This window comes from Pogona vitticeps, chromosome 1, assembly GCF_051106095.1.
Source record: "Pogona vitticeps strain Pit_001003342236 chromosome 1, PviZW2.1, whole genome shotgun sequence".
NCBI classification, from domain to species: Eukaryota; Metazoa; Chordata; class Lepidosauria; order Squamata; family Agamidae; genus Pogona; species Pogona vitticeps.
Genome location: NC_135783.1, coordinates 216,477,115 through 216,599,010, shown reverse-complemented (window position 1 = coordinate 216,599,010; position 121,896 = coordinate 216,477,115). Strand labels below are relative to the sequence as shown.

The window sequence follows — 121,896 nt, the reverse complement described above, 5'->3', positions numbered from 1 at the left end:
CAACGCAGAAATGAAAACCCAGGGGAAAAAAAGATAGATGATACACTAGTTAAGGATTTCGGTCGCTTCCTGTGAAAGGTGGCTTTGGTCGTCTTCTCAGGTTAAAGTTAAAAAAAGACACCACCGTCCTCTTCCACCACCACCACCAGGGTTGGAGGGATGGGGGCAAGCCCAGCTTGGACAGCCGGCAACGTCCCGGTGGGGAGGCGCCGTGCTGGCTCGTGGGGCTGGTGGGAAGGGTCTCTTGTTTCTCTCCCCCCTCAACGGGCGGGAAGGAAGAGCTCCAGCTCGCCCCGCGTTGCCTAACTCCGGATTGGGGGGGGGGGAGAGACGGAGCTCAGGGCCGCGCGCGAAGCACCCCGCCGGCCCGCCCCGAAGCAGACCAGGTTCCCGCGCGCCGGCCACCCGCCCGGCCAGCCGGCCTCTCTCTCCTCCTCCTCCTCCTCCTCCTCCTCCTCCTCGGCGGGGGGCCCCGGCGAGCCCCGCAGCCTGTCTGGGCGCCCTCCGCGCCGCCCAAGCCACGCTAATTGGCTGGCCAATGGCGAGGCCTCCCAAGAATTTTAGCGTGGCCCTCGGCGTCCTCATTGGCTGGCTGGGGAAGGTCTGGGGAGGCTGAGCGTGCCGGAGCAGGACTGCAGTGCACGCCGCCAGCCTCGGCGCATTGGACCGTCGTGGGATGATGGGGCGGCTGGCCGGAGGCGGAGGGCTGGGCGCCGCTGAACCCCCGGTGGGTGAAAGGCAGCTGCTTCTGCCGCCCGGGGCCCTTGGGTGTGTGCGTGTGTGTGTGTGTGCGCGCGCGTGTGCGTGGGAAGGCAGGTCTTTTGGAGGCGAGCGCAGAAGGGGGGAGGAGGAAAGGGGCGTGTGTGTGTATGTGTGTGTTGACGCGAGAGGAAGGCAAGCCCAGCGCTCCTTGAGCGAGCCTCGGACGGGGAGGCTTTGTGGAGCGCCGCGTTTGCCGCCCGGCTCTCCTGCAGCAACAGATGAGCTCTTTTGGGGAGGGACGGCGGGTCGGGCGCCTCCTCTCCTCTCTCCCCCCCGCCCCAAGTGTACGGCCAAGAAGAGCGGGGCCGTGGCGCCCTCTCCCCTTCACCCCTCGGGCGCCTGGCTTTCCCTTCAGGCTGCGGTCGTGCCACCGTCCGCTAATGGTCCGAGGTGTGGACCGAGTGTAGGCGAGCGTGGAAAAAAAAAGAGGCAGGAAACCGCCAGCCCCACTTCGCTGAGGGAAGTTTGGAGCTGCGGGTCGAGAACTGGAATCCAAGCCCGCCTCCTTGCTGGATAATTCAGCCCACCGTCGCTTCCTTGCTTTGATTTCTTTCTTTCTCTCTTTTTTTCACCCCCTTCTCCCCTGGAAACTGAACGTTCCAAGCGAACACTTGTTTCGTTTCATTTTTCCTCAGCGATCGTGCCCTGTATCTGCAGCCTGGGATGGTTAATTCCTTCAGGTCAGAAGGCTGGAAGAAATAATAGAGGTGGGTTCTTGGTCTGGTGTTGTATTCAAGTGAAACCTCTACCCCTTTTGCCTTAATGGATATCCCATCAGAAATTGCAAAGGCGACCAAACCTGGTCTTGAACCTGTAACCGATCCGCTGTGATGTTGGAACATAGGTCGGTTTAGGTCGGTGCCATTGGATCGGAACTGTCCTGTTTTGCATAACTGAATGCAAGTTGTGAAATCCCTCTGGTGACAGTTAAGGTGCCTCTTGCTGTCTGAGATCTTTGAATGTCTTTGTGTATTTTTCTGTGGATTCCACATGTTGCTTCCCAGAGTTCAGTGTAGAGCATTTCAGATCTGAAGCTCACCCGGTGGCTGGTCTCAGAAGTGTAGGCTGGCATCCAAAATGGATAGGCGGAGGCACTGTTCTGTGCAGTGTAAAACATTCAAGAAACGAGGAAGGCTATACGCACGGCGGCTCTGTGTATGTTTCCATGTATTTTATATTTAAGTCCCGCGGAATTCAGTAGAGTGTATTGTGCACTCACTTGGAAGTGAGCACCTCGGAATACACTGGTACTTGCCTTGCGGGGGGGGGGGACGGAAATACATAATTTCTGTTGTTAGGCTTTGATTCAGAACCTATTTGCTATTGGTCTGTGGTTCTGAAATAAGTGGAGTCTTAATTCACACAACTGATCTGTGTAGTACTCTTGATAATGCAGTTCCTTGAAGCTCCTGATGGGGATGTGCTTCTCTTTCAGGAAAAAAAATGTGAGGAAACAGATAATTTTATACTAATACAGCCTTGGAAGTGTCGAAGATTATTCTGAATCTCAGGTTTGCCATGTTTTTACATGATTTTGAGTAGTGTCCTCTGTCTCTGTTTTTCTTGGATGTGTTGGGATTTTGGCAATACCCTTCTGAAGTGAGTTCTCTTGAAATCAGTCTGTTTAGAAGGAAGGTGCTAGGAAAAGGTTTGTAAAAAGTTCCCAGAAATGTTGTGTGATATGAAAGGAAATTGACAGGATGTGTAGTGCAGCGTGTTTTCTCTGCTCCTCTGAGTTTAGAAGTCTGCTCTTGCCAATGTGTGTCAACATGTAGGCTTCCTCCTGAGTATGCACAAGTTTTGGGCTGCCATCCTGTACCCCTGTGCTTGGGACTGAGCCTCACTGAACACAGCTGGACTTGCATCTCAGTTAACATGAGCTGAGATCAAGATTAATGATTTAGTTTACATTGTCCTAGTTTCCAGTCCATGGCTACCACATCACATAATTTACATGTGTGGACGAGAAATTAGGAGGAGAGATGAAACCTTACATTTGTATCTAAATTATCCTTTATTCATACTTATTGGTTGAGTGATGTATTTCAATAATAATATTCTTTATGGGCAAATCATACCGGTGTGTCTCTGTTTGATAAAGGAGGACTGGGTTTTTTATTTGGTAGAGTGTCTGGAAGATTATTTCTTCAGGAAATATTCTTAGTTATTTAGAAACAAAACCTTCTCTGATGGCACTTGCTTTGGACCTCTGAGCAAGCTACTACAAATGCAACAGTTCAGTATTGTCTGACTGTTCCCATGTTCCTTGTGCAGTTTGGAAGTCAAGCGATAAGAACTTAAAATTGACTTTGAGGAGGTGCGTTGTACAGTGTTACGGATTCTTGATCCTGCTGTGTGATGTGGATTCGCAGACTTTACTGCAGGCTTCTGTAGAAAAAAAAATTAAAATGTGAATTTATTGCAGGATGTTAACAATTTATTGGATTCAGAGGGCAAGCAGTGAGGAAGTACTAAAATGAATGAAGACCAAGGAACCATAAAAGGCCTAAAATGCAGAAAGCGAGAATGTAATGAGATGCAAAAGTAGGGATTGTTTCAGCTGATCATTCGTGCTAAAATGCATGGCAGGAGTAGTGCTGGAAGAAATTCTTGACTGAAAAGACATAAAGACTAATTTGGATGTAAAATATCATTATTCAGAGCTTCCCCATCCAGCTCAGAGTAGGTATAACAATATCCAATCCCTGGTAGGAGATAAATGAGAAGCAGAAGCAGATGGTAGAATGAACTTAATACGGTGTATCTGCCTTAGGTGCAAGTGGTCTGCCATAACAGATTTGGGAACAGTGACTATTGTTCATGGTTGATGTGGGACTGAATTCCGTTTTTTTATGGAAACTGGCATAAATCAAATGACATAAATCTCAATGGCAAATTGCTGCTACTTAAGTAGTCCACTCTTGTATTCCTCTTCACACACCAGATCACACAACTGGCGTGCAACCAGGAGCACAGTCACCGGCTCCTTCACTAGCAGCAGTTCACTGCTGAAATTTAAAATGTTTGAGTTACACTGGCACATCTAAGCGACAGGGTTTTGGTAATCAAAAGAAAGTAAAACCAGGTACAATTTAGGCATATGTGAAATCCTATTTGTTTTTTAATAGAGCCTCAAGGTTCAAAACTCATTTGTTATTAATGTGCCACCAATCAGCTTCAGATTTTTTGCAACCCTAGTAGGATTTTTGAGGTTTTTAGATGTTCAAAGGAGTGATTTACCATTGCTGCTCCCCTTTCAGTTTCCATGGGTTAGGAACAATTTGAATCCAAGTCTCTTGAGTCCTAGTCTATCCACTATACCCATTGACTTCACTGCTCTTAGCTATGATCAAAAGAATAGCTTGAGTGGGTAGAAACAGAACAAAATGTTCACTCTGGAGGTAAACCCAATTGCTTACTGTCTTTCATTGGCATACACTATAGGTACTGGTATATATTTACATTGAAGTTACTGTGAAGACACCAACCATTTCTCTCTCTGTCTCTCTCTGTGTGTGTGTGTGGGGGGGTAGGGCAGGCTTCTTGTTGTTATTCTTAACTTGATTGAGAGGCAGAATCCCTGATTCCCTGGAAGATATGGAACAGTTTATAAGTAGATCCCATCTATTTTTTGCCCACCCTTGATTTAAGGACTCTAATTTATTCTACTATTGACTGTTTCGAAGCTGTTTTATCTTTTTTGTATCTTGGTAGTGTTGTAATCTGCTTCTCAGTTATTAAAACATAAAATAAAACAGCCTGTACTGGTCCATAAGAAAAATGCCAAAATCTGCAAATGTGTGGTATCTTTAGTAGAACGGAGCAGAAAGGAATAAAAGAGTATGAACAGACTTTTGAGATCTCCAGATCAATTTAACAGGTGCATTGTTGGGCAGAGCAGAGGTTCATTTTCACATATGTATTTGTAATATAAATATGATGAAGTGATGTAGGTCTGGTCCAATAGACTTGGAGAGTTTTAAATCTCAGTTGGGAGGATTACGTATGTGTTCCATGGTGCAGTCCAATGCATGTTTACTCAGTTCCTTCTGAGTTCAATGGAACTTACAAAACAGGCCATTATGCTTTGGATTACAGCCCAAATCACTTCTTTTTAAAATTAATGTTACTCCAAACTGCTTAACCTTGGCAGGATCACACTTATATATTTTTAGTATTATGTTAGTGTTTTTCATATTTTTTTGGTGTACAGCTTTTTTGGGGGGGAGAAATGTCCAATTCATTTGTAATAAGTTTCTAGAACTCTTTGGAGTTTTGAATGTCATTATTCTTGCAGCTAGAGCACCATTAATCAGATTCTTCAGGAAGAAATTGTGTTGTAGAATTGTATGTGAGGACACAATCTTCTAATCTTAAGGCTTGTCGGCAATATTTATCATAACTGAGTGTGTTGGAAGATGAAGAGTATAATGGTGCTTGTGAGAAAAAAAGAATATTCCTTGCAAATATGTTTTGGTGATTATAGTGCAATGACTTTTTTTTTAAAATGTAACTTTGTAGTTTGTGGTATTGAAGATTATGTAGACTAAAGTAGTTATAAATCAGGTTGTTTTTCTTTTGTAATTGTTGGAAAGATCTGTGAGAACCTGAATATACTCTAGAGCAGCAATTCTCAACACGGGCCATATGCCCCCCCCCCCCGGGGACCCTGGCATGTTTGAAGGGAGCCACAGACCGGAAACAATTCTTCATTTACCACCTTATAAGGTTTGTTATGTGAACCTTATACACCTGATTCGGTTTATATTTCTTTCATATTGTGTTTATGGCCTTGGCAAAAAAAAATAAGGTTGAGAAGGGGTGCTCTAGAGTACGATGGGGATTGTGAAGAAATCTTGCCAGTTTCTCAGTGTCTTACTGAGGCAGGCTATCTCAGACCACAGAGAGAATTTGTAAAGGCTTTTCCAGCCTCTTAAAGAGTTGTGAGCTCACTCCAGTGTGAGAATGAGATGCTATCACCTTTTTCTATGTGTGTGTTGTATGTTGCACAAAACACAGCAAGCAAAACTAGCTCCTTCTCCTAAGTACACACAAACACAGAACAAGCACAATGGACAGGCTGAGTGATTTAAAAAAAAAATACAGCTCGGCCAGTCCTATTGTGTTTGCTAGCTTATGGAAGAAGAAAACATTTAATAAACTTTCTAGTAACGCACATTTTCCAGAGATGTGCAAAAACTAGTCTTCCAAATATGCAAAATTTCTCTGATACTGTCGATAAAATTCTCACTATCTCTAACAACGAGGATTCAAGTACTGTACATCTTTTCATCTACAGTACTACACAAGAGCAAAACAAGGCAGCATTTACATTTGTAGAGCAGGGGGTGGTCAGTGGTGCCCTCCTGTTTTGTATTTTCTGACTGTATCTGCTACAATTCCTCACCTCTGGTTCTGGTAGCTAAGTGATGACCATAAACATCTGGAAGGCCAGAGTTGCCCATTCCTTTAATGATTGTGTGTCCCATTCTAGTAGCAAGCACTTCTGCTTTTGGAAAGGCGAGGCATCTGCTTTCTACTGCCCCTCCCTGCCCCTGCAATATACAGTATCTTGGTCCCAGAAAACCTATTTTTGCACATGTGTCAGGAGGTGCTCTGGAACAGTATGGAATTAGTCATGGAGGGTTATAAAGGGAATTGGCATACGTCAGGTGTTTCGCTTTGTTATTTTTGGGATGTCCCAAAGGTTATTTCTTTTGTACTTAATTGAAATAATTGACAGTTGCTGCATTAATTTAAAAGAGGGTAGGAACTGAAATATTTTTGCATCATATTTATAGAGGCAGTAATCTACCGTCTACATCATTGTTGTCCAGCAGTATATAGAAGGCCAAATGTTCCACGCCCCTATGTTTCTAGGTTCTTTTTAAATTGGTAGTTTGTGGGTTTCCCAAAGTAGACGTTTGCTATTGTACTGTTAGTTTGTGCATGTCTTTTTAGTAGTTAAATGTTCAGACAATTGTAAAGAAACACTTACTTAATTTGCCTAACATATGTAAATACAACTATATACAATTATTGTTTTCACCTACCCATGGAGTTCCTTACATGACCTTCCATCCATATGTTAGGCATGCAGTGGTCATGTTTCATTTACCTCTAACCACTATGGTTTCTGAAGAATCACATGATAAAAGGTCTGTAAGGCAGACTGGTCTTACGTATGGCTTCTGTGATTTTCGCTTTTATTGAAGACCACATGAAATGGAACCAGGAAGCTGAAGAATGCATGTGTGTGAAAAGTTTTTTTAAAAGAAAAGACTGCTGTGATACATGCTAGTCCAGTAAATGCAGTGTACAGAGAAAATGTGTTGCTTTGGATAATTATCTAGAAGGGCTGCAGTAAGGTTTCAGTGTATAATATCCAGCAGGGGAATAATATACAGTATACACAATCTCCTGTATTGTCTTGTTGAAGCCCTCAAATGCTACATGTATACTGCCCTCATAAATGTCCATTACTAAATCATAGGTTTATCAACTGTCCTTCTCTTTGAAGTGTTGCTTCAAAAAATTAGAAACATTCATTCCAGTGTAGATTAACTCTATTTTGATCATCTTTGAAACTTACCCTGTGATTAGTCTTAGTTGTAGTTAATGAAATCAAGCAGTCTTGAAGCATGATTTCAAGTGGGCCTGCTCTGACATTGCATTTTAGGCATGATTTGTATGAGAATTGGTCTTAATTTGTATCATTTATGAGAGTAATCCTCAGGTTTGTGTGTTTCCCTCTTCCGTCGATGTGGCCATAAGGCGGAGTTTGGAAGTTCTTGCTTTCATTGTAGATTAACCATGTTACTGACTCTGTTATCCAAATGGTAGCAGTTTCAGAGTGGCAGCTATGTTAAGGTGTACTGCAGCAAAAGAAAGGTGTTGCGCAAGCTTTTGTAAGCAACATCAGATTCATGAAATAACTATAGTTTATAGAAGCAGTCAACTTCAAACCATGATTTAGAAGCTCTGTTAAATATTATTTAAGATTTACTGTGTTTTAGGATTTGAATGTGACACTAAACTAAGGCTAATTGAAAATGGAAGTAAAAACCTCTGTCTCTCCTCTTGTGGCTGTGGAGGAAAAGGGATCATACAAGCCCCAGGCTCGTGTGTGTAGTGCTACTCAGGGTTTTGCATTATATCCATAACAGGTCTAAAAGAAGTTAATGGAACATCTGTGCTGCCTAGTGTCTCCATACAAACACAGGAGACTCTGAGCCCCAATGAAAGCAATGGATTAAATTAACAACCACTGAATAGAGTGGGATGAAACAATTGAACAACTACTTCACCACATGCATAGCTTTTTTAATGAGCCAATTTATACACTAGTGGAGTGGCTGTGTTGCTGTTTCTTTGTGGCTTTTTTCCACAGTGATCTGGTATTAGCCAGTGCCATAGAGCCAGCAGATCCCCTAGAATGCAGCCATGACCACAGTGTTGTCTTCAAAAGGAGGTGTGGTATGATACAACCACGATCCCTCACCTGAGTACCAGATTTAGCTATTATTTGAACAGCATACAAAGAGTTTGGAAAGTGTCAGCAGCCATTCTGTCTGTTGATATCTAAATTAGATCACTTGCACAAAAGAAGCTGTACACATTTGGGCATTTGATTTGGAAAAAAAAAACACATATTGGCACTTCGTAACACTCTTCCAATTAAGAGGAAAGACATTTCTAATAGTTATATGTCTACCAGCTTTTATTCATGTAATTGCTAAAAGCATGTAGAATTTAAAGTCAAGTATAATCAGTGATTACTGGTTATAAGATTATGACATGAATCAGAGTTATTCGTGTGTGTAATCAACTGGTAGATTACATAGGAAGGATCTATCAACTGAATGCTTGATCTGTCATTTATTTTCTGCAAATATATCTGTTTCCTCATACATTGGCCTTGCTTTTTTAAGACAGTATCTTGAAATAACATTCTGTACCTTTTTTTTCTGCAGTACATACCTAACTTCTTTTTTGGTTTCATGTCTGCATTTGTTTGCATCCGGTTTATTTGTGTGTTCACTTTCAAGTCCTCTTTTTGTTCTCTTTGCTGCCGCCCCCCGGTGTCGATCTCGTGAGGATGATATTAGATTTGTATCTTGTTCATATACTCAGAAACACTAAAAGCAAATTGGACCCTTTTCGCATTGAAATTGGAAAATCAAAGATATGTATAGCAACCTGGAATGGAAGCAGATGTTAACTGGACTCATTTTGAGTTTTTTAAAAAACGTTTCTGGTCCATAAAGGGCTTGTCATTCAAGCAGCGGGGCTCTTCTCTCCCTGTTTCAGAGTGAGACATCTCCTGATCCATGTGTACTGCAAGGTCTTCCAGTGCCTAAGATGGGAATAGAACTGCAGCCTCTACATTGCAAAGGGGCTGGAGTCGTCACTGCCACGCCAACCCTTGTCTTTGCACACAGAACGGCCAAGATCTCCACAGACCACCAAAAGAAGGCTTGGCCTTGCTTCCTATTCTGTGCCATTCTTGTTTCCAGTGATGTTGACTGACTTCTTCAATCAGGCTGTGGCACAAGGGGTTTTTGCACCTAGGAAGAGATATCCCATTAAACCCCGATTTTATTGAAGAAGCTAGCCAGCATTCTTGAAGCCCAGAATAGGGCTGCAAGACCAGGACTTTTTCCGATCTTTTGTGCGAGAGCAGCAGAGGCCGAATTCTTTTCAGTTCTCCACCCTTAGCCTTTCCCTGTCTGAGTCAACTGCCCGTTCCGCCTGCTCACCCCACGAGCTGCCCGCGTATCTCTCTGGTCCGAGATGGTTAGAAGTGTGCTGTAGTAAAACACACCCCCTTTCTGCAGTCAAGTCAACCCTGAATTTACACAGTATGCCTTTTTAAAAAAGAATTTATAACTTGGGGCTTAAAATCATACAAAAAGTTTTTGTTTATTGTTAAGTGAAAAGCCTTTCACCACCTTAAGGGTGGTTTAAAACCATACTTTCCTACTGAAACACATTTCCATGCCAGAATAGCCTTTTGCTATTTGGCCTGAGGCATAGTTCACACACCATTCACTCCCTAGTGCAGTTCCAAATGGTATAGTATTTTTTTTAAAAAAAATCAAAATAAACAGGCGTCTTGGCTAGCAGCTGAAAGGAAATGGAGCACTGAGCATTGGGGGCTGCTTTTGAGACTCACAGAGACTGGAAGCCAATTTTTTTGCCCCACTTGCACTGTACAGTATCAGCAAAAGGCCTGGTGGGCTATAGTTACATACTAGATGTAGCAGTACCGTTTCTTTTCCATGGGTACTGTTGCTGGAAACCAAATATATACAAATTACTTCCTTGTTTTTCCTCCATCCACTTCACTGATTGAAACAGCTTCTAATTCTTGATTTCATCCTGTCAGACTGTTCGTACAGGCTACTTGTAATCTTCTCGTTTACAAAGGTTGTGGGATAGGCAAACCTCCTTGAAACCAATTTTGCCCTACTTAATATTTTTTGTCATTGCTCAAAAAGATGACACCTTGAAGCTAAAATATGTGAATTCTTAATAGTTCTGTGTAATGATCAGTCTTTAAATCATTGCCTGCAAATTTTAGCACTTTTGCGTATTATCATTTACTTGTCATAAGACTTGTCCATTTAACGAGGAAATGTAATGTGATGTCTAATGTTCACAAAAGGCCTGGCAGGCTTTGTGTGTTAGTTTGGAGACTGCATTGAACATTAGTGGAATTTCTTTTCACTTATTGTACCTATAAGATTTCCTCTGCCTTTTTTTTTTGTTCTGAGGGGGAAGGAAACCCAGAATTTTACAGTATAACAGTGCATAATGATCAGAAGTGGTTGAATTCTGCATTGTACACATTCATTCTGATAAAATCTCTAAGATGTGTTCAGCAGCTTTGTTTTCTAGCTGCAAAAATGACAAATACGTAACAAGTCCTTTATAAAGTGCTGTTTGGTGTATTATTGAAACCCAAATGAAATGCTGTGTATCTGCCAAAGACTCCTTAGCCTTGTAGAAGAGTATTTCACCCCCACTTCCCTCTTGCTGCCTCTCCAAATCCAGTGGGAGTGAAAGCTCTCTCTATATGTCTTGCCATGTGCAGTCTTCTGGATCATGGTTCTAGTAGTGCAGTTTCTCTCTTTCTATCAGCTGTTGCCAAAAACAAGAAATATGTAATGTATTTGTCCCCACCCCTCATCAACAGTACGGATTGAAATGCTTTACCAGTTAATGTTGTCTGCTTAGTACTGTATTTTGTTGTTTAGTCGTTAAGTCGTGTCCGACTCTTCACAATCCCATGGACTAGAGCACGCCAGGCCCTCCTGTCTTTCACTGCCTCCCGGAGTTGGGTCAAATTCCTGTTGGTAGCTTTGATGACAATGTCCAACCTGTATTACTGTATACACAAGCCAATGATTGTCTTTATGGCACAGGCATTTTTGGAACAGCTGCCCAGTTCTGAGAATGGGGGAGTTTTGTTTGGAGCCTGATTGTTAAAGCCTAATGGCCATAGCTATAAAGACACATGTATGGTAAACAGGTGCAGTGTCAAATTGTGTGTCAGTCTTCCATTAAAAAAAAAATCTTTCCAACATTCTTAGTGCAGTCTAGGAAATTGGAGATCCTGTACCTCATCTTGTTGTATGTCTTGGCAGATTTCTGTGTTTAATATGGAGCACTGATCTGTGCCTCAGGACTTTAAGAATCTTTTAAGTGCTTTTCTAAGATCCTTCTGTACGCATGCAAATTTCATCTTTTGCCTAGAGCCATGTGCCATATTGAATGCATTTCCAAAGTATTTTCCAAGGATTACTTCTTTAATGGGCTGTGATAGGGAATCAGAGACCTGAGAACTTTAAGTTTGAATGTGAAATTTCCTTTGGATCTCAGTTTTCTTTTTTCTTTTTTTTTGCATCCAATTTAGGCAGTGATTTTCTCCCCCTCCTCTATCATCCTTCTTTCCGTTTTTGACATTTTTAATATATGGACTATAAAAATAAATTTAAGAAGTAAATATAAGAAATTAGTGCAGATTTATTTATGTAGTTTAGGCTGGTAGAGCTCTTTTCAATAAGGCTGACTCTTTGATCTTATTGTTCTTGGGTAACACCATTAGAGCTCCAGGCAGTTTCTACACAAATGCAAGAGAATGTTTAATAATAAACATTTATTTACCAATCTGGTTAAGGACCAAAATAGTTAGGGCACGACAGAAGCAAAATTGCTCACAGACTGGTTTCAGTTCAGATCTAATCAAAAATGCCTTGAATTACAATACACACAGAGTTTGGTGAGCAAACTGTAAAGTGATCCAGGAGATTGGTGTGGCTCCTTGGTGTTCAAACTGAATTTAATACTTCACATTTTACATTCAAAGTTAATTACATTTTGATAAAATAGCCAGCCAGAACTGAAATGAATGGGAGTTGCCTAAAGCTTTGTGACTTAATAAGTCCAAGTTAATTAGCATCGTTTGGGGGTGTTTTGCAAATCAGGCATTTTTAACTCATTGCAAGAAAAACAGTAATATGTCTTGATTCTTAAAGTGTGTATTTTCTGTATGTCATCAATATCTGACGTTTCTGAACTTTTTTGGTAAAAAATTGTACAGGCATTTAAAATGTGCCTAAGTAAGTAAGGTTTTTATCATGTAATCAAGAGTAAATAGATGTGAACCATAATTGTTCTAATTCAAGTGCTTTCTTAGTACTCTTGTTAAAATCCTTGGCACAGGTACACAATAAAGCTTTGATTGTTTTTAACAAGTTTACATATGTCATTCTCTTTCATGTGGCAAACACTTTGAATCAGTTGAGTAATCCTGTGGGTGTATTTTGAGCACTACTTGAACATTCGCCATTACTGAAAGTTATTCCATCTTGCTTGAACCGAAACAGACTTAATATCCGTGCCGTATACTTCCAGAAAAGGTTGCTTAACTAAAGGAGGTAATGTGCTTTATGACTATAGTACTGTGCACATTTACCTTGTACTGTAGTAAGCCCTGTTGAATGCTACAGATCTTACTGTATAGACATCTAGCTAAGATTTAATGATAAATTAACATTCAGGCAGCAGTCCACCGGAGCCAAAGTATTGGTTTCACAGTTTAGAATAACAAAGAACTGTCCTGTATGCAACATTCCTTCAACTTTCCGATTGTTTAGTACAAGACAGGGCAAGGGTGCTCTGAATTTGCTGGGAGGGAAAATAAATTTAAGAAGCAAGTTTGGTCTGCATTGACAAACGATTGTGCAGCTTGTCTACAATCACTGCCAAAACTGCTCAGACATCAGTATGTTGGTCTGAACCACTTCGTGTGGGATCTATCCCTTGCTATAAAACTTGAAGATGAACACTGTATATACCTTTAAACACCAGAGTCCTTATTGGTTCCAATGTTTTTATTAAATAACTGAAGGAGATAAGTTATAAGAAATGGAGCAACCTGATAAAGCAAATATACCCCCTCCCCCGCTGCACATAACCCTTATCTTTCAAGGGGAAAAATTACTTTGTCAATTTGGCCTCCTTTGAAATTGTAGTCCTTTTAAGTTGGAGCCTTATGATATCTGTTTCTCTCCCTGATGCCATCTTGGAAGAACAACTGTTATATTCTGTGTAATTTGGTAGTTTAGCTTACTGCAAATTGAAACACCTTTACAGTGGTGCCTCACAAGACGAATTTAATTTGTTCCGTGGTTAATGTTGTCTTGCGAAAAATTTGTCTTGCGAAACGTGTTTTCCCATAGGAATGCATTGAAATCTAATTAATGCGTTCCTGTGGGCAAAAAAAGTCAGAACAAAGTCACATTTGGTTTACAAAGGGTTTATTAAGTGCTCTTTAAAGCCATACATATTGTGCAGATGGTTTCAAAAATTTCAGTAAAAAAACTTTAACTTTTTAAACATCATAGAAAAACATTTAAAAATCAGCAAACATGAGGCAGGAACAAAAAACGGAAGACATTCTTCTTGCGAAGCACAGCCATAGGAACATTTGTCTTGCGAGTCATCAACCCCCCATTGCCAGTACCATTTGTCTTGCAAGTTTTTTGTCCTGTGAGGCATTTGTCTGGCAAGGCACCACTGTAGAAGTCTACTATTTTGGCAGTTTTCTGATACTGTACTAGAAAACGGGGCAGCTAATAATACAAAATAAAAATTAAAGTGTTATATAAGTATTCTTGAAATCAATACTTAATAATAATGGCACACATATACCACCAAGTTGATTTCGTTTATGGCCATTGTACCTGGAGTTTTCTAGGTAAAAGGCGAGGTACACCGATTTGTGCCTTTGGACTACATTCCCAGAATTACCTAGGTAGAATGGGTGGTGCCGCTTTTGGGTAGTGCTCTGGGATTGTGCTGCTTGCCCAAGGCCACAGAGGCCAGCTCTTTTTTCAGAAGGGACAGGTGGAGGTTTTGAACTGATTCCTGGTTCTGCAGCTGGGTACTCCAAGCCATAGAGCTAAACTGCAATGGAACGGCAGGGATGAAATTATCTGAGATTGTGTCAGACACCAGAACCCCAACACCAGAATGTGTAAAGAGATCTTCTGTCTTCATAAAGAATGACCAAACTCTGAGACCAGGCCTCATGCATCCTGGGAGCATTCCACAAATGTGGCAGTGCTACAGAGAATTCCATCTTTCAAACCACCATTTTCCTAGTTTCTACTGTTGGTGGGACAACGAAGCAATAGACAAGGATCCTCTTCATATTGCAGGAGGTGATGGTTTGGGTACGGTTTGGAGCTGGTTTGGATTCTAAATTGTAGTATCAAGACTCTGAATTGGGCATGGTAGCTCATTGGCAGTCCTTTCAAGTAGAGGATAATAGGCTCCCTTTTTGTGTTTCATGCCCATCTGATGTGTTCTGCACCAGCTGCAGCTTCCAGACAAACTTCAGGGTTATCCCAAAATACAGTAAGGGGCATTTTGAAGTGTTCAGTTACCAAAATAAAGTTGTAAAAAACCATATTCATATTTGTCAGCTAGTTAATTGTGTTGCTTGTAATCAGTTCTAACAGCTTTATTACTCACATCGTAAAGCTCAAGTCTTACTGAAAAACAGGTGAGTAAGTAATAGGTAACTTAGCAGAGCAATTGTTAATGCCACAATCTGTGACTGATAAGATTAGGATGGGGTGGAGATGCATTCTTCAGCCAAGATCAGTAAAGTTTTCAGTGTTTCCCCCAGAGCAAATATATGTTAGTTTCTGGTGTTGTGATACCTCCCTGACCACTTAGTTCTTGAGTCTCAGTTCCTGGGGAGCAGAGGTGAGAGGCTGATGGTCTACTCATCTTGTAGGCTTCCATAGGCAGTTTGTTGGCCACTGTATATGGGCAGAATGTTGAACTAGATAGGTCCTGGATCTGATCTGTTGTGGGTCTTATGTTCTTCCATGCCATGTGACACAATAATTGACCTGCAGCCCCAATTTCCCTTGCTATTAACTTGATGCTTTCCACCTTTCATTTTAGAACAGATACAGAGTGTGTGGTGGTAACTTCACATCCAGTTGTAACTGTACCTTCTTCTCTGTGGTGACCTAACCATATAATGTGAAACTCTAATGGCATAACTGTTGGGTTAACATATAAGCCTAGAAACTGGCAAGGATATATTACACTTGAATTCTGAATAGTTATTTGGAATTTAATACCCCTAGCTCTCGATAGGACATAATTTCCAGGTTTTTCAGGTGTACGATACACTACTTCAGATGGTAAATTTGTTTAGGGAAAAGAGACAGGACTATCCTTTCTCCAGCCTACTAGCACCCATAGTTCCAAGACTGTATAGTTCTTGAAGACTGGGAACTGGAAGATCACTCAGCTGTGGGCAGGGTGTATTTGATTTAAATCAAATTGACTTTAAATCACAATTTAAAATTTTAAAATTGGATTTTTAAAAACAATTTAAGTAAAAAAATCAATTTTTAAAATTTAAATCATGATTTAAATCAATTTGATTAAAAAATCATTGATTTTTATCCACCCTGGCTGTGGGTGCTAGAGCCAGTAATGACATGTGGCTGAAATGGTTATATGATTCACAGATCTTGACTAGAGATGGGAATATTCATATTTGTATACGAATACTCCCGCACAGTTGGACTTAATGAGGGTCTGGCCCCTGGGGCTGGACCATCCACTCATGCATCTGGCTGTGGTGGCAGCCTCAGTCAGCCTTTCAGTCGCTCCCGGAGCGCCGCTCTCTTTCCGCTCATCTAGCCACTCGGCAGCCGTGCAAGGAGACTCGTCCTCCCTCTCCCTGCCTGGAGTTGGCTAGTTGAGTGGAAAGAGAGCAGCACCCCGGGAACGATTGGAAGGCTGACCGAAGCTACCACCACAGCTGGACGCATGAGTGGACGGTCCAGCTGTGCAGGGGTATTCCTATACGAATACAAATACCACCATCTCTGATCTTCACTCCAGGTAAAGCTTAATAGGATTACAGACAGAATTCGATTTCACAACTAGCAGTGTGCATCTCATGACTCAAAGGGTCATTTTTATTTTGTCTTTATTTGAGGCGAAGTGGTGGTGTCTTGTGAATGTGTGCAATATGCTTTTAGGGTATGTAAAAGCAATATGCTCTTAAGCATAAAATTTTATACATAAGCATAAAACCAGTATGCTTTCATGATAGTGGTAATATGTCATGTGCAATATGTCGCTGTTTCCTAAAGTGACTTCCCTTGAAGGAATAGTTTCAGTTAAGCAATTTGCAAGGCTCCAATATTTTGTATGGGTATATGTGTATATACTTACAATGACAATAAATTATTATTATTATTAAAACAGCACTTGAAGGCTTAATGGCCAGAATATTGTTGCTTTACACCACTATGGTTTAGGAATCTTGTTGCAGAGCCAGAGGTTGGGAGTTCAGTTCCCCACTGTGCCTCCTAGATTCAGTGATCCATAGGGTCCCTTCCAGCTCTGCAGTACTGTTGATGATATTGTGTAACAGCCATTCAGCAGGTGATAGGAGATAGTTTGGCCTTGGTCTCCTGCATGACCTGTACAGTGGGGTCTTGACTTAAGAACGCCTTGAGTTAAGAACATTTTGACTTAAGAACCACTCTCATAGGAAAATATTGACTTGACTTAAGTACTTAGATTTGAGTTAAGAACTGAAAAAAACCACGTGGGAGGCAAGGAAAGTGCAAAATTTGAACTTTCAGTTAACTGTTGGCCAGTGAAAAGGGTGCCTGTCTGCTTCCTCACGCCTCCCAGCATTTAGAGAGTGGATTGGGAGTCTTCAGACTGCCTGGTACTGCCTGGACTGTATTTTCCCTGCCTTCCCTGAACCTTTCTTGACCTAAGAAAAAAAGAAACAAAATATCCCCCTCTAGTGCTCGTAGGCAGAATAGCAGCTTCCCATTAGTTTCTATGGACGGAAAAGAGCAGATACGGATCAAATAGTTTTCAATGCATTCCTATGGGAGATGCAGATTTGACTTGAGAACATTTTGACTTGAGAACCACCTTCCAATACGGATTAAGTTCTCAAGTCAAGACCCCACTGTACTTGTCTAGTGGGATCTTCAACAAGCTGGCAAATGGTGAAGACCGTACAGTTACACGCAGCCACATTTAGCAGTAGACTTTTGGCCAACATGTTTTGTTTGGCATAACTGTTAATGGACTTTATCTTCCTTCTGAAGGAGTGGAGTTCTTCATAGGTGGGCCAAACAAAAGTTTAAGCCAAATAAAACTTCTTCATCTTAGACTCCTAGTTGTTTTTGTTGCAAGATTTGTAACATGGCTACATATCTGAAATCATAGCATTGTTTTGCTGTCTTTCTCCTTCCAGCCCGTACTTTACTGCACTGTGACAACGGCTGTAAAAGCAATAGAGAGGGCAGTATTGAGTATCTGTGCTTTGCAGGTGTCTTTGGAAAACTGCTATTACAGTCTCTTCTGCACCTCTCAGGCCATTTTTGTATTGGCATTGACTTCAAGGACAGCACTTGGATTGAAGTCTTCCACTTGGAGCAAGAAGCTCATTATGACTTAGGTTTACACTGATGAAACTGGCACAGAATGTATATCACCTAATATAACTGGCAAGACAGCAATTCAGCTTAGGGCTTTATGGAAACAAAACCCATTTACAAATAATTAATGTAAATGGACCCTTTTTTGGAGCTGAAGTGTGAATATTAATCGTTATTACCAAGTAGTAGGTGGGGATCATAAAATGGTTAGCTTGATGCACTTTTCTAAAGCCTTTTTCCATTTGTAAAGCAAGCTTTTCTTTCCCTTGAGAGCAAGAGATGTGAAACATCCAGAAATATGGAAGTCAAGGAAAAATATCCTATGTTTACTTCTCACACCTTAGAGGACAAAAATAGACATTTTGGAGAGTGTTTATGAAAATTTTGTCCCTATGAAAGCTAAGCACATTTCAATGCTTTAACAAAAAAGTGTCAATATTTTAGTTTTCGTACTGGGTTTTTTTAATATATCAAGTAACTGGGAGATGCTTGCGGGTGTTTGTATTCTGACCCAAGTAAGCATATGAACCTCGTTTTTTGTCATCTAGGAATTAGGAGAAAGAAAGAAAGAGAAACATATGCCATTTATAGTAAATAGAAGTATGTTAATTTGACATGGTCTCCAACTTTCCATTTCTCCCCTAAAGCCCTTTGGATATAAGAGAATGAAAAACATACTTCCCACTGAATTCCTCACCCTTACCTCCACCCCAGACTTCACATCTCTGCTTGAAAATAAAAGTTTGCATCATCTTTTGTTAAGTAGCTTCCTTTGAAAATAAGTGGAATAGAATACATAGAGTCCCCCCCCCCCCCCAATTTTCTGGGAAGCCATTGGAAGCTTCAAATAGCAAAACTCACTTAGAAAGATCATGAGGTTGTAGTAGGGAAGGCAGTAGTGGCAGGCTTTCTCCCTGACCTCCGTGTATTCTTTTCAATATCTTCAAGAGATTCTTTAGTAAATCAAGAGGAGCTTTGTTGTAGATCTCAATTTGTGATGAATTTCAACGGCTCATAAATCAGAACCTTGGTACAAGAGTTGCAACTGTTTATTTGCAGACATAAAATTTGTCCTCTTTAATCTGAAGGACAAAAAGTGATCAGCAACAGAAAAAGCTCTTGTCCCTCGCCTTGGAAATGTGCCTTCAATTACAGCAGCTAAGGCAAGCTCAAAGCCTGGATTTTTCAAGGTTTAATGCATAATCTGTGTCTGGTTCTTCTGGTCTCCGGTCTCCAATATTTGTGTTAAATCCAATTATTACTTTTTTTTTTAAAAAAAAAATCTACTATTTGACTGTATTGTGGCCTCCTAAAGATACAGTTTTATGATGTACCCAGTTCCAATCTCCACTCAGATGGGAAGCTCATTGGGTGAACCTTGGGCTAATCACCACCACTCAGCCTAATCGCCTTTGGAGGTGTCTGGATAAGATGTGTCTCTCATGGTGATGGGGAACTTAAACACCACCACTTAGAAGGACGGAATAAAAGAGGGATGAATATATTTTAGGAACCGTTATTAAGCAATAAATCCCAATGGATTATCTGGAACATACTTCAGGCTATGCCAAACGCCAGGGAGTTAGTGCCATAGGACACTTGGATAGTTTTCTGAGTAGACATAGGATTGTGTTGTTAAGCTTACATGCAGTAGGTAGTGTTTAGTTTGGTTTTTAAAAGAGGTCTTGTTGTAAACGAGTCTGTTAGTCAAGTGAATTTTGCCCCTCATTCTTAACATTATGTTCAGGCTTTCCCCCCCTCCTAGCTGGCTGCTTTTTTTAAAAAAATTTTTTAGAAATCTTGAAAGCGCAAATAGAAACCAATTTATACAAAATCTCAGTCACGTTTAGGTGTGTATTTTCCCAAGTCTATACACATTTTGATGTATATTTTCCCAAATGCTGCAGCAAAAGAAATGGTCTTGACCAGCCTTTGAACAGTTGCAGTGAATCCTGTCGTCTAATTAATTCTTGATACTTTGAACACTGTAGTCTGATTTAGTAACATGTTCAGAGATTTGCCCAGTAGGCTGAAAGGTGTAAGTGTATAGGCCAGTAGGAAATAACTTTGGAACTTTGATTTCTTATGTGTATATTTAAACTGAAAGGAGCTCCAGATCAGACTTGTCATGAGCAGAAGGACCATGCAAAACCTCTTACTATCACGTTGAGAAATTTACATAGACAATATGAATGTGGCTGTTAGAATTAATTTGCTTCCAGAATAAAGCTTGGCTTCATCAATTGCTGTTCTCTAGCAAAGGAATTCCTGCTTTTCTTTGAAGTATGTTGGCACTCCTTTAGAAATAATTTTGCATGATTTTTCATTATCTCTTTCTCCTGATGTTATTCCATAGTGGTGAATTTTAAAGTGACAGGTCTGTTCTCACTGTGTATTGGGATCAAGTGCATTTTGTTACTTCTAGTGGGTTTCTTGCATTATGTTTAGTTATAGCATGGAAGATGGCAATGCAAATAAAATAAAGCAACATTATATGGAATAGAATGAATGAATGAATGAATGAATGAATGAATGAATGAATGAATGAATGAATGAATAATGAAAAGAGCTGTTCTGTGTTTCACACATAAGATTGTTTAACTCTAAATTAGCCACAGTCTTATGTGTTTGGTCAGTATCTTAATACTCTGAAAACACATGGATTATAGGGTGCTTATTCATATGTGAGGTCCTGTGAGTTAAGTTGGATTTCCTGAGTGCCGGTAGACTGAAGTCTATTACTCTTCCTTTGATCAACGTCGTTTCCTCCTCTCTTGTGTTATTTACCTTTGCACCAAACATGAAATAGGTTTACTCCAAAAATGTAGTGAGAGGAGTGCATGTGGGGAAAGCTAGGTGGAGGTAGAGAAGAAATCTGTAATGAAGAAGTAGTAATATAATGATTAATTTTGTGCCATAAAAATCAATTCCAGCTTATGATGAGGTTAATATAAAAAGGTCCCCGTGTAGCCATGCCGCCTGAGCAAAGAGGGAAGTTTTGAGAAATGCATAGACAGAGTTTGCTTAATGGGTTTAGAAAGAGAGACCAGCTGGTGACTGGAGAAGGAAGGAATCAATGTCTAGGCCACATGTACTGCTGTGCTAGGTCTAGGTCCTTGGAGACAATTGCTGTGGTGTAAGACAGTGCCTAAATTGCGGGGCTTCCTCCATAGCTATCTTCTGGTGGTGGTGGCAGACTATGTACACGGATCCCTGCCAGATCTGCTGTCAGCCAAAGGGAGACGACTGCCTCAGGTGGTGGGGGGGCACAGTGGAAATCCTTGACTGTTCTTCCCGTGATAGTCCCTGCCCTTCTCTTGGAGGACTGAGCGGTGTGTGCCACATGGCCTGTCCTGAGCCTTCTAAACTGGCCTGATAGAGCGAGGGTGCCAGCCAATTCCCAGTCTTAAAGCAAGATCAAAAGGCCAGTCTGTTTGGTTTGTGCACATGACACTGGGGGAGGAGAGAGCAGTATGTCTTCCTTCATCTCGGAGTGCAAAATTTCTTGAGCCTGTCCTGTCCTTAGTTGTCTCTTCAGCAATCTCTGTCAGTAATGGTTCTACTACCTATATGGCTGCAATTGGATACAAGGCTTCTCCCTGGGACAAAACCTATGAACGTCCAGGGTAGGTATTAGGGACAGCATATATACTCCAGAGTGGCACATGGTGGTTGTTTACCTGCAGCTGATTGGCGCTCTGGTAATGTCTGAACGATTCATTCCCATGGAACACACAAATCATGTTAATAATGCTTGTTCCAACATTTAATTTTTTCCCCCATTTCTGTTACTAAGCCTGATAAAACAGTGTCTCCTCTCACCATCTTCTGCAGTTGACTCTTGCTATGGCTACACCACAGACTTCAAAAACATCCGACCATCGCAAGGAATCATGCTATTGCAGGTAGGGCAGTGCATAGGGATTCTTAAGGAAAGGATTCTTAGCATCCTCACCAAATTTACCATTGCCAGGATTCTTTGGGGATAATCTCAGGGCGGATTTGATTTAAATCAAATTGATTTAAACCATGATTTAGATCATGATTTAAAGTGTTAAAATTGGATTTTTAAAATGATTTGAATAAAAAGGATTATTTTTTTAAAAAAAATCATTGATTTTTATCCACCTTGGATAGTTCATTCCAGTTACATTTCTGCTCAGGCTTTCTTGGCAAATCTTCTTTCTTGAAATAGCTCATCTGACTCATCTGAGCTTTCCTTACATAGGGAGCAGAGTTGCCTCCAGGAGATAAGCAGAACATATTTGTTTAGCCTTAATAACTTGGGTGAAAAAGTAGATGTCTCGTGATCTTTTACACTGGTTAATTACTGCTTGGCACTCTTCATCTTCAAAGGGCTTTATGAATGTTGATGAATAATCACAGAATCCCCGAGGAACAGGTAGGTATTTATAATTACCATGTAACACATGGGATACCGAGGAAGAAACAGTGGTTCTCCCTGCTTCTCACCAAATGACTAATGAGAATCCAAATTATGTTTGAGTGATTGATGTCTTACAGACCCTCATCCCTCCACCCCTTGTAAAAGGCTAAGCTGTGTGTCCTTTCCCTCATACTAGCTTCTCCTGGCTCATGGGATCAGGGTCTGCCTACGTGAAGGTGCCTTCTTTGGAACTATAAATTATCAGTTTGTTCTGATTTTAAAATTCATGGCTTGTATCCCAGAATAAAAGTGGAAAACCAAATTAAGTGGAGTTGGTCATGAACACTGCTGAAACCTGCTCAGCTTCTTTTCTCCTATCACCACTGCCTACACTCCTCCCTCCCTCCCTCGCTCACTCACACACTCTCTGCTTCCGGAGGCCAGCATGCCTGAACACATGTGGCAAGGTAAGCTGTAGAAGGAGGGGAGGGCAAAGGTGACAGAATTATCCTGAGTTAAGAAAGGGTCTTCTTCTGGCTCATGGGGCCTGATAGTAAATAATAATCTGTGGTTGATGTTCTGGTTTGTTTACTCTGTTAAGAGTTGTTGGTCCTTAAGACTGTTTTGGTAGCAGTTGGATGGGGCAGGGGCAGGAAGGAGGGTGATGTGAGCAATTCTGGTTTTTTTAAGTGGTTCCTTGCGGAAGAGCTCTTCATACTAGCAATTGAGCCTACATCGGTTCTCCATTTTATTTTTCATGGAGTGAGGTGGAGTTTCTTTAACACGTGGGGGGGGGAGAGGAAGAAGTGGAAAAATGGTGTAGAAGTCATCACTGTCTGAAGCCTTTGTGAAGGTCTGCGAATGAGACAGGTGGTAATGTGATGAAAGCCTCATCTGGAACCACTCAAAGGATCACATTACATGCTAAAGGAAATACATATTTGCTGCTGTTGTGGCTTGTTTTCCCTCCAGGCATGCAGTTTCTTCAGACCTCCATGTTTGCGCAGTTCCCTTGCAAAATGAAGTCTTTACTTCCCAGTGATAAAATGTAAGCATGTGAAATTGTAATATGCAGATTGAGGGAAGCTCATGTGTGGATAAACTGAGTTTTTACCCCTTAAGGAAGCTCTACTTCTGATGGCATGCTCTCTATATTCTCTGTTTTGATCTGCCGTGAGAAATGGGAAATCAGTGCCTTGTATCCTGTAGTACATTCGAGAAAGTTCACCGCAGAGGTTTCTCATCCCCTCCTCCTCCCTGTACCTGCCCCAAAAGCATGTTTGGAAAAAAAATATGAGGTTGTGTGTGAGGTTCCAGAATGAATGAAGGAATGAGAAGCTTACTCTGAGGACTTCCAAGTCTAGGATTTGGCTACACAATGGCATTAAAAAAGTATGAGCAGATACTTTCTCTTCACCCAAGAAGGACAGTCAGTTCTTTGTTCAGAGGAAGTCGCTGTATTTAAAGGGTAGGAGGAACTGTTACAGGAAATGGCTTCCTCCTACCTGATTTCGATGCATGCTGTTTCTAGTGCCATTGGCCTCCTCTTCGCCTGCTTTAGTATTAATTTTGAAGTTCTGCCAGTTCTAGCCAAGTAGGGCAGGATGACAAGTGAAAGAATGGGCAGAAGAGGAGTTGGCCCTGAAGGACAACATCTGCCGTTGGCCTAGGGAGAGAAGAGGAAGCTCTGTCTGTGGGTGAGGCCTTGGCAGCCATGTTTCTAAATTGATAAATCCCTGAAAACTTGAGGAAATGATGGGGTTAGGAGAAACTCTGCAGGATTTGACTACTCCGTTGTAGAGCTGCTGCGATCTCTTTCCTTGCTGGCCTTCTGCTGCTGCAGTGCTGCATAACAACAGCATTTGGGGGCGGGGCTGTGACTCCCACATCCCTTTACCATTTGTCTTGCTGGCTGGGGCTTCTGGGAGTTGACTTCAACAAAATCTGGAGGGCCAGATGTTCCCTATTGTTGACCTAGAAGCGGCTCGTTAGATTCTATGAGATGGTATATTGTCAGCCTCTTTCTTCAGATTGCTAGATTTTTTTTGGTCCTTTTTACATTATGAGTGCATGACAATAAAGCATGTAGCCTCTTCCCTGGCATGCACAAAGTTCTCTAGCACTGAAATCCACATGCATTGAGATAAATATGATTGTTAGTCCTGATTAAAGTGCCCACACTGACTCAGTGAGACTTGGTAAGTGTTGACTTAACCATTTCCATTTTTTAAGCAGGTGTACACTTTTTTATTTTTTAAATTATTTTATTTCTAAAGAATGAAAAGACAATCAACCATATTGCAAATAATAAATACAAAGCTATTCCCCACATTTCTCCAAATCACATATATACCATTCCCTGTCACCTTCTAAAGAAATATTGACCAACAATCTAAATTTCTTTTCAAACCACATGTCTCAAAGTCTATTTTGTCGGCACATTTTAATAATGGCTTCCAATTTTCCGTGAATTTACTATGGCTTATTTCTCCTCTATGTAATCAAACTTTATTAGCAGGGGTACAATAACAGTTGGATTTAGTTCATTGTAACTCCCAATCTCTTCTGCGATGCTCTTCATAATTTGACTATAAAATTGACTGTAGTTCTCTGGTTTACTGTGAGCAAGAATTAAAAACAAAATAAAACAAAAGGCAGCTTCTATCTTGTATGTATGTGTGCGTGCATGCATGTATGTATGTATGTATGCATGTGTATTTATTTAGAATATGTTACCTCACCTTTCTCCTTAAAAAGGACCTGAGTTGGCTTACAACAATTAAAGACAGTATTTAATTTATTAACAATGAGTATACAGTACTGAAAAGATCAATGAATAAAATGCAAAAAAAAAAAACCCATAGGTAACACCATAACACATTCAACACACTAAGGTACAACTATCCGTTTTAGAACCCCACATGTCAGCCATTCACTCAGGGAAAGACTGCCTGAAGAAAAAGGTTTTTGCCTGCTTGCAGAAGGACAATAAAGATGGGGCCAGTCTGGCCTCCAGTGGGAGGGAATTTCAAAGTCTGGGAGGAGCAATAGAGAAGTCTCCCCCATATCCCCACAATTACTATTTAAAAAATCAGTACATTTTCCCTTTGAACGTGGTTAAACCTTTCATGTATTGCCTGCAGGTAGTACTTATTAAAGGACCTCTTTATGAATTTAAAATGCAGGATATGCTAAGAATAGCATTTTAACCCAAAGTTACCACTCACACTTAGGGATCATTAGACAAAGCAGGGATATGACAGTATTGTTGTTGAGTCAGTGTTGCATAGTCATTATCTGTCCTAAAGAGCAGAGCTTGCACCCAGACAAATGAACTTTTAATAACAGTAAAGGTCCTAATGTTTTGACAGCTTTGTTCAGACATCACATTACACTATAATGAAAATGGAAGCCTTGAAGCCTATGAGAGCTCAGGGATCATGTTTCACCCCGACCAGAAGCTTCATAGCTTACATTTCAGTTTAGGTGCATCTCAGAAATCACAAGATAGCAGATTTACATAAGGCTCCTCCGTTTTGCTTCATTAAACTGTAAATTATGCAAAGCACTTGGTGCTTTATTGGGTCTGTGCTCTGCATCTGGCAGAATTCTTCAGTTTGAAAAGGAATATTGATTTTAGGTGGACCTCTTTTCTGCTTCCTCGCAGAACTCTGCTCCCCTCCCCAAGAAGACATGCTGTTTCTTAATATATTTTCTTTGTTTGAAGAATAAGACATTTTTGTTGAACGAAAAAGTTGAATAAATTGACATGGTGGTGCACTCTTCCCCTAACCCTAGGACAAACGGTTGTGGTTATTAAAAGAAAGTGTATCCCCATCTTTTTTGTCCTCTTTTGATATTCAGAGTTATAAAATGACAAATATGATCATTATGATGGTGGTCATGATAAAAAGTGGGGGGTGGGGAGAGAAGACTATAAGTGATTCCTGGCTGAAAGAAATATATTGGCATGGCTAGACACAGATTGCAAGGTCTGCAGAAGCCTTCTCTGAAAGGAGGTAGTGGTTGAGCCAGGCAGACTTCTTGATTTATAGCTGAGACTTATTGGTGTAGAGATGAAATTAAGAAAGTTTCTCTGTGCAGGAGAACAGGTTCTCAACACCTGTATCAGCATGTTTGTCCACAGTGTGAGGATAATGTGTCTTCTGCAACACTGCTGTAACTTAGAAGTCAGTTAACACCATCAGACAGCGTGTATAATACATACTGCTATAGAGCATAGTTATTCAACTGACTTTTAGGGATGTTAAATAGAAGGAAATAAGATTTTTACTTAAAAGAAGGAGCGGAAGCCTCATAGCTGTGGTGAAACAGGTAGGCGGTTATCCTTCTACAGCTGCAGAGGGAACTATTTCTTGACATGTCCATCCCATAATTCCCAGTAATTTCTATAAGAATCTATGTTGTGATAAAGCATGTTGTAGTTTGCTTGAAGTGCTGTTCTTATGTAATACTTCAGGCTGTAACCTTGCATCCATTTAACGCACTGGAAGAGATTTCTTGTAATTTTAGATGTGGGTAGAATTCCAAGAGAATGTTGGAACAGGGGTAGGAGGAGGAGGGCATGTGACTGTTAAGATCTGTAGAAAGGATGGTCAGCAAGTAGCAGAACCCCTGACTGTTTTTGGCAACTCTTTTAAAATTCTAATCAAGGTGTGCAATAAAAGGGGTTGCTGATCATTTTTGCCCATAACAAGAGACATTTGTTAAAGGCATGTGACTGAGATATTCTATGCTGCTCTCTCTCTCTCTCACACACACACACACACACTTATTCTTTGGATTTTTTAATTTAGTGCTTCAGCAGTGTCTGAGTACATAACTGACAGTTCATAACTGAGTACATAACTGATAGAATTTAGAGTGATGTAGGTTGAGTTTAAAAGGTGGGGTTGTCACTGAAGAGGACACTGCCCAGAGCTCTATTTGGGAATGAATTAAAGAACCACACAGACTGCAGGATGGGATAATCGGGGGGGCGGGGGGCGGGCGCTCCTTATCCTGCCAAACAAAGTGCAGCCCTAGCACTGTGCCAGGAAGGAATGGGACAGCTCACAAAAGGGCCTGGGGGGGGGGGCTGGGTGTCTTGCTCTTACTTAAAACACATGTGATCACCTGAAAATAGGCTGAACCAAACTGTGCCGAAAGCAAAATGAATTAGCAAGCTGTATGCTTGCCTGATTGCCCCATAAATCCATGTTCCTTTGTAGGTGCATCAGTTTGTGTGATAAAGTAATGTGCACTGTTCTTTAGGATCTTCCCATTACCCACACAATGGTCCTGAAATTGACCATCTCTGCCTTTAAGGTGAGCTTAGATCTGACACAAAATGCAGTCCACTCCCACAGCCTTGCTCACCTTCTGACAACCATTCAGTTTCCTCAGTTCTCCCAAGTTGAGTGGAGCTGAAATCCAGATTTACAGGCTTCAAACATATTCAGCAGTAGAGTGGAAACTCTTGCGCTTTTCTTTGCAGTCACTGGGCTCATACCGTTGCAAAGAATCCCACTGGCAGAGGGCTGTTAGGCTTGCTGTAGATAGTGTTAAGGGTTCACTTGTTTCAGTGTGAAATAATTCATTCTACTCTTGATTTAAAGAGAGGACTCTGAAGATGTGTGCTTCTGCAGCGGAGAGAGCAAACATATATCCTTTACGGAAAAGCAAGCAGGCAACTTCCAGAAACTCATAGAGAGGGGTTGGCTAAGGCTTGGCCAGTGCATTTCTGGTGAGCCATCGTAACCGTTATATTTTAAACTTACAAATCTGTTAGAAATTATTGTTTAAAGACCTGTCGGAGGCTGATGCTTCTTTATCTCAGTAGCTCTTCGGCTAAGCAGGGGTAGGTAAAGGGCAGCCTTCCAGCACTCCTTGTTATTGACCATGTGGACAATGGCTAGTGGGTCCAGAAACATCTTGATGGAGGGTTTGTCTGTCACCAGCTTAGAGGGATTGCTTCCCAGTCCTGTTTACTCATTTAATAGCATCCTGTGTTGGTGGTGGGAGATGCAAGTGCATTCCTTCCATCAATACTAGAACACTTTTATTCTGTCAGTCTTACACTTCACTTTTGGTAGCAAAATCTTCGGGAAAGAGTAAAACATATCATTCGGCTGTGGTCTGAAGACATTGTGCATGTCATGTTCAGGAAGCGGGGGATATTATAGATGGTTGTGGTCAGAAGGGGGACCTCCCAAAATATTTGGGGCGAGTGAGACCCCTGCTCAGTCCTTGAGGCTTTTTCAGGAACTCTCATACTTTTTGTACAGTAGATTTCATGCTATGATGGACTAATGCTACCAGATTTATACCATGGGTATTATTTTTCTCCCTTCACTCACTCTGCAGGACCATCTGTTTCTTAACTGTGTCCATGTTGTAGTCACTCAGGCTTTTATATAAAAGAAATAAACATTTATAAAATAGTAGGTGTTTATGAACAGTTCTTTCTGCCATGGTGTGTGGCACCTGATAGATACTGCTTCCAGCATTGTTTCCCAGAAGTGTAGTAACCAGGGCAAAATCCTAATTAAGAATGTGGTATGTTTATATAGCCAGTTAATTGTTCAGAGAACAGTGAAGGTTGGAAATGTTTAAAAAATGTCATTAAACAACTTTCGCTAGTGGCAAAACTATTTGACTGTGTAACGTGTGTGTTTTTTTAAAAAAATTATATTTATTTAATAGTGGAAAGTAGTGTTTCCAATTTCACAGTTAAATGTCTGGGGGACCTAAAGTACCTTCAGTAAATGTTGATTTGTAGTACATTAAAGTTTGTTTATGAGAAGGTCGCATTGCTCTGTAACTCTTTCTGATTGTTTCCAGCTTTCAGTGTCGAAATAAATAGTACACTGTGTTTCCCTGCACATGGAATCAGATCCAAGTCAGTCTTTTGATTACCCTATAGCATCTATTTCAGGGTACTTAAAAGTTTCATTTATTTCTGTATACTTGCATGTAAAGTGTATTAAGCATGCCAAACTTGTAAGCAAAATGTATTAAGTGTGCCAGGTTGTATTAAGTATCCCAAAAAAACAATGGCAGAGGAAGGGAAAAACTTCTTGGCCAAGGGATCCTGAGGCTTGAGCATTTTGCTAAGAGAGAAATCCTGTTCCTTATCTGTGACTGTGAGGCTCTCCAAGTCGGCTTATAATTAGAATTTAATCATTTTTCTCCAGGCTGTTGTAACAATTGGTTACACTGGAAAATGATACATGGAAAAATATATAAAGCTTTTTATATTTTAATAAAGTTGAACTGAAATGACAATTAAGGAACAGCTGTATAGTAATCGTTTTTAGCTTAACCTCAGCCAGTCTGCTGGAGATCATTAGGTCCTTTGGTGTTAAATGTTCTGCAGACAATTTTTTTTTGTTCCTCATTTCAGAGCTTTGCTCTTCTAAAGGTTCTAGTGTTAAATTTAATGAGGGTCTGAACTTTTTTAGGCAAGGCAAGTGCCATTGCTGTTCATAGCTCAGCTCTTGCAATCATTGCCTTTAGCATTTATTGTTTTTCTTTAAGGAACATGGTTTAACAAACACATTTGAAGGCTTGGATGAAACATTTTTGTTACACAGTCTTCTTTCCAGAGGCATGGAAGGTGATGGAAACATAGGGGCAACTGGAAAAGATATAAGGACATACATTCTTTCTTTTTGTGGGAAGTTTGACACACAAGGAGGTCAAGATGTCAACACAGATGACTTAGAAGGGAGAGCTATTTTTGACATTTGGGAAGAAGTGGCAGGAGAGGAAGTCTAGCTGGCTTCTACTTCCCCTTGTGCCTTTCAGTGAAGACAAAGCACATCTTGCTGTCATAGGTACTGAAAACACATCTGTTCATAAATAGGAGGTATGTATAGCTGGAAATACAGTAAGAAACTTCCTTTTGTACTTCATTGGAGTGTCTGAAATAGTAAGGAATATAATGGATGTTGTTGAAACATGAAATAGATTAAAGTATCTGAGTTGTACCACTTCTTTCTGGAACATCTGTGCAACTCTTGAGGAAGAGTCATCAACGCTCAAGAGGCTTGAAGTATCAAATAATGGAAGCAATGATTTTCATATCCTGAGAAGGACTTACTTAGGAAAATAAAGGTTGCAGCCCTATACTCACTTACGTAAGGAAAAGTCCCTTTAAGCACAGTATATAGGATGGCACTGACAAGTTTGAAGTGGAATGTGTAGCAGATCTGACATTGTTCATGTTCTGTATTTAGGACAATGGAGTTGGTAGTAGAGAAAGATTAGAAATGAAGTGATGGAAGATAAACAGGATATCCTCGATTTGTATTCCACTTTAATCTGACTTTGCCTTTTTTTTTTTTGCCCCTTGTTTGCCAGCATGTTTTCCTTTATCTGATGGAAGTTACCAGTTGAGATGCAGACAAACTTTGGTGGGATTAGGTGCCCATATTAGATATGCTTTAACAACATGACTCTGACGTTATGTATGTCAGTTGAACAAGCCCTTCCCTGCCAGTGGAGGCTGTCCATGCATCCTGAAGCACTAGGAAGTCAGGGTTCCAAATTACATGGGAAGCCTTCATAGGCAGAGGAAGTTCTCCTACTGGCCTGGATGTGGAGAGAGCAATGGAACCAGTACCTGAGGGGGTTGGCCCTTATGCAGTCCCTATCCTAGCCTGTTCACATCGTCCACAACAGATAAAGTATGAGTAAGGTGAAAGGGTTGCACCACTTCATCCCCTTCTCTGCCTAGCTGTATCTAAGACATGGAAGTTGTGTAGGCTGCAGGGCAGAGTTGTGGATAGGAAGTAGAATAGAGGGCTTCAAAAAGTTAAGCTGCTTATGATTTCACATGTTTGCCTTCCTTGTGGTGGTTGTGCTTTTTGCTGATATAGACTATAATGATGGAATAGTGCCTGCCTGAAGTCTCTGAACGTACGGGTCTGAACACCCTTAAAAAGAGCATAAGTGTGTGTCAGGTTGGGTAGAAAATGGGACAGCAGGGACCTGGCTCTCCTGGTGGAAGGACTTTATTTATTATTACTCTAATTTGTAAGCAGCGTTTGTAACTCTCTTAAGGTGGTTTGTTCAATTACAAACTTGTTACAGTAAGAGAACAATAAAAATCTTTAAAGTCTATTAGTAACTATAAATAATAAACAGGTGTTTAACCCAATAAAATAATTGTAGCTTAACAATCTATCAACATAAATAGCAAGTTGGTAGAAAGCCAAAGAAAAAGCAGATGGGCCTCTAGAGCTGCCCTAAAAGCCTGCAGTGATGGGGCGTAATGGACCTCAGATGGCAACTAATTCCAGAGTGGAGGCCACTGTGGAGAGAGTACACTCTCTCTCTCTCTCTCTCTCTCTCTCTCTCTCTCTCTCAGTGGCCAGGGCTTCTGTTGCAGACTGAAAGGTGTGAGCAGAATGGTATAACTGAATGGGATCTTTCAAGACAATAACTGTTTAGGTCTTAACGGTCAAAATGAGCACTTTAAATTGGGCTCCCAAATTAAACCAGTACAAGTATTGCATGAGCTGACTGGCTACCCCCCCCCCCCCACAATACCCAGTGACTCGTGTTCTGTCTTGGTGCAGTGTGGCTGTTCATTATTGCTTACTGTGACCCTAAAAGGATTTTCAAGGTAAGTGAGATATTTAAAAAGTATTTTTACCAGTTCCACCTATCCCCACCCAGCCAGCGAGTTTCCATGACAGAGCCAATGAATCACCTACAGGTCTCCTGAGTCCTAGTCCATTACTCTGTCCATTACACTACACTGGGTACAGCTCTATCGCCGTCAAATAAACTTTTCAATAGTTTTAACTGGCCGGTGCGGATGTTCTACTACCCTTCCTGAGCTGTTGCTGCCCAGGGAGAGGGGGATTAGCATGCATCTTAACAAGGGCTGCGTTTCTTGTGAAGAAAGTTATTGGCAGCATGATTGGCAGATATATATTGCTGAAATTTCACAACAGCAACAAAAAATGATGCCAGACCTCTAAAATCGTTACCTCTGTTGAATCCTCTGAGCCAAAGAATGTACCCTGAGGCATTTTGCAGCTCTAGACGTCCTTTTGAAATTGGACCTGCAGCCAACTGGATACCTTCTTTATGTGTTTGGCTAAGAACAACCATCTAAACGGAAGTTAACAATTTGTAGACCTTTATTTTTCAGGAGAAATAATCTGATTCTTGTTTTGTCTTTAGATTTCTCCATGCTGCTCTGCTGTAATTATATATGTGTCAAGCTAGGGAGCTTATATCACTATAGGACAATGAAACTGTATCAGAATAGTGGCAGCAGGGGTGATTTGATCTTTATCAATCTTTGCTAGCTATGTGTTCCCATTTATGGATGGAAGTCTTTGTTAGTTTGATAGAGCAAAACCATGTAGGAATCCTGTAGCATCTGAAAGACTTAACAGGCTTTCTTTAGCATAATCGTTCATTGACTACAGCCCATTTATTTCTTCAAATGCCTCCTAAAAAGTGGACTCAAGTCTACAAAAGCTTAAGCCACATGAAACTTGTTACCCTTTAAGGTGCCACAAGATTCCTTGTTGCTTTTGCTGTTGTAGACTTAATGTGGCTACACTCCTGGAAGTAAGATCACAAGTGCTACTTTTGTGGTGGCTTTGTGTCTTATAAGTTTGATCATGTGGAACCATAAGTTTGACCACAGGAAGCATCTCATGTAGTGATCACTGAAAAGATCCACATGGAATGTGTTGGTGGAGCCACATGGTGCTTGATCAAGGTCTCTCCCAAATAAATAAACAGTATTGGTATGGGAGTGGGATCAAGTTTCTAATAGAGGAAATGAACAGATTCAGAACAGATAAAAGTACTATTTCTCACTGCATACAGTTCGACTGGACTTTGCTAAAACCATCAGTGTCCAACTTGAATGGCTTTAAAAGGGTATTGCACAAATTCACAGTGAATGGTATTAATCAATAGCTGCTAGTCATTATGGTACCATATATTCCCAAAAATAAGTCAGGGTCTTATATTAATTTTTGTGCCAAAAATGCATTAGGGCTTATTTTCAGGGGATGTTTTATTTTTTTCATGTACAAAAATCTACATTTATACAAATACAGTCATGTCATCTTCCTGGTTGCTGCACAATGGTGTAGGGCGGCGTTTCACTTAACTGACGCTTATTTTTGGGGTAGGGCTTATAATATGAGCATTCTGCAAAAACATACTAGGGCTTATTTCCAGGTTAGGTCTTATTTTCGGGGAAACGGTATATATTGGTTGAAATCCTGTGGGGTGGGTTCCACCTCCACAATGGAAATGATGTTACTGATTGCTGCTGATTAAAGACTTCATTTTTCCATTTTGGGGCCCATTCAAGTTTTATTTTGCATTGAGCCATGCCCAATGCAAAATAAAAAAGGAAGCCTTTAATCAGTACCAATCTACCAGTGGTGATGTTATCATTTATATTATGTTGGCAGAGCTGTGAGACAGGGTTTTGTCCATTGCCTCCATTATCAGAGACAATATTCTTCTCTACAGTAGAAGCTAGGAAGCACAACTGGTAGGATGCTGTTACATTCAAGACCTGCTTTGGGGGCTTCCTATGGGCAGCTGGTTAGCTGCTACATGAACTAAATGCTCAATCAGAGAGGTTGCTGTGATCTAGCATGGTCCTTCTATCTTTGTTTCTAATAACACATGGGGAGTTATTGCAACTGGGGCCTTGGTGGATCAAGTGGGAATTCTTCAACCCACACACTGGTTATTGATTTGATCACTGGATACCTTGGTCAAAACTGCTATGTTTTCAGGAGGGGCTGAAAAAGCCTTTGAGAAAATATATCAATCATTTATGTTTGACACATTGGTTAAATTTGGTTTTCCTAGGTAATTTTTGACAAGCATTAAAATTCTGTTGTCGATATTCAAAATCCTTGGAAATAACCCATTTGGACCTTGATGCAAAGGTGGAAAGAGTTTTCGCTTTCATGAATTTTAAGTATCTATTTTCACATATTTCAAGTGCTTTTTATTTCAGAATCTCCTTTCATGTTATTGAACAAAAGAGCATACTTACAAAGCTTACAGCTTTCTGTCAGTGAAAAAATGTTTTACAAATGCTTTGTGTCATGACGTCAAATCAGGTATGCAAGTTAACTGTGCACTTCTAGATAATTTTTTTTATAAAAAACCATGTGGTCCTTCAAGTGTAGACCAAATTGCATACAGTTGTGTTCAAAATTATTCAACCCCCAATGCTGTAAAGGGGTTTAGGGACTATAGTGTACATTTGGAATTGTATTCAGAATGAAATCCTACAAGGACGTTTTAAAGAACCAAATGCAACTAAAATAACATCAATTGTTTATGTAATACAGTAGTAAATGTTTCTTTTGTGGTTTCTTCATTGCCACAATTATTCAACCCCTTAAAGACTACCACTCTGAAGAAGAGAGGTTCATTCAGGTGTTTTCGATCAGGTATTGAAAACACCTGTGGATGTCACCGAGCACCAATCAAGCATAATAAGCACCAATTAGGCAGCTTTAAAATGACTGTGATACTCAGCTCCTTCTAGACATTTACTGGTGTGGTTACAAACATGGTGAAGTGAAGAGAATGGTCCAGGAAGACAAGAGAAGAGGTGATTTGTCTTCACAGGAAGGGCAATGGCTATAAGAAGATTGCAAAGAAGTTAAACATACCAAGAGACACCATAGGAAGCATCATTCGCAAATTCAAGGCAAAGGGCACTGTTGAAATGCTACCTGGTCGTGGAAGAAAGAAGATGCTGACTTCGACTGCTGTGCGCTACCTAAAGCGTAGAGTGGTGAAAAGTCCCCGTGTGACTGCTGAGGAACTGAAAAAAGATTTGTCAGATGTGGGTATAGAAGTTTCAGCTCAGACAATAAGGCGCACACTGCGTAATGAAGGTCTCCATGCCAGAACCCCCAGGCGCACCCCCTTGCTGTCTCCCAAGAATAAGAAGAGTCGACTGCAGTATGCCAAAAGTCATGTGGGCAAACCACAAAAGTTGTGGGATAGTGTTCTGTGGACTGATGAAACAAAATTAGAACTGTTTGGGCCCATGGATCAACGCTATGTTTGGAGGAGGAAGAACAAGGCATATGACGAAAAGAACATCTTGCCTACTGTGAAGCATGGCGGAGGGTCAATAATGCTTTGGGGCTGTTTTGCTTCTGCAGGTACAGGGAAGCTTCAGCGTGTACAAGGTACCATGAATTCTCTTCAGTACCAGGAGATATTGGATGAAAATGTGATGCAGTCCGTCACACACCTGAGGCTTGGGAGACGTTGGACCTTTCAACAGGACAATGATCCCAAGCATACCTCCAAGTCCACTAGAGCATGGTTGCAGAGGAAAGGCTGGAACATTTTGGAGTGGCCATCGCAGTCACCAGACTTAAATCCGATTGAGAACCTCTGGTGGGACTTAAAGAAAGCAGTTGCAGTGCGCAAGCCTAAGAATTTGACTGAACTGGAGGCTTTTGCCCATGAAGAATGGGCGAAGATACCCGTAGATCGCTGCAAGACACTTGTGTCAAGCTATGCTTCACGTTTAAAAGCTGTTATAACTGTAAAAGGATGTTGTACTAAGTACTAAGATTGAATGTCACTTGGGGGTTGAATAAAAACTAATAATGATGTGAGCACAGAAAAGACATTTGTGGTTATTTCATTATAAACTTAAGGTTATATTTCTCTGACCTACAAGTGCCTCTTTCATGTAAATGTAAGCAAGATGACTGAATGATCAAAATCAATGTCAAAATGGCCAAAACGTTCAATTTCAGTGGGGGCTGAATAATTTTGAACACAACTGTACCTGTTTCATTTTGCATAGTGAAAGGATCAGATCTTGTTTGAGTAACTCCTCTTCCTCTGTATCCACAAGTTTTTCATACGTTGACATTGGTGCTATCATATTCAATATTTCAGTGCCTTGATCTAGCTTGAAGGAATGTTGACTTAAACCCATTTCCCCATGCTACTAGAAACAGCACTCAAAAGATCAGTTCAGTTGAAGGTTCTCCTGCTTGCTTTTGTCTGTGAAGATATTGTTTAAAAGGTTTCTGAATTAGTAGCTGTGGTTGTACTTTTTTTTTTCTTTCTTTTGCTCCAGAGTTGTGTTAACAATAATGAAATATTCATATTGCTTTCTGGAAACGAAGCTCCCAAATTATTAATGTGACAGGTACAGAGAATTGTCAGAAGGCTTGGTTCAGAAGAAAGGAGGGGGAAACACAGTGCTCACACACACTGTTGGTCTTGTAAATTGTTTGTATGAAAAATAAAACCCAAGTATTTATGTCAAGTAGGGTGATGTCCATATGATTCTAAGGCTGAAGGCCCATGTTGTGAATATTAATTTACAGTTACAATTTTAATGTATCCTAAAGGAGGTGATTTAATTACTGGAAACTAATAAATTTCAAATGGCATTGAGAGTTTTGTCCACAGCTTTAAAGGGTGGTAGGCAGAAATTCAACAGGTTATGCTCCAAGACAACCTTGAAAGGAGCTTCATCTATAGAATCTCTGTGTTCCAAGTAGAAGGACTTTATCTAGGAAGGGGTGATGGTAACTTTAAATCATATAATTTAAAATGCTTCAATATATAAACTAAATAGAGCCACATTCTGATTTGCAAAGAGATTGTGTTCTGTCATTCTGATCCAATAATTATTTTTGTTAGAGCACTGTTTCTAATGGCCAGAATCCTATTGCCTTACATGGTTGGGTCAGGGCAATTTGCACAAGCGGTCTTGCCTCTTCACTCTGCTGTCTCTTGGGCTCCTCTGAATCCATAAGCAGTTCTGCCCCCAGCAATGCAACAGATTGCAGGCCAGAAGAGGAAACCAAACCAATTATACGAGTGCACTAGCACACATGTTTTCCCGCACAAGAATTTTGGCTTGGAAATCTTTGACAGGAAGGATAATTTTCAGATGAGAACATAGTGAGTGATTCCTTCCATCTCTACAATTCTGTGCTCCATGTATTTCAACTTGTCTTCTTAACACTGTGTGGTTGTATCATGGACTGGTTTGGACATGGTGGGACGTGGTGGCGCTGCAGGTTAAACCGCAGAAGCCTCTGTGCTGTAAGGTCTATAGATCTGCAGCTGTAAGATCGAATCCATGTGACGGAGTGAGCGCCCGCCGCTTGTCCCAGCTCCCGCCAGTCTAGCGGTTCGAAAGCATGCAAATGCTGGTAGATAAATAGGGACCATCTTGGTGGGAAGGTAACAGCATTCTAAGTCGCACTGGCCATGTGACCATGGAAGATTGTCTTCGGACAAATGCTGGCTCTATGGCTTGGAAATGGGGATGAGCACCGCCCCCCAGAGTCGAACACGACTGGACAAAAATTGTCAAGGGGGACCTTGACCTGCCAAACTACTGGATGATGATTAGGCTTTTTGTACTTCTGTATTATTTGCATTTTCTCTTAATTTTGCTTTCAAAAAAATTATCCACTCACTGATTCAGGTCTCTAACCTTGGTGAAGGTTGGCTTTCAGACATTTGAGTTATACACCCACAAGGTGTGTTCCCCCCCCGGAAAATGCCCTTTAGCAGCTGGCTTGGGAAAACCCAATCTTCACCAAACCTGGAGGGATTGTAGGGGAGAGTCAGGGAAGCTTCCCTGCCATTTCGATGTCTCTAGGTACCTTGGGGACTGTTTTATTGCCCAATGAATTCACAAATCAAAAATTGCTACAAAGTAATGGTTTGTATTCATTGGGGACATTGATTTGTATGATTTGAAATTGACGAATTAGTGATTTTAGACTGAATTTGGTGATTCATTTTTTAATTCATGCACACATATATAGTTAGTACATTGAACAGGGCTTATTTTTTGTGGTGGTACCATGTCTTAATTTTTTTAAAAAAAGAAATGTGCTATTTGTGCCTTTAAACCCCAAAACTAGTCTAGAATGTAACCATTTGTTGTTCCTGCTATTATGGTCTCCCAGTTTTGTTAACTGACTTGTTATTTTTATGATCAGTCTTATTTTACAATATAATAAATGCATGCAAGTAGCTGTGAATTACTGTTGGTGGAAAATGCAGAGAATAAACACACATTAACCAAATGTGTGTTTATAAAGGAAGCCATGTGCCTGAAATATAGCTTAATCATGTGATACTGAAGTTTTCTAGCTCTGTGAACTCCAGTTGCAACTTGTAATTAGCAGCAAGACTAGATGGTCCACTTTTCAGAGAGTAATTAGTACACTAATTGTGTTTGACTGTTTGACCATACAGGCTTGCTGTAATTGAGGTGGGATGGTGAACTCCTTCACCGTGTCTGCTCTGGGTCTTACTGATGACAATGTGATATAATGAAGCCTGCACCGACATCAGAACCAGGATAGAATGTATTTGACCTTTCCCAAGGCTTGCAAGAGGGGCAAAACTGGAAAGTACAAAATAAAGGGTGGTGTTGGCAGGAGAGAGGTTTGTCAAGGGGAGAAGGGCGTAAAACGTACAACAAACGGGAGCAATTGGAAGTTTTGAAATGGCTCACTCTGCAGTGTGGAGAGAGAGTGGGTTGTGGAGAGAGAAAGAGACCAATAATGTAAGGATGAATAAAAATGAATAACTGCCAGGAGATTTGTTCGTGATCTAGCATCTCTAGTGGGATATTCTAGAGATTGGTTTTTAAGTGATGAGTTGCAAGCCACAAATGGATTGCACTCTAATCAGAGTTAAGACACGGCAGTGGTACCATGCTCTCCCCCCCCCATTGTTTTTTCCAAAGAAAGGTAGAGAAGGACTAGTGGCAAAGAGAAATAGGGTTCCTTTCTAACACACATCAAACATGATTTCGGCAGACATACCCCTCATTTCACCCTTGCATGACCAGCTTGCATCTATAAATGCTCCATCTTCTGTATTTAGGTCCTGATGTGTTAGAGAGAAAGTAGAAAGACCCACATACATAGTGTAGAGTAGGACTTCCTTTGTTACTTAATGGGAGACTGACCAGTCATGCTAAATTGAGGCTGTGTGAGAAATGTCATTTGGAATATTTGTATTTTAATGTCTGGGAAAACTCTTGCATTTAAGTTGCCATCCGTTGTGACCTCTTCCACCCTTTTTTGTGAAATGTTTCTTGGCAGAGGGACATTTCTCAAATAGTAATTGTGGTTGTGGCTATATTCATGCAGGTAACAGGGCCTTGCCCTTTCGGCTTATCAAATTTCATCCCACTTATTCCTGTCTGTTTCTCTAATGTGTCCGTGCTTGTTCTCGCCTCAGTGGAAACACAGTCAAACTCTTCCAAATATAACAGTAACAGGAAAAGTCTCAGTGCCATGAAACTGAACCATGTGACAATTGTTATGAAGTGTTTGTGTCTCTTTGTGCTTTCTCTAGTTACTCTGATTATACAACAGAGTACAGGTTATGAGAAACGGGTGCACAAACAGAATGGCTGTAGCCAGCATTCATTCTGAGTGGTTTATTTAGGGAAAACTTGTCTGTGCTACACTTGCATTATGGCAGTTCTGGGATGCTGCCCCCAAAATATTTCTGCACAAGGGCTAAGATTTTCAAAATGGTGGTGTCAGCCACTGTCTGAATCCTAGAGTGAAATAAAGGGTGAAACCTAGTAGAAATTGCAGTTTTCTCTGAAGGAGTTTACTGTTAACATTTAATGTACGATGGGTGATTGGGGATCATAAATTATGGGTGAAGGTGAAGTAATTTGTGCTGTGTTCGGACGCCATCTCCAGCCTTCATAATTCTTCGCTGATGAAAATGTGTTCTACAGCAAAAAGTAGCTCAGGCATAATTCAACATGCAACCAGCGTAGCAAGATGACAGAGTCCTAAAATTTCGTCTGCAAGTAGGCTGTTCTGCATGGAAATCTGTGCGGTGCCATTTCTGGTGCCATACCTTCCGAGGTCGGTAAAATGAGTACCCAGCTTGCTGGGGGGCAATGTGTAGCCTGTATAATTAAAAATTGTAAACCGCCCGGAGAGTGCTTGTAGCGCTGTGGGGCGGTATATAAGTCCAATAAATAAATAAATAAATAAATAAATAAATAAATTTCTCAGGTGGTTTTGGCAGCCTTCACCAATCCACCCCAAATAATTAAAAATAAAATTTCGGTGGTACATATACTGTATTGACGGAAACAACTCAATTTTTGAATGAATACTTTGCTAACTCTGCAGATGAGTTTGGCTTTTGGGTAAAGCTGCTATTGGCACTATTTGCCAAGTCCTAGTTTATTACTCTAGCCACAACACCACACTGGGAATCCAGCTGAGCCTTAGAGAGGGGAAAACATGTACAGTATATGCCAAGCATCTCTTATGTGTTCGAGTAAACCATATGGTTTATTTTCAAGCATTTACGGATGTAGTAATTATCCCTTGACTGCCTAAAGAATATTGCACAGCACCGTATTATCATACGACTGCATATTCCTATAAATCAAAAAGTATATTTATGAATTAGACTGCAGTTTCCAAGGATCTTCCAACTAGTTGTCTGAAGAGTTTCATGAAATATATACGTTAAAGTATACATATGATAATTTAAGAGCAGTTTAAGAGTTGAATTTGAAAGTTTATTTCATTATAGGTTGCATGTACCTAAATGATGCATATTCAGGAATGGGGAATTGCTAGCCCATGGGCAGAATGAGTATAGCCTGCAGGGAGGGAGGGGTTAGCCATCTCATCAGCTGCTTCTGCTGTTCTCTCTAATCCCTGATGTGCAATAAGAGTGTCTAAATTAGAGAGCCATAAGAGTGTATTTGAGCAACAAAGAAACAAACAAACAAACAAACAAAAATGCATTGTGGTGTACCAGAGAGGTTAAAGTAGGATTCTGGAGATCTTGGTTTGAATGCCCACTCAACTATGGAAGCTCAGGGGTGGTGGTTGGGAATGGTAAAACCACTCCTTAAATACCTCACAAACTCTTGACAACCCTATAATGAGTAATGCAGTTCTCTGAATTACTCAAGCCCCTTCGCCACGACAAGGCAGCAATCCATGAAGGGGGACAACTCTATTAGGGTCACTATAAGTCAGTTGTGACTTGCTAGTATGTGACAATTGAAACGAAGGTATTTAAATATTAAACCTTAACTACCCTTTCTTGAACCTGAACTGTGGTTCAGAGGCAAAAAAAAAGCTGTTTTGCTCTCGTTTAATCTAAATACAGTACATAGTCATCAAATTGAACTGTCTGTTTTTTGTTTGCCGGGCAAAGGGCCATCTTGGTAAGAATTACCTCAGCACATCCAACTATTTTTTTTGGAAGTGCTTAACTGGGAGGCAGTGGAAGACAGTAGGGCCTGGCGTGCTCTGGTCCATGGGGTCACAAATAGTCGGACACGACTTAACGACTAAACAACAACAACAACAACCATTTTTACTATCCACTGTGTTTCTCCTTGACATTGGCTTCCTCCCCCAGTGGGATTTGAAATGCATATTTGTTGAGTACTACAAATAAAATATTTTGTGATGGAACACTTATCTTTGGCTCTGCTGCTTTGATAACCTAGCAGTGAAACCTCTAGGAAATGTTTATTAAACAGCCCAAGACATCTGCAGAGTAATCCACACACAACATTCTGCTTAAATGCATCAGTGCAATTGTAGCATATTTGCAAAGTGCCAAAACTAGATATAAATAATAGGTATAAATGAAGTGTAAGTACTTCTCTGAGTTGAGGATTTTACTGCAACCACTGAGAACTACCCAGTCCTTGAACTGGAGCGTTTCCTGTCTCTGCGAGTTGTCCTCCATTTGGCTAGCTGTGGACTTAAAGAATAGCAAAGGGCCATTTGAGTATAACAAATCCAGGGGCAGTGTGTGGGAGATGGGGCAGACAGAATGCCATGAGACACTCAGTAAATCCTGCCCAACGTTCAAGAGGATTAAAAGTTTCATTACTGCTGTTGCTAATGCAGCCACATGGACAAGTCTCTGCTACACTTTATTATCCCCAGCCTCCTATTGTCCTTTGGGCTGGTGATAGCAACGACAACATGTCGCCATCTTAATCAGATCTGACAAATGAACAATGGTGTTGCTGCTTGGTGAATTTGCTGGGTGACTTTGGGAGCTCTGTTTCAGAGCACAAGGCCAGAGAAGAGCAGCCCCATCGGATGGAGGGACGTTTTGGAAGATGTGTTGCTGCTGCAGGCTGGGTAAGGTTGAGAGAATTTCGATCTAGCCAACTTTCTCTGCCAGAGCACCAAGAAAACTTGGATGTAGGGTTATGTGAGCTAAATATCATTGCAGGGAGTAGTTTTGCTCTTAAAACCGCAGAATCTTTGAATCATTCTGCCCACATATGGGCTACTTGTGAGCATAATTGGGATTTGCTTTGCACAAAACACACTCTTTGCATTGTGCTTTAAGCAGAACAAGAACACGAGAGGTATGCTGCATTGGCATTCTGCTTATAACATGGTGTAACAAGGGTGATGCAGTTTATTCTGTTCAAATACATTGGGACAGAACATTCTGTCTTGTTGTCATGAACAGACTACATAAATCTATGACCACCTTACATAAATCTATGACCACCTTACATAAATCTATGACCACCTATCATCCTTGACAGTGCATTATGTTGACAGTAGGAGTTCTGTTTCTTTAGGGTTATTTTACATATTACATGAAAAGACAGGACCTCCACGTCTCTTCTGTGAGTTGACATCCCATCTTCAATCGTTCTTGGAACTCTCTGGTCACAGTTGGCTTACACCTTCTTTAGCCTTGTCCAATTTCTGACACAGAGGGTTATTTGTCATTATTATAACATTATTTATTATTTGTCATTATTATAACATTATTTATTATTTGTTATATTAATAAAAGGGGGGAGCCATGTGGCCATTGCAAAATACAAATGCAAGAATGGGCATTCTTTATAGTCTGCTAATAACATTTTTAAAAAATCATGTAGGGTGTGAACTTTCATGGGGCAAATCACACTTCCTCAAAGCAAGTACTAAAAGTCCAAATGTTCATGACAAGATGGGGTTTGCCAGGAGGTGGTTCTTAGATGTAAAGTTCTTGACAAGATGAATTTCGCCAGGCACGTCCATCTTGGAGGAGGTCAGGAAGCAGTAAGGTGATGGTTTTAAAGTTTGTTTGTTTGTTTGTTTATTTATTTACAATATTTTTTAGCCGCACCATTACTAGTGGCTTCTGGGCGGCGTACAACATTAAAACTTAAAAACATTAAAGTTGTGGCTGAGGCAGCTGTGGGTTGGATTTTACACCCCAGTCTTTCAAACAAAGGGGCCCAGGCTATGCAAGCACACCTCCTCTCCATTTGGCTCTTGTTTAAAACAGACGTGTTTCTGCTTGACCAGGGAAGCAGGGTGATGCAGGAAACCCATTTTTAATTGGGGTTTTAAATTAAAAAGACTAATTTTTTTTTTATTAATGGCCTGTAAATATATCACCTATGCTTGCATTTGTTATAATAGTTTATTATTCTGAAGTGCTTTGGTAACTACTAGAGGTGAAGAAGATAAAAGCAAAAGAGGCCCATCCTGAGAGGTTAACAATCTAGGGGAAGGCAGGATCCTTGTATGTTAAACTTAAAGGGTTTACTGTCACATAATGAACTTTCATGTGGGCTCTCTTTAACTAGGGTTCAAAAACTTCAGATGGTCCTGAAGTGGCCACCTAAGGAATGGTTAGAGCCAGATGGTCACTTCCTGTGATACTACATTCTAACAGTTGTACTTTGATTGCACTCGTTTCTTAGCCCAATTTAAATTCTTAGCTTTAATCATTCAACCAGATGTGGGGAAATGCACCCCTCCAGTTGTTAATGAACTGCTCCTCCCAGCATTCCTCATCTTTGGCTATGCTCTCTAGGTCTGCTTGGGACAAGTTGCTTTCAAGAGTGGCAACAAAGACTCTTCTCACCTGTCTGCCTTTAAAAGGTAAAGGTTCCCCTTGACATTTTTAGTCAGTCGTGTTCGACTCTAGGGGGCGATGCTGATCCCCGTTTCCAAGCCGTAGAGACAGCGTTTGTCCGAAGACAGTTTCCGTTGTCACGTGGCCAGCGCGACTTAGACCCGGAACGCTGTTTACCTTCCCACCAAGATGGTACCTATTTATCTACTCGCATTTACATGCTTTCGAACTGCTAGGTTGGCGAGGAGCAGGGACAAAGCGACGGGAGCTCACTCCATCACATGGCCAATTTGGAAGGTATGAAGGAGAGAAGGTTTTTTTTGTCATGGCTCCGTTTTTCTGGGATGCAGTGCTATCTCTGAAGTCCCACAAGCTGCATCACTATATAGGGCTTTAGGAATTTCCTCAAGACCTGTGTGTGCCTTTTGGTCTTTCCTTTAGTTATTCATTTTAAGAGAGTCCTGATGGTTTTAATTCCAATTGTGTTTTTGTTGCTTTAATATTTAGGGCATGGGATGGGTTTCTGTTATCATCAGCAACATTCATTAGTTTGGCATTAATTGTTTTGGTTTTTATCATGGAAGTCATCTTAAGAGAAGCCCATACCTGAAAGGCAGCCTACAATATTGAAACAATCTATGTATATCAAAGTAAGTTTCTGTCAGTTTGTCTTTTGCCAAATTTGGAGGGTAGGTTTGGGATTGTCTGACTTGAAAAATAAAATTATTTTATATACATGAATCTTACTTTGGGGTCCTCTAGGGCCCTTCTCCTAAACAGTTGGGTGGATTTTTTACGAAATTTGGACAGCATGTTTGAGATTATTTGACTTGGTATATAAGTCGTGTGCCATAAATCAAAATAACTCTGGAGGCCCTCAAAAGCACCCTCATTATTTTGTCTTAAAAGGCTGAATGGAATTTTTTTTAGAATGGCCTATTTTTCCATTTGCATTTTATTTTGTTTTGACCACACGGGTACTCTTTATTTCAATAGGAGCAGGACTGGCAAGGAATAGGTTGTTGTTCTTTTTTTTCTTTTTCTTTATAATTTTTTTTGTAAGCATTCAAAGAATTGTTTCTTCAATCAGTTAGTTGAGCTGAGTTTGTTTTTAAATCGCTGCTTGAGGTTTTACTATTCCAAATTTTTTAAGTTTTTATTTATCTAAAACATAAACATAAAATACACAAATCAAAATACAATAGAACTGTGTTCCCCACCACTGTAGATGGGATCTCTTGCTATAATCTTCTTCCTCCATCTATATTCTTCCTCTTCTTTTATTGTTCTCTTCTCCAGAAGTGCCTTCATTCTTGATTTGGAGCTTTCCTGCCTTGATTCTTGATTTGGAGCTTTACTATTCCAATTAGTGGGTGACTTCGAATTGGCATGGAAAGGGAAGCAGCATGTTTAAGACAGGATAAGTGATCTGCACCAATTGTTTCCTGGCCAGTGTACATTGGATACAACATAGTTTCAGTGAATATTTAGTGAAGCGCTAAGTATACACTTAGTTTTGTTTTGCTAGGATTGTTTTGTTTTATCTTGGATTCCTTTTGGTGTTTCTTTTTTCTTTTTTTAAAGCTCTGTACTGTATGCCTTCCTCATAACCCTTGTTACATTCTTCTCTACCCCTTCTTTGCTTTGTTTACTTCATAAAAGGGGTGATCTTCCCAATATGAATTGCAAATGAATAACCTTCTGTAGTTAAGAATGTAAATGTGCTTTCACTATGATAGCAGCTGTGACTAAGACCCAAATGATTTGTCTACTTAGTCTTTCGGTGTTGGTGGTGATATGAATACAGTATGTATATTAGAATAGCTCTGCCCTGTGGCAGTTTCTATGTATTCACTGCTCCTCTTGTCTCCCTGAAGAATTCTCCAGCTTGCTCTTTTGATCTGCCTTTTATCTCCAGGTTTGTGGCTTATGCACTCAGGGAGCTTTTTACAACACAGCTGTAAAGGGGGACTGGGTGCCCAACATGGCTGGTTTTATGTGTTTTTCTTGTGCGCTTTGAGATATAGACACCATTGCAGCACATATACACCATCTGAGAGATATCTTAGAACAGACAATAGATTGCACCAGACTGTTCCACCAGCCGCCCAAATTGCAATCGATTTCGCCATGTGATCACACCCGTTGTGTCTTTTAATCTACTCAGGGCGCGGTTACACTGATGAATTAAATTGGGAACTGCTTTGGGTTTTAAAACTGAGTTGAAGTTACATGGTTTTTGTTCTGGTGTGTGTACCCTCATGGTCGTCTCCTATGATGACATCATCACCACAACCAAGGACTGTATCTGAGCTCAAGCATCAAGAAGGACTGGTCAGCTGGGAAGGAGTGAACTGCTACCTTTTTTGCTGGGCTGGCCGAAGGGAGACCTTGCCTTGATGCCTTATGCAGCTGCGGTGGTGGGTTGAGTGGATAAGGAAATTAGGGCAAGGGGCTGGGATTGGAGGTGCCTGCAAGCCAACCAGTGCCCATCAGCCACCGGCAGCGGCAACACGTACGGAGACAGGCTTGGGATGGTTGGTATAACTACCCTCCCCTCTCCTGCATATTCTTCAGTTCTTCCTCCTCCCCACCGGTGTGTGCATGTACACACATGTGCATGCCTCCCTGCACGAGGCCTCCTGAATTTCCACCTTCCCTTTTCCTTCTGCTTCCCCACTTTGCTTCCTAGAGCTGCTTTTTACATGGCCACCTGCATTATCTGCCCTTCCTCCACCCTTTTGCATGCTCCCCTGGGCAAAAAAACAGGGAGGGGAGTAAACAATTCATTTCCCCCCTCCATTGGACCTGGTACTCATTTTGGCAAAACAACAACAACAACAACAACAACAACAACAACAACAACAACAAACAAACTCTGACACAATTTACGCTGGCACATATGTTCATACAGGCCAAAATAATCCAAATTACATTAGATTCACTATTGAGTTAAAATAAACAGCTCTCTTGCAACTGTTTAAAATAACTTCTTTTGAACTGAAAAAAAATGCATGCTTAGCTGTGTGTTGTCCAGGTGGAAATTTTAAGTTCAATTTCAAATGTGCTAAACCCGATGCAAATGTAGGAATATTATGGCGTATAACCACACCTTCAGAGAAGTGTTGTTCTTGGGTGGCTTGGTTTGAATAAAGCAATACGGCTTCTTCATGTTATTTGTTGTGTGAAAAGACAGTTCTCTGCTTGGCTTGGGAATTCAGTTTTGAAATCTGGAGCTGCATGTTTCCTCCTGTTATTGTATCTGTGGCCTGCTTATACTGTAGCTACTTTTGTATCTTTTCATATCTGTGCCTTTCTCAATTGCCTACTTTCGTGATGATAGTGCGTATCTTCACAGCTTTTGGGTATGGTCAGTTTCTGCTAATTGTAATTTAGTTTGTTTCCGGTTGTGTTTTCACATTTGTGTTTCTTGCATTTGGGTTGATTATGTTTTCGATGTAAAGCTTTTTTTTTTGCTTTTTGTTAACTTTTTTTTTAAAGAAACAAGCCAACAAACTCTGAATTAGCCCTTCCTTTCAGTCAGCTTTCACCTTTTCTTCTTCGGAGGACAGACCAAAATGTATACGCTTAGGAAGAGACACCAACAGTGCTGATTGTTCTGGGAAAACTGACTTTTTGGGTCTGTCCAGCTCGTTACAGTAAGTTGGACAGGCCCAAAAGAAGGGATGGGAAGGGGGGCAGGTGTCTAAGGTTAAGTGGGGGGGGCGGCATTTACAATTAACCGTTCTTCAGGAGGGAGAGAGACAAATGTGATTACTGACGGACAGAGGGGAAGAAACTGCTGGCGATCCTCTTGTCAACCAGAACAGCCACATCTCCCTTGGCAGACTGGGTGTGGAACATCTGCTCGCAGTCACTGTGTGGGTCCAAGCTGTCTTTTTAGTTCTCTTCAGCACCCACTTCAGCAATGCCTCAGCAAACGGGGTAAAGAGAGTATAGGATTGTGTCTTTGCTTGCTTGCTTGCTTGCTTGCTTGCTTGCTTGCTTGCTTGCTTGCTTACTTACTGTATTACTGTATTACATTTATAGCCCACCCATCTAGTCATACCGATTACTCTGGGCAGGTAACAACATATCATATAACAAATACAGTTTAAAATCATAACAATATATTACTAAAAAACCCACAATGATCCAGATGGGAGAAAACATAAAAAACAAAATCAGACAGTGGATGGAAGAAAGGTTTGCTTGAACAGCCAGGTTTTCAGCTGGCATTTGAAGATACCCAGGGAAGGGGCCATGCGAATCTCAGGAGGGAGGCTATTCCAAAGATGAGGAGCCACCGCCGAGAAGGCCCGGTTTCTTGTTTTTTTCCTTCCAGGCCTCCCTCGGCATTAGGCTCCTCAGTTTCACCTCCTGGCTAGATTGGGTGGTACGGGTAGACCTAGATGGGAGATGGCGTTCCGTCAGGTAACGAGGCCCTAAACTGTTTAGGGCTTTATACGTAAGCATTAAGACTTTGAAATCTACGCAGAACCGAACGGGCAGCCAGTGCAAGGCAGCCAGAGTGGGAGTAATATGTTGATATTTCCTTACCCCACTAAGAAGACTGGCCACCACATTCTTCCTTGTGCTGTCTTCCTAGGACTGATGCAAAGGATGCTTCCATATGAAGAAAAAACTCATCCAGTGGTTTGGGGTGGAGTGGAGGACTTTGCCAGAGGGCCTTTTGAATGCATTTATATTCAGCTTTCGTGCATTTGCTGAGTGTGTGAAACCAGAGGGGTGTGTCTGAAGAGAGCTATTGTTGAAATGCAGCATTTGAGGTGTGATATAATTATAACAGCATTGCATGATATGTTATCTCATCTATCCTGTATGTTTTCCTCAGCTCCATTTCTAAGAGATGATAAAAGGTTGGATGCAATTTGGAACCTTAACTTGCCCTAGTGAAGAATACAGTATTAGAGAATAGCTATGTCTATTTCAGCAATACCAATAAATAGATTATTTTGAAAACTGAGGGAAATCTATAACCTAGCATTATTCCACAATCATGAATGCATATTTAAGAATTGTATGGTCGGTTAAAATGGCAGGAGAGCTGAAAGGATTAAAATGTGTGTGCAGGGATTGTTAAATTAGATGAAATTAATTTGGATCCCCTAAACAGTGCTGCAAGCAGTGCGTATAGTGGTAGCAAATTTATTCTGGTTTTGCAATGAAGGGAACTTAGAATGATTAAGTAACCTCGCCCATCCCTTGATTTTTTTTTTAAGGTACAAGGTACACTCATGTACGCACCATACAGCATATGGAAGAGACCTTTCACAGTTTAGTTGCTCTTTTTTGTAGGCACATAGCAGGAAATTTGTGACAAAAATACAGTGCACATTTGTTAGGAAGCTGGATTAACACAACATTCAACAAATCAAACAGTTAAACTATCAGATTGCATGGCCTATGTGATTGTATACCTCTCTCTATACCCTTAAATAATCAAGGATCTGGACTTTTACTGTTGAATAACCTCTGTGGCAATGTTTTAATGAGGTCCTTCTTTTTCTTTGCAATTCTTAAACCTAGATTTCATTGTTTGGTTTCTTCCTCTTGTCACTTTCGGTATTTAATTTGGTTGGGATAATTTAGAGAACTCTTCACCTGCCTCATTTTGGAAGTACAAATGAAGGTGGCAACTTGTTGGAAAATCAATTAAAACTGCCTACTCTGGAGAGTCTGTCAGTCAGTATTGACTCCATTCTGACTTCAGGCATCACTTGTTTGGCAAACCTGATGTTTTTAAACGCTTTGACTAGCAAGTAGACGCAACAAGGGCTCATCACTTGTGTGGTGCTTCCTCAAGGAGCCTAGTGCAACTTGATTACCAGTAATTAGCTGCAATAAATTTTCATTGGGATGGAGGGGATATTATTGTGGTTATCAGAATATGAAGGACTAGTTTGTGGTTCAAAACCTGACATGTCATCATACTGGTTATTTATCCATGGTTCTACACTCTCTCCTACAACCACTGCCACATGAACTGTGTGGCTGGTTGCATTGCTTCAGAACAGTGTTGTTTAACTCTTGATGGGATTTGCTACGATGGAAATTGCTTAAGGAAGAGGCATAAACTGAGTAGTGGGAAAGAAATCCTGATGCCAAAAATTGAGATTTGTGCTCCTTACAATTTACTGAGCATCTTGATATGCTTAATTCCAAATTCATTCATTCATTCATTCATTCATTCATTCATTCATTCATTCATTCATTCATTCATTCATTTATTTACCTATTATTATGCTTTTACCTATTATTGTTAGCTGCCCAGAGTAGACTTTGGTCTAGATGGGGGGGGGGAATATATTTGTTGTAAAAAACAATGTAATAAAATAAAAACAACAGTAATAATATAGTTCAAGATGGCAAAAAATAATCAAGTGATCAAGTGATCAAACAGTACTGGATGTGTACTAGTTGTGGCTGAGATGGTATTCTGTTAACAGGAATGTGACATTTAATTGTCCTGTTCCTTAGCTTTTGTTGGCGAGTGGCAAATAATGAGGAAACCGTATCAGCAGGTTTTTTTAAGGCGGTAGCTGTGGTGGATTTGCAGTGCCTGGTGAATAAATAAAAGGTCATGTGGAATTTTACCAAGTGTTCTGGACTTGCATCTCTTTGCCACTTTCCCAGGAGTTGTGAATTTGGTTTCCATCCTTGAGTTCTGACTGGAATTTTTCTTCTGAAAACCCTTATAATTGCAGTGGGCTGAACAGGGGCAGTTCTCTTGATCAGAAACTCCGTGATTTTGTTTTCATCTCCATTAAGTAAAAATTCATCCTTCCAGTTGAAGTCTGAAGATGGCAAAAAGAAAAAAGAGGAAGTGTTGGTTTACCTTGCTTGGAAGTACAGTATGCTTTATATCTAAGGTTTTTCTGAACAAGGTGTGTACAGGTATTGCCAGTGAAAGTTCTCCAGTGCCTATAGCCTGGAAAAGCGACCTACACAGGGATCTTCCTGGTGATGTACGTGCATATGGGATGTTGTCTTGTACACTGCCCTTCAGTCAGACCAGTGGTTCATCAGTTTCTGTACTGGCTTTCTGTACTACCCTTCGGAGTAGTAGCTCAGGATTTGGAGCAAAAGGCTTTTCCATCTATCTACCTAGCTTCCACCTGGCTTCTTTAATTGGAGATGTGAAAAATTGGATCTGGGGAAACATGTTTTTCCCCCTCAATGTTTCTTTAAAAGAAAAGAAAAAAGGAGGGGGGACATAACAGTTACCTTTATTCTGGCAGTCTTGCTTTGGAGTAATATAGGATATAGAGAAGACCCATAGTCCAACATAATTAGTTGTCCTTGTTGGGAACGAACGACTGGGTTCTTTCCAGAAAATCTTGCAGCACATACTTGTGTGCAGTTGTCAAACTGAGCTTTTGGTTTGATACATCTCTCTCTTTTCCCTGTGTGTGCTTTTAGGTGCCGTTTTCAACCAGATACAAGAAGGAGGTGCTCCCAAGATATCCGCATGTTTGAGGCTCTCGCTCTGCCATGGAATCCTGGCCTTTGCTGGCCTGGGTTTTGCTCCTTAGCTTGATAGTGGACTGCCTGAAGAAGGTGGAAGCCCGAGACTTTACCGTGAAAGATATTGTCTATCTTCATCCTTCAAGTAAGAATTGTGGTGCAGCTTGATGCAGTAAGAGGCTCATCCCTTGTTTGTGGGGTAACATTCAAAGGGTAGATGCGTTAAAGGGCCTGAATAGACTAAGCTTTTGGCAGAAAATAAATGGATTCCTAAAATGAGAAGATCCTGTGTAACGGGGAGACTTTTTTATGCTTTTCCTGGTTGAACAAAGTGCATGGGCTCTGGGCAGTGGCAAGATGGCTTTTGTGGCCCTTAAGACTACCTTCCCTGTTGCAGATAAATTTCGTTGTATGGGTATACTGTGTATATACTTACAATGACAATAAATTATATTATTATTATTATAAGGGCTTTTTCTGCTTTTGGGGCCTCCAGAGTTGGTTGATTAAATAGCTAGCTGGCTGGCTAGATTTCACTGAGCGACAATATGAATCTTATGTGTACCTACTCTTAGTGAGCTACTGTTATTCCTAATATAGATTTAAATTATAGTTTCAAAGGTCGATCAGTCAGTTAAAAACTTAAACAGAATTTGAGAATGCCTTGCCATCCCATTTCAGAGCAGGCACTTCTCGTGTATGTGTGTTGGGCTTCTTTTGTTTGTTTGTTTCGCCATTTTCAAGCTTGGCGGGGGTGTTGGATGCAAAAATATGCCCCCCCCCCAGCCTTGCCATAGTTGCAAACCCTTAAACAAAGTCATGGATATTTGGTGCTTAAAGTGTGCCTATTGACACATCCGTTTGTCCACTGGTGTAAAGGGAGGATGACAATCCAATTGGTTCTTCCAAAAAAGGAAAAATGGGTTTCTAATATGGGGGGGGATTCCCAATGTGGAGTAGTAGATAGAGTGAGGAACTAGGGCTCTGGAGACTAGGGTTTGAATCCCCGCTCGGCCACGGAAACGCACTGGGGGAGTGGAACTGGTAAAACCACTCTGTAAATATCTCACTTACCTTGAAAATCCTATTAGAGTCACTATACGTTGGTTCCGACTTGACGGCACAAAACAGACAGAATATGTGGGGAGGGCAGTAGGGTTTCTAAAATCTATCCTTGTTCTCTACTAAAAGTCATCATTGCTTCCACCTTCCCCTTTTGACTTCCTCCTGGCTTTCTCCTTAACTATTGCACAAGACTTCAAACTCAGAAATTTAAGGCAAGCTTTCCTCTATGGTGCTGGTTTTAAAAATACATAAAACAGCTTTGTAGAGCTGGGAAGAAACTAGTTACCTTTTTTTAAAAAATTGTTTTTCTATTTTTCTCTGATTTGCAGCTTTGTTCACATTTTTTTTTTTACAAAAAGACTTAATGGAAGAAAAAGAGAGAGACTTGTTTGCAGGAGGGATACAGGATTCATTCATGTTGGCCAGGAGAGGTAATAGATGGAGTTACAGACAATGTCTGGGCACTGGGCAGTTCCTTTTTACTTCTTTTAGAATAGTACTCTTTATGGACGGTGCCTTCTGCTCTGAACCATAGTCTATCAGGCTTATTAACTTCTTTGATCATGTGCCAAAGGTCCCACAGCTGTGACTACAGTTCTTTGAAAACTCTTTTAAGTACCAGGCTCCTCGGAAGCCCTCTCTTCTGTCTCCCTCCCTCCCTCCCTCCCTCTCTTCTCCGCTCCTCTGAGCCAGTCTGTCCATAGGAGGTATAGCATCATGAAGGCAGTGAGCAGTGCCTCAGGTGACAATAGCACTGGATGAGCTCTCTCTAACAAGACTCCTGGCATCATGCAAATATCCTGGTGAATTTATAGTATCAGTTTGGGTCCAGTATTTTTTTTATGAAAATCGCCTTTGCTATATTTGTAGGATATGTAATATGCTCTGGTTATTTGGTTGTTGAGCCTTTGCTTTTGTTTTAGAATGTTTCTAATATATTTTTTAACTAAAAGACAAAGGCTTGTTCATGTAAGATTAAACTCGGTATGTAAATGAACAAATAGCATCAAAATTAGATGATTAGAAATAGCAACCAGTGTCACCTGCATTATGAGAAGGGAGGTGAGATGGAGACACCTCTGTCCCAAGCACCGTCTGTCCCAGCGGTGAAAGGGGAGAGAAATAAAGGAACAAAGGTGGCTGGATCCAGGGAGACAATCCCGGGAGAGCCTCCTAGAAGGATTACTAGGAAAGAAGCACCCTATGATCAGGAGAAAGAAGGAGGGCCAGAACTGCCAAAGGAGGAGAAAAAGGGAGATTGGTGGGAAAGAACCCATAAAAGGGAGCGGAGTCCCAAGGAAGGGTTTAGTAGAAGTGGGAGAAAGTGAGAGTCAGAGCAAGAGAAGATTCTTCCCCCAGGGCGCGCGAGTGGATTTGGCGAGAGAACCCTTGGACACAAAAATGGGAATGGCTGATGGTCCCAAGAGAAGAAGCGGAGAGGAAGAAGAGAGCAGTTGTCCCTCAGAAACCCTCTTAGTGGGGAGAAAAGGAAGCCTAGGAGTGGGGACCTAGACTGAGGGAAGGGAAAGCCAGGACAGCAGAAACAAAGAAGAGAGAGAGAGAGAAAGACAGATGAAGGGGTGCCACTTGTGACCGAAAGAAGAGAGTCTCTGGGACCTGGGACTTCTATGAGCCAGGTGAGCGATCAAAAAGAGATGACTACCCAGGAGAAGCAACCATGCCTCTGTTGCCAGTATCACCAGGGCCAGCATTGAGAAACGGGGACCAGTTTGACCTACAGGGTCCATGGGATGTTGGTTATGAGAACATGTTGTTCTAGGATGGAACCTGTTTCTTGCCCCATTGGGTAAGGAAAAGACAGACATTAAACTTCATGTACGTAGTTTTATTGAAGTTCCCACGATAAGTGTTGATGGTTTTCACCTTGACTCAGAGTCCGTGTCTGATAGAGTGGAACAAGAACAAGGAACTGAACCCAGAAACCTAAAAACCAAACACTCACAGGCATATATAGCAAAATTCAGCAACAAATATGTCTTGTGCTGTGAATAAAGTACTACTAAAGGGAAAATGAGTACTTGTTCACATTTCCACTTAGCAGCATTGATTATGTTTAGAACTAGTACCGGTTTTTAGATGCTGTTCCTATAAATAGTGGTGAAGAGGAGCTGACCAGCATTCATGTATGGATGACAGAAATATCCAGAGTGAAGCGTGCTATTACTGTATTATCATTGTGGGAACACTACTGGTTCAGCCATTTCTCTTGAGATGTGCTGCCCCACCACCCCAAAAATCTGGTCTGGATGGTTCGGAGAATCTGGCATAGATTACAGAAGATCAGGTAAGAGTAGGGCTCTTGTGGGTAAGTGGGCATCCACAGTGTAACGTGGATTGTAGCCCAGTTATTTTTTTCCCATGTGAGGAAAGCCAACTGCTTTGTAATGTTCATACATTGTGTAAGCCATGAGAGTATTGTTCCTGTATTGGGAAGGTTGGGGGAAATAGATTATCTAGCACCTACCAAAGGAGTGTAAGGCCAAGCTGAAAACTGAACCAGAGATTTCCAACTTAGATTTTTTTAACCACTATCCTATACAGTAGGATCATGGTATATGAGGGGGATCAGTTCTGAGTCCCCCCTGAACAGATGCTGAAAAACATGGAAATAGTGAACACTGTACATAGCATGGTCTCTGGCTCCCTGTAGTAGCTAGTTGTAGTGAATACACCATGAAAATACATCTAAATATGTATTTCTGGATTTTTTAATTTAACATTTTCCAGCAGCGGATAAGTGAATCCGCAGATACTGATCCCGCAGATAGGGGGTCCTAGTGTATTCATTTTTTTTTCAGCTAGATGTCAGCATTCTCCGCCTTAGTTTTGTAAACTTTTCAGTTTCATAATGCAGTTGTTTTCTATATTGTACTTGCATTCTTCCTCAGAAACAATTAATCCTCAAGGGAGAGAAATCATCATACAGAAAAATCATGGTATATTGGTTTGGGAATGTGGCTTCTTTCTTTCCTGTGCTTTTTTTATGTTGGTTGTTACATTTCCCCCCCACACCTCCATGAGATTCTTGTGTTTCTAGTTCTGCTTCGTGGAAAGTACCAACGGGGTAGAAACCTCAATTGTCCATTGCTGTTGTGGTTTTTCTGCCCCAAAATTTATAGGTCATCTTGGTCTGTCTCTCCACACTGTTGGAGAGCTCATCCTATTCAAACTCTCCCATTACTTTATCACAAAAAAAAAGGGGGGGAGAAAACCAAATGATGGGCAGAGCTGGTAAACATTACTTATCTATTAAACATCTGATTTGCCTTTCTGACAAAAACGGCATTCAAAGCAGCCCTTCATAAAATGAAATAAAAATGAAATGTTGCTTGTTCAGGATTAAACAAAGATTACAATCAGGAGGAGGTCTGCCTGGTGGGGGAAAGAGGAGAGAAAAACCATTCCATGTCCATGGATGGCCACTAATGTGGTGGATTTGTTTCCTTTTTAAAAAAGAAGTTTCAAATACTCTGATGCTAGTATCATACTGCTTGGCAATGCATTTATCTATGCTGGAGGAATCAGGCACCAAGGGTTCCTTCTCAGCTCTGGCTTAGGATACAAAGGCTTCATTTCATCTTCTTTCTAAAACGTACTCGTTCATTTTCAGAGCATAGGACTAAACTGTAGAAGTGTTCCAGTGCCTCAGGCACCTTTTGTGAGTTTACCATGATTGTATGATATATTAAGTTGATATAGGTGGCTTGCCAGTGTATAGTCACTGTAACAGGCTTTCGTTTTTCCCAGGAGGAAGAAAGTAATCATTCTCATGGTGCAATAGGGGAAGCCTATATTTTAACTCAAGCTTTTTTGAAAAGAAGATATAGTCTAGAATTTGCTGTGTAGTGAACAGTATTTCTAGAAAGCCAATATTAACTTGATTGATGTTTAGGCATCCTTCAGTCTCAAGAGACTATGGTAACGTGCTTTGTATGGAGGACTTGGAACAATGTCTAGTGTGGCTGAGAAAGCCAATTCGAGAGTGACAATCCCTTCCACACTGAAGACAAATACAATCTCTCCCCTGTCCAACTCCCTGATTTTGCTGCTTTCGTGACTGCCTCTTTGCCTCAGCCTGCTGAATGAATGTCTCTTCAAATTGGGAGAGGCCATGCTGCACTGCCTGCCCCCAGGCTGAACGTTCCAATGTCAAGGTTTCCCATCTGTCGAGGTCCATTCCTACGGCCTTCAGATCCCACTTCCAGATATCCTTGTATCGCAGCTGTGGTCTCTTTCTGGGGCAATTTCCCTGCACTAATTCTCCAGACATGAGATCTTTTGGAATCTGACCATCAGCAGTTCTCATTACATGCCCAAGCCAAGGTAGATGTTGCTGTTTCAGTAATGTATACATGCTAAAAATTCCAGCTCATTCCAGGACTACTCTATTTGGAACTTTGTCCTGCCAGGTGATACAAAAAATGCATTGGAGACTACGCATATGACAATTTGATGTGTTTTATATTCATCAAGGTTACTGTGAAATTTTAACTCAAACCAATTTTATGTTTGGGTATTTCTGCAACAATGTTTTTCGGGTGAAATTTAAAAAGTCCAGGCCTGAAATGTTACAGTGTGCAGCTGTGTATTGGTTACTTCTAAACATTATTTACCTGTCTCAGTTAAGCTGTATCTAAAATTTTGTGTCCTGAACATAGCTACAGAGAGATCCTGGGAAGGTTTTAGCAACACATTTTAATTAATATTCATACTACTTCTCCTCAAGAAACCTAAGAATTTGAGATTGTAAGTGCACCAGTAATCAGATGGAGTTCTCTAATGTGTGTAGACATATATCCAGGTATGTCAATAAATGCACACATGTGCAAGCTGATAGGAAAAGAATAAGAAGTAGCATTCATTAGCAAAGGAAATTACTCTTTGCCCGGCTTTCAATTCTGGTACTATGCACATTTACACACTTGAAATAAATGGCAGTGCTTACATTTTAATAGACATACTGTATGTAAGATTGTGTTGCACTCCTACAGCAGAAGGTTGCTTTAAGTGTACAGTTTCACTTTTTGCACAAAGAAGCTGATTGGAGTTCCAAACAGTGCATCTTTGTCCTGCAAATTCTGGCTAGAATTCAACTGATAGTTTATACTGGCAACAGTGAAATGCTGTAAGGCTCCACAGCAAATTGCCACTGATTAATGAGGTTCAAGTTGCGATCCTGGGTGCATGCCCCATTGTGCAGTGATGCTCACACCCAAGGAGTGCAACTGGCATCTTGTTAATTAGTGGCAATTTGCTTCCACAAATTAGGCCATTTCACTTATCCAAGTGTGAATCACCAATTGGATTCTGGCCAGCAACTGGCAGGGGCTTGTTTTCTACTTTAGCATCTGTGTTTGGCTTTATGGGCTTAACCAAAAGATGCTTCAGCTTCATTGCAAATCATTATAATTCTTTGGTCTGGTTCTTGACATCAAACTTGAAGAAGAATATAAAGCATGACTAGGCAACATTGTTGTCCTGCAGAAGTGTTTCCCATCTTCTCCAGTCGTGTAGGCCAAAACATCTGAAGGGTCCCAGATTGTCTGCCCCAGTGTAGGCTGGGGTTCAGAAGAGGGTAACACAGGTGGTGAGTGGCCCCGGGGGAAGTACTGAGAGAACATAACTATATGTTTAGCCTGGAGATCAGAAGACTAAAGGTCAGGGAGATTTCATAATATTTTTCAAATCTTTGAAGGGCTGTTGCATGGGTGAAGAGAGAACCCTTTTCCTCTGCCACTATTAAATCTAATGGACTCTCAGGGTAGGTTCTGGGTGAACATGAAAAGGAATCTGTTTTTCTGTGGGGAAACTAAAAAAGAGAGAGGGCAAAATAACTGAATTGTAAGATTAGTTTGATAGCGAAACTAGATGTTGGGTTCCTCCTTGTCAAGTCATGTAGGTGTTTACTTGAGGCCCAAGCTCTGGATTTCCTCCACTCACCAAGCAGTTGGATCAGGTGGCTTTCAAGACTCCCTCCTATTGTTTCTACTAACCTTTAATATCTTGTTGTCTGGAAAGGGCTTGATTTTTTTTTTTAAGTTTCAAGATTTTTTTGAAAGGTGACTGTGTAGAAAACCTGGGACTCCAAATCAGTCCACTAGCAGTGGGGATCAGCTCTTGTATAAAGCTGTGAAAACCACGATGTATGTGTGTGAATTAATGAATAAGACTGGAAAAACATTATCTATTTTCCAAATGGATTTGAAAGTAAATTTCTTTGTTGTGTTTGCCTTTTTCAGCCACTCCATATCCCGGTGGATTCAAGTGTTTTACGTGTGAACAAGCAGTAGACAACTATGAATGTAACCAGTGGGCTCCTGACATCTATTGCCCGAGAGGTAAATAAGCTTCTTATTGCCAGAGAGGTGCCCTTCTAGAATATGTGTCCATTCTAGAAGTGGTTGACATGTGCTACACATATTCTTCACATGGATGCCTTCACCCTTAAAGGGTCACCTAGAGGACAGGGAGGGCCTCTTCTATGGCTCACTAGCTGCAGCCTACCCAGAAACTCTGTACACATTTTATGTAGGTCAGTGACATACATGTATAAAATTGTAATTGTTCTCTTGCATACTGGGGAACATTCAGTGCTGCTGTGTTGGCAGTAGTTTGTGTGGCTCCTTCCTGTAGTCTCTGCATAACTCTTTGATGTTTCTATGAGGCTTTGTTTGGGTACACGCAGTCTTTAAAGGCCCTAGGGAACGTTTTGGGTGCATGGATAGAAAGTTTCTTAGAAATTTTTGCCTCAAGAGTCATTCAAACTCAGTTTTGAGAAGGTTGGTGGTAATGACATCCATTCTGGATTTGTGTAAGACATGTATAAGTCCAGTCCTAATCCTCCTGGTGTAGAGGCAGTGATTCCAAATATTGTATCAAAGAATAGGTTACGGGCCTCCAAAAAGTATTTCAGTTTAAGGAAGACGAACAGTTTGTCGAACTATGTAAACTGCGCATGGACTCGTCCCTCGTATCTTACCCCAGTCCTGCCCAGAGTCTGAGTCAAAGCAGAACACTAGGAACCATGTGGAAGGAAAGCAAAGAAGTCTGTGCATTGGAAGGAGGAGACAGCTGTTTGCTGTACTTTCTCCTGCTGTGGGGGTGACAGTAATGAATTGTTGTAGCAACCATATTTGCTGATAGTTGGACTACAAAGAGATGTTCAATAGAACAAGAAAGTGAGCAGCAGTCCTGACTTTGAAATAATGCTTTCCCACTTCAAAGAGACACGAATTACGACATTAAAGCAGAGAAATTAATTAGGCGGCATGACAGCATACATTTCTGAACTCATGTTTCCATTATTCCCATTAATTCATTAGCTTAGCTACCTGCTTTTGATAATCTACCGTGTTTCCCCGAAAACAAGACAGGGTCTTATATTAATTTCTGCTCCAAAAATGCATTAGGGCTTATGTTCAGAGGATGTTTTATTTTACAATCATGTCATTTTCTGGTTGCTGCACAATGCCGCACAATGGTGGAGGGTGGGGTTTCACTGAACTGGGACTTATTTTTTGGGGTAGGGCTTATATTACGAGCATCTTGAAAAATCATACTAGGGCTTATTTTCAGGGTAGGTCTTATTTTCAAGGAAACAGGGTAGCTGAGATACACTTGCCATAGTTAGGCTTCTGTTAAAGCTCTTTTGTCTTATCTGCTTTGAACGGCACCAGGAGTCTGTCGTTTTGTCATAGTAGGATTGCTGTATATTTACCAAACACAGGATTTGGAGGATTTGGAGGCTGGAACTGACCAGGTGGAAAATTTAATCCATCTTTTAGCTTTACCACAAAGTCCGGTTAGACCTGTAGCTATTGGATACAATTTTATTCACATAGCGCAGCATATTCAGCTGCTTAACTTGTGTGTGTTATGTGTGCACGTACGCACGCGCACACACATTTGGCAGGCACTGGGCATTATTTTTAACTTATTTGTCTTAACTAAAATTGGTCTTACATGTTTCTTAGAAGTGGGTAGAAGGTTCTGAGGAGTTACTCCCCAAAACCCACCACCACGTTTTGTATAAAGATAGTCTAATGTGATCCTGTTCATCAGCAAATATCTTTAGAGCAAGAAATCTGGAGGCCATAGGCTTCACAATCAAGGCACCTTTTTTCTGAGGGACATAGCAGGTACACAAAATTCTTGCAGGACTAGCAACTGTGGCATGGGGATTTTGCATCCATACGGCTATGGACCATACTTCTTCTCATCATTGCTGCTTTATGGACCGGTCCTGGTTCAGTTTGTCTGCTGCCCACAGGTTCTGTGTGTGCGGGACACACCAAGCCAGATACACGTGTGATGTAAGATTGAATGTGGTGAATAAGTGGACTGGAATTCCATCTTAAAAATAAAACAAGCACTGGTGTTGTAAGAGGCCTAAGATGTACACCCAGCTTTTTGATGTAAGCTTGTATAAAGCTTTTGACCAAAAAAAACCCCCCACAAACAAATGCATAATATTAGAACTTGCTTCTTGCTAAATAAATTGTTGTCAAGTTGAGGGAAAAGAAGAAGAAATATTTCCTCTTACAATGGATAATTTTGTTAAATTGAAGTCGCTGATGTAAGTACATTGATGAGAGCTATTCTAGATGGCTTGTAGGAGCAGAGTGGAATAGGCTGCCAGTTCTGGGCCTATAACCTTTGCAAGAGAAAAACCCAGAGTCACCCCCCATATGGCCACAATGTGTGCCTATGTCTGAAAGAATCTCTCATGTTACGGCATAACGCGAATTGCTAGTGTTTGTTATGTCCTGGCAGATTACTTCTCGCTTGTGGCGACCCTGACAGGGTTCTGAAGTATGTGAGATGTTCAAAGCATGGTTTACCATTGCTAATTCTCCTGTGAGTTTCCATGGCAGAGTGGGGCCACCCCGAAAGGCACTCTATCTATCTGCCATACCACACTGACTCTCATGACTGTAATAACCATGGGGAAAGTTGTCTGTAGGAATAAGCAGAAAACCTCTTGTCTTTCCTGCCAGCTACAAGATACTGCTACACTCAACATACGCTGGAAGCCAATGGGAAGAGTGTGTCTGTTACCAAACGATGTGTGCCACTGGAGGATTGTTTGGCTACGGGATGCATTGATCTCCAGCATAAAGGACTGAAGGTACTAAGCAGGCTTTACATCAGGGGCAGGTAAAGTGCTCAGGCTGCGTTGAGGCTCTCCAAATCCCACTGTGCCTCCCCAAGCTGGTTTTCCTAAAGATATACTTGAATAGCACTTTTTGGGGTGAGCACAGCCTCCCCATATGATCCTCCTAGTCACCCCAGTTTTTTTAAAGTTAAAATTAGCCATAAGCATAGGGTGATTGCTCCCTCCCCCCCCCCCAAACTTTGGACATTTTCAGCCATTTATGGATCCAGTGTAATTTTTTTGGGAGTGGGGAGCGCTTCTGGATTCAGTGATACCCTTTGGTTGTTTTCTTTTGTATGGTAACATGTTCTAGCTATTAGACGTGAAATAAAATAATTACTGTTATGGTGCAATTACATGGTACTGTACCGTGAAATGGAAGGTCACCTAAGTGAACCAGACCCATCCAAAGGCATAGCTGGAAAGAGTAAAGTGGGAAGTTAGGGGTCTGAGACAGTAGTGGCAAGCTATATAATTTCAGAAATGATGGGAGCTATGATTCCAGTCCATATGTTTTGGCAGTTTAAAGAAAATACATAGAAGAGCTTTTCCATTAAAGCATATTTTACAAGGCATTTCCCCCCTGTGGTTTGAAAACTTCAGAAAATGTTGAGAACATAAATTACGATGGAAGCAAGTAAGAGGGAAACTTTCTTGTTTTCCCCCAGGAATTAAAATGATAGCTGTACGAGATGAAAGACACGCAATATGGCTAGACATTTTTATGGTGCACATTAACGCTTTGGGGAAGACCGTTTCATCTGTATTTAAAGTAGTTTTGCTTGTAATTTATTGTAATGGTATTATGTTTTTTTCCTGTCAGTTTTAAAATAATATCCATAGCTCATGGAGAAGACATGTGATATGCAAGCAGTTGGTGCCCTAGAAGAAAGTAACTGAATACCCACATGTAATGTCATCATGACATTCAGTATAATCTACTGTAACCTTCTGTAGGTGACAGTTTACCTAAGATATTTCCATGAGGGGGCTGACTGCACAATACATTTTTACTATATTTAAAATATTTTACCCCGTCTTTCTCCTTAAAAGAACCCAAGCTGTCTTACAACAGTTAAGTCTGTATTTAAAAGTTAAAAACAGTGAGTGTACAGATGTTACAAAAAATTAAACAAGTATTATCTTAAAAATGATCAGTAAAATCTATACTAAAAACACATTTGAAAACAACAGAGCACAACAATCCATTAAAAAGACACCACCTCTCAGGATGAAGTTTCTACATGCTGTTTTCTAAAGAGTGTATTCTGCTTGGGCAGAGTGAAGGTATAAGAGAAGGGAGCAGTATTTAACCCTTTCTCCATCCACTATGCCTTTCGTCCTGTTTGCTCCAAATATGTGGCAAGCAGCTCTCTGGTCTGTAGTTCCCTCTCTTTTCTACAGCTTCTGAGCTAAACTAGAGATGGGGGTATTCATATTCGTAGACAAATAGGAATATCTCCCCACAAGTGGAAATAATGAGGGTCCAGCCCCATAGAGCCAGACCGTCTACTCACTGTTTGGCCGCTGCGAAGGGTGCAGCGGCATCTTCGTATCGCGTTGTGCTCTGCCGTGTATTAGGTACTCCTGGCTGGAGGTGTGATGAGAAGCCTCTCTGCCAGGTCATAGAGTGGCTAATCCATTGCAGACAGTTGCGCCAATGGAAGACGCTGCTGTGCCCTTGGCAGCGGCCGAACAATGAGTGGATGGTCCGGCTCCATGGGTTCGGACCCTCGTTATTTCCACCTTTGGGAAGATATTCGTATTTGTCTACGAATACCCCCATCTCTAGTCAAAACACATACCACAACTAGTACTTCATTAGAAGAAGAAGCCATTTTAGAGTTTCTGTTGACACAGTTTCTGCTGAGCTTTGTGTCTGAGCAGTTCAGAAGGCAGAGGAAGCCTTGTTTACCTTTTGTTGACAACTCGTTAAACAAAGCAAGCTAATTCGCGAGCTATGAGAGATCAGAAGAGGTGACAATCAGGGCAATCTTCAGCAATTTGAGGACTTCCCGTTTCAGCATCTAAATGTTTCCCTTGATCATCGGTTTTTATTTTTAAAAAGGGGCAGGGCTTGGATGTTTGGTAGGCAGTGTGCAATTAGTTTTCTGTTGTGAAAGGTTCTTCAGATGTGGAGTGCTTCCCTTCACCATGGCTTTTCTTCTCTTTTCTAGGTCTGCACTTCTTGTTGTGAGGGCAACATCTGCAACTTGCCATTGCCCAGAAACTCAAGCGATGCCATATTTGCAACAATAACCCCCATCAATCACACACAGAGACATTGGAAAAGTCCATCAATAATGGCATGGTGTCTGCTCTTAGTCTTTTCTACGTAGATGCCCAAGGATAGAGCTTGCACACCAAGGCAAGCAGTTGAGGATGAAAATATTTATGCATACATAAGTGATCTTAATTTAATATATGTTTCAAATCTTACATTTTTAGTGACATTTCTAAATGTATATTTTTAAACTCGTTTTAGCATTGGCTGGTTCAAAAGCCATAGTTTCTGAATTGTTGGGGAGGGGACATTTTCGCTGCAAGTTTAGTTTGAAGGAAGTTGAAGGAAACCTTTTGTAGTTCATGGATGGAGGTGTGGTCAGTGAAATCTTGATGGAAAATGTCTATTTTCCTCTCTGCCTCTCTGCTTGTGACGAGAGAATCTACGAGAATTGTGAGTTTGCAGTAATAAATAGTTAAACACTAGGGATTCCTATAAAGTTGCTCCACTGTCCCCCCCCCCAAAAAAAGGGTTTCTAGTTGACCTGTTAGGCCTAACCAATGTTACTTGGTTAGTCGTATAGAGATGGATTTAGATTGAATTGTATTTAGAGTAAACCCTTTGATCCATGGATCTGTTCCAAGTAAAACTGACTGGGTTTCATCTCAGTGCATACACCTGGATATGAAGAAACAATTATTTTGAAGAAAAAGCCACTCTTCTTGAAATGTATAGGCAGGGCTGACGTGCATTTTAAAAGACGTGCATCTTAAAAGACGTATTTCCTACACAAGAAGGGGAATGCCTCTAATGCCTCTTCCACTGTTTTTAAACTATAATTCCCAGAATTTCCAAGTCACCTTGTTGGCTTGGAGATTCTGGGAGCTGTAGTAGAAAAAGTGACTTCTCCAAGTGCTGAGCTTCGCTAAGATAATTCCTTCCGCATGCAGTTTTTTGTTAGCACTTATATTTTTAAAATTCTTAATCTCTTTTTAAAAATACATGGCCTGTTGAATTGGGATCACCTTATTGATCTTCAAGATGCTTTAAATTGCTTTAATCTAACCAATTAATAAACTAAGTTGCACTCTTACATATGCTCACCTAGGAAAAAGGCCCATTGAACACAGTTGGCCTGCATTCTGTATTGACAAACATAAGATTGCACAGTAATTTTGCTACCCTACATACACTTAACTTGGAATAATTCCCATTGAATTGAGACAAACATGCTTCTGTATAAATTTGCTTAGTGTGGCACTGTACATGTGCAGCCCTGGTTCTGATCTGCTAAGAGAAGCTTCCCCATTCAGCTCTGTTTCTGAATAAGGTTTTCATTCACCTTCTCATTTCCTTCGTGAAATCATCCCTGTCTTTGAAGACAATGGGTAAACTCCTTGTTCAGTGTATTGGGGCTCCTTGAAACTAGGGATCAGATGGTGAGTTTTAGATTATTATGACATGTCAGTACAGCATTTCTGCAATAAGTAGAATAAGGGTTCTGGTATATTTAGAACTTTTGGCAGAGAAATAATCATGTACAGTTTTCTTGTTTTCAATAAGACATAGGCTCAGTTTCATTACATTTTAATTTATATTAGTTCTGATGAAACTTTGGGCACATGAAAGAGTTTATTTTCCATATTAGATCACAGTAATTTATTTTTGTATGGTATGATCAGAATGGATGAGACACTGTATAGAATTCAATTCTTAAGCAGTTTCTAACAGTGCTTAACTCCTGTTAAGTCTGGTATGTAAGAGATATTTTGTGACAAGTGATTTTCAGCAACAACGAACTAGGGCAGGGAAATAAAAGATTGGTAGAGTTGAACTTAATTCAGTTATATATTACTGGCATATGGCATATAAAAGCTTGGTGGAGTTTTATAAACCATGGACAACCATGTAATCATATGTTATAGTGATTTTTATGAGTTGCTTTTGAATAATGTTGACCAGTGGGGAATTGCCATTTTTATCAAATTACAAGTTGATGCTGGGTAGTGAGGGGAATGGAAAAGAACCTATATGGTATGTATACAAATAAGGAAGAAAATTATATGTGTGTTTTTTTAGTGTTTGATAGAAATCTCTGCTTAAAGCAACCTACCAGCCATCTGGTACACCCATATTGTATGTGTGTGCATGTGTGTGTACATGCTTCCCAACATTTTGTCTTCCATGTGTGTTGGACCACACTTACGCTAGTCGACCAACCAGCCTGTGAGTCCAGCTCATTTAAATAAATTGTTAAACACAGCCACTTTTTGATGACATGTGGCCTTCTAGGGTAGGAGTTGGTCTAGTTCCTTGTGTGAACGTAAACTTAGTTCCCTGTTGAAAGTACAATGGAACCATATGTGCCAGGGAACCAGGTATGCACCATACCACACATGCTGCATGGGATTCTCACTTTGTTATGATTTTATCTAGTAGTAAGCTTCTGTGACCTTCATTGGAACATTATCTAGTTGTCTAGTAATAATCACTGCAAGTATGAACATTTCTGCCATCCCAAATACACCTAAATATGTTCATGGCCCTCTAACTCATTGGCTGAAGTCCTGTTCAAGTTGGCATGACATAAATTTACACCTGGAAAAGTGTAAAAGCTGGCCTTTACACCCAGGCAGCCAGCACTGCATATTTGATCATGCTGTTCATCATGTCACTGTTGCATGAATCATGTCATGGTTGCACAATTGATTGTTCACATTGGAACTGTTACACAACATGCCTGTGGAGGTGCTTTGTGGGTGTTACTTCTGCCCATATGTGATTTTTTCTCTCTCTCTCTCTCGATCACTTCCACAGCTTCACATATGCAAGCATAGCTGTGCAACAGGATTTCAGCCATTGGAAGCAGGACTCACTATTATAAGTTAATGATTGTAATAAACTTAGTCAAGGTGAAGTCCCATCAAAAGCACTGAGGTATAGTTCAGTTGTTCCTTTTTGTTTTGTTCTTCTGCTTTAACCATGAATAACATGATCAGATTAAGAGCTGTTTTAACTTGATTTTTTTTAAAAAAATTGACCTTTTAGGTACAGGATGTCTCTTTTCAGTGTTGGCTATCCCCACCAACCTCCATGTCATCCTCTTTCCAGAGGGCTTCTAAACCCTTGGAAATCACATCTCAGGGTGTGCAGAGTCTCCAGTGGGCAAAAAGGTCCTTCTCCCTGTATTACTTTCCAATCATCATGATTGAGATTTAGTCCAGTAATGACACTGTTGCAACAAATGGCCAGTTTTTGTATTTTTCAATAAACAAGCAAACAAAAAAATTAAATAAAAATAGTAATGGCAGTGAATCAAAAGCTGTACATGGCATAATGTATATGTTTAATGCACAACAGCTAATTCTATATAGAACAGCATTTCCTTAAAACCTGTATTCATTTGGTTTCATTTATTGACTCATGGTTTAAAGGGGTACAGAACCTCTTTTTATTGTGGCATATCACTAAACCGATGGGTGTATGCTAATGGGGAATTACTTTAACCAACCTTCTGTTTTCCTCTAAGTTGCACTGCTAGGACACTATCCCTCAATTTACCAAAGTAATTACTGGTGCCAAAAACACAATACATATGTTCAGAATTCATGTGCTCTTAAAAATCATTATGTGTTGGTAATTAGTTTTACCTTCTCGCATCTTATAGAGATGGGGAGATTTTGTTGGGTAATTCAGAGTTCGTCACACTGCATTCATGCAGTCATGACTGGCTACATTGAAGCAGCTGGAACCAACATCTATACGTTTCCATCAAACAGCTGCTGGGGACAGGTCTGAACATGAGAGGCACCCATTCGTGGTGGCAAGGTGAAAGTAGTGACACGTGGGACTTGCGATACTGCACATGAAAGTATAGACTCCCTGTGTGTGCTCAGTTTAGCACATGCCAACCTTTCCCTGTTTAGAACAAAGAGTGACAAGCAAGTGAATCATTAAACAGAGATGACAAAGGGTCCCAAAATCCCATAGCTATAGATATCAGCTTTAGAGGACAAGGAGGTATCTGGTAACCTCCACAGACTGGCTTCTTACTTTTGATAAGGCTGGATTAGGCCCCCAGGCCATGTGTGGTTCCTGGCTGCTTTGCAAATGTGAAATATCACGTGGGTGCTGTTTTCAAGCTGTCTCTCTGTGGTGGTGATTATTAATGTGTAAAACCGCACTCACTAAAAAAATTGTTTGTGGTGTCTGTTCCGTACAAAGTTATATGTAGCATATGTTGTGAACTCCCTGAAAAGGTGATGAGTGTATTTGTTTGCATGATCTAGCTGTATGTAACGTACGTGGGAGGACCCTGGCTATCCATTTTGGTTTAGTGTCTCATTATTTGTAAGCAAGAATGATGGAGTTGTCCTGTCTGTAAAATCTGTTGATACGAATGTGACGCAGTGTCACACAGGAAAAGTTGTATGCTGCTCCATAACCATTGGATTGGAACACATTTCTGAAACGACAAACATTTGCAGTCCAAGCATGATGATGTGCCAAATGAGTGTTTCAGCATCTGCATTTCACTGTGAATTTTGATGTTTCAGCTGTGTGAAATTTCCTCCTGCCTTCGCCTTTTCATTTAATCAAAATGAGTCAGTAAGAGCATGAAAATCTGAAGCCAAATTTATGCAAAATTCGTGTTTCTGCTTCCTTCTATGTCCCCCCTGTTCTTCTGTTGAAGTAATTTCAGTGTAAATAGTGCTTCCAATTGTTAAGGTTGTTGTAAATTTTGTATATTGTATAAATAAACTATGTTTTAAAATTTTAATATGCCTGCTCTCTTCCTGCTTCCTCCTCCTCCTGCTGCACTCACTGTAAAGGAAAGCTGCCTGGGAAGGGAAGCCTGTAGATGAATATCACTTTATATGCTTAAAAATGAAAAAGCAAAACAAGATGTGTTGCCATAGCACCTAAGCACACTCTGGTTGGTTTACAAGTTAATTGTGCAAGCTATACATAGCACACCCTCCCTCAGCGAGCTGGGCACTAAGTTTACTGACCTCAGAAAGATGGAAGGCTGAGTGAACTTTGAGCCGGCTACGTGGGATTGAACCCCAGGTCGTGAGCACAGTTTGGGCTGCAGCACAGCCGTTTAATCGCTGTGCCACGAGGCTCTTTGTAGTGTGTGTATTGCCTGTCTGAGCAAGTTCACAACCACTAACTCCAATCCATTAAGGGCTTTAAAATCCATTTCAGGTGGGCTCGGAAGCTTGAACAGTTGGTCTACAAGCACCTCCAAACATGTGAGCAACCCTTCACTATAACCTATTTTTATTTACTTTTGATGACTGTGTATACTTCATACGGTGCCAAGAAAGTTCAAGGCAGCCTACAAGGCAGTCTGCAATCAAATCTCTTGATTTTATTGTTTTGATGATATGTATCTCTATATTATTTGTATTATTATTTACTGTGTTTGTATGATTATGTTGTGAACCACCCAGAGAGTGCTTTGCATTATGTGCCAATATAGAAGTTGAGAAAGAAACAAACTACAACAACAAAAAAAGAATTGGCATATATGTATTCGCGAAGGCTTTCACGGCCGGGATCTAATGGTTGTGGGTTTTTCAGGCTCTTTGGCTGTGTTCTGAAAGTTGTTCCTAACGTTTCGCCAGTCTTTGTGGCCGGGATCTTCTGATGTTGCACAATTGGCATATATCCAGTTATGTCTCCCGATTAAGACAGATCCATTGAATCTATGGGTGTTACATGAGCGTTGATCTATCGTGTTAATTCGGTGCATCTCTTCTAGGTGGACTAGCAGTAGGATTTAGGATACTTAGTGAGGTTTAGGATACCTAGTGGATAGTGTAACAGACTAGGACTCAGGAAGCCTGGTTTCGACTCTCCGCTCAGCCATGGAAAGTCACTGGGGTCTGGGACTGGTCAAACCTCTCCTTAAATATCTTACTTTCTTTGAAAGCCCTGTTAGGGTCATTATAAGTCAGTCCTGACTTGAGGGCACCTAATAGAACAAGCAGTAGGATTTAGATTAGTGGTTTATTTATTTATTTATTTATTTATTTATTTTATTTTTTTTATTTATTTTTTTATTTATAGGTTTTCTATCCTGCCCATCTAGACCAAAGGTTCCCAACCTTGGGGGACCCAGATGTTCTTAGACTGCAGTTCCCAGAAGCCACCACCACCAGCTGTGTTGGCGAGGATTACTAGGAGTTACAGTCCAAGAACATCTAGTTACCTAAGGTTGAAAACTACTGATTTAGATTATAGTTTTTTTTAAAACCCTAAAAAATCAGACTTAAAGCTTGTATCAACCTTAGAAGCAGCTATCCGGAAGTTGAGTCATGGCAACTGGACGTCTTTCTTATTAGGTTTAAATGTTTTGCTACTCATCCAAGTAGCTTCTTCAGTCTGAGGAGAGTTGGTAGGAGACTCCTGGTATATTCTCCACATTGGTTTCACTTCCCTCTGCTTTGAATAGGCTTGTTTGATGGACAAAGGATGGAAGGGTGAGTGAAAATCCCACTTCTGCAGTCCTTCTCCACCCACTGTGATGGGTCGTTAACAGTCATTAACAGTGGTCTTTCTGGTCAATTTGGTCCTTTGTCCATCTAACCATTCTATTCAGACCAGGGGGAATTGAAACCAAAGAGGATATATCATGGGTCTCCTACCAACTCTCCTCAGACTGAAGAAGCTACTTGGATAAGTAGCGAAATGTTTCAACCTAATAAGAAAGAGGTCCAGTTGCCATGACTCAACTTCCAGATAACCTCACCTGGATGACAGAGTCTTCACAAATTCTTAGAAGCAGTTGTGAAGAAGTTAACGATAGTAGTGCTCTCCATGTCTGTTCCAAAGTAGAACCCATTAATATATTCGTGAAGGCTTTCACGGCCGGGATCTAATGGTTGTTGTGAGTTTTTCGGGCTCCTTGGCCGTGTTCTGAAGGTTGTTCTTCCTAACGTTTCGCCAGTCTCTGTGGCCGGCATCTTCAGAGGACAGCACTCTGTGCCCTGGTGTAGTTGGCTTTGGGAGTGCAGTGAGATAGGCTTTTGTCTTTTCCTGTAGATGGGTGATTAGTGTGTATTGTGGGTGTATTGTTGTGCTAAGGAGAAGAGATTATCTGTTCCTGTGGTTGATGGGTGTCATTAGCTGGTCTTTTGTGTGTAATGATCCCCTGTCCTTGTGGCTTGGTAGAGTTCGTTGACCTTTTGCACACTGTATTTTTGAGAGCTGGGAGCCAAGTTTTGTTGAGCTTCACACTTTCCTCTTTTTTTGTTGAAGTTTTGCTGGTGCTTGTGGATTTCAATGGCTTCCCCGTGCAGTCTGAGGGGAAGTGACTAGGATCCTAAGGAAAGCAAAACCCCCCAAAAGCAACATAACAAGAAAGGAGAGAAATGCCATCAAGTCCCTGAACTCTGCTGCCATCATCATCCTGCCAGCAGACAAAGGTAACGCCACAGTAATCATGGAAACAAGAATACAAGGACAAAATCAGAGAACTTCTAGATCCCACCACCTACAGAAAACTGAAACGGGACCCAGCCAACAAAATCACAAAACAACAAACTGCTGATCAAGAGTTCCTCCCTGCACCCCAATGTCCTTCAGCATATCCACAAGACAGAAGCTCTCCCACCAAGACTATACGGACTTCCCAAAATCCACAAGGACTCAATCCCACTCAGGCCCATTGTAAGTGCCATTGGCTCCCCAACATATGAATTAGCCAAACACCTAGCGACCCTCCTACAGACCCACATTGGACAAACCTTATCCTGCATCAAAGACTCAGGACATTTCATAAGCAAGATCAGCACCCTAAAACTCAACCCTGGGGACAGACTGATCAGCTTTGATGTAGCATCCCTGTTCACTAAGGTAGCGATAAAGGACACCCTGACACTCATCCAGCAGATCTTTCCAGAAGACATCAAGGCCCTCTTCCAACACTGCCTAACAACCAGCTATTTCCAGTGGGATAATGAATTCTATGAACAGACAGATGGAGTGGCCATGGGCAGCCCCCTCAGCCCCGTTATAGCAAACTTCTACATGGAGCATTTTGAAAAACTGGCCCTGGCTTCGGCACCCCTCACACCCACAGTCTGGTTCCGATATGTGGATGACACCTTTGCAATTTGGAGTCACGGTGAAGAAAAATTGGAAGAATTTCTCAACCATCTCAACAGCATCCACACAAATATACAATTGACCATGGAAAAAGAAATAGAGGGCCAACTCCCATTCTTAGATGTCATGGTCCTACGCAAAACTGATTTCTGACTGGGACACAAGGTCTGCAGAAAATCCACCCACACAGACTGGTACCTACACAAAAACTCCAACCACCATCCACAGCAAAAAAGAGGCATAATCAAAACACTGGTAGACCATGCAAATCGGAACTGTGAAGCTCAGTTTCTCAGCACTGAACTCAACCATCTGAATTGGGCCCTACAGGCAAATGGCTACTCCAAAAATGAAATCACAAGAGCCATCAAACCAAGAAAACAACACCAAACTGAAGAAGAAAAACAGCCACCCACAAATAAAGTATTTCTGCCATACATCAAAGGGGTCATGGACCGCATGGGGAAACTTTTGAAAAAACACAACCTACAAACAGTATTCAAGCCCACCACAAAAATACAACAAATGTTACGGTCAGCAAAGGACAGAAGGGACCCCCTCACCAATGCAGGAGTATACCTGATACCTTGCAGTTGTGGCCAGGTATATATTGGAACCATAAAACGAAGCATCCACACCAGAATCAAAGAACATGAGAGACACTGCAGACTAAAACAACCAGAAAAATCTGCAGTAGCTGAACATGCCCTGAAACAAACTGGACATGAAATTCTATTCCAAAATACTGAAATACTGGACAACACCAGCAATCATTACATCAGACTGCACAGGGAAGCTATTGAAATCCACAAGCACCAGCAAAACTTCAACAAAAAAGAGGAAAGTGTGAAGTGTGAAGTGCAAAAGGTCAACGAACTCTACCCAGCCACAAGGACAGGGGATCATTACACACAAAAGACCAGCTAATGACACCCACAGGAACAGATAATCTCTTCTTCTTAGCACAACAATACACACTAATCACCCATCTACAGAAAAAAGACAAAAGCCTATCCCACAGCCATAAATACTGCACTCCCAAAGCCAACTACACTAGAACACAGAGTGCTGTCCTCTGAAGATGCCGGCCACAGAGACTGGCGAAACGTTAGGAAGAACAACCTTCAGAAAATGGCCAAAGACCCCGAAAAACCCACAACAACCATTAGAACCCATTAAGTTAATTGGGTCTTGCTCGCCTGTATGTGGATATAGATCTGTAGTCCTAAAGCAGACCTGGGCAAAGTGCAGCCCGTGGGCCACATATGTCCCGCGAGCTGCTCCTGCCCGGCCCGCCCGTCACCACTCCTGTCCAGCCCACCCGTCACTGCTGAGTTAACCAGAACTCCGGCTCCGGTCACCCAGCACAGCAGTAAGCAAAACTGCGGCTCAAGAGGCTGGAAGCGATCCTTGCGCAGTGCATTATTGCTGCGCAAGGAGACGCATCACATTGCCTGCCCGGGATAGAAGACAGTCGGAGAGGAAAGCTGTGGGGGAACGGAGGATAGGTGAGTTAGCTCAGTGTTGGGTTTTTTCCCCCTCCCCCTCCCCCGTGGTGAACAAATTACAACACTCACATAGTTAACTCCCTAAAAAGTTTAGGGAGTTACCTATGTCAGCCTTGTAGTTCGTTTACCGCAGGGCCTCACCCAATGGGGGCCTATTACTACCCACAAATTGGGGGCCTATTATTCATGGTTCGTCCCCCAAACACAGTTCAGATTTTCCATGTGGCCCCCGATAGAAATTAATTGCCCGCCCCTGTCCTAAAGTATACGGAGCAATTTTTGTGTTTTCTTACTCTCCACATGTAGCCACCCTTTCAGGGACCCTTTCTGAACCAAGTGGAAGGTAGCTGCGTGGAGAGGGAAGGATAAATGGTTGATTGAGCTTGGAAGGCTATTTTAATGATGTTATGGAAGTAAAGTTCCCCTTCCCCTCAGCGCTCATCTCTGGCTTGACCCACAAGAAGCTCTCCTACCACTAAGGATAGTTTCTGCAGGGGTGGAGTAAGACTGTAGGTGGTTGCAGCGAGAAAGAAAAAGTGGAGAACTCACAACTGTAAGCCTCCTTTGCTTATCTTAAGATCCAAGGCCTTATACTGTAATTATTTGTGGCTGATGCTTGATAGGAAAGCCTGGCTGAGATATGCTGCCAGTTTCAAATTCACATCCTCTGTCTTTCAGGGCTCTGTTCAGGCATTCAGCTTGAACGCATGGAGAGCTGTTTTCATGCTGGGAAGGATAAGCTCCATTTCCACACCCAGAAGTTTGAGTGTTCACTGGGGAGGCTGGCAGAGATGTTTACTACGTTTCTGTGTTGAGGAACACTTCCTAATCAGAGCTCTGAATCCCAGAAGGGTCTGCCTTGTTTTGCAGTGGGTTGGAAACTTGTTATCTGTTCGTCACGGCCACGTTTACAGCCCCTACATGCTTTCAGCCTTTATGCTTGAGTGGGGCTATAGCCTTCCCTCCCTTCTGTGATGGAGACTTGCTAGGCAGAAGAGCTGGGGATGTTTAGACCAGCTACAATCTGAACAAAGTGACACACACATACGGGTCTCTTTTTTCCTTACACACAGAAAGCAAATACTTGAAAATACAAATTATGGATATGATAAGGTGCTTGATACTATGGCAGGTAGGTGCAGACATAAGGGCTTAGCATTGGTTGTAGCTGCTGGTCACGGTGTTCTCTCAGAGGCAAAGCTGGGTTTCATGTCGCATAGTGTGCAAAAAAGATTCCTGGTGTCACTGAACTCAATGATATTAAAAATCCAATGGGATTGAAATTAGTTGGGATGTTTCAGTCCTGTCAGATTCTCCAAAGCCCGTTAGGTGCTCTTAACTTTTGTTTCTTTTTTTAAAAAGGTTGCTCTCCCCCCCCCCCCCCGAGAAGTAGCAATGTCTGGGAATTGTTAGATTTACTCCAAACATTGCAAAAGTTGTATGTAGCCTTCAGGTGCCAGAAATTTCTCAGAAAAGATAAGGGCAGAAGGCAGCTGGAAACCTTTGTTTCAGCATGTCTTGTGGCTGCTCTGGGCATTCCTAAACATGCATTTTTACGAGTGAAACGAGGTGTCTTTGTAGTCAAATATCTTGATGGTGAAATTTCCCTGTAAGTTTTTTTTTTTTAAAAAAAAAGATTGGTGTTGACAGTTTCTGCAGAAACATTTGCTTAAACACAGAAGTTAGTGAATGTATACATACATGGGCATAAGAATATGCTGTTTGTCACCAGACAAACTATTATTCTTAATTTAGATTTCTCCTAACTTTATTTTATTTTTAAACAGTGCTTTCAGTTAAAACAAACAGATAAGACATTTAAGTGGCAGGAGTTACGAATCGAGAACCAGGGAAGCCATCTTGCTGTACAGGGGTGTAATGTTCATTCTCTGCGTTAACACTCTTGTGTTCCACTGGTTGATTCTCAAAGCAGGGGGAAATAGGAACATAGGCAAATGGCATGTGATTGGAACCATTCATGAGAGATGGCAGGTATGCTTTGCTGGAGATGTGGCTTGAGATGGCCACTTGGCCATGAAGCTTGTGGGGTAAATTTTATTAGCCAGTCATAGGTTCTCTTAGCCTGATATACTTCTGAGGGTTGTTGCTTGGATAAAGTGGAGAGGAGAGCCATGCGTGGGGCCTATGGATCAATTAGGGGAGAGGACCCTATGGCCCCTTGAGAGTCTCTGGCACATTTCAAGGGGACCACAGACTGGAAACCATTCTTCATAGCGCACCTTATAAGGTTCATTATGCAGCTTGTACAATTCTGCTTCAGTCTATATTTCTTTCATTTTGTGTTTATGGCCATGGCCAAAAAAAAAGGTTGAGAGTGGCTGCTTTAGATCCCTGGAGAAAAGCTGGGCTATGAAGGCATAACGTACTTTGTTGCCTGAAGAAGGAAGCAGGACAGTACCTGCCACCCATGCACTGACTGGAATATTTGCAAGAGAAATGGGCACTCAAAAGGCTTGATGTGTAAGTTGATTTCCTGTTGATGACATAATAATTACCTTAGAACTGCAGAGCTGTAAGGGACCCTATCGCTCATCAAGTCCAGCTTCTGTCAAGCAGGCACAGTGGGGAATGCCAACTCTGGCTTCACAGCCAGAGACCTAAACCGTGGAGCTATCCAGCAGTAAGAGAGCCTGGATTTTTGTTGCCTACGTTCTGGTTTATCTATAGATGGTGCAGATGATGGGCAAAGCCCACACCTTCTTTCACATGGCAGCACTCGACATGGGTTGTGTGTGTTTGTGTGGAGAGCCACCTGTTTTAAATATGGTGTGTTATGAGAAATCCTTTGCTCTTGGTGACTCATCCATCGTCTACTTCGATGTTCCAATAAGCCCTTTTTAAACAATGGAAAACCTAAGGCCGAGTCAAACACTTTGGGCTGATAGAAGTGATCAGCTTTATTAAATATTAGAGGATACCAAGCATTGCTACTTTGGGGGAGTTTGATTATTTACTCTGAGGCCACAATGAACGAGAAGGCAGAACAATTTGCCACTCCCATTCTCTCGGCTACAGACTGGGAACCTGGAAACACAATCTCAGCCAATTCAGAACATCTGCAAGGCAGATGTTGGGGCCCAACTGATCCAAACATTCCTCTTGTCTTTTCTCCCACAGCAGTTTGGTCATCAGTGTCATCATGTTGTGTGCTTGTCCTCTCTGCACACACCATACTTGTTTTCTACTGAAAGATATGGAGCCTACTAGAAAACATATGTACTAGCTACTTTACATTTAACTATGCTGGCTGTTTCAATGTATTTAGGCTACCCTAAGTCAAATATCTGGCACTAGCTCTTGTCCTGAAAGAACTACATTGTTGGAATCAAATTAATGAAATGATTGGTAGTGCTTGAATATGCGTTAATTGAACTTTGGAGGCAGAAATAATCTTCTCTTTTGGTTGTCCTCCTTGCAGTCTTCCTCAAAAGTAAATCTCATTAAAGTCAACATCCTTCCAGGTAAACAGGCTTAATATCAGGATCCACATTTCTGTGTCTGTGAATATCCTTTGGGTGGTTTCGACATAGGCACATTCACTTGAGCTCAGAGGCTGATCGTTGATCAGTGCAACTCAGAGCTTAGAGAAGTTACTTTTTTGGAGAAAATGACTCCCAGAATTCCCGTACGATCTGGAAGCTCAGGGAATTATAATCCAAAAACTAACTTTTCCATGGATAAACTCACTTCCACGAACTAATCAATGTGCTTGATAGATATTCTCCATTTGTTCAACTGATAAAGTAACAATCTTTACAAGTTTATTTAATAATCAGTGCTAAAGCCCAATGCCATTGTTTTGAATGATATCCTTTTGGTGAAAAACTAAAGGGCACTTCTAGTTTTATTTCTGAATAAAATTATACTGTGCTTAATTATCTGAAGACTGGGAAATGTGGTGCAAGAGAGGCAGATGAATTTAGGCTGCTAAAATCAGCCAATGGAGAAATCCTGATCAGTAAGGATTACTTAACCATTAATGTCTTGAAGAAAGTCTCATCTGATTTGTAAGTGTGAAAATATTTTGCTTGTTCTGGAATATCTAATCTTTACATCTCTGCCACATTCCTTACACCCATAGTTTTCCTAGACAGTAGCTTAGGCAACAAATCATTCTGCATCAAAGCTGATGGAGACAACGTGGTTGCAATAAAACACATGTTTGTGCATGTAAGGCCCTTTGTTAATTTATAGTCCATTATTCCATCAATGAGCTCCAAGTGGCACACATGGCTCTTTCCCTTCCACTTTATTCTCACAACAAGGTAGGCCAGGTTGAGGAAGTGAAATTGATCTCAGTACCCAGAGACTACAGAACGGGTCCCCAATCCCCAGTCCATGGCCTGGTGCAGGTCCGTGGCCTTGGCAGGACTGGGCCACGGAGACAGATCTCCCCCCCTGCATGCACTCCCCCCATGCATGCCCACCCGCACATACAGCTCACCCATCTTTATATATATATGGGTACTGAGATCAATATATATCCTGCTTTGCAGTCAAGGTGGGTTCCAGAGCAGTTTGCAACCATTAATCCTGATGATTATTAGAGTTTGTATGACTGGCTGGTGGCAATTGCTAACATCATAGGAGGTCTAGTTTTCTTCAGTAGGACAGTGGGTGCTGATGATAAGCCCTCTTCCCCTCTCCCTCTCCCTCTCCCCCTCTCTATATATACTGCTTTGCAGTCAAGATGGGTTCGATATATATATGGTGCTCAGAGATTCATTGCCCATGAACTATACCAAGTTTGTTGGAAGTTAGCGGCCACTGTGTTATTTTGCAGTGAATCTGATAACTCATAGGGCAATATCATAATGCACTGGTTCTTAACCTTGGGTTACTCAGGAGTTTTGGACTGCAACTCCCAGAAGCCTTCACCACCAGCTGTCCTGACTGGGGTTTCTGGGAGTTGCAGTTCAAAAGCATCCAAGTAACAAAGGTTAAGAACCACTGTCATAGTGTACGACTTTGCATGGCAGAAGTAACCAACATAATCGTCATATTAGAATTGTAGAGGTAGAAGCCACCCTATGGCTCACCGAGTCCAGCACCTATCAAACTCCCAGCCTCTAGCTCCCCTAAACCACTAAGCTATGATGTTATAATCTGAGGCTGGTAATACACAATTTAATAAAAAATGTCCTATTCCCCCTTTTCAGATTCTGAGGTTCTCTGGGGCTCATTTTTGCCCCGGAGAATTCTTTGAGAGCCTCAGACACAGTTGGGAAGAGCCTTTAATAACCAACAGTGGTTGGCAGATTCCTGTCGCCAGGATCAGGACCTCCAAGTCCAGGAGCTTTTTTGCAGTGCTGCCAGTAGCTCCAGAGAAGAGCTCTCTGGAAAAACTGGAACCGTCCGGTCCGGGATCCCTTTCTGAAATGGGGATCGAAGGAGAGTCTAGGAGAATTCTCTCTGAAGCAGTTGGTGAGCAGCAGAAGGAGAAGAAAAGGATGCAAACCCGGACTTCTTCCCTTTGAAGAAATCACCCAGCATGGATCGGAGGTGGGAGCCATATAGGCACTGAGCTGTGAGTAACCCTTTACCGGAGGAGAAGAGAACAACCAATATAATGTTAAAATATATAACAACTAAGTAAGCTGAAGCATTTGATTTATGAAACAGCCCCATTAAACTGAAATAAGAATGAAAATATTTGGCTGAAAGAAGAAAAGCAGCGGCAAGCCTATTTTATCAATCTGCCTCAAAGTGAAACTAACTCTTAATACAGCAGGCTGATTTTAAAGCCGAGAGAGTGAGATGGAAAAATAAATCTTGTGTTTCTGGAAAAAAATCCCAGACGGTAATACCACGGAACAGGATTCAAGAGACTTGAGTTTTGTGAATGCAGTTTGGCTTGGACGTATTTTTCTTTTCCCTTTCCTGGACTCTGTGAACTTTTGAGAATAGAATCTGGTGGTTTTCTGGAGAAGAAAGAAGGAGCTGACGTGGTCGACTGGACTGAGGAATATCAACGGGTTAGTGGAAAGATCATAAGACAGGCTTCAAGGACAAGTACTGGATGGTCTGAGACTCTGTGACTTGTTTGGTTTGTCGGACTGCATGTGAGTTTGATAACAGAAGCTTGCTAGACTCGGAAGAAGAAGAAACAACTGTGCCACGGTTCTATTTGAATTTGAATTTGCTGGGTTAAAAGTTGATTTTTATATTATAATATTTGGATAAAGATTGGAAGGAGATCTAAGGGGAGGTTTATGATTATGGGTTTGGATTGTTGATAAAATTGTAGAAACTGTTGAAGGATATTTAAGGGGCAATCATTGTGGTTAAGGACATAGTATCATTTATACAAACCCCACTCATTAGAAAGCCTGAGATGGCCTCCAAAAATTTAAGACATCAAATGGAGACTTGGTCTGTTCAATCTCAAAGTTTTGGAATAGTTGTACAAGAAATAGAAAAGGAATGGCAGATTACTATGCAAAAGACAATAACACGGTTTCAGCAAGTGAATGAAGGTCTTAGCAGAATAGAAGATCTGATGAAAGTGACAAAAGAGGGGACATTAGATGCCAAACAACAGTTAAATGAAGTTGTACAAACTTTAGAACCGTCTTTATTGGGCATGACACCAGGTAACATAGATGGGATAAAGAGTTATCCAGTGACCTATGCAGCTTCCAAAATTAAAAAGCATTATGTTAAAAATCTTAAGAAAGCAGAGATACTGAAACAAGAGAAACTTATTGTGAAAATATGGGAAGTGACAAAAATGGATATCCTGTCAGATGGGCTGAAAGATTGTTCAACTCAAAAGGAAACTGAACGATGGGATGTATTGTATAAATGGCTGCAGTTATCAGATAGTGTTGGAGTAACATACTGTAGAATTAAACTAAAATTAAATTATAAGATGAAGGCAGGAGGGTAATCAAACTGTGAAAAAGCAAAAAGTTGATTTGTAATTGTAATATGAATTGATCGGATGATTGTATACTCTGTGTCCTCTTATCCCCCTAACCCTTTCTCCCTCTTCCCTATTCCCCCTTACTTTTTGTATACCCTACCCTGTCCTTAAATAAATACTTTTTAAAAAAAGGACCTCCAAGTCCAGAGCCGACGTATAGCAGGTTGCTGTAGAAGGAGCAGCTCTCTTCATCTCTTACAATGCATCAGGCTAATGATGTTTTTTTATGCTTGCTACATTTATATTTTGAGAGTAGTAACTTTTCTGGGCTTAATTCCAAGGCTGCGCTGACTAGATAAGTGGAAATGCCCAAATAAAGCTTAACTAAAGCACAGCATTCATTTATTTTGAAGTGTTTTTGTCCTGCCTTTCCAATACATGCCCATGTTTACCGAGCCCCAGCCCCAGATGAGACGCTTCTTTTGGTCCACCCTTGTCAGCAATATTTGGAAGAGGCAACACATTAATTTGTCCAGATAGACATCTTCAAAACTGCTTTCCTTGCAAAATCAGCCTGCAAACATTACCACTTGTTTCCTCTAATTAACTGAGGGCTGAAGAAAAACAACCTTGCCTGCAACTTTCAAAGCTATGAAAGTCATTGGAAGATAATCCCACATGCTCGACTGCTTAAGCCACCTCCGTTTGTAATAGCAAAGCTGCCTGTTCACCTGCATTGACCCTTATCTAAGACACAAAATACTGTAGGACATTCACCGCTGTGGAATTCCAGTACAACACCACAACTTTGCAGTGATGTGATAATTATTGCTGTAAATGAACATCGTTATGAATGCTCACAAGGTGTGAGAGAAGGAAAATACTAAGGTTTCTTTCTCTGCAGCAGAGTATGTGCTGTGTGGGCACATGGGTGACTGATCCCAAGGGAAACCTACAACGCAGAAGGAAAGTTGAACAAGTTACATTCCAGATACAAAAGCCTAGACTGTAATGCTAACCAGGGAGACATGTGCCCTAGAAGGGGCCACAGGAGAAGAGCAACATCAGGCCTGCTCTTTGGAGAAGCAGGAAAGAAGGGAGACGGAGAGACAGTCACCTGAGAGGATCAGTGGCACAGATACGTGGGAGGATGTGCAGGTTAGAGAATCAAAAGCCTCCCTGGCTGCTCTATACCCAAACCTTTTGCAGTCACTTCGGATGGATCGTTGCTAAGAGGCAGTGCTTGGAGGGTGCCAGGCCAACACATTTTTCACTTACTTGTTTCACGATGGCAAATAGCAGGATCGGATGGGTAATTTCTTGGTGTGACGCCTTGATGTCCCTCAAAATAAAAGTGTTCAAAGACATGATAGCTTCCTGCGGATTTCTTTACTGTAATGTGAAAGGCCATTAAACAAAGTGCGCCACGTAGAAATATCCCAACAGCTCTGCACCATCCTGAACAATTGAGCTCTGAGGTTTGAAGCTAGCTTCATAACACACAGGAAATTTCATTTTGTTAATCCTGTTAGTGTCTTTCCCTAAGTATTCACAGTAATTAGTTCCTTGTGTGCATGAAATTCCATGGGCAGCAGAATTTGAAATCATTCTCCAACCTAAAAAATTAGTAATCTCTGTGACAGACAAATTGTCACACAGAATAAAAGCAGATTAACAGAGGAAACATGATTTGATTGAAAGACAATCAAAGGATACTACCAGGAGAAAATCCAGAGGAAGAAACCTTGAATATTTCATTGATAATATCTATCATGCACTATACACCATGGCATTCGCCCCCAGCAGATGCCTTTTGAATTACAAACCATAGGAAAAGAAGCCAACAATGTATGCCTCATTCATAAGTGTCCTCTCTGTTGCAGATCATTTGCCAGACATGTAGTTTATTCTTTGTAAACTTGTGCCAACAGAAATGGCTTTAGAAGTGGCTCAAAGGAACTTGCCCAGAAGTAAGAAACAGAATAATTGTGAATGTGGGATTAAATCATTAGCACTTAAATTTGTGCCACACACTCTTACTATAGATAAAAAAGGTAAAATTTCCCCTTGACAATTTGTCCAGTCGTGTCCGACTCTAGGGGGCGGTGCTCATCCCCGTCTCCAAGCCATAGAGCGAGCGTTTGTCCATAGACAGTTTCTGTGGTCACGTGGCGAGCATGACTAAACATGGAATGCCATTACCTTCCCCACCTTGGTGGTCCCTATTTATCTACTTGCATTTTTACATGCTTTCGAACTGCTAGGTGGGCAGGAGCTGGGACAAGCGACGGGAGCTCACTCAGTCACGTGGATTTGAACTGCTGATCTTTTGACCTTGCAGCCCAGAGGCTTTTACAGTTTAACCTGCACCATGACCACGTATCTTATTATAGATACACAGCATTAATTAGGCCTCTGATCTCTATGCGTTGGCTATGAAGCCCTGAAGAGAAAAAGACAAAATTGCTGGACAAAGGAGTAGCGTATAAGGCCCTTGCTGACTATTCAATTTTATAATGAAGTACACATATGTAGTCTTCTAACTGGTGACTCCCCTGACATGCTTTGACAGTACTGTAAAACTTGGTTATCAGATTGTAAACATATTGTCATGGGTTATCCAAGCTAATCCATAAAGTACAAGGGGAATTTGTAGTAAACACTAATATCCTTGCCTGCCCGTTAAGGGTCAGAATAGCAGAAGAATATACATAGTCAGGGATTTTCATGGCCATATGTTAATCAGGTCCTACATTTAAGGTACAAGGATACTGTGCACATATGGACTGAACTGAACTACAGACTGGACTACTGACCTGAGGAATGGCCTGCCTATGGAATAGCATCAAGAAAATCTTTGGTGTGTTTCATGCATAGCTCAATTGACTGTTCCCTGTTGGCAAAAAGGGCTGAGGATGCATCCTAGCCTGGGCCTTTTGCATAATGGAATGAGAAAAGAAAGACAGATACATGATTGCTGTGGCCACAAGGCTGGGGAGGAAAGTGATGACAAACCTAGACAACATCTTAAAAAGCAGAGACATCACCTTGCCAACAAAGGCTCACATAGTCAAAGCTATGGTTTTTCCAGTAGCAATGTATGGAAGTGAGAGCTGGGCCATAAAGAAGGCTGACCACCAAAGAATTGATGCCTTTGAATTGTGGTGCTGGAGGAGGCTCTTGAGAGTCCCCTGGACTGCAAGGAGAACAAACCTATCCATTTTGCAGGAAATCAACCCTGAGTGCTCACTGGAAGGACAGATCCTGAAGCTGAGGCTCCAATACTTTGGCCATCTCATGAGAAGAGAAGACTCCCTGGAAAAGCCCCTGATGTTAGGAAAGTGTGAAGGCAAGAGGAGAAGGGGATGACCGAGGATGAGATGGTTGGACAATGTCACCGAAGCTACCAACATGAATTTGACCCAACTCCGGGAGGCAGTTGAAAACAGGAGGGCCTGGTGTGCTTTGGTCCATGGAGTCACTAAGAGTTGGACACGACTTAACGACTAAACAACAACAATTGTGGCTGATTTTGCATAACTGCTATTTCATCCAATACTTTAATACAGCTTGTTCTGCTTTATTTCATCACTGCGTTGTATTGTTAGAAATGAACTGATTTTCCTTTGATTTCTTTTTTAATCTTATTCCTTGTTTATCTGCTGTAATTTAAATAAATTCTTTCCATTAATTATGCTTGCAAGCAGCCTAATGTCATTTCTGGTTATGCTTTCCAGCCCACCGGGGTAACAAATGCTGTAATGATCTGGATAAGGGCCAGTAAACTGAAGTTGAATCCCAAGGAGACGGAGGCTCTGTGGTTCCCATATCCATGTACTGGGCAAGCAAGCTGTCCTTGATGGGTTTGTACTCCTTCTGAAGGAGCAGACACATAGCTTAAGAGTACCTCAGGATCCATCTTTGTCAGTGGAAGACAAAGTGACTCAAAGTGCTGTGAGGTCAACACAGGCTGGCACAAAACCAAATTGACCACAATAGTTCATGCCCTGTTAACTTTTCGTCCAGTTTACTGCATGTTGCTCTAGGTGACACTACAGGATGACACAGGAGTTGCAGGTAGCACTTTATGCAGGAACAGTATAACAGAAACACCATATGGAAACGATGCTACACCCATTTCTAAAAAATTGCACCCGCTGCCAATATGTTTTTGACAGGGCTGTAACTAGGATGGAGCAAGTGTGGCTTGGCCCCAGGGCACCAAAAGTTAGAAGACACTGAAATCTAGAGGTGAATGTTAGGAAAATAAATGGCAACATCTCCCATTCACTTTTATTTGAAAACAGAAACCTTCTCTTTTTTTCTTTCTCCTTACTTCTCTTTCTTGTCTGTGCGTGGGGGTGGGGTTACATTCATGCACAGGGCAGGTTGGGTGGGAAATTGTGCCGCTTTGTCTCTGGTGCCAAAATTGCTCGTTATTGCTCTGGCTTTCAGTCTACATTCAAGGTGTAGATGGATGATTTTCACTATCAGTTCATGGGTTTTAAGTTGCCTAGGTTCAATTGTTTTTCAATATTTCATACTGAGTTTTGAATTGTTTTAGATTGAAATGTTCAAACTGCTGTAGCTTGTTTTAAGGTGATTTTAGTGATGGTACCATGCCTTGAGATCTGCTGATGGATGGCACTTCAGAACTCTTTAAACAATAAATGCAGACAAAATTCACCAGCTAAAGCTTTCATGTTGGATTCAAGGAACCTGCTGGATACAGGAGTGGGTGTGAGACACTACACCTAAGATCTCTCTCTCTGATAAACAGAAGCTGCAGCTGGAAAGGTGACCATTCTGAAGCTACATAAAAGCTTACTGTGCAGTCATGACATACGGAATTAAATTTATCTCCTGGTCCCCACGTTGGATCATAAGCAACTCTTGTAAAAAGACCCTAATAACTTTGGTAGCAATCTGATTAAATGGCCAGGGCAGACTAATCTCAAAATGACTATATCAAGTCAACACAGAACTCATTATTCCTAGCTTTGTTGTTTCTGGCAGCTCGTCGGTGTGAGCTTTTTATTCAATTTCCCTCACTGCCTTGCTCTTTTTTTAATGTAATGGTCTTGAATTTCAACCACGACCAACCTGCTATAATTGTGGTTTTATTTGTTATAAAATGGTAACTGCAATGGGAGCACTGGAATAAGGCTGGAAAAGTCACCCACCCAGGTATAAAAACCCTTTGAGGCTTAATCTCTTTCCAGTACAGGTGTGGCACATACTTTAATAAGATTAACTTAAAGAACCATGGCCAAGTAGGACTGTAAAGATTGAAAGTTTTGCCCTAGTAGGCAAATACAAAAATCTATTTAATCAAATGTCCGAGAGACTGTAAATCATTGGTAATGTTAGATGAGAATTCCAGAAAAGTCTATGTTTATTTTTTTATTTCTGTGGAATTCTCATCTGTTACCAATGATTTGCCGTCTCCTGGACGTTTGACTAAATATCTTTCTGAATATAAGTTTCATTTGAAAAGTGTGCATTTACTCAATTAACTCATCTAATCAGCCTATGTGACTGGCTATTCTAGGAATAATTGCCAATCTATTTCAGGATATGATAACTAAAACCTCTTTCGACAACTATTTTGAAGGGCATGATGGTGGGCGCTAGCCCGTAGGCGCTCTTCACAAATGAATTAAATCATTTGTTGTAAATTTGGCCTATTTATATGTTGACTCTGCTAAGCTACAACTGTTGTGTTGAAATTCATGAATGCAGGTAGTCTCCTCAAATCTGGTCCTAGCAAGCCTCTCAGTCAAGATGCAACCTTGTGTAGCTTCCCCAAGTGCAGGTATGGGAAAACAAAGCTCACCTGGGCTAGCAGAGCTCATTGTTATCCCAGGCATGGTGCCAGTGGGAAGGAAATGAAGCGTGGCATGGTTTAAGGACGCCTTGGGAAGGGCTCCAGGGAACCAAAACAAAATACTGTACTGATGGCTTTCATTCATTTGTTTTTGGAGCTGGCAGTTAGAACAGCTGAGGGAATATTCATTGCTTGAGATATTGCCTGGCCATTTGAAAGGTGTATGTACACCATTAAGGAATGAGTGTCAGTATGTTATTTCCTAGTCTTCTTGAGATGTATTTATGTATTTAAAATATTGTCACCCTGCCTTTTTCCTTAAAGAGGATCCAAGGCAGCGTACATAATTAAAAGACCATATTATAAAAAAAAGTAAGCATACAAATGCTAACAAGGATCAAACAAATACCCCACTAAAAATGGCAAATAAAATCAACACCAAAAACAGATTCAAAGCAACAAGGCACAACACCATTTTAAAAAAACCCTCAGGCAGCCTGTCATTGAGGGGAAGCCTGCCTGGAGAGAAAGGTTTTTACCTGCTTCCAGAAGGACAGTAAAGATGGGGCCAGCCTGGCCTCCTGTGGGAGGGAATTCTAAAGTCTGGGAGGAGCAGCAACAGAAAAGGCCTTCTCATGTGTCTACACCAAATGCACCTGTGAAGTTGGTGGGACTGAGAGAAAGGTCTCTTCTGATGATGATAACACCTGGGCAGGCTATAGCATTTATACTGGATGTACATGAAATCCGAATATCTGGCACTTGTTCCTCCAAACACAACATGGACCACTTTGCACTTTTGGAAACCTGAGGTCAGACAAATTGTTTTCCTCACAGCTTGCGTGTCTGAGCATACAGACAGATAGGCAAGGAGTGCTTAAAACATGGTTCTTTATTAATACAAGTGCATGCACAAGATGACCTACTGAACTCTTAACAAATTTGCCTTTGTAGCTTCCAAGTGATGAACAACCAGTGTGGCCCTCAGATTTAGCTGGAGCATCAACAGCAGTTGCTGAGGACCCCACCTCTATTGCTTCCTTCCTTATTCCCTTGTACCCACAGTCCAACCCTTACCCCTACAGAAAATGAATTAAAACCTTAAAAAAAACCACACACAACAGTTGTTGTGGAAGTGGGAGAAACGTGGCTGGTTCACATTTTGAACAAACCTAATGTGTAGCAAATCGATGCCAAAAAACCTGAAAAGGAGCTATATTTGAGTATTTCCACTCTTCTAAGTGATGCTGCCTTTGCAGACATTTATACAAACAATGTAGAGCAACGCATCATGGCTGAGCTCCTGTTCAGCGACTGGGTAGCAAAAAGCTCGCCTGGCAGAGAGATGGAGGAATGCCTGCTGCAGCTGTGGCACCAAGTGGTGGCCACTGTTGCCAAAATGCAATTTTGTCTTGCAAAATTAGGTTTTAGATGCCCCTGTGCATGGGCCTCAAGAACGCAGAATGATTTGAATGGTGATCTGTCATGTAAATGGTTTGTCACCTTGAGATTGAGGGCCTGTATTGGGAAATCTGGTAGCAGAACTCGTGTGTATTAAGAAAAGTAGCTACAAGACCTGTGGTAGCATCCGTACATCCGTCCTGTTCATTTTATTTTATTTATTTATTTGAAATATTTTTAACCCCACTTTTCTCCTCAAAAGGACCCAAGGCAACTTAAAGAATTAGAAAGACAATATATTAAAGTATACGTGTGTGTTTAGTCGTTTAGTCGTGTCCGACTCTTCGTGACCCCATGGACCAGAGCACGCCAGGCCCTCCTGTCTTCTACTGCCTCCCGGAGTTGTGTCAGGTTCATGTTGGTTGCTTCGCAGACACTGTCCAGCCATCTCATCCTCAGTCGTCCACTTCTCCTCTTGCCATCACACCTTCCTAACATCAGGGTTTTTTCCAAGGACTCTTTTCTTCTCATGAGATGGCCAAAGTACTGGAGCCTCAGCTTCAGGATCTGTCCTTCCAGTGAGCAATCAGGCTTGATTTCCTGCAAAATGGATAGGTTTGTTCTCCTTGCAGTCCAGGGGATTCTCAAGAGCCTCCTCCAGCACCACAATTCAAAGGCATCAATTCTTCGGCGGTCTGCTTTCTTTATGGTCCAGCTCTCACTTCCATACATCACGACAGGAAAAACCATAGCTTTGCCTATTCGGACTTTTGTTAGCAAGGTGATGTCTCTGCTTTTCAAGATGCTGTCAAGATTTGTCATCGCTTTCCTCCCAAGAAGAAGGCGTCTTTTAATTTCAGGGCTGCTGTCTCCATCTGCAGTGATCATGGAGCCCAGGAAGATAAAATTTGACACTGCCTCCATATCTTCCCCTTCTATTTCCCAGGAGGTGATGGGACCAGTGGCCATGATCTTAGTTTTTTTGATGTTGAGTTTCAGACCGTTTTTTGCACTCTCCTCTTTCACTCTCATTACAAGGTTCTTTAATTCCTCCTCACTTTCTGCCATCAGAGTGGTATCATCTGCATATCGGAGGTTGTTGATATTTCTTCCGGCAATCTTAATTCTGGCTTGGGTTTCTTCCAGTCCAGCCTTCCGCATGATGTATTCTGCATATAAATTAAATAAGCTGGGGGACAGTATACAGCCTTGCCGTACTCCTTTCCCAGTTTTGAACCACTCAGTTGTTCCATGACCAGTTCTAACTGTTGCTTCCTGTCCCACATATAGGTTTCTCAGGAGACAGATAAAGTGGTCAGGCACTCCCATTTCTTTAAGAACTTGCCATAGTTTGCTGTGGTCCACACAGTCAAAGGCTTTCGCATAGTCAATGAAGCAGAAGTAGAGATTTTTCTGGAACTCTCTGGCTTTCTCCATAATCCAGCGCAAGTTAGCAATTTGGTTTCGAGTTCCTCTGCCTCTTCGGAATCCAGCTTGTACTTCTGGGAGTATACAAATGTTTTTAAAAATGAAACAAGTATCATATTAAAAATGGTAAATGTTCGTCTCCTGTTCTTCCTTGCAAAAGAACCCAGGGCAATTAAAAACAAAACAAAACACAGCAGCATAAGAAAACAATCAAACAGTTAGTACAGTAGTAATAGTAATGGATACCTTTATTGGCATAATAGTACAGTAGTAGAAAAAAAAACAACAGCAGCATAAGAAAACATTCAAATGATTAATGTTATGTTTTATCCCAGTATTTTTATGTTTTGAGTTTATTTGTATTTTATTATTTCTAATTTTTTTGGTGATATTTATATGCTGTAGACCACCCAAAGTGGCATTGGCCAGATGGGTGGTATAAAAACATATAAATAAATATAAAGGTACATGAAAATGTACACCTGTTTGTGTTGACTTTGAAAGAATATTGGACACCAATGTGGCAACTGAGCAAATTCAACCTAAGATTGGAAATATGAGAAACTGAGCACAACAAAACCTGATAGATTCAGCCATTCTCTGCAGCTGAATAGGACAAATTAGATTTAATCCTTAATGGTCAATGAATTAGCCACCCTGGCAGCAATGACGAACTGTCCTTTTACAACTCGGATGTAATCCTGCCATGAAAGTATGGTATTCCTGTTCACAGGCTACTTCACCTGAATATTTTTTTTCATCTCTCACAGACCATTTCAAAATATCAGATAGTAATTCAGTATATATTTTGCGTCAATGTATTCCTCACAAGAGTCGAGATGAAAGTGGAAGACTGGTGGGAAGCATAGCAGAAATGGAACACCTCAACATCCCACAAAGCTCAACTGCAGAAGAAAGAAGCACTTTCCCCCACATAGTAATTGTGGTTGTGCTAACATAATTGGTGAACCTTGCCAATTATGTTAGGACAGCCACACTTAATATGTGGGGAAAAGTACTTCCTTTTTCCATCATGCGGAGAGAAACTTCAGCTGAGTGAAAATATTCCTTTGTTCTCTGAAAACTTTATGTGCATCACAGAAATTGGAAACCGGAATAGTGCAGAACAACAACAAAAAAGAAATAAGTTCTATTCTACACTATGTTATACTGGATAGTGCTTCGGACCAATGTGAGCAGCATACAAATTTAAGTAATAATTAGCTAGCTAACTAAACAAACAAACTGAAAAGGCAAGTTAAAAAAAGGATTAGGGGAAAATGAAAATTAATGGGACAAACAAAGCAGATATATCTCATTTGTACAATTAGCCCCGTTTCAGGTTCTACTCCCAATTTGTTAAAACTAGTGAACAAAACTATTAATAGTATTCTTAAGATAAAAAAACAAAACAAACTAGGCAGTGTACTCTATAATGCAAAGCAACTTACAGTACTAGATTTTCCTATTTACTCTGGCTGTGGTGTAGCTTTCTGGATAGTGGTAGGGTGAGACCCTGACCCTTATATGACGCAGCTGAGTCAAACAGAGGTCTATTAGCCATTAGCAAAAGAGAGAATGATCCAAACAAAACTCTGTAACTTTCATACTGGCTTTTGGTTCCAGACCAAGTCCGGCAGCCTGTTATTAGACCGTCTGGGTTTCCTCTGTGCCACATTTGGGATAGTTTGGGCATATCGTTTCAAAATTCTGTTTTAAAAAAAAATTAATTGATTTGCACTCTTACTTCATGAAGCAAATGACCATTTTATTCTAGCAGAAAGGCAGTTTGTAAAATAAAGCACTAACCTGTGCCTCTTTTAAAAGAATATAATTTCCCCAATGGTCCTTTCTTTCTGTGGTAGTGAGCACAAGAGGGGATCCTGTAAGAGCACAATGACTGCCGGCTTTGATTTTGTCGGCCTTCAGGCTATGCAACGATTGACATCTTTCTTCTTGCTGGCAACCCACGCGTGATATTAGAAGATGATGCTGGGCCATTTCCTGGAGTGTTGAATCATGGAAACATTCATATAACACTCTCTCTCTCTCTCTCTCTCTCTCTCTCTCTCTCTGTGTGTGTGTGTGTGTTTCAGGAGTATTTTATTACTCTGAGACACAAGCATTATGAGTAGAATCTCTGTCTCTCACACACAGACATACACACAATAGTCCTCTGGTTCTAAAGCAAAAATAAGATGTGTCCCCTAAATTTGAGATTCCACGTATTCCCTTTTCAGGCCTTGGTTCTTATTGACATGAGCAATATCTACATATAACATTTCAGTGGGGGAAAATATGATGCGGCTTTAGAGAAAAGATTTTGAGGAAAGAATAGGGGTTTGAATCTCCCATCTGCTAGGAGTTTTCAGAGGGCCTTAGGCAAGACACCTTCTCTGCAACCTTAATGATTCATCCACAATATTTTGGTAATAATACTGACCTAACTTGCATAATTGCTGAAGCAAGAGCAAGATGTTGTGTTGCATCAAAATGTACCCTTTTAAAAGCAAAGCAAAGCGTGCTGCATATATACCGCCGCACAGTGCTTAAAGCACTCTCTGGGCAGTTTACAAGTTAATTATGCAGGTGACACATTGCCTCCCCCCCCCAGCAAGCTGGGTACTTGTTTTACCAACCTCAGAAGGATAGAAGGCTGAATAAACCTTGAGCCGGCAACCTGGGATTGAACCTCGGGTGGTGAGCACAGTTTTGGCTGCAGTACAGCACTTTAACCACTGCACCAGCAGATCCAGAAGAGACTTCCATAAACAGATAAAAAGGGAGGGGAGGCTATAGATTTTTTCTGGAGGGGAGGCTTATCTTTCCCTTTGTAGTTCCCTCTACCACTTCCCTTTCTTTTCAGGGAGGTTCCCAACTCTCACTGACCAAACGGGAATGGGTGTGGTGAGCTGCAGGGAGAAGGGAAGCCAGTGATAGTACATCTTTAACAGCTGAAACCATGTTCTGTCATGTGTGATTCCAGCAAATCTCCTTCTCTGAGTAATAATGGACCTGCATACCACCCAAAGGCCACCATAAAACTAAGCAAGCTAATTTGCAAACTACGGGAGGTGTGAAGGGCTCCTGCCATAAGAATCTGACATCTTTCTGTATCAAATAATTTTTCTCTTTTTATGTTGTGCTGTCTGTGAGTGGAAATTCATAACCCATCTGTGATGCAAATGATGGCAAATTGTGTATCAGATGCAGTGGACGAAAGAACCCATTAAAACAACCTAAGTTCCATAGTGTTATCCACTTGTAGAAATGAAACCTGAAGTTAATGAGCATTTGCTCAACCCCACAGTTTAAGACTGACTCTGCTGTAAAGCAAGAGCTAACACACACATACCTCAAGCTTCGCTTGAACGCAGCTTTGATCTAGACTGCCTCTGTGTCAGATTTTTGACAGATTTCAGAATGCTAATGAACAAACATGGTCAAGCGAATGCTTGGGAAAGATATTTTCAGGAAGGCGAGGGCAAAAATAGGAATAAAATGCCGGTGCAGTGTCTGAGTCACTGTATTTCCTCAGAGGGTGCTTGCATACTTTAAAGATATGAACAGACCTCATGTACAACCATTGTCACCAACACACAGCAGGACAATGCATTATTAATTCTATGTGGAAAACCTTATATTAATGAAATTCAGGCACACTAAACAACCCGTGAAAAGGAATACAGTATATCAGTTACTATCTCCAAGATGAATCCCACTGATTTCAAAGAGGTTTATTTTATTTTATTTTATTTTTGGAAATAATTTGCAAATTGGGTTGCTGCTGTAAAAGAGAGCTAAGGGCAATAGCACTGCAGTCACAGAGATGAATGGGAAACACAGGAGGAGTTGTAATCATTAGAAGAATTGTGAGTACCAGTACTTTTCCCCCTTCACTAGTGTATAAAATATGCTAAGACCTATCAAACACCCTCTGCATATGCAGCTTTTAGAATGCTTATATTCCTAACAAATAAACAAAGACACTTTCAAAGGTTGAGCTATTAGCTACACAAAAATGAAAATATTTTAAGTAGAAAATTCCTATATGGAGAATTATGAATGTTCCTTTACTGTAGCATCTTTTGGGTCTGATTTCTTACAGTGGAGGACACAGTTATTCATAAAAAGTATCTGAAAGACATTGCCAAAAATCTGACTCATGCTCATGCACCTGGAATTCTGCACATATTTAGGAACACTACTTGCTAACCTTTCTACTCAGATATTTTTTTTAAAAAAAGAACTGCCATGTTTCCTATGAAATTACTTAATTACTTTTATTATTTGTCTGGATACTAGAAAAATGAGTCCTTTTCATGTCAATCATCTCTATACTGTATTTTTCCATGTATAAGATGCTACTCTCCCCTAAAATCATTAGACTAAAAATTGCAGGTTGCTTTATGCATGAAAGTAAGCTGAGGAGAGAACAAAATGGCCCATACCATGCCTCTGCAAATAGAGTGGTGCCTCACTTAGGGATCGCTTCATTTAGCGACGAAATCACTTTGCAACGAAGATTTCGCAATCGCTTTTGTGATCGCTTTGTGATGTTTCCTATGGGGTATTTTCGCTTTGCGATGACTGATCATCGCAAAGCGACCATTTTCGCACAGCTGATCGGCGGTTTCAAAATGGCCACCGGGAAAAAACATGGCCACCCACTGTTTTCTGGGACGGATTCCTCGCTTAAGAGGCACCAGAAATGGCCGCCCTATGGAGGATCTTCGCTGAACGGTGAGTTTTAAGCCCATAGGAACACATTAATCGTGTTTTAATGAATTTCTATGGGCTTTTTCATTTCGCATTGCGACGCTTTCGTGCAACAGCAATTTTTGCGGAACGAATTAGCGTCACAATGCGAGGCACCACTGTAGCTTTCCTTCAATCATGAGGCTTAGCTTCCTACAGTCAGGAGACTTAGCTTCCTCCAATCATGAGCCTTATGTAACAGACGTCAGCTGATGCTGAACAAACCAATCACAACAGTGCTCAGATGTACTGTAACAGGGACTCTGAGCATTCTGAGCCCGGAGGTTGAATAAAGTTAAAGTGTGATGCATAATATGACAATACTGGTATGTAAATATTACCTAATTACTAAATAAAAATATGTTCTGTTTTATGTCTAAAATATTGATTTCTTAATTTTGGGTTAGAAAAGTGGGGGCGTCTTATAGATGGAAAATACACTATCTATCTATCTATCTATCTATCTATCTATCTATCTATCTATCTATCTATCTATCTGTCTGTCTGTCTGTCTGTCTATCTATCTATCTATCTATCTATCTATCTATCTATCTATCTATCTATCTATCTATCTATCTATCTATCTATCTATCTATCTATCTATCTATCTATCTATCTATCTATCTATCTATCTATCTATCTATCTATCATTCATGAATCTATGAACTTATCTAATGCTGTTTTCTTGTATTCAGGGCCTTAAGGGGAAGATGTTGTTGCTAGCCACAACTGAAATAGGCCTACTGAACCAGTGGGAGCTAGGTAAATATCAAGAGAATAAGTTTCATTCATTAGGTATTTCGACTCTAGATGCAGCTAGGAGTTAGACCCTGTAGGTCCACATAGCATTGCTTAGTCAACAGCTTCCCATTCCCTGGGATTTCAGGGCCAAAAATCTGCAACATACATCCAAACACATGCTCATCTTATGAGCCCAGAGCTCTTGGGAACAGGATGTAGATATGTGTCTGAACTATAAAGCCACCACAGAAGAGAGTCAAGCTTTTACCCTCCTCCAGGAGTTTTGTGCCATGGGTTTTGTCTCCCTGCCAGGAGTCGCAGAGAAATATTGCACTCTCCCCAAACTTTAGGAGATATGTACTGTAGTGTTGTTTTGTTTCTGTTTAAATTATCTCTGGGTGGCATATCTCTGCTGAAAGACAGCAGAACAGGAACAGCATTATTTCTGGCAATTCCATCTCCTTTGGTAGCCCCATTTGCTTGTCCAAACATCACTAATCCAGAGGTTTGAACAAGCTGAAAGCATTTGAGCCCTTTATGATCACTTTGCAGTAACTGTAGAGTCTGAAGACAAGAGGTTCTTGCTTGCATGAAGGGTCTCCACAGAAACAAGAATCCTGGGAAATCTGGATTTCTGCCCACATGGTAAGCCCGCACAGTTGCAAAAATCACTCTTCCTCAGTGAGGGTCACCTGAGCAAAGTAACCATGGATACAGACTGAACTAGCTGTTTCCTCTAAACATGTTCAGACTTCCGAGTTCAGTGATGCCTGAAAAAGGCTACAGAGAACTTCCTGTTTTGTGTTCTCTGACAGAAAAACTCTACTGGCAGAAGGATTCTAGCTTGATACCACTTTTTGACTTGTGGATTTGTACATTCGACTGACCTTTCCCCTGGGAAATAATGTTTTCTTGATGTGATTTTTGCTCTGGGGCAAAACATCCATGGGTATGTTCAAGTCAAAGTTAAATACTTTAAAGTTACACTAGACATCAAACCCCATTATTGACATTTAACTCCACTCAAATCCAGTAGGAGCTCAGCATATTTAACTCTGGCTTGGCTTCCTCCAGGGCAAATTACTTTAAGAAACATCCTTCTCTAAAGAGAAAAGCCAGGCAAAATTTGAAGTGCACACAAACCAAAGACAATTGAAATCAAAGGCAATTTAGAGGCAAGGAATACTCATGCCAAATGTAACTTGTTAGTCTTTATTTACTTACCTTCATTTATAGGCTGGCGTCCTTCCAGGGTTGGGGCCCAAGATGGCATTCAAGAGCACAGCATTACAAGACTTTAATGTGTGTGTTTTAAACCACAAGATAAAAATACGTTGCTGCTATGTTTAGATTATGTACACTACAGCCACTAGCTACTGATTGCCACCAAAAGTACTTGTACTTTCTAGTACTTCACTGGAATTTTAAAAAAATGCTCCACAATTTTGTGTTTAAGCAGAAGCACGTTTTGCATTCAATTTGGCTTATTCAAAGGTAAATAGGTACAGGACTGCAGACTGAATCAATGTCTTGGGTGATATTTTAAAGCCAGGCTTAACATCAGCAACAATTCAAGCTACTAAGCATAAGTCTGAGTGGCAAGGATTCAGGCACTGTTCAAGAGAGCATGCAAAGTATCAGGATGTGATTTTGAAAAAAAAAACCTGCATGTGGAAGGCAGTAAAATACTGAACAACAGCAATCGAGTCATCACTTAAACCAGGTCTGACCATTCTAAGAATGGGATCAGACTAAAGATGACAGTCTTTATTTTTTATCGGTTGCATTTTTTGTCAGATGAAATAGCAAAGACCACCAGCGTATACTGTACTGCTATTTTCTAAAAGAAAAAAAAGAGAAGAAAGCCATATGTCCTTGTACACAATTCAAAGACAAGAGTGGTTAATACTTTTATCAGACCAGTAGAGTTTGAGACAGAGGCTAGCTTTTGACTCACATTGAGTTTTTGTCAGACTGGTCATTACAGAGCTCGGGGTGGTGTAGAAAAAAAAACCCATAGCTATTCCAAAATCCATGGGCAGATGGGTGACCCAGATTTCCTTGTTTAAAGCAAATTCCAAAGTGGGGGCTGCAGAATCAGTCCTGAGGTGGCAGGTTTCAGCTTTCATCTCTGGCCGTATAGATTAGAATGTCCCAGACTTGTTCAACAAAGAGCATCCAATCACTCAGCACCCCTTAAGTGAAAGAGCCTGTTGCCCTAAACTTGCCTTTATAAGCACCACCCTAAAACGTGCAAAGAGAGACATTTCTTCCTTAAGGTGTCTTGCAAGAGTGGTAGCTTCTCCTCACTGTACAGAAGGACACGATAAGGTAGCTGCGATCATTCCCTATGTTTTTTCAAGTGAGTCTACTGTTCCAAAAGTCCTAAGGGCATTTCCTGCGGAAGGGACAGCAGCTATAGCTTTACTGTCTCCTGCCCTCTGATCCAGACGTGCCTATAGTTTTCTAAGATTGTTACACACTGTACAGCCATATTTCCTTTCAGGGGCTATTGCTGGCAGACAGCAGGGAGCTCCCCCTCTGCACTGTGCACTGCTCTTCTCAAGTGGATGTGTCACCTTCCTCTACTACATTGTTTAGAATACCTTTGACAAAACCCATGTTTCTTTGCAGTCTGATCCCCTTTTTTAAAAAATGAAGGTATTCCATAATTGATTTCCACTTTTTTTAACTTTTAGAAATTGGTCTCCAGAGTAAAATTAGTGTTTAAGTGTTGTTATTCACCAGTAAAGCCGTATAATTTGTTTCCACCCCATATGTCAACATCTGACTAAAATAATCTTCTGTCACTCTTAAACACCTGAGACTACAAGCTGTGACTAACAGAAGAGCTACCCTTTTATGAAAAGAGGGCTAAATCCCAACTGTTTGTCCTAGCTACAGCAGACCTGTTGAAACAATGAAAATTTCACTATATAGTCTACAAAATTCAGCTGGGACACACATCCATGAATACACTAAAGCTTTGTAGCTTCACACTGGACATAGCATCTGATGTATTCATTAATAATGTTCATCTTTTTTATATAGTTTTACAAGTACTTTGAGTTAACAAAAGACACTGTCCTTGGTGAAACAAAATTAACCCTTATTCAGGCATTCAAAGCATGGTATCAGATTTACAGTGTCACTTGTTTTCCATATTCTTGCGTGTAAAGCCAGTTTTTATTAAGAACCACATTTGCACACTCTAGTTTTACACAGCATGCGGAAGGTTGTCAGTTGAGCTTATGTTTTCTATCTCTCTAATCCAATGGAGCATGAAAAATTATCCGAGTAGTCAAAGAGGGCTCATTCATAAGAGTGTAAAGATAGAAAAATCTGTTGGCTGTTCACCATTGTTGGTCATTAATAAAATAGCCTGAAGGCATCTGAAAGGTCAGAGAAACATATTCAGGAGGAGAGCCCCTAGTCTTTAATGGCTATCTTCATTTCAAGCCTTTTGCCCTCTACAGGTAATTGCAGGAGAGAGAGCAGTTAATAAACTTTGAGTGAGCAGACTTGTAATTTTAGACAATTTCCGAATGGATAGCCCAAGACAGGTAAATCCTCAAAAGCAGTCTTAAGATTCTAAGTCCTCTGCTGATGTTCCATAAAGTCAGCCAAAATGGATTGCTGCGGTTTGTAAGTAGCTAATTAAATGTGTGGATTTTAAGCAGTCCTCTGTTATTGTTCAGACACTCCACTGGATATTCCCAGAGTCCATAAAATAACAGCTGCGTGAGGACCAGCTTATTTGCATACTATAGCATAAGCTTCAAGTTACTGCAACTCCTTTTCAAACTGGATGTTCCAAGAAATGGAGGCGAAAATACCTTGGACTGGAAATGCTTTTCACCACTCATTTGTAAGATTCCTTGAGTCTTAAAGAGGGATTGAACATGCTGGAAGAAATATTTTTCAGATTTCTTTTGTATCATTTAAATTTTACTACCAGTCTATGTCTTCAGTTTATACAGAGCCATACTGGGGAAAATCTCTTCGATAGTAAAAACACAAGTTTTGCATTCTGTCTGTCTCTAAAGGACCTTTATAAGACAGGAAACCAAAGAACTGAAAAACGTAGCAGTCATCTTCTGTTCGTGCTTTAAACCTATGTAATACAAAAGTAGTTGGTGGGGTTTCATGTTTATTGAAACTGAAGAGTATGAAAGAGGATAAATATAATGTTTTCAAAAACATAGTTGCAATGGGGATACTACTGCACATGGGTGGCCAGTTGAATGCATTCATACAAAGGATCGATTGCCTATATTGCTCATGCTAAAAAGAAATGACAGTACTTGCAAGGATGCTAACCTGTTTGCCCTTCATTCATCTGAACAGCCCTTCATGCAGAGAGGTGAAGGGCCATCCAGATGAACTAGTGACAAACAAGCTGCCTGCATTCTTTCCATTGCAATTCAGCTTCCCAAAGGAACAGTATTACTCTAAACACTTCTGATCTTAGAAGCAGTACAGATTAGTGTCAGTATTGGTTGGGTGACCATGCGGAATGTCAAGGTAAAACTAAAAAACCCTTTAAAACCACTATAAGTTGAGAATACTGAGCTAGATAGAGCAATGACCTGACTTTCTGTAAAGCAACTTCCTATGTTGTATGGGCATTAAGTGGACCAGGCTACCGTACCATCTTCATAGTACAATATCATGAGTGAGATTTTCGCTTTTTAAAATCCGGTTCTTCATTGTGGGGCAGCTAATGATCACAGATACACAAGTCCCCTTTACATACATTGTCTGTCCTTTAGGTAATCATTTTGACTGGAAACGTGTTGAAATATGTCAAAAGATGAAATCCATGCAGAGCAATTCTCAGGCAAGAATGTGGCCATCACTACCTGCATCTTTGTCTGATATACTCAATTCTAATAATTTGACAAGAGAATCAAATCCCTAGTTTAAATTAAAAACTATGAAATAGTTGTTCTTTTAACCTATATGTACCTTGTTGTTGTTGTTGTTGTTGTTTAGTCATTAAGTTGTGTCCAACTCTTCGTGACCCCATGGACCAAAGCATGCCAGTTTCTCATGTGAGTTATGTTATACAGTACCGCTATGATGCTTATTTATTATTATTTATTTATTTATTGGACTTATATACCGCCCCATAGCGCTACAAGCACTCTCCGGGCGGTTTACAATTTTAATTATAAAGGCTACACATTGCCCCCCCAGCAAGCTGGGTACTCATTTTACCGACCTCGGTAAGGGTGATCAGATTTAGGAAGAGACAAATTATTTAATATTAGCAGATCAGGAATGGCCCTCCAGATGTCATCAAACTCCAGCTTCAATCAGCTGGAATCAATACAGCCAATCTCAGGGATGATAAGAGTTGTAGTCCATCAGCACCTGGATGGTTACTGGTTTCCTATCCCTGGAGCCGATTGTCAGAGCCTTGTTTCTCCTACTGTGGGGGGAGGGACTCCCATCGTACTACTGCCATGAAAGTTACAACAGACTGCAAAATTTTACATGGTAAAACTATGCAAAAGATTCCTAAGAACCTTGCACACAAGCCACCAGCAATGTTACAATCTGTTCTATAAGTCTGTCATCAATGGATTAAACCAGAACCCATCAACTCTTAAGGTGTACTTGTGCAAGAAACTGAGGCACGACTTAAAAAAACCAAAGAACCACTATATTATATAATTAGACACACTTTGGAAAGACTCAGTTTTATATTCCTCCCACTGTATTTCCCAACATTAAAAATCCTTTCAAAATACACTGGGCAAAAGACTTGTGTATTTTTATTCAGCATCACTTACTAGGACGAACTCCTCATGAATTAACTGTCCTTTTCAAAAATAACTATAGAGCTTCTTCCCAATTTTGTTTTGTTCCTTCTCCCTATTTTTCCCCTCTGATAAATCTGGTGGATTATTTTATAGCATGAAAAACGCTTAATGAATATTTTAAAAAGGCTAATATTAAGGAGCAATTTTCATAAGCTGGAGTCCACCAAGTGTTCTGAATGAAGACTGCACAAGATTGAATGATAATTCAAGTGAATGTTTAAATGATCATGAAATCAGGTGGACAGATCTCAAAGGTTCCGATTCCTTATGGTTCAGAAATTGTATTAAGGTGTGCACTGATGTAGAAAATCAGCACACTGCCAATATTTAATGTTTCTATACATGGAGAAGTGATTGGAGAGAATGGTCATGCTGAATGCCAGCAAACTATGTATCCAAGATACAAGAAGTTATTAATTTGAATGTAGATTGACACTGTGCATTATTTATATTAAACTGGAAAGTACAAGTAAAGCACTGCACAAAGCTGTCCCTTTACAATCATCAGTAATTAACTTCTGGGATATCTAAACGGACTTGTAATAGCAGTATGAAGCAGTCACTGACGTGAGATATATTAACACCACCTTCTGGGGTGAACTCCGTATGACCCAGAATATCTTTTCCTTAAGTATATGTTTTTGAATTCCCTAAAGCAGTGGTACCCAACCTTGGGCCTCCAGATGTTCTTGGACTTCAACTCCCAGAAATCCTGGCCAGCAGAGGTGATGGTGAAGGCTTCTGGGAGTTGTAGTCCAAGAACATCTGGAGGCCCAAGGTTGGGGACCACTGCCCTAAAGGACATACTGTATACCCCACAGAAAAGGAAAAACCAGAGATCTGTTCAGGAAAATTGGAGATATTAGAGGAACATTTTGTACAAAGATGAACATGATAAAGGACAAAAATGGGAGGGACCTAACAGAAGCAGAAGACATCAAAAAGAGGTGGCAAGAATACACAGAGGAATTGTATCAGAAAGATTTGGATATTCCGGATAACCTTGGCAATGTAGTTGCTGACCTTGAGCCAGACATCCTGGAGAGTGAAGTCAAGTGGGCCTTAGAAAGCCTGGCTAACAACAAGGCCAGTGGAGGTGATGACATTCCAGTCGAACTATTTAAAATCTTAAAAGATGATGCTGTTAATGATGCCAGCAAGTTTGGAAAAGTCAACAGTAGCCAGAGGATTGGAAAAGATCAGTCTACATCCCAATCCCAAAGAAAGGCAGTGCCAAAGAATACTCCAACTACCGTACAATTGCACTCATTTCACACACTAGCAAGGTTATGCTCAAAATCCTAAAAGGTAGGCTTCAGCAGTATGTGGACCGAGAACTCCCAGAAGTACAAGCTGGATTTCGAAGGGGCAGAGGAACTAGAGACCAAATTGCTAACATGCGCTGGATTATGGAGAAAGCCAGAGAGTTCCAGAAACTGGGACGAAAGAACATAAAAAGCAGGGTTCATTGCAGGTTCCTAGGACATTCACTACCAGTATTACTACTATATAAAGTATGAAACAAAGGTCATATATAGTTTTAGAGAAAATTAAATAATTCAGTGAAATCAATGGAACATCTCATGACTTACACAATCCTATTGATTTCAGTGGGTTGATACATCCAGTACATGAACAGATTATCTGTTCGAACAATGCATCATGCAGGCTTTAAGTAATATAACTCATTTGTTTACTCAGAGCATTTTAATATCATTTCAGACAGGGTGGATTTGATTTAAAATCATGGTTTAAATTATTTAAAAAATTGATTTTTAATGATTTAAATCAATTTGATTAAAAAGACATCATTGATTTTTATCCACTCTGCTTTTCAATTAGCATTCTTTTCTAGGTGATAAGGAAAATCTATTCCATTATTGCACGTGAAAACCAGTGAAAATAGAGGCCACTGCAACAAACAAGAAAATACATACTGCTTCTGTATGTGTGTTTGTGGATATGCATATATAAGTGTACACTAGATACAGGCTGGAATCCTATGGGTGTGTGAAATGTAAATCCCAAATTAAGCAATGGTGTTGTTCTGACTACAGTGGGGTCTTGACTTGAGAACTTAATCCGTATTGGAAGGCGGTTCTCAAGTCAAAAAGTTCGCAGGTCAAATCTGCATTTCCCATAGGAATGCATTGAGAACCATTTGATCCGTATCTGCTCTTTTCCGTCCATAGAAACTAATGGGAAGCTACTATTCCGCCTTCGACCACTGGAGGGGGATATTTTGTTTCTTTTTTTTCTTAGGTCAAGAAAGGTTCAGGGAAAATACAGTCCAGGCAGTACAGTACCAGGCAGTCTGAAGACTGTCTCCCAATCCACTCTCTAAACGCTGGTAGGAGTGAGGAAGCAGACAGGCACTCTTTTCACTAGCCAACAGTTAACTGAAAGTTCAAATTTTGCACTTTCCCTGCCTCCCACGTGGTTTTTTTCATTTCTTAACTCAAATCTAAGTATGTAAGTCAAGTCAATATTTTCCTATGAGAGCGGTTCTTAAGTCAAAATGTTCTTAACTCGAGCTGTTCTTAAGTCAAGACCCCACTGTATCTGCTACACACTCAGATGTAACCAGGTCATGCACTCAGTCATTCGTCTGAATATATAACAGATAGCGAGAAAATGGCAAAAAGCACCCTTATTTCCTTTCACAATGATTCTAGCCACTGTATTACATACTACACATATCTATGTGTGTTCATGAGACCCAAGAAAACATTGCACACTACAATATTGAAACAACTCATGCTTCAGCATGGATTTTCATAAAATGAAAGGATTGGCAAAGTTTCTTACAACCAGATGAAAAATCTTATTCTGAGAAATTCATGATGCTCTCACAATCCAGTATCTTGGTCTGCATCTTATTTATTAGGCATCCTTCAGTCTCGAGAGACTATGGTAACATGCTCTGTACGGAGGACTTTGATGCTATATGCATCGCTGGTTCCAGTGACATCGCAGGGGCTGCCAGAACGACATGAACTGCCTCCGGGACTCTGGCTCCAGATTTTGCCTCGAGATTAACTCCTGAAGCCTTTTCCATCAGTGGATATAGCCACAAGGCAGTGGAAGTTTGAAACTGGAGTTTTCCTTCTCCTAGATGGGCTGCCTTCCAAGGCTGACGAGCCCCACCTACCTGGCTCTGCATCTTAATGCTCCACATATTTAGAAGACAAAACACTGTGAAGTCTAAGTCTTCTATGGCCAGAATTTAGCTTATACCTGTATTTAAGATACGTGGCAACTGGGTAAACAGTTCATGAGATGAAGGTGCATCTCAGGTATCTATGGTCATTTTATTTAATTTAAATAAAATGTGTGTGTGTGTGTGTGTGTAAATAAGTTATGCAACCACCTACGTATGTCCACCACTATATTTAACCAAATGTGTAAAAAGACTTTTTGAGTCAGACATACTTAAAGATAGTTAGCAGCTGCAAGCAAAGTTCCTCAGAAACGATAAAAGCTGAGGTATAGATTGGTTAAATTGTGTTTTATCTTCATAACGTAGTAGGACACAAAGTCCCTTGCTTGAAATAAATTCCAAATAAATATAGAAAAGAGAGATAAGACACCATTAATACAGGTATAAATCAACAGCAGAATATTAAATTTTTTTAATGAGAGCCAGTGGTACAAGTTGTATCCCTACCTACAAATAATTTCATTCAATACCCAACACTGTTCAATTTGCAACACATTTGTCATCTTTATCAAATGGCTGTAGTTGAAATTTATAAACTCCTTTGCAAATTAAATTATTCTTCATCAGGGAAAAAACACTGATGGAATTATTAAAATGTAAAGTATTTGTATTCCAATGTAAGATGTGGGTGTTCATTTTATTTACTATCTGAGATAGTGAGAATTAGCTTTAACTATTACATAGTTTGTATATACAATAAAACAGTGTATTACCTCATAATCATATATACACACTACCTTTGTATATCCTGCCTAAAATAAATAAAATATATTTTGTCATCAATAAATCAGTGTAACTTAGCACCTGATACATCTCAACATTTTTTATTAACCAACTCAGGTAAGAAGAACATGCACTCAATTGCCACACAGTTTCTTCATTATAGGGCTATCAGCTGGAGCATTGGTGAAAATGCTTCCTACCACCACATGTGTCCCCCAGAGATTATGACGAATTACTTTACAGCAGCCAAGGTCTTCCACAGAGAATCCTAAATGGCGATAGCGTTCATCAGTTTCAAAAAGGGTGTTGTTTGTGTAAGGGCCAAAAAACTGAAAGTGGAAAAAAAGTGAAATTTAGGATCTATTTGTAGTATTCTTATATACAGCCCAAAATTGGATATTTAACTAATTCTAAGTCCAAACATAAAAGTTTTGAATGTTAGTCCATGTACATTTTCTACCTTAAACTTCTGCACATTTTTATAGAGGAGCAATTATACTATACACTGGTGCCTTGCTTAACGGGCGCCCCGTTTAATGATGAAATCGCATAGCGATTAACTTTTTGCGATCACTTTTGCGATGTTCCCTATGGGGAAAAATTGCTTTGCGATGATCGGTACCCTGTTTCGCTTACCAATCATCGCAAAGTGATGATTTTTTAACAGCGGATTGGTGTTTCCAAAATGGCCGCCGGGTAAAAAAAAAAGGCCGCCCGCTGTTTTCTGGGATGCTTACTGGGCAGCGAAAATGGCTGCTGTATGGAGGATTTTCGCTTAAAGGTGAGTCTGGAGCCCATAGGAACCCATTGAAGGGGTTTCAATGCATTCCTATGGGCTTTTTAATATTGCATAGCGACGAAATCGCTTTGCAGCGATTTTTGCTGCACCAATTCTCATCGCTATGCGAGGCACCACTGTATTATCCTCACAGAGTGGCAAGAGTTTCCTTGCAGGATTAAACAGACTCCATTGATCTATTCCTTTGATGTGAAACTATCATGTTCCTAAGTCCTCTACTGTGAAATTGCAGCTTTTAAGGGGCAATAGCATTGGCCATATTACAACAGGCTATTACGTACAGCCTAACAGAGCTTCAATGAAACCAGTCAACACGCACTAGTAAAAGTAACAGAAAAGCCATATATAACTTCAGTGAAAAAAATATAGTGGCCAAAATCCTGTTGCATGGCTACATCTCTGCAAAAGCTGAGCTGGAAGTGCAATCCCTGAAGCATTTCTATTGATCCCTTTGAAGATGGCAGCAGTGTTGGAGGCAGCAAGACCAGGTAGGGAAGCAAGCGAGCAGCAGGAAGGGGGTGGGTAGCAAAAGGGGCCAGGACAGTAGGATTCTGTTCTCCCACGGCATGAACTGGTTCTTTTTTCTAGGGGTTCGGGATAGTTCATGAGTAGCCACAATCTATGAACCATCACAAACCACTGGCTTTCTGGTTCATGCTCATCTCTACTGACCAGTATTAATAATTCTTTATGCTTTCATCTGACTAGGCTTTCAAACAGTTTTGATCTGGGGACTCAGAATCATCATTGAGGCAAACAAGCAAAATCATGGTATTTTTAACAGATCAGAAATAATACTGATACGGTTGCACATGAGCAGATCTTCAGAGGAGTATCTTGAATATCAACCATTCATAGCATATCATATTCCTGTCCTAAAAGAACCATGTTTATTTCTTACGGGAGCAAAAAGCATCCAAACCAAAAGAAAAATGAAAAACAAAAAACACAACTGCAAGAACTAGCACGCCATAATACCTTGTTTCCCTGAAAATAAGATGTAACCTGAAAATAAGCCCCAGTATGATTTTTCAGGATGCTCGTAATATAAGCCCTACCCCCAAAATAAGCCCTAGTTGAGTGAAACCCGCCCTCCACCATTGTGCAGCAACCAGAAGATGACATGACTATATTTGAATAAATATAGATGGTGGTACATGAAAAAAAAAACCTGAAAATAAGCCCTAATACATTTTTTGGAGCAGAAATTAATATAAGATCCTGTCTTATTTTCGGGGAAACACGGAATCAGAAAAGAAAAGGGAGACCCAGTCATAAAGCTTGTTAAGAAACCTTGGGCCTGTTGCTCTCTTGGCCTAGCCTACTGCAAATGGCTGCTATGAAAATAAAAACAAAAAATGAGAGCAATGAGCACCATTTGACATCCTGGGAGGAAAGGTAGGCTACATGTGCAATAACTAAAAGCAAAACTATCATTAACAAATAAACAGCTTTGCATTTCTGTGTTCTAGTAATTCTTCAGATGATAACAGTTTCTACTATGCTGATTCTACCCCTTACATTTCTTGAAACTTGCAACTGGCCTTCCATTTTGGCAACTGATAATTTGATTTGGCAACTCTGTTTTTGAAGGATTGTCCTCCAATTTGTGCTTTGATTTTGCACTGTTACAACTGGGAAGCCTCAGAGGACGAACAAGGTGTGATTCACAGTTGTAAATAAAATGTAGTCTTTTTTTCTCATTCGGTGATTGACATTTTTATTTATTTATTTTATTTATTTATTTGATTTATACCCCGCCCACCTGGTCTTCCAACCACATTTTCATTTGATGAATGGAATACAGTGGTGCCTCGCTTAATGGGTGCTCCATTTAGCGACGAAATAGCGACTTTTTCGGAGCGTTTTTGCACTTTGTTTAGCGATGGTCCCTATGGGTGATTTTCGCTTAGCGATGGTTGGGACCATGCTTCGCATAGCGATTAAATTTTGGGCCCCCTGTTTTGCTTAATGATGGTTTAAACAGCCTCATGTTTGCTGTTATTTATAAAGTTAAAGTTTACTGTTTAAAATGTTTGAAATCATAAAGTGCACTTAATAAACCCTTTGTTAACCAAATTTGACTTTGTTCTGACTCTTTTTTAATTTGTTGTTTTATTTTCCCCCCATTGAGATGCATTGAATAGGTTTCAATGCATTTCAATTGGGGAACCGCATTTCGCTTCCTATGGCGATTTTCGCTTAAGGACGGAAATTCGTTCCTATTGGAACGGATTATCCGATTTTCAATGAATTTCAATGGGAAACCGCGTTTCGCTTAGCACTGAAATCGCTTAGCAGCGATTTTTTTGGAATGAATTAACATTGCTAAGCGAGGCACCACTGTATTGAATAAAATAAAAAGCCAGGTACACTCTGGTACATGACACAGCTGAAGGGCAAGAAAAGCTGGCACATGCATTTAATGGAAAGCATTCTAGAGATGAATTTAGATGGCCATATAAACAGCGTCAAGTGGAACCAGGAGAAACAACAAGCAGCAGTAACATTCATGCTGCATTGCTAGTTTAACTCAGACTAATGGTGTCCAAATCTGTTCTTCATACCATGCTTTGGTAGAAATACTTACTGGCAGTCCTGATGTTGGGTCAATGAAATCTACCCAATAACCTTCAGCACTTAAAGCACAGCAGATTTCCTTGGCACCATTGATAAACTAAGGAAAAGAGAAAAGGTAAAAATACTAAGAGCACTTTTACAGCTAGTAAATGTTACTTTTTTCCTTCTCCAAAGCAATGTGAAAGTGAAAATAGATCTAGTAGAAAAATCTGAATGACAGCACTAATAAGATTAAAATTAATAACCTATATTGAGATACTATGGTCACATGAAGCTTAGAAGAAATTCTTTGTGCTGGGCCGTAAACGATTAATAGCTTTGAAAAATAAGGATAATAACTGCTTTGATTGCTCATGTGAATTGCAGTGTCATACTTGTCAAGTTCTTTTTTAAAAATAAAATTTTATTTAAAAAAACCTGCATCTTTCCCTCAAACATTATCCATGTCTATATTACCTTACATTTGTTTCCTGTGCTCAGATCTCCAACAGGTAGATAAATAAAGCAAAAGGTGGATTACAAGGGTAATAAAATCATTTCTCAAAACTACTGGTAAGTAAATTATTGTCAAAGTAGATGTATACCTATTTCAACTCAACAACTCATACCATCCACCAGACAATGAACTGCTACAGCTCTCTAATTCACTGATACACCCTAAATGTTCTAAGAAAAGTTACTGCATTTGATGTTTCAGTAAAATACCCAATAAAGGGACTAAACACTTCTGGTTATGTTCAAATAGTGTGATGCAATAAGGGGAAATTTTGACCCAAAATCATTTGGCCACATGTGGACATAATAAGCCAAGATATAAACGTTGCTCCCATATGTAACTCCTCTGCAACATAATTAAACATGTCTCTAACTAATAATAGTTTCCTGATCTGCCTGAATTCAGAAATTATTATTACCAGCTTTGGAATCAACCAGAATATTAAAGCTTTAAACACCTCCACAGGAGTTAAATGAATCAAACTCAATAGGGTTTCATTCTGAACTGATCTGTCAAGAATTGCATAGCAAATCACAGTTCAATATTGGTTCAAAATCCTGTTTTTTTCACAAAATGTTGATCACAGTTTTTCAGTTTTGACAAAAATACTGTGATTAATTTTAACTGGTCACACGGCATGACCAAAAGACTTATTAATACAGTGGGTGATGAACTAAAAATTTTTGTAAAAACAAAACAAAACTTCCAAGATCAATGAAAATGGGTTGCCATTATAGGTTGTATAGAGTAGAAGGCAGCTGGCAAAACCACCACATACAGATCTATGTAGTCACTGCTTCAGTGTCAGGAGGCATAAAGAGAATATATTACTTGAGACGTTCAGATTAAATACATATACGCATCGACATACATAAACACACATTATTTAATCATAAGAACTTCTACAATTAAAGCTAACACAAGTATCTAATTCATGTATTTCCAAATGGCAAGTTTGATCTGGAATATCCCAGTCTTTTACACTAAGTCACACTCGTTTACTTGGAATAAAAAAACCAAACCTGTTATCTTTGTCCCTTGAAGTACGTAACCCAATGATCCTGACAATGAATCGTATAACACAGGAACTGATTGAGATCATGTAACACGACAACTTTAGATACGTCATGGGCCTATTTCTTCGAAGTACTCTAAAGCTCAAGAGATCTAACGATCTGTCTACTTTCATTTCCAACTGTCAAGAGGACACAAGAAATCTACACAAAAAGACGCCTTATGGACTGGAGTCTTTTGATCCTGGTTTGTTACAATATGACAACAGCTACTCGGAACTGGTATTAATTAGAACAACTTGAGTCTTCAATACTGCAACACCTTCCTTTGCCTGCAACTAACTCTCATTATTTTTGCCCAAGTCTCTCATGTTAAGTTAGTTCTCCTGAACTTGTTTCAGACCATCCACAACGAAAACAAATAGACCATTCTATTGTGAATTTGCTGTTAGTAACCTTTAGGCCAGGAGGTTACGTCTACCATCCCAACACCCCTACAGTGAATGTATTAGAATTGACAGGAAGGTGCACAAGGAAGGAGGAGGACAATTAAGACATAATTAGACCAGATTACAATGGCAAAGACCAACAGACCATAACTAACATAGAGACGAGGACATGCTACAACGGAGTTTTACTTTGTATGCACTTTTCATGGCAATAATTGAGCACTACATGTTACCCAATCCTGGACAATCTTAAACAATATAAAGGCTATTTGCAATTGCAAAAGGTTTATAATAGATTTTGTTACTACTGAACACTTATTACAAAATTCTTCAGGATGAAAGGAAAAAACATTAAACCTACAATTTAAAAGTTACTTTCAAAAATAATATTGTATGGGCAAAAGTGTCAGTAAACAAGTACATTGATTAAGCTGTAATTCCTCAAAACTCCTATCAAACATTTAAGCCTGACCTCTAGTGGCAATTTTGCATAAAATTAGTTGGAGAAAACTAAAAACAAGATTGATTTATAATCAAGTACAAACAAGCTCTGGAATAAACATTAGTTTAGTAACTTGAAAACAAAAGATTTAGGCTCTTACCCATGTGGTCTTAAACACTGAATATGCATAAAATACATTAAGTTTCTCTTATACAATCTTGACAAATTTTAAACATAATGTTCAAGTGCTACCCAAGTGCCCAAATTCTGAGTACTTTGGTAACACTGACTCACAGTACCACAATATGACTTTTAATAAACATCCACATTTGGAGTAGGCTCTGCAATCTTACAAGCATTCTAGCAAGTTTCACTAACTATGTTAGTTTAGCAAACCCACATGTCTATCTTAAATGGAACATATATAATTCTTCCATAGTAACAAGGTAGGAAAACTTACATTTTCTATCAGAACTTCTCGCTCATTTTCTACCTCCTCACTCCATGCAGTCATATCATTTATTGTTTTCTGCGTTACTGTTAACACTGTCATATTATTGCAAGCTACATCTGGAAATAGTGACTCGAAATCTGTAAAGAATAAAATGGATCAATGGCACGATTTAGATAATTTTTACAGTTGTTTTACTCCCCTCTAACGCTTCAGTGTATAATTAAGCAGAGAAAAATAAATCATGGTACTATTCATCAATTAACACACACAATGAAGATGCATCTATGCCTGAAAGGGTTATGAAAACCTGCTGGGCAAAATGCTTTTGCTCACATACAGAAATATGTCTTTAAAAATAAATAAATAAATAAAGTAAGTAAGTAAGTAAAACAAGAAATAATTAATTCAGCATTAAAAAAAAAACTCCTCACTGGATCTAGCATATGTACTCCTGTGAAATTTTCATCCTTAAAAGTTTAAGAGACAATTAAATTAGAAAAATAGAGTGGAGGACATCTATACCTCTGCGTAACAGTTCTGGGCATGTCTGTACTGCACATTCTACCTTTGCTGTTTCAAAGTACTTCTTGGCATTATTAACTTCATGTTGTTTTTGGGCAGCATCATTGCTCTGAAGTAAGAAAAATAGGTAATATTCAGATTTACATAAATACTGGTTTGTATCATTTTGATATTGGTGGAGTATAATATTTTGTGCCAGCTTCTGAAACCTTTGGGTCACTAAAAACCCTTCCAGCCAGGATAAACATAAGGCTATTTCTGACAAGCTGTGGGCCATCAGCACACCACTACCACAACAACTGATCTGCAGCCGTGCATGAGCACAGGCTGCTAATTTTGAAATGCAGGATGTGAGTAGAATTATGTGGTAAAGTTCAAAGATCTGTTCTATGGCACATTCAAGAATAATGGTTTCATCCTGCAAAAAAAGAACAGCAATGCTACTGACACATGACAAATTCCATTTTATTGGCCCAAATTGCTCCTTCTATATTTATTAAGATACGGCACTTGACGGGTAGCAAAATATGATGTATATCCCTTTACTTACCTTTGGGTAGAAAACTGACTAAGAGTGCAGTCCACTACATATTTTTAAGAAGAAATGCTTAAAATGGTATTTCTGGAAATTCAAATATGGCCTTCAACAATATTGGTCTAAAGCTAGTCCTAACTAGAGCAGCCCCACTAAGTCATTTTGATTTACATAAGTGTTGACTCACTATTCAGCAACGGAGTTCTTGTTGGGACTAACAATTTGATCTAGGCCATTATTGGCCATCACCTAACATAATCCATACATGACTTTTTAAGTTGGAGAGAGTCAGTGACTCCCAAACTACCACAGAGTAGCAGTTAGCAAGGAAGAAAACCCAAGCAGAGTACTTTGCTATTGACCTATATTCTTACATCAGGCTAGATCTGGTATCCTCTAGATGTTTTTAGACAAGTTTCCAGAAGTCTTCTTAGACAGCACACCCGTACAGGCTTGTGTCCACTCTTATCTAATCTGATAGCTGTGACCCAAAGTACAAAGGCTATTATGTAGTTGCCACACTGATTATTTTATCAATCAACACAAAACAAAGTGATTCTGAAAACAGATAAGCTATTAATAGGCATCAAATTCTTTGCTGATGTTGCTCCATGTTATTACAATACTATGTAGTGGTGCCTCGCTAGACAATGATAATCCGTTCCACTAAAATCGCTGTTTAGCGAAATCATTGTCTAGCGAAAAGCATTTCCCCACTGGAATGCATTGAAACCTGTTTAATGCGTACCAATGGGGAAGAATCATTGTTGTCTAGCGAAGATCAGCCATAGGAAAGCCGCTTTGCGAACCGCCGATTAGCTGTTTAAATCGCTGTCTTGCGAAGCTTAGGTCCCAAAAACACCTGTTTGCGAGCACAGAGGGAGCTGTCAAAATCGTCGTCTAGCAAAAATCTGTTTGCGAAGCAGGGACAAAACATTGTCCAGCGAAATTCCCCCATAGGAATCACTGTTTTGCGAATCGCTATAGCGATCGCAAAAAGCCAATGTCTAGCGAAAAAACTGTCATGGGGGGGTAACTGTTTAGTGAGGCACCACTGTACTCTCTTCATGATTTCAAAATAGATAATGAGTCACTATTCAAAGATACAGCCTGAACTAGTCTCCCTGCTTATAACAGCTGAGGAGGAAGAGTTTAACCTCACTGCTGTGCAAATAGGCCAGGAAGACATGTTTAGGAAAGTGGAAACATTGGGGGGGTGGAGTGTGGGAATCACTATCAAGCCAAATATGGTGGGAGATTTCACTCTGGCCATTACATGAAAAGGAAGGCAGACTGTTGGCTGGCCTTCCCTTCTTTCAGTTTGGAATCTAGCCAAAGAAGCCATTGTGACACCAAAGGTGTCCAGGCTAAAAATCCCGCTTTTTAATGTCAAATTGGTTGCATGAAAATCTTCAATCTTCCAAGATTTGATTCAGGATAAAGGTGCTGAGTTGGCTTGTATCACAGAGACCTGATTGAGAAAAGAAGGGTAAGTCTGTCTCCCTCAGCTCTGTCGTACACTAGGATCAGGCTGGAGGGCAGGGAGGTGACATGGCTGCAGTCTATAAAGCTCAGTCTCACTAACCAATGTTCCATCTAGTAGCCAGGCAATTCTGAATGCATGTTTTTGTGGGACAGTGTTGGGATTCTGCTGATATATAATCCACCTTGCTGCCCAAGAATCTTCCTCTGTGAGCTATGCAGAGTGGTCTCTGTTGTGGCGCCGATGTGCCCCAGGCTTATGGTTGTATGTTGTTTGGGGGTGCACTGCCACTTCCTGGCACCGATAAGAAGTGTCTTTCCACAACCCCACCTAGTGAGCCAGCTATGACCCTTGCAGAGCTGACCTCACTTAGCAACATTCATCCACACCTTAGTTACATCACATCTGCTCTATGTGGAGCTACCATTGAAGAGAGACTGGGATCTTCAACAGATGTAATATGTGGCAGTCAGGCTGCTAGGTGGTACACAGTATGGTGATCATATGGCCCTGATACCGAAAGATCTGCACTGGTTGCCAATTGCTGACTGGTCACAATTTAAGGTATAGGTTTTAACATTTAAAGTTCTAAGAATGGCTTAGACCTGGCTATCTAAGAGACTGCCTGTCCCATTATGAGCCTGAAGCTGTTCAGGAGAGGTCATCTTTAACATCCCAATAGTTTCAGAAACCTGGCTAACAAGTATGTAGGAGCGGACCTTCTCCTGCATAATTCTTGGCAATTGAATACACTCCCTTTGAAGTTGCAATTAGTTTTCATTCTGACTGCTTTTAAGAAAGGAGTAAAAATACTTTTTTAAAGATAGGCTTTTGATGTACACAGTAACTTGTCCTGTAGTGCTGTTTCTACTCTGTATCCTTTGCAATTTAAGTGATTCTTTTTTTAAAAAGTATTTGGATTATTTTTATGGTTTTTCTGGAGGAATGCTTTGCATCATTTTATTTAGGTTTTAGCTGACTGCTGGTCATCTCTGTTGTTTCTTCTAAAAATTTTGTAAGCTGCCTTTTTCTGAAAAAGTGAAATATAAATGTAATAATAAATGTAGTGTCTGAATATGGTAATAGAACTCGAGAGTGCATAGTATGTAAGTATACCATAAGTTCTTTGTACAATGCATACAGTATTCTTATCTTCAAAGGTGTCAGGTATAGCCTCCCATATTTCCCACCTGATCCAAGCATTTCAATTCTTACCTTGAATTCACTGATATATTGAGCCATCACAAATTCATGCCTTTCCCCTGCCATGGGCTCCGCTAATATGTCAGGCAGTTTTTTATGAACCTGTCTTGTCTGCTGAAATGCTGTACCATTGACGTGACAGTCAAAGCCTATATTACCAGGTAGCTGAAACCTCTGATCCTGAGGACCAAAAGGTCCCATCACTTCATCTGGCCACACAGTTCTTGGACCTGTTGAAAGTTAAATATGTGATTGATATCATTTGTAACTGACAAACATTTTTGCAGTCTACTCCATAAAGCTAGAGCTACAATTCAATTAGAAAACCAAGGAAGGCAATCCCACTGATCTCAGTAGCACTGAGTTTAATGTAGTACAAAATACTGACAAATCAAAGTAGCTGTAATTGACACTCCAGACAGATAGTATTTTTGGCAACTATTAATGTGAAATAAATTATTGGAATTTTCCTTACATAAATCGGGAGGTGTAGCAGCAACAGAAGGCTCATCTGAGCCAGAGGATCCTGCTGTGGAAAAAGCCTTTGGAATTACAACCCTTCTAACCAAGGAATACAATCCTGGCAGGTACGTCACGAGTCTAGATCTGTTACAAAGCACCTAAAGGAGACACAAAAAGAACTGAATATAATACAGGTTGCATATGAAAATGATGCCTTTTTTCCCCAGGGGTCCGGGATCCTTTAGTTGCATTCTGAATCTTAGTTTTCTATATTACCAATTTAATGCATTTTCTTTCAAATATGGCTTAAATTTTAGTGGGGAAAATTTCCCATGCAAGAAGCCCCACAATATGTAACACATGGTCAAACTGTTGATCTTCGGTACCAATTATTATCACTTATTATCTAAAGAAAAAAAAGTCAAATATGCACACAGAAAGTGGTCAAATGTTTGCTAAGCAAAGCATATTGAAAGAAATAATAAATGTGTATGCCTGGTCCTCATCCTGGCAAGGTTAGCTAAGCAGAGGACATAAGTTAGTTCTGCTGGTTTATCTAGAGATAACACATTTCCCTCTGTGAAGCTAGCCAGCTAGTTTAGCATAAGCTTGATAACATTTTGTACTCTGGGGCAAAATTCAGCATTGGCACCATGCTGTACTGTACTCACATCTAGACTTACAAATCTCATGACAAAGCCAGAAAAACAAAATCTTAAAAACACAAACCACGTGGGAAAATGGCTTCAGTTTTTCTTCCTGACTCTGAAAACAGCCTGAATCAACAGGGTTCAGCTGTGCGGTATCATCTCAGTGTAGTTTTATTCTGAAGCCTAATGACAACAAATGCCAATGTTATTAACTATTTGCACAACTTATCACTTGTGGTCCAATGCTAGTCTTAAAATCACATCCTCGTCGGTGCTATTTACAAAACTGTTATGGAATTGCAAAGAAGCTGACATGGCCATCATCTTGCACAGAAGGACACCTTTTGTGACATGCAACCCTTCTTTTGTACAAGAGCAGCACTCCTTCAAAGTTGATCCCTGAAGAGCTGCGTACTGGTGGTACACAAATCTGTAATCCATGGGGACATGGTCAGAGCTCACACTTCTTCTCTTTCTCTGTCACCTCACCCAACTTTCCTCCCTCTCCACCCTCCACTTATAAGATGTTGTGAAAGATCCCACTTGCAGGGACGCGAGCTCATTATCTGTAGGATATGTCTGAAATAATGTAAAAGCCTACCAAAAATGAATCTGAGGGTTGCAAGTCGCCAACCTCTATTTTACAGACACAATTCAAAGCAGCCCCACACTTGCACTGTTGATTTGCCCCACCCCAAGCTCTGAGTAACTCATAGACTGAAAGGAATACTGTATTACTGCAGAAAACAGAATGCCTCATAGTATAACTTAAGCTGTACACTGTTAAAAACCAAGGTAAACATTCAATGGTTTTTAAATCTGATGGAGGATAAGCTTTAGGGCAGGATAAATTTTAAGAAACTCACTCTGAAATATGTGTATCGTCTTTATATATTGGCTTTTACATGTAAGAATTCAGAGCCCTCCAGAGTCCTGGCTTAGAGTGCACAAGCAGGACAAAGTAGCCAAAATAACCAGACACTAAGTAGGAGGCAAAACCTTAGTGTTACATCCAAACTGGGACATCTCGCCTGTCAGTCTCAAAGAAGTCAAGAACTGGAAACCAGTTACAAACGATGGTCTCAGATTCTGGCTTGTTAGGGGACTGAAAAAAGAAGAGTCTCCAGGCAGATACAGTACAATGTATGGTTTTGCTTCTTGATTAGTTGACTGCTGGATAAGACCAGGCAACATGCACCAGCACACTGTTAATGAATCCTGGGTCAGGATTACCCAGTATCCTGATTTACTGTTATGTGAGAAAGCAATTATCAGCAAATACTTAGTATTTTTTTCCTCAGGATGGTCTTATGTACACATTATGTAGCACAGCATCAAGTAAGAGGGACTAAAATCCTGGCCTATCTCATGCATGTCACAGTAAAATGTGAAACGTTTCTTCCTGATGAATACAACTAGCTGTAGTGCTAATTTAATTTAAAAAAACAACAGCTCAGACATCAGGAAAAAAAAAGTGTCTTGAAACTACAGCTAATATGGATATATATTGTGCACTGAACTATTCTGATTTTCCATTCATTCTCAGCTCCTTGACTACATTAGAGGTAATGCACTAACCCTAATGATTGAAATCATACCTGACACACAAACCCTATTGAGTAAATTATGCCACATAAGGCTGAGGATGTCTTCAGCGATGGCAATTATTTGGAAAACAAATATTTCTTCCCTGATGGTCTTTAGACTCCTGTGAAATCATTTTTGTTGGGATGCTTCTAGAGCAGTGGTCCCCAACCTTTTTGACACAGTGGACTGGTTGGGGAAGATGGGGTCCCCTGCACTCACGCAAATACACGAAGGAGCAGCACTTCCATGCATCTGGGCATTCGCGCGCATGCATGTAGGGCCGAAGGGTACTCGTGCAACACGCACGCACATCTCCCTGTGCCCCTCCAAGTTTAACAGGTTTACAGAGCTCCACCAAATACAAGTTTACTTAAAGTATTCAGAGTTTAGGTATCCTTCAGTCTCGAGAGACTATGATAACGTGCTCTATATGGAGGACTTGGAACAGTGTCTGGTGTGGCTGAGAAGGCCAATTCGAGAGTGACAATCTCTTCCACACTGAAGACAAATACAATCTGTTCCCTGACCAGCTCTCTGATTTTGCTGCTTTTGGGACTGTCCCTTTGCCTCGGCCTGCTGGACAAGGGTCTTTTCAAATTGGGAGAGGCCATGATGCACCGGCTGCCCACAGGCTGAATGCACAGATGTCAAGGTTTTCCATCTGTTGAGGTCCATTCCCAAGGCCTTCAGATCCCGCTCGCAGATATCCTTGTATCACAGCTGTGGTCTCTCTCTGGGGCGATTTCCCTGCACTAATTCTCCAGACAGGACATCTTCTGGAATCCAACTACCAGCCATTCTCATGAGATGCCTAAGCCAATGCAGATGTCGTTGTTTCGGTAATGTATACATGCTAAAAGTTCCAGCTCGTTCTAGGAGTACTCTATTTGGAACTTTGTCCTGCCAGGTGATACCAAAAATGCATTGGAGACAACGCAAATAGAATGTGTTCAACTTCCTCTCCTGTCATGCACAAAGATTCCAGGACTCACTGTAGTACAGGAGTGTATTCAGAGTGCATTGAAAACATCAATTTTACTGTGTTTTTTTAAGATTATAATCTAATGCATAGATGTTTTAACAAAATAAGAGATTATTTTATCCAACACTCCATGTTAAGCAACAGCACGTTATCTTCAGATTCAGTTCAGTTAAGCCATATGTTGCAATCCATAAAATACTGAGACACATGTACTTTTTCTATTTCTATCTTCAGAATAAATGAACTACGGAAGGCACGTTGTTATGTCTGAACCCACAAAAGTGGAATTAAAAACAATTATATACACCTGCGTTTCTCTGTATAGTATTTGTAAAATTATAAATTGGTCAATAGTACTTACACTGGCCATTTCCATATATCTTTTTGTTTAAACAGTGATTCTCCCTGCAACAGAGAAACAAATCAGAATGACTATTTAACACACTGGGTCTAAACTGTATATAGCTATATCATAATATGATACAACACTGACTGTGCATCAAAACATGTACAAACAATTTACAAATGAGAATCTCCATAAACAATTATAAGAACCTGCAGGAAAATGATGTTAATTTGACAGTACCTTTAACAAAAAGGGAGCACATGAAGCACTTTTATAAAATGTCAGTTTTGAGCACAAAGGAAGTTACAGAATAGGCCAACACTTTGTGCATACCTTTAATGAGATTAATGTTACCATCATATTCATCAAAAGTGTGCATTTCCAACCCTCATACTTCACCCTTATGCCTTATTTCCAATGCAAGCCTAAAGCAATTTCAGCATGATTTTTTTAAAAGAGATATCCTTCTGTACATTGTTTTTATCTTCTTAATTAAAAGATCTATCCTTATGCTGGCAGAGTACAAACCTTAGCCTGAGTATTAACTGTGGTAAAATCAATTTATTTAAAATTCCAAAATTAAATTCAGAAACAAACTTGTAGTTCTGAGATGTGAATACCAAGTTTGAAACATCTCCTTCAAAATGTGACAGCTGGAAACTCACTTCACTTTTGCTGTTCTTTTAATGTTGGTTTATTTATGATTTTGACAGCAATGTCAATTTCCAAACTTTTGACGTCTAGGAACATTTAATAAGTCATTGGTGATTTGGTGACTCCGGCAATTATGACAATAATGAATGAGAAAGGGGGCCGGGAGTTTGAGGGGGACAACTGTAATACAAAGAAACCAGACTATCACTATTTTTCTGCTCCTGTTTTCTCTTCAGCTGCCACGTTCCTCTTCTACAAACAGCTATTTCTGTCTCTTACTTTATCTGTCAGTCTAATGACTTTGTGTTACTTCCCTCACCCTTGTTTCTTCTGCTGGAGTGGGACATGCGGGGCCATCTTTTATCCAGCTGTTTAAAAAAACATTTGGTAAAACATCTTCACAATAAATACAACTTTAAAATGTTCAGTTCAAATACCAAGGAGCCTCTAAACAAGGCCAGGGCAGCACAATCCTATCAGGAGGGGGGAAAACCTTTCTGACTGAAGTCCAGCAGCAACATTTCCGAGAACCACCCCTTCGCTGCTCTCAGAAGCTACCACCAGAAGGTTTCATGTGGCTCACTGCCCGGGAAATACAGTAAAAGAAATGTGTGCCGCAGCTCTTTGCCCCTATTAAGCCCACCTTGATCACCTCACTCAGGGTTTCTTCTGGGGGTCGGTGGTTGGGCTCTGGGATACAAAAGGCAATCCCATATGGAAACTTTTTTAAGAGCCCCCCCCCCCCCGCCTATCTATCTTTTCTATCCCTCCTGCCACAGAGTGATAGGAGTTGGCCTTTGTTTTTCAGGTCGATGCCCTGCGGGGCGCATTTCAGAGGCCAAGCGCGTTCAGGGTTTGTGAAACGGAGGGGGAACCTTAAGGCACCGGAAGAAAAATGGCCGGGTTTGCGTGTGGGGTGTGTGTGTGTGTGGTGGGGGCGTGTGTGTGGTGTGGGGGTGGTGGGGCGTGTGTGTGGTGTGGGGGTGGTGGGGGCGTGTGTGTGTGGTGTGTGTGTGGGGGAAAGAGGGTCGTCGTCACAGAGCCAGCGGGGCGGGGGGAGGTGCGGGCTGTCCAGGGGAGGGAGGGCCATCCCGGCGGTCCTCGGAGGCTCTGCGACGCGACCCAGGCAGCCGCTTTCCTTTCTCTCTCTCCCGTTGCCCCGAGGCTTTTAAGGTCGGAGGGCCCCCCTGACTGAGTCGCCACCTCTCCCCCCCCGCCTCCCACATTCGGGAACTCCCCACTTCTGAGGGGGAAGCCCTGCACTCGCACCTGTAACCCTTCCTCCTCCTCCTCCCCTACCAGGAAGCCTGACTGGACCCTTTGTTTTGGGGGGAGGGGGAGATGACTCCATGACTTTCAGGAGAAGGCGGAGGCGAGTCCTGGGGCCCGAGAGAAGGGCGGCCCGCTGGACTAGGAGTATGGGGTGGGTGGGGAGGGAGGGGAGGGTGGGGGAGAAGAGGGAACCCCCCCCGGCGGGGCAGGGGTGAGGACGAGAAGGCGGGGGGATTGGGCCGCCTTGAGAAGCTCAGGTTCCCGAGCAAAAAGTAAGCGAGGGGGCAGGAGCAGAGGGAGGGAAACTCCATGGGAGGGGGGGGGACGGCGGCGTTAGCAGGGAGTAACGTAACCCCTCGTTACCTCGGTTTCTTTTCCCTTCGCGTTCTGTTCCTTCCTGTAAAATGGCAATCCAGGGAAACCAATCGAGGCTAGCTTTCCTCGATTGAAAGGAGGCGAGGAAGGAAACGCCGCCGTCTGTCGAAGCCCCGCCGGGACGCAGGCTAAACCAATCGATCCGGAGTCGAGATTCCTTTCTCCTTAGAACAAGGGGCGAAGGCGGGAGGGAAGAGCCGTCGTAAGGGCAAACCAATCGCGTCGCGCCTCATCGATGCACACCTGTTGGCTGGGTCAGAAAGAAAAGCGGGCGCTGCTAATCGAGCCTGGCTTAATAGATTGTCCTGCCCCGGGCGGAGTTTTGCAGCAACAGTAAGTGGTGAACGCGGCTGAATGCAGAAGAAACCTTGGAGGAAACATTATGGAAAATGCATCGTGGAAGGTGGAGGAGGATGCTGTTGGGCTGCCGCCGTGCATGGCTTTTCTATAGGGCCAGATCTACCAGAAGGGAGATAGATGGAGGCAGGCGCCTCAGGGAGCCGACTTGTGTTGGCGGCGAGGCAATGGCTGCAGGGCTCTCTGGGGCAGAGTTGTATGGGCCAAGGGGGGGGCCTGTTTTTTGCCCCTTAAGCTAGCCTTCTATTGGATCCCGATGCCAGTCCGCTTCTGCACGTGGAGATAGGGTGAGCATCATCTTTCCGTTTGCTCCAGGCATCAAAAGATCTTGGTCCAGCCTTGCCCCTCCAGTACTGACCACGACGCACTTCCACCGCTACCAAGAGGACCCGCCTTCCAAGAAGGAGGAATAAACTGGAGCTCCCATCAACATCCATGACCATGACTGGGGTGGGGGAAGGAGAGGAACGGGCTGAGGGAGTGAAGGAAAAATGAGCAAAGTGGGGCTTCATCCATGATGGGTAAATCCAACATTCTGCAGGTGATCAAAGAGTTGCCTTTCCTTTGCAGTTTAAGGAAACAAATTAGTGGATCCAAAGGGGCGTTCCATTGCTAACTTTGTAAAGTTACTTTGGGGTGTGTGTGGAAGGTTGCAGAGGGAAAGGAGCAAACTTCCTTCAGGTCCTACACAGCATCCTTCCATTCCTACAGCAGAGCATCACCTTTGGGAGAATCATATATGTACACTTTCCCCTGCCTCTTTACTGCCTGTATC

At 40.9% G+C, this 121,896-nt stretch overlaps 2 protein-coding genes and 1 long non-coding RNA gene across 9 annotated transcripts; 2 read left to right on the top strand and 1 right to left on the bottom strand.

Annotated features, from left to right (window-relative positions):
• Positions 1–484: 484 nt before the first annotated feature.
• On the top strand, positions 485–68,805 carry LYPD6 (LY6/PLAUR domain containing 6). Of its 6 annotated transcripts, XR_013536963.1 has the most exons (8): positions 485–727; positions 1,398–1,469; positions 51,517–51,706; positions 58,887–58,985; positions 61,644–61,774; positions 63,979–64,169; positions 66,843–66,962; positions 67,074–68,805. XR_013536963.1 is itself a non-coding variant. In XM_078376733.1 (7 exons), exons 3-6 carry the CDS (start codon positions 51,589–51,591, stop codon positions 64,138–64,140), a joined length of 510 nt encoding a protein of 169 aa, XP_078232859.1. In that variant the 5' UTR covers positions 485–727; positions 1,398–1,469; positions 51,517–51,588; the 3' UTR covers positions 64,141–64,169; positions 66,843–68,805. The 6 variants fall into 6 exon arrangements, 4 of the variants coding, with proteins under 4 accessions (XP_078232859.1, XP_078232857.1, XP_020641376.3 ...); XM_078376733.1 differs by having other exon boundaries at positions 66,843–68,805; XM_078376731.1 differs by adding an exon at positions 2,198–2,273 and having other exon boundaries at positions 523–727; positions 63,979–68,805.
• LOC144583265 (uncharacterized) lies at positions 51,898–54,869 on the top strand. Its single transcript, XR_013536965.1, has 2 exons — positions 51,898–53,762; positions 53,816–54,869. It is a non-coding gene; the product is annotated as an uncharacterized LOC144583265 (long non-coding RNA).
• A 35,329-nt stretch (positions 68,806–104,134) lies between the features above and the next one.
• On the bottom strand, positions 104,135–120,996 carry MMADHC (metabolism of cobalamin associated D). Of its 2 annotated transcripts, XM_072983454.2 has the most exons (9): positions 120,753–120,882; positions 119,437–119,485; positions 118,479–118,522; positions 114,912–115,056; positions 114,449–114,666; positions 111,216–111,324; positions 110,700–110,830; positions 107,850–107,936; positions 104,135–104,789 (listed from the first exon to the last, which is right to left on the bottom strand). In XM_072983454.2, the coding sequence occupies exons 3-9, from the start codon at positions 118,491–118,493 to the stop codon at positions 104,595–104,597; spliced, it is 900 nt and encodes a 299-aa protein (XP_072839555.1). In that variant the 5' UTR covers positions 118,494–118,522; positions 119,437–119,485; positions 120,753–120,882; the 3' UTR covers positions 104,135–104,594. The 2 variants fall into 2 exon arrangements, with proteins under 2 accessions (XP_072839555.1, XP_020641346.1); XM_020785687.3 differs by lacking the exon at positions 119,437–119,485 and having other exon boundaries at positions 120,753–120,996.
• Between the last annotated feature and the right edge of the window lie 900 nt (positions 120,997–121,896).

Coding starts and splice junctions, on each gene's coding strand:
- LYPD6 (XM_078376733.1), top strand. CDS start 51,589: ATGGAATCCTGGCCTTTGCTGGCCTGGGTTTTGCTCCTTAGCTTGATA. Junction 51,707..58,886: donor TGTCTATCTTCATCCTTCAA/GTAAGAATTGTG, acceptor TGCCTTTTTCAG/CCACTCCATATCCCGGTGGA. Junction 58,986..61,643: donor TGACATCTATTGCCCGAGAG/GTAAATAAGCTT, acceptor CTTTCCTGCCAG/CTACAAGATACTGCTACACT.
- MMADHC (XM_020785687.3), bottom strand. Junction 114,667..114,911: donor TGCTACACCTCCCGATTTAT/GTAAGGAAAATT, acceptor AACTTTCAACAG/GTCCAAGAACTGTGTGGCCA. Junction 110,831..111,215: donor CCCAGAACTGTTACGCAGAG/GTATAGATGTCC, acceptor TATTCTTTACAG/ATTTCGAGTCACTATTTCCA.